A 124414-nucleotide genomic window follows, 5' to 3' on the forward strand; every position below is an offset into this window, starting at 1 on the left:
GTGGTCATCTCAGTGTAAGAGACTGCAGTCCCTGGTTCGAATCCAGGCTGCATCACATCCGACCGTGATTGATCGGCCCAGAATTGTCCCAGCGTCTTACTGGTAATTGTAAATAAGATTTTGTTTTTAACTGACTTGCCTAGTTAAATTATTTAAAAAAAATCTAACTCCATTAACCGAATTTGTTTTCTTTCAGTTCAACTCTTAAAATACAGGTAAAACTCAATGAAAAGGTTGTCATATGTTCAATGACTTTGTATTTAATAGGCTGTTTGGCTACTTTGTTACTGATTTGATATGCCATCACATGGGACTTGTCACAACATTGACAGAATCCTTCAGCTGATCAAACCGTTTGTATTGGATGGTCACCTAACTCCATTAAAACAGTCTAAACAAAAATGTTTATCATTGCCAAAAGGTTAACTATTTCAAGTCCCTGAAAAAGCCTTGGATCCCATGTAACTGAAACGCATGTGCTAGTAAACTATAAAATGTTGAAGGACCTAGTTGTTTATCACATGATATTCGCCTTTCTATTGTCCTTGCCCCTTCCCCTATCCATTAGATTATGTTTGACAGCTATGCTACGGTGGAAAATGCATACTCATAGAGTGAAAAGGTTAAGAGTTTTGGGCATTTTCGTTAGCTCCAGACGGTGACGCAGGAAGAAAGGACAAATATGTCAATATATAATCCTCAGGCGTGTTCAGGTACCCGAGCAGAGCAGTTTATGTGTGCCATGTGCCTTTGCATAAAGGCAAATACATGGCCGACCTGTCCGTGAACCCTGTCTCAGTGGGTTTAGCAAAGTGATTTAAACAAGACCTAGCGAACTCATTAAGCCAAGTCTTAAGAGTGTACTTTACACAAAACCGCCAATCTCCACGACACTTGAACCACTGAACAATGTTTCTAATAAGTGTGTACAGTAGCTTGCAGACATCGATCAGTTCCTACATAAGTAGATGACATGAAGAGAAAAAACATGGGTAGATGATATGGAGCAAGTCTGATTTAACTTATTGTATGGGCAATAATAGGCTATATTGTATAACACCAGGTGTCAAAGCGCCCAAATTACAACTTAATTTGCTTTAGGCTATGTCCAAATAGCATTCTCTTGTTGAAAATACTTTAAACACGGACGGATAGGCTTTAGTATTGTATTACTTCCGATATCTATCTCGTTTAAGGATTTCAAGTGGAAAATTATTGTCAAAATATTATAGGCCAAATACCTTTGTCACAAAACGCAAGCTTGAAAAATACATAGAAATCCCACACACCATTGTTTACTTGGAAAAATACATAGTTCCATAATATCCATGAGTTAAAACCTTGTATCGCTATATCAACACATACAATATGCAACACATGTTACACCATAAACTATCTGACTAATACGTCTATATTGCATGTCGGCCTAAGTAGCCTAATTACATTATTGTAAAAACATTTTGGGCAACTTTATTGTTTCATATATTGAAGTTCTTTGCATGTTTTTCGTTTCGGCAATAGCACGCTTACTATTCTGAAAAAAAAACTTTGAAGAGCACATTTAATTCCTCTTTTTGAAGAACACATACTTCCTCTTAGATTTAAAGAACCTTCTCATCATGCCAGTCATATAAAATAACACGAGATTTACAATCATATCTAGTTCATGTGTATAAGCCTTATCAAAAAAGTTGTGTTTATTCATTATTAATAGTTAAAGATAAGATTGGCAAATTGTACATAAATTAATAGAAATAATCTAATTTATTATTTATGCATAATTTAGCCTAAAAGGTTACATATGCCAAAAGCTGTGTGACAATTGTGTAATGGACAGAGCCTGTTTAAATAATTGAACATGCACTGTAGTCATCTTATTCATTATTTTTGTTAATTCCTAAATATAAGGCCTTGTCTCAAAATGCGAGACTAATTCAAGGCATGTAAGCCTATCTACAACAGAAAATAATGATTAGGAACCAAACAAAACAATTAATCTAACTTCTTTCTCTTGTGTTACATTGCATTTAGAGTGATTGTGATAGTCACTGAATTCCCGTATCTCACTCAACCTGTTGAGTTGGTTTTACAACTGTAGGCGACAAATGACATGATTATTTTAATGATATTCTCCGCGCACTGTTTTTGTGTGTGTGTGGGGGGGAAGGCTAGTAGCCGTGCTTGTAGTTTACTCGTTGATCTTATCAGATCTTTCGAAGTTGATCACTTCATAATTCATTTTGTGGTTTGGGTTCAATATAATTATTAGAAGACACCCCGTGAAAAGAATGACACTTCCCCTCCGTAGGCTAATTCAGGTAGTTATTATGTTACGCTCGTAAGAGAATGTGTTTCATGAATTTCTTGACCCTCCTGCAGGTGCTCGTTCTCCCATGAACATAGCGTGAGGACAAAAGTGCCCCACGTTTTGACCGTTTCTGCACGGACACTCCCCTCTTGTGGACTAGGGAAGTGGTGGTTTGGTTTCAGATCCATGCATCCAAATCAATGTCTCGTGACACGAGCATTATGCTAGCAATTATCTAGAAAGCCTTCAAAGTTTCTGCGTGAAACTAGAACTTTTATAGCAATTTTGTAGTTTCCATGTGCTTCGGCATGGTAGGCTACTTTATTTCTCCCATTAATGTTATATGATAAGACTGTTTTCAATTTACCCAAACAAAGTTGTTGTCAATGGTATACATACTCATTATAGCCTACTGTTGATGTTTTAAAGATCCAGTAAAGCATTTATTTATATTAATTTCTACCAGCCCTGAAAGGCGTTTGTTGGTCATTTGTCACTGTCTGATGCAAAAAGAGGGGTCAATTCTTATTCATACAACACATAAATAGTGTAATACATTACAATACACTGGCCTTTACAGTTATCATTTCTAGTACATTTACTAATCCCAATTCAAGATAGTAGTAAATTGACCTAAATGGAAACAAAGAGGCAAGCTAATGGCAAAGAGCAGGCATGAATACAGTGCATCTGCAATCTGAGAAACAGAACCCTTCTTCCCAGTTGGATAATTAGTAGGGACATTTTGTGTTTACCATCCTTGAATATGACTTGTACTCCAGGATTTTGCAAGCATTTTCCAATTAGGCAGATATAAATTGATAATAATCATGCTGGAAGACTGCAACAAGAAACAATGCTCGTAAAATCATTTGTGGTGAATCCAGCTAAACATAAAATGTTGCCTGATTCATCCAGGCCTTTATGCACTTTGTGAAAGGAGAGAAGGGCCCTTGTCCCCACAACCAATATACACTTTTAAGGCTCTTAAACCCCATCACAGTGTTTGCTCCTGTGCTAGCATCATTAATGGATGTTGTTTTTTCCTTTCTTCTCCTTTAAAAAATATAATTAACCTGGTTTTGGAGAAGCTCAACTGCATTGCACTGCACGCCTGTACTGTTTGTGCATGCCAGATCTGGGTTCAAATACTATTTATTGTATTTCAATTACTTTCACATACATTTTGAAGTATTTGGATATTTGTTCTTTGGAAAATACAAGAAGCTGAATATTGGAATGTATTTTGAAATATACTTGGAAAGTATTGGCATGTATTTGAAAATACTCCAACACACAGACAAGTGTTTTTTCAAATAATTAAATACTCCATGCATTTAAGCCCAGGTTTGTTTGGTCCTATGGGTCTGGTGCATGCACAATGTATTGCTTGCCTTGGAAAATAAATGACAAATAACATCCAAACTTTTAGAAAATTCTTAAACTATGTTGGCTCTTTTCTGGTATGGTAATGGTTTCAATGATCTTTCTATTAGAATTATTGGACAAAGGTGGGGATGTTATGTGTGTTTATTATATTGTCGTTTGGATGCTTGAGGAAGAACCAATAGTGGAGGTCTTGGCAGTTTTGAATTTGAAGGTAATGACTGTGTTTGAGTGCATCAAAACTGTGATGCATCATGGGTAAATTGTAAACTGACTGATCAAACGATAGTATTAAGTCGTTATTTATGATGCAAGGTGATTTGTAGATCAGTCAGTTGGATGTCGCCTGCACTGTCGGCTGCAATGTTGAGCAAGCCCATTGTATCTATGGCAGGGATTTGCCTTGCTGTGCACGATGATGTCATATTGCTGAGTACACATTCACACAATGTGAGTAAACAGATGACTCCTGATGCAATAACGTGGGACTGTTGTATAGTGTGTGCACTTAACCAGGCATATAACTTAAATAATGCATTTTAATGAGAAAATAAGGAACTACACCACATTGTTTGCTTACCTCATGTCAGGGCCGGTTCCAGGCATAAGCCACGTAAGCGGTCACTTTTATTTTTAAGAACGCAGTCGGGGTCTCAACTTACTATTGAGAGTAAGAATAGTAGAACACGTTTTGTTGTGCATCAGCAGTTTCTCTGCTGTTATGTCAGTCACTGACAGTCAATCAATTAGCCATGTCAGCTAACAATTTTTAGATTTGTAGGTAGTCTAGCCAGCTATCTAAACTTGTAGTAATCATGGCTGAATAACAACCGGGAACACAGGGCATGTGCCAAGAGGCCATGACCTCCAGGAGGACCCATTGGTTTTGTTAGTAATTTTCACTCAGATATTATATTAACCTGGCATATCATTACAAAATGTTTAGAATTGCAGGAAATTAGCTTTAAAACTACAAACATGTCTCTCCTCCCCATGGTAAAATGGGTAGAATTAGCTGTAAAATTGCTATGTTTTCTCTCTGCCCAATGGCAAAATAGCAGAAAACGTGCTTTGAAATGGCAACATTTTCTCTACGCCCCTTGGCAAAAAAGAAATCATAGCAGGAAATTAACTTAAAAACTAAAATGTTTCTCTCCACCATCAAGAGGGGGGAAACTAAAATGTTTTGCCGCAAGGTGGGGGGCCTCCAACCAAATCTCACCTTGGGCCCCCAAAAGAATACAGCCAGCCCTACCACATGTGCAATTATCGGTCCTCTGAACCAACATGTAGTACTAACATAATTGACTGACTACCATCATTGTGCTAGTTTGGCCAATAATTATATATTGACAAGATAGTTGAATGACCACTCTAACAATGGAAATTCATGAAAGGCAGGCGGGAGCTCAGGTGGGACCATTCTAACCAATGAGAGGGCAGATACGCGTGTGAACAACAGGCACAACTAAGTCATTTTTTCTCAAAGTTGACGGAACGCCACATGCCTCCACTTATATCAGTACATTTTTAACAGCCTAAGCAATAAGAAACGTAAATTTGTTTAAATAAACCTCACACAATTCGACACTCTCATAGAGCTCCATTCAAAAAAGGTATTTTCTCAGGTGGAAAGATTTTGGGCGGAGTAAATCCACTTCCTTTGCCACTTCCTCTCTGGTTTGACTGTGTAAAAGTCACATAGTAAGTGACCACTAGATGGGGCAAGGAGCTGATCATTTGTGCACCACTGGCTAGGATGCTGTAGTGACCTGTCAAGGTTCTTTTCTCTCTTTTTTTTCACCAGTTGCCACAGTAACTAAATATATTTGGATCCCTCTCAATGAGACAATAGTGGAGGAAAATGTTTGATCTTATTTTGACTAGGGGGTAGTTCTTCGTCTCTCAAATGACTCCACCTTTCCCGGCTTGAAAGGGGGGAAAGAAGATTCGCCATTCGGCCTCTGTGATGTATGTGCTGCTTTGGCGTCTGGCTCTGCTCTGGCTGACTTCATTGGAAACTTGTGCTGCATCACTCCTCAGTGTAGCTCTTCTCCTTCCCTGGATGGTTAACATTCACAAGGCCACAGGGCCAGATGGACTACCAGGATGCGTACTCAGTGTATTCACTGACATTTTCAACCTCTCCCCGACCCAATGTATAATACCTACATGTTTCAAGCAGACCACCATTGTCCTTGTTACCAAAAGCTCCAAGGTAACCTGTCTAAATGACTAGCAGTGATAACTCACCAGAACTACCATCATTACGACCAACAGTACGACTTCCATGGAGCAGATCCTTTGTTCACTCTCCCCAGAGCAATCAAACTTAATCCAGAGGCCGACCCAAATCATCACCGGCGGAGGAGAGCCACTCGATACTACTCGCTAATGTCTTTGGATAACAAAGTTGATGCCTTCGAGCAAGGATTTCTTTCCAGAGAGACATAGGGGCCTGTAACATACTTTGTTTCACGGAACCATAGCTCTCTCGGGATACTCTATTGGAGTCAGTAAAGCCAGCAGGATTCTCAGTACATCGCGCGAATAAATATCTCTCCGGGAAGCAGAAGGGCAGAGGGGTGTAGAATAGCTCACAATTAAATGCAGACCACATTATCGCCCAAGAGAATTCTCCTCTATCATCGCCACGGCCGTTTACATCCCACCTCAAGCCAAAACCTCAATAGCCCAAAGAACTTCACTGGACTTTATGCAAACTGGAAACCACATATCCTGAGGCTGCATTTATTGTAGCTGGGGATTTTAACAAAGCAAATCTGAGAACTAGGCTGCCGAAATTCTATCAACATATTGACTGTCCTACTTGAGCTACTAAGACTTTCGACCATAGCTATTCAAACTTCCAGAACCCGCCCTCCCCGTCCTCCTTTCGGCAAATCTGACCACGAATCCATCTTGCTCCTCCCATCCTATAGGCAGAAACTCAAACAGGAAGTGCCCGTGCTTCATACTATTCAACGCTGGTCTTACCAATCGGAATCCACGCTTCAGGATTGTTTTGATCACGTGAACTGGGATATGTTCCAGGTAGAGTGCGAAAATAATCTAGACACATAAACGGATACGGTGACTGAGTTCATCAGGAAGTGTATAGGAGATGTAATGCCCACTTTGACTATTGAAACCTATCCTAACCAGAAACCATGGATAGATGGTAGCAGTCGTGTGAAACTGAAAGCACGAACCACCGCATTTAACAATGGCAAGGCGAATGGTAATATGTCAGAATATAAAACGTGTAGTTATTCACTCAGCAAGGCAATCAAACATGCTAAACGTCATTCAACGGCTCAGACACAAGACGTATGTGGCAGGGACCTCAGACAATCACGGACTACAAAAGGAAATCCTGCCACATCGCCGAGAATGACGTCTTGCTTCCGGACAGGCTAAACACATTTTTTCGCATGCTTTGAGTATAACACAGTGACACGGATGCGGCCTACTACCAAGGACTGTGGGCTCTCCTTCTCCGTGGCTGACGTGAGTAAAACATTTAAATGCGTTAACCCTCGCAAGGCTATCGGTCCAGACGGCATCCCTAGCTGCGTCTTCAGAGCATGCGCAGACCAACTGGCTGGCGTGTTTACGGGCATTTTCAATCTCTCCTTATCCCATTTACATTTACATTTAAGTCATTTAGCAGACGCTCTTATCCAGAGCGACTTACAAATTGGTGCATTCACCTTATGACATCGAGTGGAACAGCCACTTTACAATAGTGCATCTAAATCTTTTAAGGGGGGGGTGAGAAGGATTACTTTATCCTATCCTAGGTATTCCTTAAAGAGGTGGGGTTTCAGGTGTCTCCGGAAGGTGGTGATTGACTCCGCTGTCCTGGCGTCGTGAGGGAGTATGTTCCACCATTGGGGGGCCAGAGCAGCGAACAGTTTTGACTGGGCTGAGCGGGAACTGTACTTCCTCAGTGGTAGGGAGGCGAGCAGGCCAGAGGTGGATGAACGCAGTGCCCTTGTTTGGGTGTAGGGCCTGATCAGAGCCTGGAGGTACTGAGGTGCCGTTCCCCTCACAGCTCCGTAGGCAAGCACCATGGTCTTGTAGCGGATGCGAGCTTCAACTGGAAGCCAGTGGAATCCCAGTCTGCTGTCCCCGCATGCTTCAAGATGGCTACTATTGGTCCTGTACCCAAGAAGGCAAAGGTAAACTGAACTTAATGACTTTCGCCCTGAAGCACTCACCTCATCATGAAGTGCTTTGAGAGACTAGTCAAGGATCATATCACCTCTACCTTACCTGCCACCCTAGACCCATTTCAATTTGCTTACCACCCCAATAGATCCACAGACGATGCAATCGCCATCACTCTGCACACTGCTCTATCCCATCTGGACAAGAGGCATACCTATGTAAGAATGCTGTTTATTGACTATAGCTCAGCATTCAACACCATAGTACCCTCCAAGCTCATCATTAAGCTCAAGGCCCCGTGTCTGTACCCCGCCCTGTATAACTGGGTCCTGGACTTCCTGACGGGCTGCCCCCAGGTGGTGAGGGTAGGAAACATCACCTCCACTCCGCTGATCCTCAACACTGGGGCCCCACAAGGGTGTGTGCTCAGCTTCCTCCTGTACTCCCTGTTCACCCATGACTGCGTGACCAAGCACACCTCCAACTCAATCATCAAGTTTGGAGATGACACAACAGTAGTAGGTTTTGATTACCAACAATGACATGAGCCTATAGGGAGGAGGTGAGGCTCTGAGAGTGTGGTGCCTGGAAAACAATCTCTCACTCAACGTCAACAAAACAAAGAAGATGATCATGGACATCAGGAAACAGCAGAGGTTTTTACCCCCCTATCTATATCAACGGGAACACAGTGGAGAAGTTAGGACATCTACTTCGTGCATGACACAAGTCATTTTTCCAACAATTGTTTACAGAAAGATTATTTCACTTATAATTCACTGTATCACAATTCCAGTGGGTCAGAAGTTTACATACACTAATTTGACTGTGCCTTTAACTTCTTACGGCTGAAATCCCGCTAACGGGATGGATATGACAACAGCCAGTGAAAGTGCAGGGCGCCAAATTCAAACAACAGAAATCTCATCATTAAAATTCCTCAAACATACAAGTATTTTACACCATTTTAAAGATAAACTTGTTGTTAATCCCACCACAGTGTCAAAAAGGCTTTACGACTAAAGTGCACTAGTCACAGAAAAACACAGCTATTTTTCCAGCCAAAGAGAAGAGTCACAAAAAGCAGAAATATAGATACAATTAATCACTAACCTTTGATGACACTCATAGGACTTCATGTTACACAATACATGTATGTTTTGTTTGATAAAGTTCAAATTAATATCCAAAAATCTCAGTTTACATTGGCGCGTTACGTTCAGTAATGTTTTTCTTCCAAAACATCCGGTAATTTTTCAGAGAGCCACATCAATTTACAGAAATACTCATAATAAACATTTCTAAAAGATACAAGTGTTATGCATGGAACTTTAGATAAACTTCTCCTTAATGCAGTCCTTCTCAAATAGTGGGGTGCACCCTCCTGGGGGGGCTCGGAGCGATGCCAGGGGGGTGCTCGTGTGACCCCGGGGAACATGCTTTTTTTGCCGCAGGGATGAGTTTTTTTTGCAAAGAACAAGAGCACACAGCACAGAGCAGGAGATATGAAGTGCAGATAACAAACCCTTAAGAGACACCATGGAAAAATATTTAACAGGGATGAAAAGAAAGGCGGAGAGAGACGGAGATAATGAGACAAACGTAAGTCTCCCGAAAGCTAAGACGAGGAAATATGAGGAAGCGTATGTAGCGCTTGGCTTCACTGTGACTATGGTGGGAGACGAGGAAATATGACGAAGCATATGTAGCGCTTGGCTTCACTGTGACTACGGTGGGAGACGAGGAAATATGACGAAGTGTATGTAGCGCTTGGCTTCACTGTGACTACGGTGGGAGACGAGGAAATATGACGAAGTGTATGTAGCGCTTGGCTTCACTGTGACTACGGTGGGAGACGAGGAAATATGACGAAGTGTATGTAGCGCTTGGCTTCACTGTGACTACGGTGGGGGACGAGGAAATATGACAAAGTATATGTAGCGCTTGGCTTCACTGTGACTACGGTGGGAGACGAGGAAATATGACGAAGTGTATGTAGCGCTTGGCTTCACTGTGACTACGGTGGGAGATGAGGAAATATGCTGAAGCATATGTAGCGCTTGGCTTCACTGTGACTACGGTGGGAGACGAGGAAATATGGTGAAACGTATGTAGCGCTTGGCTTCACTGTGACTACGGTGGGAGACGAGGAAATATGACGAAACGTATGTAGCGCTTGGCTTCACTGTGACTACGGTGGGAGACGAGGAAATATGACGAAGCGTATGTAGCTCATAACCATAACCTATATCGACATAACCTGAAAGGCCGCTCTGCAAGGAAGAAGCCACTGCTCCACAACTGCCCTAAAAAAGCCAGACTACAGTTTGCAACTGCACATGGGGACAAATATCATACCTTTTGGAAAAATGTCCTCTGGTCTGGTGAAACAAAATAGAACTGTTTGGCTATAATGACCATTGTTATGTTTGGAGAGAAAAGGTGGAGGACTGCAAGCCGAAGAACACCATCCCAACCGTGAAGCACGTGGGTGGCAGCATCATGTTGTGGAGGTGCTTTTCTGCAGGAGGGACTGGTGCACTTCACAAAATAGATGGCATCTAGAGGATGGACAACAAGTCAAGGTATTGGAGTGGACATCACAAAGTCGATCTAAAAAAGGGCAGATCTGAAAAAGCGTGTGCGAGCAAGGAGGCCTACAAACCTGACTCAGTTACACCAGCTCTGTCAGGAGGAATGGGACAAAATTCCACCAACTCATTGTGGGAAGCTTGTGGAAGGCTATATGAAACGTTTGACCCAAGTTAAACTATTTAAAGGCAATGCTACCAAATACTAATTGAGTGTATATAAACTTCGGACCCACTGAGAATGTGATGAAAGAAATAAAAGCTGAAATAACTAATTCTCTCTACTATTATTCTGACATTTCATATTCTTAAAATAAAGTGGTGATCCTAACTGACCGAAGACGGAAATTTCAGTACGATTAAATGTCAGGAATTGTGAAAAACGGAGGTTAAATCTATTGGACTAAGGTGTATATAAACTTCTGACTTCAACTGTATCTACCTTAACTACCTCGCACCTCGACTCGGTATGGGCACCACTTGTATATAGCCAAGTTATCGTTACTCATTGGGTAACAGTTATTACTTTTATTATTATGTTTTACTTTTGTATTATTTCTCCATTTTCTTTATTTCTGTATTGTTGGGAAGGGCCCATAAGTAAGCATTTCATTGTTAGTCCACACCTGTTGTATACGAAGCATATGACAAATACATTTGATTTGATGATGTCACCTACTTAATCATGTGGGGGAAGTGAGTTGAGTTCTTGATACATGGGACTGCTATAGGGTTGTTCCATATGATTTAAATCACTTTCTGACTGCATCCCTTTTGATGTGAACGAAACCTTTCAATACTCCATTGCCCACCCTACCATGAGACGTCCGTCCATGTGTTCATCACTGAAAAAGATAAACGCTTGAGTTCAGTGTCATTTGAAACACAGTTATCAAACTATTCTATGATTTCATTAAAACAACGTTAACATTTTTTTTAAAGCTTTAACGTTAATGATCTAAAAACACAAACTCAGATTTTTATAATTTTCACAAATGTTGTAACTTAAACCCTATTTTACATAATCTCTAGTGTTTGTATTGTGCCTGTCATCGGTTGAGACACAGCATGTTCTTGAAAACAGGGTGGGTGTCATTTCAATCATAGATATAGAGTTCATAGAATGGTGTAACGGTTTTCTTGACTTGAAGGAGAGGCGGACCAAAATGCAGCGTGGTCTATTCATGGTTCTTTAATAAAGACTCTACACATGAACAAACTAACAAAACAAGAAATGTGAAAACCCAAAACAGCCCTATCTGGTGCAAACACAGAGACAGGAACAATCACCCACAAAACCCAACACCAAACAGGCTACCTAAATATGGTTCCCAATCAGAGACCATGACTAACACCTGCCTCTGATTGAGAACCATATCAGGCCAAACATAGAAATAGACAAACGTGACATGCAACATAGAATGCCCACTCAGATCACACCCTGACCAAACAAAACATAGAAACATACAAAGCAAACTATGGTCAGGGGGTGACAAATGGACATATCCCTTCAGACCCCTGCAATTTAGCTGGCACACCATTGCTATTTAAACGGAATTGAAACTTACTACTTGAAAGCTGGCCACCTGACCACCCACCATCAAATGTCAACTTGAATGGGAATGTCTACAGTATTATCTGTATTTCTATGATTTCCTGAATGAAATCAAATTATATGTGTCACTTCTACCGGATACAACAGGTGTAGACCTTACAGTGAAATGCTTACTTATACAAGCCCTTAACCAACAATGCAGTTTTAAGAAAATACCTATAAAAAAAGAAAGAGAATAACAAATCATTAAAGAGCAGCAGTAAATAACAATAGTGGGGCTATATACAGGGAGTATCGGTACAGAGTCAATGTGTCAATGTGCGGGGGTATTGGTGTCGAGTTAATTGAGGTAATATGTACATGTAGGTAGAGTTATTAAAGTGACTATGCATAGATAATAACAGAGAGTAGCAGCAGCAGCATGGGGGGCATTGCTAATTATCTGGGAAGCCATTTGATTAGCTGTTCAGGAGTATTATGGCTTGGGGGTAGAATCTGTTTAGAAGCCTCTTGGGCCTAGACTTGGCGCTCCGGTGTGGTAGCAGAGAGAACAGTCTATGGCTGAAGTCTTTGACAATTTTTAGGACCTTCCTCTGACACAGCCTGGAGTAGAGGTCCTGGATGGCAGGAAGCTTGGCCCCGGTGATGTACTGGGCCGTATGCACTACCCTCTGTATTGCCTTGCAGTCGGAGGCCGAGCAGTTGCCATACCAGGCAGTGATGCAACCAGTCAGGATTAGAGGCTGACCGATTAATCGGAATGGCCGATTAATTAGGGCCGATTTAAAGTTTTCATAACAATAATCGGTATTTTTGGGCGCCGATTTCCGATTATTTGTTTTTTTTATACCTTTTATTTAACTAGGCAAGTCAGTTAAGAACACATTCTTATTTTCAACGACTGCCTAGGAACTGTGGGTTAACTGCCTTATTCTGGAGCAGAACGACAGATTTTCACCTTGTCAGCTCAGGGGTTCCAATCTTGCAACCGCACAGTTAACTAGTCCAACGCTCTAACCATTGCACTCCATGAGGAGCCTGCCTGTTACACGAATGTAGTAGAAGCCAAGGTAAATTGCTATCTAGCATTAAACTTTTATCTTATAAAAAACAATCAATCATAATCACTAGTTATAACTACTGATCCAGTTTAGCAGGCAATATTAACCAGGTGAAATTGTGTAATTTCTCTTGCGTTCATTGCACGCAGAGTCAGGGTATATGCAACAGTTTGGGCTGCCTGGCTCATTGCCAGAATTTTACATAATTATGACATACATTGAAAGGTTGTGCAATAGCTAGCTGGGTGTGCGCTGGGTGTGCGCTGGGTGTGCGCTGGGTGTGCGCTGGGTGTGCGCTAATACTGTTTCAAACGTCACTCGCTTTTAGATTGGGAATGGTTATTCCCCTTGCGCGGCAAGGGTCGCGGCTTTTGTGGAGCGATGAACGATGCTTCAAGTGTGGCTGTTGTCTATGTGTTCCTGGTTCGAGTCCAGGTAGGGGCAAGGAGGGGGGCGGAAGCCATACTGTTACACTGGCAATACTATAGTGCCTATAAGAACATCCAATAGTCAAAGGTATTTCAAATACAAATGGTATAGAGAGAAATAGTCCTATAAATACTATATTAACTACAACCTAAAACCTCTTACCTTGGAATATTAAAGTCTCACGTTAAAAGGAACCACCAACTTTCATATGTTCTCATGTTCTGAGCAAGGACCTTAAATGTTAGCTTTTTTACATGGCACATATTTTACATGGCACACATTTTTACATGGCACATATTACTTTCTTCTCCAATACTTTGTTTTTGCATTATGTAAACCAAATTGAACATGTTTCATTATTAATTTGAGGCTAAATTGATTTTATTGATGTTTTATATTAAGTTCAAATAAGTGTTAATTCAGTATTGTTGTAATTGTCATTATTACAAATGGTCCTCCAATAATCGGTATCGGCGTTGAAAAATCAGAATAGGTCGACCTCTAGTCAGGATGCTCTCAATGGTGCAGCTGTACAACATTTTGAGGATCTGAGGACCCATGCCAAATCATTTCTCCAAGTCTCCTGAGGGGGAATAGGGGTTGTCGTACCCTCTTCACAACTGTCTTGGTGTACTTCGACCATGTTAGTTTGTTGGTGATGTGGACGTCAAGAAACTTGAAGCTCTCAACCTGCTCCACTCCAGCCCTGTCGATGACAATGGGGGAGTGCTCGGTCCTCTTTTTCCTGTAGTCCACAATCTCCTTTGTCTTCATCACGTTGAGGGAGAGGTCGTTGTCCTTGCACCACACGGTCAGATTTCAATAGGTTTCCTATTGAGGATTGACAGTTTATCTTATAACAATGGATATTCCTGTTCAAATCAAGACTCTCTGATGTGTGGACCTCCAAACATCTTTGTGGAACCATTTGAAAGTTTAAATTACAACTTTATTTATCAGACAAAACATGACACCCACCCTGTATTCAACAGAATGCTGTGTCTCAACCAATGGCATGCACAACACAAACAGTGCAAATTCTTTATGAACCATGTTGAACTTTTTCACTGTCTGTATTTCACCTGTTATGTGTGCAAATAAATAAACAAATGAATATCTATAGAGCAGCTTGAGGTGATACTGTGTGCTCAACCTACCTCTGTTCTCTCTCCATCTGCCCTCTTCTGACCCTTTCTCTGTGTCTTGTCTGTTGCTGTTTCAGGTTCTTGTTTGTTACTGTCTCACTTGTCTTTCCCCTTCTGTTATGGCCTGTTCTGTTCTTCTGGTGTCTCTCCATCATATTATATTCTTCTGTTGCTGTCTCTTTGTCTTGTCTGGTGTGTCTCTTTAGTTTCGCTATCAAAAACGGTCAAGGGGATACTGGGGTAGCTTAACTTGTTTTGGGCCTATGTCTGGGTCACCTAAAGCATCCTCTTCCCTACCAGTTTCCCCTGGCTGCTGCTGTTCTAAGTGCTCCACTGGCCTGCCGTCCTCCTCCTTGGCTCATCTGCAAAGTAGCAAGGTAGAGGTGCAACATGTCATTAGATAGTTGTAAAGGACAACTGCACTTTCTGATTTGGCCTTGTTTTAGATTTGATTAATTAAGAGATTCTAGCGGCCATGATTGAATTCAAAAGTGAGTTGGTTTCGGGTTGTGGTTTCATGGAGGTGTCTCGTGTGTGTTCGCAGGTGGGAAGAGTTAGACAAATTATTTTGCCAATTAGCTTCAGGTGTGCGACCATGACAAAGTTGGTTTGACTTTCTATCTCCGGGGCTAGTTAGGGACCATCCAAAAAATCACACAATGTAAATGAGAAAGCTTTTAGTTTTCACATTAAATGGTTTCAAATAGTTTTAATGAATTTCTACTATTTATAGACCAATTTTCCCATTAAAGTACTAAGCCTGTTAGCCAGAGTTTTTGCTAAAATCTTTTGGTCTGTATTAAGGAGCGATATTGGTCTATATGACCCTACCTCTTTCGGATCTTTAGTACGTGGCAGAGCTGCATCCTAATTGGCCTGAACCAACATTTTCTGCCGGTAGGGAGAGAGCATGTTGCTCAATGTTTTATAGAATTCACCAGTGTATCCATCTGGGCCCGGGGTCTAGCCACTCTCTAGAGATTTCATTGTTTCTCAAATTTCTCCAAGAGATATTTCCTTATTCAGGAAGTTGGAATCATCCTGGTTCAGGGCAGGGAGATTACAGTCACTCACATTTTTTTGAAGTTGTCTGGCGAGTAATATGTATGGTTTGTCACCAAACTCAAAATATTTTTGCTTGGCATAGAGAAAAGATTTAGCAATTTTAGCTGAGAGAATCTGATTATATTCCAATTTTAAATAGGTAATTTTTAAAATGTTTCTCCATTGTTGGCTGGCGAGCATTCTCCCTATCCAGTAAGTGAATTTGTCCCTCCAATTCTACCAATTTTTATCTGTTTTGCCTACTCCTGGCAGCCTGAAAGGAGATGATACAGCCTCTCAAATAAGTCTTCAGAGTTTCCCACAATAATGCTGGGGAAGTCTTTATGTTGTCATTGGTATCAAAGAAAAATTCAATTTGGTCTTTAAGATGTTCACAGAATGTTGGTTGTGTGAGGAGCTTAGGATTCAACCTCCAGACCTTGTCGTTTGGTACGATGTCACTCAATCTCAGGGAGAATGTGAGTGGACTGTGGTCAGAGATTATAATATCATGATATCTCACATTGCAGGTATAGGGGAGTAATTTCGCATCAACCAAAAAGTAGTCAATTCAAGTATAAACATTGTGAACATGAGAGTAAAAGGAGTATTCCCTACCCATAGGGTTAGAGATCCTCCATATATCAAATAAGTTCAAATTTGTTTATGTAGGTATTCAAGAATTTGCTTGAATAGAAGGTAGGGGTATGCCCGGTAGAGGATCTACCCAAATATTGGTCTAGCACACAGTTAAGGTCCCCTCCAATTACCAAATTAGTATGGGCAATATCTGGAATCAGGGCAAAGACTATTTTGAAAAAATAGGGGTTATCAATGTTTGGGCCATAGATATTTAGTAGAATTACAGAAGTAGAGTCGATTTCTCCTATTACGGTCACATAATGACCCTCTTTATCCGCAATAGTGGTTTTATGTAGAAAGGAAAGTCCTTTCCGTACCAGAATCGCTGTGCCTCTCGTTTTGGCGGAGAAGTTAGTGATACACTTTCCCCACCCACCTACCTTTAAGTCTGCTATGATAATTGTTTTTCAGATAGGTTTCTTGCTAAGAGGGACTTGCCTCTCTTAATTGGTACGTTTAAACCCTTGACATTCCAGGAAGTAAATGTAAGCCCTACCCTCCTCTTGTTTGTAGTTCCCATGGTGGCCTGCATAACATGTAACTCAATGAAAAGGTAAGAAATGGCACCAAACCATCAAGATCAGCATATGTAGCACCTACACCCGAGCAGCATCCAACCAACCCCCCCTCCCCTGGCGAGCACCTTAACTCTCCACCCTGTCCCCCAACATTTACCCCCCACTCAACCCACCGTTAACAGGCATACACAAATAGGAGAAAGAAAAAAAAAGAAGAAAAAAATAATACACACATTGTCTGGCCGATGCCAAAAATGCAAGGTGCGGCCTCGAACAAGAGGTAAAACAAAAATAAAATCCCAATTATACGTTCACCTCTCACTATCCTAGAACTTCTACTAACATATGAACTGAGGAGGCTCCTGCGAATAATGTATTCAATTAGCATCTAATAAACCTAAACAGAATAAGTTGCAACTTAAACATATTGCACACTTAAGTGTCATCTTGGGTCAATCCGAGATAAGCAAGATATAGCATCGCAAGATTATATTGCTAAGCAATGCCGGTCTAAACATAAACCATCAGCAAATGACATAGAGAGCAGTACATATACATATTGTGGGTTAGGAGATCGGAACAAGGATGTTGCTAAATTAAAAGTACACCCCCAAATCATTTTTTGAATGATATATATATATATACCACACACACACATATACACACATATATATACACACATACATATGCACATACATACATACATACATACATACACACACATATACAGTTGAAGTCGGAAGTTTACATACACTTAGGTTGGAGTATTTAAAACCCGTTTTTCAACCACACCAAAATTTCTTGTTAACAAACTGTAGTTCTGGCAAGTCGGTTTAGACATCTACTTTGTGCATGACACAAGTAATTTTTCCAACAATTATTTGCAGACAGATTATTTCACTTATAATTCACTGTATCACAATTCCAGTTGGTCAGAAGTTTACACTAAGTTGACTGTGCCTTTAAACAGCTTGGAAAATTCCAGAAAATTATGTCATGGCTTTAGAAGATTCTGATAGGCTAATTGATATCATTTGAGCCAATTGGAGGTGTACCTGTGGATGTATTCCAAGGCCTACCTTCAAACTCAATGACCCTTTGCTTGACATCATGGGAAAATCAAAAGAAATCAGAAAAGACCTCAGAAAAAATTGGAGACCTCCACAAGTCTGGTTCATCCGTGGGAGCAATTTCCATATGCCTGAAGGTAGCACATTCATCTGTACAAACAATAGTGTGCAAGTATAAACACCATGGGACCATGCAGCCGTCATACCACTCAGGAAGGAGACGCGTTCTGTCTCCTGTAGTGAAAAGCGCAAATCAATCCCAGAACAACAGCAGAGGACCATGTGAAGATGATGGAGGAAACCGGTACAAAAGTATCTAAATCCACAGTAAAACCTGAAAGGCCGCTCAGCAAAGAAGAAGCCACTGCTCCACAACCGCCATAAAAAAGCCAGACTACGGTTTGCAACTGCACATGGGGACAAAGATCTTACTTTTTGGAGAAATGTCCCCTGGTCTGATGAAACAAAAATAGAACTGTTTGGCCATAATGACCAACCATAATGACCAACCCTAAGTTCAGAGGAAAAAGGGGGAGGCTTGCAAGCCGAAGAACACCATCCAAACACCATCCATGACGCACGGAGGTGGCAGCATCATGTTGTGGAGATGCTTTGCTGCAGGAGGGACTGGTGCACTTCAAAAAATAGTTGGCATCATGAGGCAGGAAAATTATGTGGATATATTGAAGCCACAGCTTAAGAGATCAGTCAGAAAGTTAAAGCTTGGTTGCAAATGGGTCTTCCAAATGGACAATGACCCCAAGCATACTTCCAAAGTTGTGGCAATATGGCTTAAGGACAACAAAGTCAGGGTATTGAAGTGGCCATCACAAGCCCTGACCTCAATCCCATAGAAAATGCAGAACTGAAAAAGCATGTTTGAGCAAGGAGGCCTACAAACCTGACTCAGTTACACCAGCTCTGTTTTATTTATTTTTACCTTTATTTAACTAGGCAAGTCAGTTAAGAACATATTCTTATTTTCAATAACGGCCTAGGAACAGTGGGTTAACTGCCTGTTCAGGGGCAGAACGCCAGATTTGTACCTTGTTGGAACTTGAAACCTTCCGGTTGCTAGTCCAACGCTCTAACCACTAGGCTACCCTGCCGCCCCAAGCTCTGTCAGGAGGAATGGGTCATAATTCACCCAACTTATGTTGGAAAGCTATCTGGAATTTTTGACCAAAGTTAAACAATTTCAAGGCAATGCTACCAAATACTAATTGAGTGTATGTAAACTTCTGACCCACTGGGAATGTGATGAAAGAAATAAAAAGCTGAAATAAATCATTCTCTCAACTATTATTCTGACATTTCACATTCTTAAAATAAAGTGGTGATCCTAACTGAACCAAGACAGGGAATTTTTACTTGGATTAAATGTCAGGAATTGTGAAAAACTGAGTTTAAATGTATTTGGCTAAGGTGTATGTAAACTTTCAACTTCATCTACCTTAACTACCTCGCCCCTATATATATACACATACACATACTCATATATATATATATATATATATATATACATACATACAAGTTCAAACAGGTGCCATTAATACAGGTAACGAGTGGAGGACAGAGGAGCCTCTTGAAGAAGAAGTTACAGGTCTGTGAGAGCCAGAAATCTTGCTTGTTTGTAGGTGACTAAATACTTATTTCCCACCATAATTTGCAAATAAATTCATTAAAAATCCTACAATGTGATTTTCTAGATTTTGTTTTCTCATCTTGTCTGTCATAGTTGAAGTGTACTTATGATGAAAATTACAGGCCTCTCTCATATTTTTAAGTGGGAGAACTTGCACAATTGGCGGCTGACTAAATACTTTTTTGTCCCACTGTATATTAACTTGCCTACCTGGTTAAATAATGGTGAAATATTTTATTTTTATAAAAATTGAAAACTCATCTCTTCAGTAGGTCCTATGATTGAGTGTAGTCTGGCCAAGGAGAGTGAAGGTGAACGGAATGGCACTGGAGCAACGAACCGCCCTTGCTGTCTCTGCCTGGCTGGTTCCCCTCTCTCCACTGGGATTCTCTGCTACTAACCCTATTACAGGGGCTGAGTCACTGGCTTACTGGTGCTCTTTCATGCTGTCCCTAGGAGGGGTGCGTCACTTGAGTGGGTTGAGTCACTGACGTGGGCTTCCTGTCTGGGTTGGCAGCCCCCCCCCCACCTTGGGTTGTGCCGTGGCGGAGATCTTTGTGGACTACAACTCATCCAGAACGCCGCAGCCTGTCTGGTGTTCAACCTTCCCAAGTTCTCTCACGTCACCCCGCTCCTCCGCTCTCTCCACTGGCTTCCAGTTGAAGCTCGCATCCGCTACAAGACCATGGTGCTTGCCTACGGAGCTGTGAGGGGAACGGCACCTCAGTACCTCCAGGCTCTGATCAGGCCCTATACCCAAACAAGGGCACTGCGTTCATCCACCTCTGGCCTGCTCGCCTCCCTACCACTGAGGAAGTATAGTTCCCGCTCAGCCCAGTCAAAACTGTTCGCTGCTCTGGCCCCCCAATGGTGGAACAAACTCCCTCACGACGCCAGGACAGCGGAGTCAATCACCACCTTCCGGAGACACCTGAAACCCCACCTCTTTAAGGAATACCTAGGATAGGATAAGTAATCCTTCTCACCCCCCCCCCCTTTAAGATTTAGATGCACTATTGTAAAGTGACTGTTCCACTGGATGTCATAAGGTGAATGCACCATTTTGTAAGTCGCTCTGGATAAGAGCGTCTGCTAAATTACTTAAATGTAATGTAAATGGCTATACTCGGGCTTGTCTCAGGATGGTAAGTTGGTGGTTGAAGATATCACTCTAGTGGTGTGGGGGCTGTGCTTTGGCAAAGTGGGTGGTGTTATATCCTGCCTGTTTGGCCCTGTCTGGGGGTATCATCGGATGGGGCCACAGTGTCTCCTGGCCCCTCCTGTCTCAGCCTCCAGTATTTATGCTGTTAGCCTGTTATATCTGGAGTATTTCTCCTCTCTTATCTGGTGTCCTGTGGGAATTTAAGTATGCTCTCTCTTATTCTCTCTTTCTCTCTTTTTTTCTCTCTCTGGGAGGACTTGAGCCCTATGACCATGCCTCAGGACTACCTGGCATGATGACTCCTTGTTGTCCCCAGTCCACCTGGCCGTGCTGCTGCTCCAGTTTCAACTGTTCTGCCTGCGGCTATGGAACCTGTCCACTGTGATTACTATTATTTGACCATGCTGGTCATTTATGAACATTTAAACATCTTGGCCATGTTCTGTTATAATCTCCACCCGGCACAGCCAGAAGAGGACTGGCCACCCCTCTTAGCCTGATTCCTCTCTAGGTTTCCTCCTAGGTTTTGGCCTTTCTCGGGAGTTTTTCCTAGCCACTGTGCTTCTACACATACATTGCTTGCTCTTTGGGGTTTTAGGCTGGGTTTCTGTACAGAACTTTGATATATCAGCTGATGTAAGAAGGGCTATATAAATACATTTGATTTGATTTATGATGGTGAAAGTCACTGAGCTCTTCAGCAAAGGCCATTCTACTGCCGATGTTTGTCTATGGAGATTGCATGGGTATATGCTCGATTTTATACACCTGTCAGCAACGGGTGTGACTGAAATAGCTGAATCCACTCATTTGAAGGGGTGTCCACATACTTTTGCATATACAGAATCTTTCAAAAGTTTGGACACACCTACTCATTCAAGGGTTTTTCTTTATTTGACTATTTTCTACATTGTAGAATAATAGTGAAGACATCAAAACTATGAAATAACACATGGAATCATGTATTTTTAACAAATCTAAATATATTTCATATTTGAGATTCTTCAAAGTAGCCACCCTTTGCCTTGACAGCTTTGCACACTCTTGGCATTCTCTCAACTTACGTGAGGTAGTCCCCTGGAAAGCATTTAAATGAACAGTTGTGCCTTGTTAAAAGTAATTTTGTGAAATTTCTTTCCCTCTTAATGCGTTTGAACCATTCAGTTGTGCTATACAGAAGATAGCTCTATTTGGTAAAAGACCAAGTCCATAGTACAGTTGCAAAAAACTTCAAGCGCTATGATGAAACTGGCTCCCATGAGGACCGCCACAGGAAAGAAAGACCCAGAGTTACTTCTGCTGCAGAGGATAAGGTCATTAAAGTTAACTGCACCTCAGATTGCAGCCCAAATGAATGCTTCAAGAAACAGACACATCTCAACATCAACTGTTCAGAGGAGATTGCGTGAATCAGGCCTTCATGGTCGAATTGCTACAAAGAAACCACTACTAAAGGACACCAATAAAAAGAAGAGACTAACTTCGGCCAGGAAACATGAGCAATGGACATTAGACTGGTGGAAATCTGTCTTTTAGTCTGATAAATCCAAATTTGAGATTTTGGGTTCCATCCACAGTGTCTTTGTGAGACGCAGAGTAGGTGAATGGATGATCTCCGCATGTGTGGTTCTCACGTAAAGCATCAAGAAGGAGGTGTGATAGTGTGGGGGTGCTTTGCTGGTGACACTGTCTGTGATTTATTTAGAATTTAAGCCACATTTAACCAGCATGGCTACAATAGCATTCTGCAGCGATATGCCATCCCATCTGGTTTGCGCTTAGTGGGACTATCATTTGTTTTTCAACAGGACAATGACCAAAACACACCTCCAGGCTGCGTAAGGGCTATTTGACCAAGAAGGAGAGTGATGGAGTGCTGCATCTGATGACCTGGCCTCCACAATCACCCGACCTCAACCCAATTGAGGTGGTGTGGGATGAGTTGGACCGCAGAGTTAAGGAAAAGGAGGCAACAAGTGCTCCGCATATGTGGGAACTCCTTCAAGACTGTTGGAAAAGCATTCCTCTTGAAGTTGGTTGATATAATGCCAAGAGTGTGCAAAGCTGTCATCAAGACAAAGGGTGGCTACTTTGAAGAAGAATATAAAATATATTTAGATTTGTTTAACACTCTTTTGCTTACTACATGATTCCATATGTGGTATTTCATAGTTTTGATGTCTTCACTATTATTCCAAACTCTTGACTGGTACTCTACATGTTTTTTTTTTTACTATTTCTAAAAACATTTTTTTCCAAAGCGTCCAGCCTTGACCATCTAATTTTGTATTGAACTCAAAGTGTTTATCATCAAGGGTCCTCATGAATGTAGCCTACTACAAACCCACATTTTACCAAGCTTGAAAGATGCAGTACAAGTTTATTGATGCTGTAGGCAAAAATAAGAACATGAGTGGTAGGCTAACCTGAAAACCATTTTATAGATTTGGGAGGGGATCTTATTTGCATAATGAGGAGATGACTAATGAAAATGTGCAAGTGCAGGACAGCAGAAATGTAGATGATGATGTATAGGCTATCTAGTGCTGCGTCCTTGCAGCCCCTACTGTCGACTTTTAGCTCTGGATTATTGGGAGACATTCCTTGCCAGAACAACCGTGCGAGTTGACGGGAGGGGCGGGACAGAGGGCTACCTAACGATCGGAAAGTAGCAGCCTGGGTAGCAGACCTCATTTCTTTGGAGGTGCAGATCGGTCAAACTCGACGACAATCTTTCAGTTGAATCGGTCAACCCCGCTGTGCCTCCTTTTAAATGGGCTTTTTAGTGCGCCATACATAGCAAGTCCTATTTTCCAGTTTAATGAACTGAAGAGAAAGAAAGCAGGTTTAAGGGGGATAATCCGAGTGAGAGAATTTTGTTGTTTTTCTTCCATCAATCTAATGATTCAGACTGGCAAGTAAACAAGGACAAACTGCATGTGTAACTGTTTAGGTGAGACTCAAGGAAAAATAAAATAGCTGGGCATGATGACTGAGAAAGAATCGGCAACAGACAACATAATAGCAGGTAAAATGCTTCTTTCTAACCCTCTTGTGATTCTGAAGTATTCTTCAGAGGCCTCTACGCTTTTATGCAAGCATCAAAGCTACACTCTATAGGTGCGCTCATTCAGTGCGCATTCTTAGCCTTTTTGAGACCTTGCCAGGAGACTCCTTTTACGTTTTCACGTTTGATTTGTGCAATAGTCGCCCTGGTTACGTGATAGTGGTGGTATAAAGGTATTCGCTCTTTGTATAAATGGCAATTTCTCATAAATATAACAAGGTTTATAATGAATATTATTGGAAAGCATAGGATATAGACTATAATCGTGTTCATGATCTTCAAGAGAGCTTTGCCGCAACGTGAAGGAAACAGCCTACCTCTGAGAACCCACCTCGACAGAAAACACATGTAATTATTAGAATCATAATATTACTCTGCAGAACATTTCTCCTGTAGTCCCAGAAAATGGGCACACATAATAACGCCCTTTTTCATTGGGCAGAAACACTATAAATACCCGCCCAGTAGCCTATAGTTTGGTCCTCCATAACCGAGCAGAGTTTGGTCACATGGTCAATCCCATCCGAGGCTTGACACAATGCAGCAAAAGTCTGCGTGCCCTACCACCACCCCAGGTGTCGCATTCGCAGCAATGTGGTTAAAACGTCTGATTAGAAGCCACGCTATATAGTCTGAGTGCGCTGATAAATGCAGCGATAGGAATGGTTGGTACCTCTATTATGGACACAATGTGCGTAATGGGCGGATACATTACTGAATTTCAATTGTCTTCAATCTCAACCAGTGCTCAAGTGTTCATGTTGTTTTACTTATTGAACGTTTTCTTCGAGGTTTTTATGTCTAACATGTAATTTAGGACTAGGACTATTTACTTTTAAGTCATATCGGTCCCTCTGCAGGACAAATGGTGCTTTCACGACAACTGGGAACTCGGGAAGAAAACGAGGTCAAATCATGACGTCAGTGATCAGGTCGGAAAGACAGAGCTCGAGAAAGATGCCAGAGTTTAGGACATGGAATTCCGAGTTGGATGACTGTTCAAAACGAGTTTTTCCAGATTCCAAGTTGTCATGAACGCACTGGAGTTGGAAATGTCTGATTTCCGAGTTCACAGTTGTTTTGAATGCAGCAAGTAGGCTAAATCATCTGACACCACTCCTATATGATGTAGAATAATTGTGTACAGTAGGCCCTATGTACTTTTGGCTGGATGTGCTTGAAATCCAAAAGTGAAAGTCTGTTGTCCTTCTTGTGATTATGATTGCTCATTGAGAAGTCAAAGTGAACAGAGGGGTCTGTCATGTCCTACTTATCACACTTCATCACAGGATGTTGCGCATGCTTGTTATTTGTTGACACCCGGTTGTTAATATGTTAATTACGGTGTTGTCACAATAAACTTGCAGTTGGACCATTTGACTGTCCTACCTTTGGGGTTGGGTGTTGTGAACGTTTATCGAATGGCTTAACTTTGTTTGCTCATATGTTCCACAAAACATGTAGCCAACTCTGAGGCGGCAGTGGTTAGAGCATTGAACTAGTAACTGAAAGGTTGCTAGATCGAATCCCTGAGCTGACAAAGTAAACATCTGTTTTTCTGCCCTTGAACAAGGCAGGTATCCTACTGTTCTTAGGCTGTCATTGAAAATAAGAATGTGTTCATAACTGACTTGCTTAGTTAAATAAAATAAAAATAAAGAAACTCTTGTAGATGAGCAGCCATCAGAAAAACCTTTGGCTTTTGGATCAAATCCCAATCCATGCTTGTTTTTCACATTCCCACAGTGACACATTGAAGTTGCTGATAAAGAGACCTTTGTTCATTTTGGGGGCAGCCAGGATGCGCGCACACAAAGGCTCGTTCACCGATTGAGCCCTTTCCTGGGGGACTGATGTCATACAATGACGATGAATGTAGATTGTTAGCTATTTTGACATCAGGGTGAAATTATACAGTAATAATATTAACATACGTTCTGGTGTTCAGAGCTGGTTAGATAGTTTTGTTCCACAGTGTTATAAATGAGGCCTACCCATGTATTATTTTTATGGTCTTCATTGTTGATCCAGATAATTTATGAAGAGTTTATATTTATAAAAAATAGGCCTATATACCAATTTTTCACATTAGTTTTTTTCTTCAAAAATAAATGCTACCTTCATATGTGTGTAAAATATTACTGTTCACAGATTTTTTTATTCATAGATTTTAGATGTGTATGAAAATGTTTTTGAGGAAAAACGCTATACATCCTTTGTTTAGTTGGAATGGAATGTTGGTATCATGTATATTTGACTGTGATATGTGGTTGTCTCACCTAGCGATCTTAAGATGAATCCACATTGTAAGTCGCTCTAGATAAGAGCATCTGCTAGATTACTAAAATGTAAAATTTAAATGTTTTACATACAGATCTCATATTACTGTATTGAATCATAAAAAATATATATATTGATGTCACAATTGTGAATCATTTGTACATTTCTTTATAAAAAAATGTAGTTATTTGTTACATTTGACTGTAAAACCTAGCAGTACTACTTATTTCACAGAGTGTGATATATACAGTGGATATACAGTGCATTCTGAAAATATTCAGGCCCCCTGACTTTTTCCACATTTTGTTACGTTAAAGCCTTATTCTAAAATTGATTAAATTGTCCCTACACACAATACCCCATAATGAGAAAGCAAAAACAGGTTAAGAAATGTTGCTAATTAAAATTAAACAGAAATATCACATTTAGATAAGTATTCAGACCTTTTAATCAGTACTTTGTTGAAGCACCGTTGGCAGCGATTCCAGCCTTGAGTCTTCTTGGGTATGATGCTACAAGCTTGGCACACCTGTATTTGGGGAGTTTCTCCCATTCTTCTCTGCAGATCCTCTCTATGACAACCATCTGTCAGGTTGGATGGGGAGCGTTGCTGCACAGCTATTTTCAGGTCTCTCCAGAGATGTTCGATCGGGTTCAAGTCAGGACACGTGCTGGATCACTCAAGGACATTCAAAGACTTGTCCCGAAGCCACTCCTGCATTGTCTTGGCTGTATGCGTAGGGTTGTTTTCCTGTTGGAAGGTGAACCTTCGCCCCAGTCTGAGGTCCTGAGCGCTCTGGAGCAGGCTTTCATCAATGATCTCTCTGTACTTTGCTCCGTTCATCTTTCCCTTGATCCTGACCAATCTCCCAGTCCCTGCCACTGAAAAACATACCCACATCATGATGCTCCCACCACCAACACCATGCTTCAGCATAGGTATGGGCCAGGTTTCCTCCAGATGTGACACTTGGCATTCAGTCCAAAGAGTTCAATCTTGGTTTCATCAGACCAGAGAATCTTGTTTATCATGGTCTTAGAATCCTTTAGGTGCCTTTTGTCAAACTCCAAGCGGACTGTCATGTGTCTTTTACTGAGGAGTGGCTTTCATCAGGCCATTCTACCACAAACGCTGGATTGGTGGAGTGCTGCAGAGATGGTTTTCCTTCTTGAAGATTCCCCCATCTCCACAGAGGAACTCTTGAGCTCTGTCAGAGGGACCATCGGGTTCCTGGTCACCTCCCTGACCAAGGCCCTTCTCCCCCGATAGCTCAGTTTGGCCGGGTGACCAGCTCTAGGAAGAGTCTTGGTGATTCCAAACTTTCAATGCTGCATATTTGTTTTGGTACCCTTCCCCTGATCTGTGCTTTGGCACAATCCTGTCTCTGAGCTCTATGGACAATTCATTCGACTTCATGGCTTGGTTTTTACTCTGACATGCACTGTCAACTGTGGGACCTTATATAGACAGGTGTGTGCCTTTCCAAATCATGTCCAATCAATTGAATTTACCACAGGTGGACTCCAATCAGGTTGTTGAAACATCTCAAGGATGATCAATGGAAACAGGACGCACCTGAGCTCAATTTCGAGTAAAGAGTCTGAATACTTATGTAAATAAGTTATTTCTGTTTAAAAAAAATTGTAATACATTTGCAAACATTTCTAAAAACCTGTTTTTGCTTTGTCATTATGGGTTATTGTGTGTAGATTGATAAGAAATAACATTTATTTAATAGATTTTAGAATAAGGCTGTTACATAACAAAATGTGGAAAAGGGGAGGGGTCTGAATACTTTCCCAATGCACTGTATGGCATTTAGCAAAAATAGTATGATTCGGCTATTTGTCTCTTGGATTAAGTGATATATTTTAAACAAATACATGTCATTGAACAATGCCATGATTCGATAGTAAAAAGCGCCAATCGCTCATAATTTCTTTAAACAATAAAAGCTCATTTACCAACATTTCTGAAAATGGATTTTTAGCGTTTTGGAATGAAACTCAATATCAACATTCATGCAAGTATTTGATTGAGAATAATTTAATAGGTTGTGACCATGTGTTACAAAAGTTTTGAACAGACTGCATTTTGTGTGTACAAGGCACTGCACTATTTGAGCAGTGCTGCCAATCTTAAGCTCTCCTGCCAGGCACTCGTGGGTAGGGATGTGCACTAACGGCACTTACTTTCGTGAGCTCAGCTGCAACATTGGGATGAGGCAGACGCAGTGGGACGTTGCCTGATCTCTCCCTCCACGTCTGCTCTCAGTCTACCCTGGTTTATCCGGACTCCCCCTGAAGAAGAGGAAGATGGGGGAGTATGGGTGACCCTGGCCCAGCATGGTCTGCTGCTCAGTCTGTACAGCACACACCAATCATATTTGGGAATGGGAAAGGGGTATAGCTACCTTAAGAATCACTGATATAGAGGTCACCATCACAGTCACTGTGGAATTGATCAGTATGTACAGTTGAGCTTCCCAGCAGAACGGGACAATGGAGTCCCCATACTATTCAGGGTCACAGTCAGAGCAGTAATGTTGTCTTTTTCAGATGATTGATTATTGATATGCAGTGTAATAAACTTAACAAAAAAATAAATGTCCCTTTTTCAGGACCCTGTCTTTCAGAGATAATTCATAAAATTCCAAATAACTTCACATATCTTCATTGTAAAGGGTTTAAACACTGTTTCCCATGATTGTTCAATGAACCATAAACAATTAATGAACATGCACCTGTGGAACGGTCGTTAAGACACTAACAGCTAACAGACGGTAGGCAATTAAGGTCACAGTTATGAAAACTTAGGACACTAAAGAGGCCTTTCTACTGACTCTGAAAAACACCAAAAGAAAGATGCCCAGGGTCCCTGCTCATCTGCGTGAATGTGCCTTAGGCATGCTGCAAGGAGGCATGAGGACTGCAGATGTGGCCAGTGCAATAAATTGTCCGTACTGTGAGACGCCTAAAACAGCGCTACAGGGAGACAGGACAGACAGCTGATCATCCTCTCAGTGGCAGACCATGTGTAACAACACCTGTCCAACACTGGTCAGACCAAGCTGACTCTACACTCCAAGACTGCTTCCATCACGTGGACTGGGACATGTTTCGTATTGCGTCAGATGGGAATATTGACGAATACGCTGATTCGGTGTGCGAGTTCATTAGAACGTGCGTCGAAGATGTCGTTCCCATAGCAACGATAAAAACATTCCCTAACCAGAAACCGTGGATTGATGGCAGCATTCGCGTGAAACTGAAAGCGCGAACCACTGCTTTTAATCAGGGCAAGGTGTCTGGCAACATGACTGAATACAAACAGTGCAGCTATTCCCTCCGTAAGGCTATCAAACAAGCTAAGCGTCAGTACAGAGACAAAGTGGAATCTCAATTCAATGGCTCAGACACAAGAGGCATGTGGCAGGGTCTACAGTCAATCACGGACTACAAGATGAAATCCAGCCCAGTCACGGACCAGGATGTCTTGCTCCCAGGCAGACTAAATAACTTTTTTGCCCGCTTTGAGGACAATACAGTGCCACTGACACGGCCTGCAACGGAAACATGCGGTCTCTCCTTCACTGCAGCCGAGGTGAGTAAGACATTTAAACGTGTTAACCCTCGCAAGGCTGCAGGCCCAGACGGCATCCCCAGCCGCGCCCTCAGAGCATGCGCAGACCAGCTGGCCGGTGTGTTTACGGACATATTCAATCAATCCCTATACCAGTCTGCTGTTCCCACATGCTTCAAGAGGGCCACCATTGTTCCTGTTCCCAAGAAAGCTAAGGTAACTGAGCTAAACGACTACCGCCCCGTAGCACTCACTTCCGTCATCATGAAGTGCTTTGAGAGACTAGTCAAGGACCATATCACCTCCACCCTACCTGACACCCTAGACCCACTCCAATTTGCTTACCGCCCAAATAGGTCCACAGACGATGCAATCTCAACCACACTGCACACTGCCCTAACCCACCTGGACAAGAGGAATACCTATGTGAGAATGCTGTTCATCGACTACAGCTCGGCATTCAACACCATAGTACCCTCCAAGCTCGTCATCAAGCTCGAGACCCTGGGTCTCGACCCCGCCCTGTGCAACTGGGTACTGGACTTCCTGACGGGCCGCCCCCAGGTGGTGAGGGTAGGCAACAACATCTCCTCCCCGCTGATCCTCAACACGGGGGCCCCACAAGGGTGCGTTCTGAGCCCTCTCCTGTACTCCCTGTTCACCCACGACTGCGTGGCCACGCACGCCTCCAACTCAATCATCAAGTTTGCGGACGACACAACAGTGGTAGGCTTGATTACCAACAACGACGAGACGGCCTACAGGGAGGAGGTGAGGGCCCTTGGAGTGTGGTGTCAGGAAAATAACCTCACACTCAACGTCAACAAAACTAAGGAGATGATTGTGGACTTCAGGAAACAGCAGAGGGAACACCCCCTATCCACATCGATGGAACAGTAGTGGAGAGGGTAGCTAGTTTTAAGTTCCTCGGCATACACATCACAGACAAACTGAATTGGTCCACTCACACTGACAGCGTCGTGAAGAAGGCGCAGCAGCGCCTATTCAACCTCAGGAGGCTGAAGAAATTCGGCTTGTCACCAAAAGCACTCACAAACTTCTACAGATGCACAATCGAGAGCATCCTGGCGGGCTGTATCACCGCCTGGTACGGCAACTGCTCCGCCCTCAACCGTAAGGCTCTCCAGAGGGTAGTGAGGACTGCACAACGCATCACCGGGGGCAAACTACCTGCCCTCCAGGACACCTACACCACCCGTTGTTACAGGAAGGCCATAAAGATCATCAAGGACATCAACCACCCGAACCACTGCCTGTTCACCCCGCTATCATCCAGAAGGCGAGGTCAGTACAGGTGCATCAAAGCTGGGACCAAGAGACTGAAAAACAGCTTCTATCTCAAGGCCATCAGACTGTTAAATAGCCACCACTAACATTGAGTGGCTGCTGCCAACACACTGTCATTGACACTGACCCAACTCCAGTCATTTTAATAATGGGAATTGATGGGAAATGATGTAAATATATCACTAGCCACTTTAAACAATGCTACCTTATATAATGTTACTTACCCTACATTATTCATCTCATATGCATATGTATATACTGTACTCTACAACATCGACTGCATCCTTATGTAACACATGTATCACTAGCCACTTTAACTATGCCACTTTGTTTACTTTGTCTACACACTCATCTCATATGTATATACTGTACTCGATACCATCTACTGTATGCTGCTCTGTACCATCACTCATTCATATATCCTTATGTACATGTTCCTTATCCCCTTACACTGTGTATAAGACAGTAGTTTTGGAATTGTTAGTTAGATTACTTGTTGGTTATCACTGCATTGTCGGAACTAGAAGCACAAGCATTTCGCTACACTCGCATTAACATCTGCTAACCATGTGTATGTGACAAATAAAATTTGATTTGATTTGATTTGAACACCTGCACAGGATCGGTACATCCGAACATCACACGTGAGGGACAAGTACAGGATGTCAACAACCACTGCACGAATAACACCAGGAACGAGCAATCTCTACATCAGTTTTTTGTCTCATCGGGGGTGATGGTTAGATTTACGTTTATTGTCGAAGGAATGAGCGTTACACTGAGGCCTGTACTCTGGAGCGGGATCGATTTGGAGGTGGAGGGTCCATCATGGTCTGGGTCGGTGTGTCACAGCATCATCGGACTGAGCTTGTTGTCATTGCAGGCAATCTCAACGCTGTGCGTTACAGGGAAGACATCCTCCTCCCTCATGTGGTACCCTTCCTGCAGGCTCATCCTGACATGACCCTCCAGCATGACAATGCCACCAGCCATACTGCTCGTTCTGTGCGTGATTTCTTGCAAGACAGGAATGTCAGTGTTCTGCCATGGCCAGCGAAGAGCCCGGATCTCAATCCCATTGAGCATGTCTGGGACCTGTTAGATCGGAGGGTGAGGGCTAGGGCCATTCACTCCAGAAATGTCTGGGAACTTGCATGTGCCTTGTTGGAAGAGTGGGGTAACATCTCACAGCAAGAACTGGCAAATCTGGTGCAGTCCACGAGGAGGAGATGCACTGCAATACTTAATGCAGCTGGTGGCCACACCAGATACTGACTGTTACTTTTGATTTTGACACCTCCCCCTTTGTTCAGGGACACATTATAACATTTCTGTTAGTCACATGTCTGGAGAACTTGTTTAGTTTATGTCTTAGTTGTTGAATCTTTTTCTGTTCATACAAATATTTACACATGTTAAGTTGCTGAAAATAAACGCAGTTGACAGTGAGAGGACGTTTATTAGGTTCTTTAATTGTGTGCAGTAGAATGTGAAGGTAACAAATTGACATCAATTGATTTTCCACTCAGCTGATTACCTTAGCTACAGGGACCATCTCATCATGAGAGCTGATTATTAGCTCCGCTCAATGCCTCAAGTACCTATTAGTGTGCTGATACAAATCCCAGAGATGACACACCCAAAACTGCAATGACTTGTTTCAAATTATCATTACTTCTTATTCCCGATGTCACTATCATAACTTGCAATGCACATTTTAAAGAGCAAAATCAAAAACACATTTTTGAAATATTTTTAATTGGCTTTAGCCAAGTGGGAACACCCAATGACTGCACTAACGGAGAGCTTTGTGTTCCCTAAGGGACAGCCACACATGTTCTACACATTTTTAGCAGAGAGAGAGGGAGAGCTCAGATAGGGTGGGGGAGTCATACTCAAGAGATTTATTTAGTTTGTGATATTAATAGGATTGCAGATTCCAAAAGCACAGATTAATCCTGTATTTCCTTTGTAGGTATCATATGCGACAGCTTGATGCAACAACGCATTCAAATAGAATGGACATATAAAAGTAATCTATCACAAGCTAGTTCGTTTCCATCTGAAAGCTCTTCAACCAGACCAAGTGTTTTGATGTGGGTGGATTCTCTAGATTGAGTAGACTATGATCTAGGAATTAAATCAGATTCACTGTGATAGACAACTTTTAGCCCTGTTGCTAAGCCCAGTTTTCCTCTGGTCTTGCTGCGCTGCACAAAGTGGAGCTCATCACTGGGTTATTTTCTGTGTGCTCTGTCCAGCTGTTCTACAAGTACTTACGTACACTCCCACACGTGGCTCCAGCCAACCAATATGTGATTCCTCCAAGGCAATCATCAATGAGGAGATGGAACAGTTGCAGAGTGTTTTCAAAGAATAGGGTCAGCATTGCACATTCCATGCATGCAAGGAACCCATTTTGAGTATCAATGAACAGAGGAGTGTAAATGTGATCAGGTCAGACGACAGTTCAGAGGTGACATTGAAATGCCTTGAGTTAAGGAGACCTTTTACCATAAGATAGTGATGTATGACTCACTACAATGTCATCCAGCTCATAAACCAGCTGGCTACCGAATAGGTGGACAGTGACGACTGACGAGCATTGAAAAAGGACTTTACAATGTATTACAACACCTCAATGTGACTCAGCACACCATGAGCAGACAAATTGCACCACAGGTGTGCTGTCATGTCATTGCACTCACTCACACATAACACACGACATTGTAGGTTCCCATAGCAACCAACACATTATTGGCTTCTTGCTGAAGTAAGCGGGGCACCAGTAGTGTTACAACAGAAGTTCAGCTGCATCTACCACAGTGATAAAGCGGTTAATATTAAACATGTAGAGCCTCTGTACGAGACCCTTGAGCTCTAGTATACAAATGCCTTTTTAATTTACTTCAATGTATTAAAGCAAATGGCCTCACTTGCAGCCATCGTTGGCATGTATTTGTGAAATGGATGGGGCGTTAGGGGTTGGAGGCTGGGAAAGGAGTTCAGACCAGGGGAGGGGTTAAGGCTGCAGTCAGAGGTGATTTAAGGCCTCAGCCTTATTGGTCAACCCAATAACTGGGAGTTCTTGAGACAAAGTGGTAGGGGGGTTGAACCTGATGAACCAGGGCCAGGCAGGAAGTTGTCTTTCAGAGGCCCTAAAGGGCTCCACACAGTCTACACAACAGATCCGATGGAGCTTCTTTTGCGTAGCTCTCTACGTAGTTCTACCGAACGGAGCTGTGAAATCACTGTGGTCAGAAAAATCCCATCGCCACTCCTAGACAAGACACACAGCAGAGAGCCCACCGCAACACAGGTGTGTCCTCTCTATCGAAACATTAATTAATGTTGTGACAATGGGTGACATTGATCACATTATGATCACATTTTTGTTGCATGGAAATAGATGAGTTGAATAGCTATTCTATATCCGACCCTTTTGGATAACACATTACATTGTTGGTCTCATACCAGTGTAATAATGCTGTAATTACTACAGTAATAACATGGTTGCTATGTTTTACACGAGAAATTGCTCAGACAAGTGGAATAAGGAGAATACTAGTGTAATTACAGTGCTACTACACAGGTATGAGAGCAACTTCATGTAAAGTGCCACCCAATTGGATAGTTGACCTTTATCCCTGATAAGCTCTAGTATTTTTATCATGGAACGTGTACTTTGAGAGAATTCACCCTCTCAGCAAGGGATGTTCCTCTTTACCAAAATCAAGGTTGAAAATGTGAATTGCGAAGCAAGTAAACTGGCAAGGTACTCCCATCTCTCACTCCCATCCTATGCTCAGCATTGCGTCATGACTAAGATATTGGCTGTGTTTACCCTAAAGAGGAGGCACCCATTCTGTTGAGAAGTACGAGGGAGGCGCTTTTCACAAGACATTGGATTGTAGAGTAAGACTTAAACAGCCGTTAGACATCAGCACTATGACATCTTACCCAAGAGGCCCTTCATGAAATGACTGTAAACTTTTTTTCTCTATGTGTCTTTGTCGCTCTCCTCCATCAAACTCAATTTACTCCACAGAAGGCTATAGTCTTTGTACTCTCACCAGTTCAATGTTAGAAACCAAACACTGACTGTGTTTGTGTATTCTCTTGGTCTTGGTTTTGTCACATCTCTCACTCCCATCCCAATGCTGTCAGATACAAGCTCTTCCAGATACCACAGCAATGTACGCTAAGTATAAAAAGCATTAACGACACCTGCTCCATGACATAGACTGACCAGGTGAATCCAGTTGAAGGCTATGATCCCTTATTGAGGTCACGTGTTAAATCCACTTCAATCAGTGTAGATGAAGGGGAGGACATTGGTTAAAGAAGGATTTTTGAGCCTTGAGACAATTGAGACTTGGATTGTGTATGTGTGCCATTCAGAGATTGAACGGGCAAGACAAAAGATTGAAGTGCCTTTGAACAGGGTATGGTAGTAGGTGCCTGGCGCACCGGTTTGTGTGAACAACTGCAACTATGCTGGGTTTTTCATGCTGAACAGTTTCCCACGTGTATCTAGAATGGTCCACCACTCAAAGGACATCCATCCAACTTGACACAACTGTGGGAAGCATTGGAGTCAACATGGACCACAATCCCTGTGGAACACTTTTGACACCTTGTAGAGTCCATGCCCTGACAAAATGAGGCTTATCTGAGGGCAAAAGGGGGGTGCAAATCAATATCAGGAAGGTGTTCCTAATGTTTGGTATACTCAGTTGTGTCCATCCCATGGCTATAAGGGCACAAGGCGAGACCCAGATGCACACACGGGAGGCAGATGGTTTGAGTCTTTTGATATTTATTAGTATCCAAAAGGGTAGGCAAGAGAATGGTCAATAGGTCAAAATCAGTTCATAGTCCAGGAGGTACAGAGTGGCAGGCAAGCTCGAGGTCAAGGCAGGCAGAATGGTCAGGCAGTCGGGTAGAGTCCAGAAACAGGCAAGGGTCTAAACCGGGAGGACTAGCAAAAGAGAATAGAAAAAGCAGGAGCACGGGACAAACACACTGGTTGACTTGAAACATTCAAGACGAACTGGCACAGAGAGACAGGAAACACTGGGATAAATACCTCGGGGAAAAATAAGCAACACCTGGAGGGGGGTGGAGACAATCACAAGGACAGGTGAAACAGATCAGGGCAATGTCTACATCCACCTTTCATAGTGTTTGGGACCTTTTAAGAGATTTACATCAGAACCTTTACTGAATGACGGTGTTGCTCTTCATTAACTTATTTCAAACAACACAAAGCACAAAAAATGCGACCTAAACTTACAGCATTTGAATACATGGTGTCTTGGCGGAAATACTGTAATAAACACCTGGGCAGATTCTCAGCCAGATTTAACTCAATGCACCATCGCTATGTGTAACCACAATGAATTATATGCTCTGGTAAAAATGAAGCTTAGAATATTCTACTGTGTTAAATTATTCAGCTTTAGTTCTGCCTTCAGAGCATCTGGGGCCAAGAAAAGCATGGGAGGGGATCCGAAAACACATTGGCTGTTTAGTTTGACACTGAATTGGACGTTAGCATGAAAGCATTGATGGGTCATAATTACGTAAAGTTTGATATCTTGATCATGAGCTTGCCAAATTGATGTTTTTGATAGAGGATGCTTTTGAACGTGCAGTGTTGTCGTGTCTACGATATGTACATAATGGGCAGCTATTTGAATCTGTTTTGTGTCAAATTTAACTTTGCCGTGATTTTGTTGTTATAAGGGTCTCCAGCGTAGAGAGAGAGAGAAGAGGAAGAAGAAGGAGAAAGTCTATTGTTTGGAGAGGTTTTTCTGAATTTCCTTAGGATGACCTAAATGCTCTGCCCTTGTAGGAAAAAAGGCTCACTCTGTCTTTCAAATGCCATCGGCCACAGGCCGATTGTTGACAGAGTAGATGGTCGTGGGGCTGGAACATAATAATAATAATAATAATGATTTTTAACACTGCAAATTGACCACAACTAAGCCCCAAAATACAACAATAATTGAATACCTTGATTAAGTTGAGACAAAGTTTCTTTTTTTATTCGTGGGGATACTTGTGAACCGATTCATTTTCCTAAATTAAACTCCTTTTAAATGTATTTTTGCTAAAAACTTTGGAGTTTTGCTGAACCCCTGTTATAGGGTGTTACGGGGTGCAGTAGTCTGTCCCACGTAAATCAAGTATTTTTGGGCAAATTTGAAAGTAAATATACGTTTAGCCAGCCTTGACAAATTGACAAATCTGTTTATGTTTATTTTTGCTTCCCTGTACCCACCATCTTGTTATTCATAGGTCATAGGTTGTACTGGCATACTATCTGGGGTTCCCAGCCGCTCCCCTGCTCGGTGGGCCAGTCAAAAGCACAAGGTGTATAGCCACTGAGCTGTGTACTTTGAAACTCCTCAGGCAGATGTTGTGTGGCTGTCAAAATGTCACACTGATTTACCTCCAGACTGATCTGGAACGAGGCCTTCTCTCGCTAAACGATCCGGCTGGGAGACGCTAGTGGGACTTGTTTATTATACAACAGTTGAGCAGATATCCCTACCTCCCCGTCTCCTCCGCTCCGTTTGGAGGATACCTGACACCAGCACAGAAGGACTCTCACACTCACAAGAGGGCATTCATCCTTCCTCAGAGAAACCATGTGGTGTCTGCATTGTACCTTGATCATTGAAAACATGCAATAAAAGTCATGGTTGGAAACCCCTAAATTTCTCATCAGTTATATTCCCTAGTGTTTCACTCCTCTCATACACTCTTAGAAGAATAGTCACTATCTAGAACCTAAAATGGTTCTTCAGCTGTCTCCATAAGAGAACCCTTTGAATAACTATTTTTGGTTCCAGGTATAATACTTTTGGGATCCATGTAGAACCCATTCCACAAAAAGGTTCTGCCTGGAACCAAAAATGGTTCTTCTATGGGGACAGCCGAAGAACTCTTTTGGAAGCCTTATACCATAGGGTTTATATTACTTACAATATGCCAGGACAACCTATGACCTATATTATCTGCAGATAATATAGGGGAAAGGTTGAGCTATGCATGTCTACAGCACTATCTATAGTAGGTGAGGATATGCTGATCAAGTTAAACCTAGTTGTGTTCTATGGTAATCAGTTCATGCTTCACCCAGTGCAGCGGAGGTGGTGTATTTCTGTCTGATCTGCACATTCTCCACTGCTGGGATATCGTTTGCACTAGACACAGATCTATATATTGGTTTCTGAGTCCAAGGCAGTGTCACGACTTCCGCCGAAGTCGGTTCCTCTCCTTGTTCGGGCGGTGTTCGGCGGTCGACGTCACCGGTCTTCTAACCATCGCCGATCCACCTTTCATTTTCCATTTGTTTTGTCTTGTTTTCCCACACACCTGGTTTACATTTCCCTCATAACTTGTCGTGCATTTCACCCTCCGTTCCCCCATGTCTGTGTGTGAAATGGTTTATTGTCAAGGTTGCTTTGTGGCAGCCGGTACTTTGTACTTGGGTTTTTGTACTTTGTGACGCAGTTGTGTTCTGTGAAAATGATTGCCTTCGTAAAGTGCTTTGTCCACTCATCTCTGCTCTCCTGCGCCTGACTTCTATGCACCAGCTACACTCACTACACTCACCCCTTGACAGGCAGGTTTAGAACCAGCACCCTCCTCAGCACTTCTTGCTACATGTTGTCGAATGGCTACCCAGACTATTTGCATTGCCCCTCCACACTACTGCCACTCTGTTGTCATCTATGCATAGTCACTTTAATAATTCTACCTACATGAACATACTAACTCAACTAACCGGTGCCCCCGCAAATTGACCGGTACCCCCCTGTATATATTGTTATTTTTTACTGCTGCTATTTAATTACTTGTTACCTTTATCTCTTATTTTTATCCATATATTTTTTTTAACTGTTGGTTAGGGGCCCGTAAGTAAGCATTTCACTGTAAGGTCTACTGCACCTGTTGTATTCGGAGCATGTGACTAATACAATTTGATTTGATTTACATAAGTTAGTCCTAAGTATTTCAAAAACTAAAAACATTGTATTTGGGGCAAATCATTCACTGAACCTCAACTAAATCTTGTAATGAATAATGGGGAAATTTAGCAAGTTAATGAGACTGTGAAGAGACACACCGGCACAGACACACTCATACACACACATATGATAACATACGCACTATACACACACATACACATGGATTTTGTGTTGAGTAGTGACCTGAGGGTACACACTTAATGTATTGTGAAATCTGCTGTGAAATGTATTGTAATGTTGTTAAAATGGTATATAAATGCTTTTATGTTGCTGGACCCCAGGAAGAGTAGCTGCTGCCTTGGCAGGAACTAATGGAGGTCCATAATAAATACACATACAGTAGGAGGACATGGAGGGAGAATATGTACATTTTCCTAATATACATCCCACTAGAATTGCATTTGTATTGACAAATGATGTACATTTACCCACTTCTACCCACTTATAGTATAAATAATGATGTCATTATTATTATTTTTAAACCAGTTGCATTTCTCACCAATTAGGCTAAATCTTCTCTGAAACATCATTATTCAGCCCCCTTAAGTTAATACTTTGTAGCGCCACCTTTTGCTGCGATTACTGCTGTAAGTCGCTTGGGGTATGTCTCTATCAGTTTTGCACATCGAGAGACTGACAATTCTTCCCATTCCTCCTTGCAAAACAGCTCGAGCTCAGTGAGGTTGGATGGAGAGCATTTGTGAACAGCAGTTTTCAGTTCTTTCCACAGATTCTCGATTGGATTCAGGTCTGGACTTTCACTTGGCCATTCTAACACCTGGATATGTTTATTTCTTAAACATTCCATTGTAGATTTTGCTTTATGTTTTGGATCATTGTCTTATTGGAAGACAAATCTCCATCCCAGTCTCAGGTCTTTTGCAGACTCCATCAGGTTTTCTTCCAGAATGGTCCTGTATTTGGCTCCATCCATCTTCCCATCAATTTTAACCATCTTCCCTGTCCCTGCTGAAGAAAAGCAGGCCCAAACCATGATGCTGCCACCACCATGTTTGACAGTGGGGACGATGTGTTCAGGGTGATGAGCTGTGTTGCTTTTACACCAAACATAACGTTTTGCATTGTTGCCAAAAAGTTCAATTTTGGTTTCATCTGACCAGAGCACCTTCTTCCACATGTTTGGTGTGTCTCCCAGGTGGCTTGTGGCAAACTTTAAACAACACTTTTTATGGATATCTTTAAGAAATGGCTTGCCTGTAACGGCGTTCGTCTGTTGAAAGAAGAGAGTCGGACCGAAATGCAGCGTGTAGGTTATTCATGACTTTAATGAAAGAATCGCGGTACATGAAATAACTGAAACTAAATACAAAAACAACAGAACGGAACGTGAAACTAATTACAGCCTATCTGGTGACTACTACACAGAGACAGGAACAAACACCCACGAAATACAAAGCGAACTCAGGCTGCCTAAATACGGTTCCGAATCAGAGACAACGATAAGCACCTGACTCTAATTGAGAATCGCCTCAGGCAGCCAAGCCTATACCACACCCCTAATCAGCCGCGATCCCAAATAATACAAACCCCAATACGAAACACAACATATAAACCCATGTCACACCCTGGCCTACCCAAACATATAACAAAAACACAAAATACAATGACCAAGGCGTGACATTGCCACTCTTCCATAAAGGCCAGATTTGTGCAATATACGACTGATTGTTGTCCTATGGACAGAGTCTCCCACCTCAGCTGTAGATCTCTGCAGTTCATCCAGAGTGATCATGGGCCTCTTGGCTGCATCTCTGATCCTTGTATGAGCTGAAAGTTTAGAGGGACGGCCAGGTCTTGGTAGATTTGCAGTGGTCTGATACTCCTTCCATTTCAATATTATCGCTTGCACAGTGCTCCTTGAGATGTTTAAAGCTTGGGAAATCTTTTTGTATCCAAATCCGGCTTTAAACTTCTTCACAACAGTATCTCGGACCTGCCTGGTGTGTTCCTTGTTCTTCATGATGCTCTCTGCGCTTTTAACGGACCTCTGAGACTATCACAGTGCAGGTGCATTTATACGGAGACTTGATTACACACAGGTGAATTGTATTTATCATCATCATTAGTCATTTAGGTTAACATTGGATCATTCAGAGATCCTCACTGAACGTCTGGAGAGAGTTTGCTGCACTGAAAGTAAAGGGGCTGAATAATTTTGCACGCCCAATTTTTCAGTTTTTGATTTGTTAAAAAAGTTTGAAATATCCAATAAATGTTGTTCCACTTCATGATTGTGTCCCACTTGTTGTTGATTCTTCACAAAAAATACAGTTTTATATCTTTATGTTTGAAGCCTGAAATATGGCAAAAGGTCGCAAAGTTCAAGGGGGCCGAATACTTTCGCAAGGTACTGTATATGCATGCAAGTGTGTGTGTGCGGACTATGAAGGGTGCTAGAAACTCAGTTGGCTAACAGCTGTTGTCAGGCTGCTGCCCTGCACTGTGTGTCTGGGCACTTGGCCAGCTGGATGCTGTTGGAAACGAGGGAGGGAGGATGAAGGAGGCCCCTCTCTCTCTCTTTCTTTGTCTCAATTTCCCTCCGACTGCTTGCTGTACTAGCTGATACATGGCATGATGGGGGAAGAAGTGGGCCATTCTCTCAAAAGGAGAGCCGCCCAGTCTCATTTTCCCTTCATCTACATGAATGTAGCCCTTTGAAAGGAATGTTTTGTGTGGCACTGAATCTTTGTGACAGTGAATGTAATGGGGCATCTCTTTGCCTTTGTAGGTGTTGTTGATTGCGGCATAAATTGTGTCTGCTCTGCTTCGTTCACGCTGGCCCAATCAGTGTCCGCTTTCCGGAGAAACTCTGTTGATCCTGTCTGTCAGCATCACCACATTCTCTGATGTTTACAGATTCTATACATGCCACTATAACATACATACAACTATGTATTGAATTGATTACATGCACCTGTCCTATCATTGTTGTCATTTAGGGATGAAGTAATAAGTCTGAGTGCCAATGAGGCCAACCTTGAGATCTATTCTGGAACTTGTGCAACGGATTTCAAGTAGTTCTAACCAGACATGCAAAGAGACAAGAATCTCACTTGTATATTGTTTTAAATTAGCCTCTGTGTGGACTGTGGTATAGTATTAACATGCACTTGCTCAATAGTTGTTAGTTACTTAACTACAATTTGGTGTTTCTTTTTGCGCTAAATGTAAAGCATGTTTTTGAAAATGTGGTTTATTGCTCCAGTGACCTATTTCAACGAGCTTAAAGAAAAACTCCACCCAAAAACGATCTTTTGGTATTTGTTTCATTATCCCACATTTACATTTACATTTAAGTCATTTAGCAGACGCTCTTATCCAGAGCGACTTACAAATTGGTGCATTCACCTTATGACGTCCAGTGGAACTGTCACTTTACAATAGTGCATCTAAATCTTAAAGGGGGGTGAGAGGGATTACTTATCCTATCCTAGGTATTCCTTAAAGAGGTGGGGTTTCAGGTGTCTCCGGAAGGTGGTGATTGACTCCGCTGTCCTGGCGTCGTGAGGGAGTTTGTTCCACCATTGGGGGACCAGAGCAGCGAACAGTTTTGACTGGGCTGAGCGGGAGCTGTACTTCCTCAGTGGTAGGGAAGCGAGCAGGCCAGAGGTGGATGAACGCAGTGCCCTTGTTTGGGTGTAGGGCCTGATCAGAGCCTGGAGGTACTGAGGTGCCGTTCCCCTCACAGCTCTGTAGGCAAGCACCATGGTCTTGTAGCGGATGCGAGCTTCAACTGGAAGCCAGTGGAGAGAACGGAGGAGCGGGGTGACGTGAGAGAACTTGGGAAGGTTGAACACCAGACGGGCTGCGGCGTTCTGGATGAGTTGAAGGGGTTTAATGGCACAGGCAGGGAGCCCAGCCAACAGCGAGTTGCAGTAATCCAGACGGGAGATGACAAGTGCCTGGATTAGGACCTGCGCCGCTTCCTGTGTGAGGCAGGGTCGTACTCTGCGGATGTTGTAGAGCATGAACCTACAGGAACGGGCCACCGCCTTGATGTTGGTTGAGAACGACAGGGTGTTGTCCAGGATCACGCCAAGGTTCTTAGCGCTCTGGGAGGAGGACACAATGGAGTTGTCAACCGTGATGGCGAGATCATGGAATGGGCAGTCCTTCCCCGGGAGGAAGAGCAGCTCCGTCTTGCCGAGGTTCAGCTTGAGGTGGTGATCCGTCGTCCACACTGATATGTCTGCCAGACATGCAGAGATGCGATTCGCCACCTGGTCACCGCCTCAAGTCCAATGTTGACATAGTCGCCAAATGTGTTGCATGTCAGCAGTCAAGTTTTCAAGATATGACTTTCAAAATACAGAAATACAGCCGGTAAGATGCAAAATGCAAAGTTAATCAGGCCTTGCACTGTGAGGTATTGAGTCCTCTACTCCTGCCGTTCATGAAGGCATATTACAGTATGTTTGTCTATAGAGCATGCATTGTGAAGGATGGGTTTCAACACAGACGTGCATGGTAATGCACCAATCGCAAACTCACTACTTGATAAACCGGGCAGATGATACTAGATGAAGATGTGTTTTCTTTTATGAATCTATATGTATACTAACCCACTACTGTAGGTTCTTTACTCATAGGACCAGTATTTGGTGATTGCGTGCGTCTCTGAACCGCAACAGCTTTGCAAGGAATGTGTTTGCCCGTCGTGTTTAAACATCTTTTCTCTTTTTCTCTCATACCAGCAGGAATGATATTTCTAGCCCTGTAATCTTAGTATGAAAAGATGAGAAAATCAGAGAGGATGTGAAGGACGTTTTATGTGCAGACATTTCTTCCCTTCCCCTCACACTTGCTGTATTGAGGAGGCGGTGTGAGCCTAGCTATCGGGGCAGAGGTGGCAAGAGGAGGCGGTGTGAGCCTAGCTATCGGGGCATAGGTGGCAAGAGGAGGCGGTGTGAGCCTAGCTATCGGGGCAGAGGTGGCACGAGGAGGCGGTGTGAGCCTAGCTATCGGGGCAGAGGTGGCAAGAGGAGGCGGTGTGAGCCTAGCTATCGGGGCAGAGGTGGCAAGAGGAGGCGGTGTGAGCCTAGCTATCGGGGCAGAGGTGGCAAGAGGAGGCTCTCACCTCATTTCTCATGGTGCCACAGGATCAGAGGTTCAACGCTTGGATTGGATTATTAGCCTCTTTTTTTTCCTTCATCACACAGGCTCTCACCGAGAGTGGGCTATGAAAATCACACTGGAAGACACAACAATGTCATTAGAAAAAAGATGAGCTTGTCAACGTACCCAGACTTCTTTCTAGAGGTGAAAAAACCCTGTTATAAAATGAATCGGGTATAATTTAGCTTTTTAATTTTAATATATCCAAACCATTTGTGTCTTAAGGATTCAAATTACTATTAGTTTACAACTTGTTAGTGTGTGAGTGTGTGATAGTGTGGTCGCTATATCTGACATATCAAAACTCTGCCTTTGCCTCTAGAATACCATATTCTCACATCGGGTAATACATTGCTAGTGTGCTAATGCCTAAGAGGATTTATTTCTATAAACTTGTAATGAACTTTAACATCGAGTTTTAAATTCCAGTTCCTGCTGCTCATATGTGTTATCGAAAAACCTCCATTGTGCAGTCATCAATCGGGGCCTAGTTCTCCTGTAAACACCCAGTCTGACATCTGCACTGAGGGTCTGAAAAATGTAAAGAGTCGTCTGGGGAAACAGAGGAATGTGACGAGAACAGGAAGTAAAAGCCTCTCCTGCAGAGAGGAGAAAAAAGTCCAGGCGCAAAAAATGAAAGCCTCTCTTTCCACTCAGTTCAGCTCCAGCTCATGTGCTCACTCAAGCAACATAGTTTCTGTATCGCAATGCACCAATGAATTGAATTTTTTTTTTTGCCATCTGCTGCAATCCTTTTCTGGGGGTCAGGGGAGTCTGAAAATGTTTTCAACTTAATAGACACAGCACACATAAAAGTAATTCCAAAATAAAGGAAACACCAACATAAAGTGTATTTTTTGTTTATTTATTTTACCCCCTTTTTCTCCCCAATTTCAATCTTGTCTCATCACTGCAAGTTCCCAATGGGTGGCGAAGGTCGAGTCATGCGTCCTTCGAAAACATGACCCGCCAAACTGCGCTTCTTAACACCCGCCCCCTCAACCCAGAAGTCAGCCGCTCCAATGTATCAGAGGAAGCACCAAGGTCATCCTGCAGGTGATTGGCCCCCCACAAGGAGTCACTAGAGCACAATGAGCCAGTAAAGCTCCCCCGGCCAAACCCTCCCCTAAACCGGACAAATCTGGGCCAATTGTGCACCACCCTATGGGACTCCTGATCACGGCCGGTTGTGATACAGACCAGGATAAAACCGGGGTCTGTAGTGACACCTCTAGCACTGCGATGCAGTGCCTTAGACTGCTGCGTCACTCAGGAGGCCCCAAACATAGTGTCTTAATAGGGCGTTGGGACACCACGAGCCATAACAGCTTCAATGCACCTTGTCATAGATTCTACAAGTGTCTGGAACTCTATTGGAGGGATGCAACACCATTCTTCCATGAGAAATTCCATAATTTGTTGTTTTGTTGATGGTGGTGGTGGTGAAAAACGCTGTATCAGGTGCTCCTCCAGAATTTCCCATAAGTGTTCAATTGGGTTGAGATCTGTTGACTGAGACGGCCATGGCATATGGTTTACATCATTGTCATGCTCCTCAAACCATTCAGTTACAATGGATGGGGGCATTGTCATCCTAGCCATGGTAGCCAAAATAATGGAAAAAATAATGGCCTGCCCAGCATTTCTATACATAACCCTAAGCATGATGGGATGTTAATTGCTTAATAAACTCAGGAACCACACCTGTGTGGAAAGACCTGCTTTCAATATACTTTGTATCCCTCATTTACACAAGTGTTTCCATTATTTTGGCAGTTACCTGTATCTGGCTGTTTGGCCTGTCAGTCACTTATGGAAGAGAAATTGCCCCCTCCTCTGCTTTCTGACGGAATGTGTAGAACATTCCAGGCAGAAGAACCACTCTGCTAGGATGTAGGGAAAGAGGATACTCAATCTATGGCTCTTTTGTGGTGGATAAATGTTTATTTCTTCACTTATTGTTGGTGGAAAATGATCTTGTGTTGTTGGGACTTGATTTTATTTAGACTATTAGAATTCAGGATTCTAAACTATTCTAGGGCTTCTCCACTTCAGAGATATGTATGGATTGAATAGTGAAGTACGGTACCTTCATTGAAACATTTGATTCTTTAGCACTCATTATGAAGAAACTTTTGTGGCTGTTGATAGGTTGAGCAGGAGCATTGTTTGGTTATTTCCATGTCTCACCTTAGGATGAATACACATAAAGTAGACCCTTTTCAGAGCCCAACATTACCAATAGTATTTAAACACAATAGTGGGGGATGTTGAAGGAAATCATTATACTGTATATTGTTAAAAACTACATATGTTTTGTAAGTGCGAAGGTGCCATACTATTCAATTAATTGATGTATTTGCTGTTGCCAGTTATGTAAATTACTTACATTTATATTGCCATATCCTTAATGAGATTGTGAGTGATTGATCGACTTCAACAATACTGTAGTTTCTGGTTGACCTGTATTACGTACACTTAATGATTGCTTGGGTTATTCAAGGAAATTCTAAAGAAATAAATAGAAAATTCTCACTCAAATGCCCAAATCAACTTGCACGAATTAGTCAGAAAAAACATCTGCATTGACATTTTGCAACTGCTTGTAATGAACTCAATACAGTTGAATGACATCTTTCATCAAGTATTTTATACTGTCAGGTTAATAATAAACTACACAGACTGCACTGGAACACATTTACCACTAGAGCCACAAACAGTAACAAAGCGTATACCCTGTGTAACGATCTGGGTGTCGTGGGTGTGAAGTCAGGCGCAGGAAACCGAGAGTTCAATATAGTACTCTTTTAATGCACACACGGTGAACCACGGCCACCCCACAAAACACTGGGTGCTCAAAACAAATGCCTCAAACGTGGGGACAAAAACAGTCCAGCAAAATCCACAAACAGAAACAAACACGTTTGTCTCCAACATACACAAATGTTACAATAATTAATCCCGCATAAAGAAACAGGCGGGCCGGCTGACTAATAAAGCCCAACTAATTACCACAAACTCATAACAGGTGTAACCAACAAACACACAAGGAGGGGGAAGAAAGAATCAGTGGCAGCTAGTAGGACGACGACCGCCGAGTGCCACTCGAACGGGAAGAGTCTTGACACTCTGCTACTGTTTTTTGGCAAACAGCTGAGGGTTGGGGCTGGAGAAATGTAACCACTCTTGATCAAATTCATAGACAGAGCTATGGATACAAGGACTGACCATGCATGATATCAAAATGATTGTTTTAACCATGTCTTGAGGCTTTTTTAAATTATTTTTTTTACAAATAATTAAGTTAAACATGCTTATATTCTGGGTTCTGATGGGGTAAGCTCATGCGGCCTTTATAAGTTATATTCTCCCCAAGAATCAAATGGGTAATTATCATTCATTTAAAAATCACAAAAATGTATGTAGCAAATACAGATTGCCCCTTTAAAATAAGACTCAAGGTTCTGATTTAAAGGAGGGGGTATGGGGGAGGGGGTGGAGAAGATAGTCTATCCACAGGTGGTCTGTAATTCCACACAGTAATTACCAAGCAGTACATTGTGTGGATTCGGACCACTCAGTCACTCTGGAAGGGCGAGAAAAGGGCGAGCGTTGTGGAAAACAGACCGGTAGCGAGATGTCCCGTTGAGACTGAGACCATCCCCAGACACTTAAAAACACAGAGGAAGCACTGTTATTGTGCATTGTCAAAGGGCCTTTTCACAAGCACTATTAAGTGAAGCTAATGAAAGTGGTGGCAAATGGACACACTTTCATTCAATTCAAATGCCATTGTGTTTAAAAGGCAGGTGCATCAACCGTTTTATCTTAAAAGAAGAGTTGTTAGATAGCCAGGAGTTTCAAACGAAAGGTTAGAATGGTAACATTCTTTGTAGTGCATTATCAGAGGATGACTGAACAATCAAAACTAAGATCACAGCTGCACAATTTATTTGAATTGTTGAGAAATAGGGATTGGCAGGGTACTAATGGACATAAAGTATGTCCTAAATTAGATGATTTTGATGAAGCTTTCTGTTGTTTGTTGTTGCCAAGCTAAGTTGACTCATGTTGTGTCTACTTGTTTCTGTCTCCTCAGATGCAATGGCAACTCCCTCTCCGGCAAAGAGCATGGGTGACCCTGGCATCACCCCACTGTCACCCTCACACATTCAGGTAAGAAACCCACCATGGAATATTCTGCATGGAGATGGATCCATAAGAGCCGTATGAAGTCTGTATAAACAACTCAATTACTGTGGAATGAGAGATTGTTATGAGAGATTCACCACGCAGTCTTTTTAAGTCGTTAAACTAGCCACCAGCTTTTCCATCCAGAATAAATAGCACATCTCCTTAAGCGTTGTTGACTCCAGTTTTCTGTCCTCCCCACCTCAGCAAAATGACACGGACTCTAATGCCCACACGGGACCTTCGTTCATCGTGGTGGTTGCTGTCGACTTTGGCACCACTTCCAGCGGCTACGCTTACGCCTTCACTAAGGAGCCAGAATGCATTCACACCATGAGGTGAGCCAAGTCAACGCTGAAATGCAGTCGCTGGGAGCAGGAGGAGAGAGAGGGAAAGAGATTGAGGGAGTCATGGGGAGGTGCACTCAGGTCTGGTTGTTCTGTAGCAGAATCTTATTGAATATTCCCTGGCAGGTGATGCAGGAGACATTGAATGCATGGTGCTGCTTTCTGTTCTTATTTAGGTCTTATTTAGGCGTAACCATAACAGAAGGGTTGTTGATAGCCAGGTAAAAGATGTTTATCAAATTATTGCTCCTCTATTTCATTGTCATCCTTTTGGGGCATAGCCATGGTTGCCAAAATAATGGAAAAAAATAATGGCCTGCCCAGCATTTCTATACATAACCCTAAGCATGATGGGATGCTAATTGTTTAATTAACTCAGGAACCACACCTGTGTGGAAGCACCTGCTTTCAAAATACTTTGTATCCCTCATTTACACAAGTGTTTCCATTATTTTGGCAGTTACCTGCATCTGGGGCGGCAGGTAGCCTAGTGGTTAGAGCGTTGGCCTAGTAACCGAAAGGTTGCAAGATCGAATCCCTGAGCTGACAAGGTAAAAATCTGTTGTTCTGAACAAGTCAGTTAACCCACTGTTCCTGGGCTGTCATTAAATGACTTACCTAATTAAAATAAATCTGTCTGTTTGGCCTGTCAGTCACTTATGGAAGAGAAATTGCCCCCTCCTCTGCTTTCTGCCAGAATGTGTAGAACATTCCAGGCAGCAGGACCACTCTGCTAGGATGTAGGGAAAGAGGATACTCAATCTATGGCTCTTTTTGTGGTGGATAAATGTTTATTTCTTCACTTATTGTTGGCAGAAAATTATCTTGTGTTGTTGGGACTTGATTTGATTTGGACTATTAGAATTCAGGATTCTAAACTATTCTAGGGCTTCTCCACTTCAGAGATATGTATGGATTGGTTATTTCCATGTCTCAAATGGAGATATAAAAGGGCCATGGAGGTTTCTAACTGGATTCCAGTCCCTCTCTCATCAATGCCTCATTGGCAGTCATCATGTCATGGCCCCAGCAGTGTAATGCTCTTGTTAGCACTGGTAGGAGGAGCTGGTTCATTTAGCTGAGGAACCAGCTAGACTGCCATTCTGAGATCTGTAGGATCCAACTCTTTTCCCTGTGTGTGTCAGGCACCAGGGCCAACCTCCATACCTTGCAGTCCCTCACAAAACAGACCGGTTTTATATGGTTTCATGCACTAGTTTTAAGGGGCCCTATCTGAGCTTTGAATTCATGATCTATCTTAGAGCAGCTGTGGCCAATCTTCTACGTAGAAGGCCAGTGTGGTTGCAGGTTTTTGTTGATTTGAATAATTTTTCAATTTATAGCTAAACTGGCAATCAACAATAGTTCTAAGGAGTTGTCCATAGAGAAAACATGTCTGGAAACTCTATATACGACATGTTACAGTTTTATGCATGACTTTCGCCCATAATCTGCATTTTCCCATTTCAACAGAAAATGGGAAACACTTTGTAACATCAGAAAATATGTCAAAGGTGAAACTCGTCAATTCTGTAATAGTAAAAAAAAAAAAAAAAAAAGTTTGTCGGTTAGACTACTAGGTAGTCGGGTGATGCAACACAGAGAGACACAGACTGGGAGAATTGTCTATTGGGGAAACCTCTCCTGTCATGGGTCATTAACTCCAGACATCAGGTAACAGTTTAGTAAGATATTTTTACTGGTGCTGCCAGACCTTGCAGTGAAAACAGCCGGAGCCCCAAGATGTTTTACTTTGGATTGAACCATCTGCTCTCTAAATCCTTACAGAAACAATAATAAGCCCTCTGAATGGATCTGTAAAGTTTACTGTTTTGGGCTGCTTTAATGTTTTGGTTCTCTTATGATAGAGATTTCAGTGTAGAACACCTCTTTGAATAGAAGAGGAATGCATTGCTGTATTGATAGTGAGCATTAGCCAGTTGCATCTCTATGACATAGACATTAGCATTCCTTCCCTGTCCTCACTGTTGCTGGCCCTCACAATGGAGCAGGAATCTCATTGCCGATAGAAGCCCAACCTGAGACGAAAACAGATATTCAGCCATGGCTGCCAGTTCCTCTGGAAATTGCCAACACTCTGACAATATTTTTTATTGTGTGTATATTTTTTAGATATAATTTCTGTTCTTGCTACATTTTGCAGTAAGCCACCCTTTAGTACTATGTAGGCTACAGTGCATTAAGGCTTTTAGTTGGTGATTGCCAGAGGTCTGAATATAAGCTTGTCTGGCCTCCCACTGCACTAAATGCCTGTCTTACAGACTACTCACAGTGAAAAGAAATGCATCATTTACAGACCTTCACTCCTTAGAGCTATTTTCCGTGAGGCATATTCCATTCCATCTACGGTCGTGTTATACAGTAGGCTAGCTATTTTCCGTGAGGCATATTCCATTCCATCTACGGTCGTGTTATACAGTAGGCTACCTATTTTCCGTGAGTCATATTCCATTCCATCTACGGTCGTGTTATACAGTAGGCTACCTATTTTCCGTGAGGCATATTCCATTCCATCTACGGTCGTGTTATACAGTAGGCTAGCTATTTTTCACCCGCCATGTTTTTACATGTTAACCAGTTTAGCCATACTGGGGAGTTATTTGCATTCATCAACAGTTTGAATCACAACCATGTTTTAAGTTCTGTTACGACGACTTCCTGTCACATTGACAGTTAGCCTCAATGTGACAGTTACAACGACTATGTTACAACGACTATGAGTTTTGAATAAATAGGCTACAGGTTTAGATTTTTTGATTGTATCAAATGATCATGTTAATTAGGGTATATGTTTTAACCAAACATAGATCATTAAAAAAGATTAGGGAGTTATATGGCGTGATCATGCTGTGATGTGATTAGGAGGAGAATTATCCCTCTATTATCCATCTATTAAGTGGACATACTGTACTCCGTCTATAGGGCTGTGGACATACCATTCTCCGTCTATAGGGCTGTGGACATGCCATACTCCGTCTATAGGGCTATGGACATGCCATACTCCGTCTATAGGGCTGTGGACATGCCATACTCCGTCTATAGGGCTGTGAACATGCCATACTCCGTCTATAGGGATGTGGACATACCATACTCCGTCTATAGGGCTGTGGACATGCCATACTCCGTCTATAGGGCTGTGGACATGCCATACTCCGTCTATAGGGCTGTGGACATGCCATACTCCGTCTATAGGGCTGTGGACATGCCATAGGGCTGTGGACATGCCATACTCCGTCTATAGGGCTGTGGACATGCCATACTCCGTCTATAGGGCTGTGGACATGCCATACTCCGTCTATAGGGCTGTGGACATGCCATACTCCGTCTATAGGGCTGTGGACATGCCATACTCCGTCTATAGGGCTGTGGACATGCCATACTCCGTCTATAGGGCTGTGGACAAGCCATACTCCGTCTATAGGGCTGTGGACATGCCATACTCCGTCTATAGGGCTGTGGACATGCCATACTCCGTCTATAGGGCCGTGGACATGCCATACTCCGTCTATAGGGCTGTGGACATACCATACTCCGTCTATAGGGCTGTGGACATACCATCCAGCATGATGATGACAATGACAATGATGATAAAGGGCTGTTGAATGATAAACACAGATTGTGCAAAAAAGAGCCTAAAATCATATTTCTAATGTTAAAGTTTGTGAGAAACAAATGTGTACTCAGGGCACCATTGGGAATGAGTCCCTGGTCTCAATTGGGCTACCCTGAATAAATAAAAGAGAATTAAAAAATATATGATTCTTAATTTAGATTAACAGTGAGCATCCAGCGGTTTCCCCCAAATCTTCCAAATGAGTCCCTCACAGCAGGCTTATCCCCCAGTGAGACTGACCCATAATCTCATCAGGGCACTTAGCAAACATATTCTCATCTCCAAGGGAACCAAACTAATTATAGTAACTAATCCTTAATTTATCCAGAACTAGTGTAGCACAATTAGTGTGTCGGTCATATTGTGTCTCTTTGTTTTTATTCATTTTAAATTTTAAATTTAACCTTTTATTTAACTCGGCAAATCAGTTAAGAACAAATTCTTATTTACAATGACAACCTATTAGAAGGCAAAAAGCCTCCTGCGGAGACGGGGAGTGACCTAGGACGTGTGTGCTTTGGGGACCTTTAACAGAATGTGACTGGCAGAACGGATGTTGTATTTTGAGGATGAGGGCTGCAGTAGGTATCTTAGATAGGGGGAAGTGAGGCCTAAGAGGGTTTTTGTTAACAATAGCTGGTGCGCAATCTCTAATATTAAGGAAGTCTCAAGGTTCTGCTTGCTTGAGTTAGAATACCTCATAAACTGTAGACCATACCAAGAGAGTTTCATACAAACTGATGCTGGCACTAAGACCGCACTGAACGAGCTGTATTGGGCAATGAGCAAAATGCTCATCCAGTGGCTGTGCTCCTACTGGCGGTGATTTTAATGCAGGAAAACTGAAATCCGTTTTACCACATTTTAACCAGCATGTGCATCTGGAAGCGAAGAAACTCTATATCTCATTTACTCCACACTGTCACGCCTTGGTCATTGTATCTTGTGTTTTTGTTATATGTTTGGGTAGGCCAGGGTGTGACATGGGTTTATATGTTGTATTTCGTATTGGGGTTTGTATTAATTGGGAGTGTGTATTATTAGGGGTGTGTCTAGTTAGGCTTGGCTGCCTGAGGCGATTCCTAATTGGAGTCAGCTGATTCTCGTTGTCTCGGATTGGGAACCGTATTTAGGTAGCCTGAGTGCGCGTTGTATTTCGTGGGTGATTGTACCTGTCTCTGTGTTAGTCACCAGATAGGCTGTAATTAGTTTCACTCGTTTGTTGTTTTCTTCTTCAGTTATTTCATGTACCGCCAGCATGGCGCTTGTAACGCCAGGGTAGTGGGTTCGATTCCCGGGATCACCCATACGTAGAATGTATGCACACATGACTGTAAATCGCTTTGGATAAAAGCGTCTGCTAAATGGCATATATTATTATTATTATTATTATATTATGTACCGCATTATCTTCAATAAAAGTCATGAGTAACCTACACGCTGCATTTCGGTCTGACTCTCTTCAAACAACAGACGAACTACGTTACACACACACAGAAATGCATACAAAGCTCTTCCTCGGCCTCCATTTGGCAAATCTGACCATAACTCTATCCTCCTGATTCCTGCATAAAAACAAAAGCTCAATCAGGAAGTACCAGTGACGCGCTCAATACGGAAGTGGTCCTATGAAGCGGATGCTAAGTTACAGGACTGTTTCACTAGCATAGACTGGAATATGTTCCAGGATTCATCCGATGGCATTGAAGAGTTTACCACATCAGTCACCGGCTTCATTAATAAGTGCATCAATGACGTCGTCCACACAGTGACCGTAAGTACATATCCCATCCAGAAGCCATGGATTACAGGCAACATCCACACTGGACTAAAGGCTAGAGCTACTTTTTTCAAGGACACTAATCGGTAAGTTTATAAGAAATCCCACTATGACCTCTGATGATCCATCAAACAGGCAAAGCATCAATAGAGGACTAAGCCTGAACCCTACTAAATCAGATTGGAAGCTCGTCGGATGTGGCAGGGCTTGAAAACTGTCATGGATTACAAAGGGAAACCCACACGCAAGCTGCCCAGTGACGTGACCCTACCAGATGAGCTAAATGCCTTCTATGCTTGCTTCAGGGTAAACAACACTGAATCATGCATGAGCGCACCAGCTGTTCCAGACAACTTTGTGATCACGCACTCTGTAGCTGATGTGAATAAAACCTTTAAACAGATTAACATTCACAAGGCCGCAGGACCAGACGGATTACCAGGACGCGTACTCCGAGCATGCGCTGACCAGCTGGCAAGTGTCTTCCCTGACATTTCAACCTCTCCCTGACCCAGTCTGTAATACCTATGTTTCAAGTAGACCATCATTGTCCCTATGCCCAAGAACGCCAAGGTAACTTGTCAATATGACTATCACCCCGTAGCACTCACATTTGTAGCCATGAAATGCTTTGAATGGCTAGTCATGGCTCACATCAACACCATCATCCCAGACACCCACCCACTCCAAATTGCATACCCCCCCAACAGATCCACAGATGATGCAATCTCTATTGCACTCCACACTGCCCTCTCCCACCTGGACAAGCGAAACACCTATGTGAGAATGCTGTTCATCGACTACAGCTCAGTGTTCAACTCATCACTCTCACTAAGCTCATTACTAAGCTAAGGACCCTGGGACTGAACACCTCCTTCTGCAAATGGATCCTGGACTTCTTGACCGACCGCACCCAGGTGGTGAGAGTAGACAAAAACACATCTGTCACACTGACCCTCAATACGGGGGCCCCTCAGGGGCGCCTGCTTAGTCGCTTCCGGTTCTCCCTGTTCACCCACGACTGCGTGGCCACGCACAACTCTGACTCAACGGTAGTAAGCCGGATCACCAATGACGATGAGACAGCCTATAGGGAAGAGGTCAGAGACCTGGCAGTGTCGTGCCAGGACAACAACCTCTCACTCAATGTCAGCAAGGCAAAGGAGCTGATCGTGGACTACAGGAAACTGAGGACCGAGCATGCCCCCATCCACATTGACAGGGCTGTAGTGGAGCGGGTTGAGAGATTCAAGTTCCTCGGTGTTCACATCACTAAGGATCTATCATGGTCCACACACACCAACACAATCGTGAAGAGGGCACGATAACACCTCTTCCCATTCAGGATGCTGTAAAGATTTGGCATGGGCTCTCAGGTCCTCAAAAAAATATACAGCTGCACCATTGAGAGCATCTTGACTGGCTGCATCACCGCTTGGTATGGCAACTGCATGGCATAAGGCACTACAGAGGGTAGTGTGTATGGCCCAGTACATTACTGAGGCTGAGCTTCCTGTCATACCACACAGCACCAAGTCTGGAACCAAAAGGACCCTGAACAGATTCTACCTGCAAGCCATAAGACTGATAAATAGTTAGTCCGGGTAGCTTTTTGGTTAACTATTTAGCTATCTGCTACTGTTTATTATCTATCTTGTTGCCTCGTCACTTTATTTCCAGTTATATGTACATATCTACCTCAATTACCTCGTACCCCTCACACTGGTATCCCGTGTATATAGTCAAGTTATCACTACTCAATGTGTATTTATTATTACTTTTATTACTATGTGTTATTGCTTTTGTATTATTTCTCTCTTTTCTTTCTCTCTGCATTGTTGGGAAGGGCCTGTAAGTAAGGATTTCACTGTTCGTCCATACCTGTTGTTTATGAAGCATGTGACAAATAACATTGGATTTGATTTGACTTGAGGTTCAGGAAGCCATTAATGACTGACAACGAGGGACTGATGAGGACACACTACTTTAGTTTGTGTGATTGACCTTAGATGTGTCTGTTGTCTGCAGACATTTTTGTTCAGGTTGTAATGTCGACAGGATACATTAATGCTTTTAAATGCATTCTGCCTTATTCAGACATATTGAGCCATTTGACACAAATAGAGAAAATGCAACAGACTAAAGATAGATGAAACTAAGATGAAATGTAAATAGATTAAAGATAGAGGCCCACCCACAACCAAATTGGAGAATGTCCCCCTAATAAAGCACAAGATGCCGAAATATGCTCTTTGTAAAAAAAAAGATCAATTAGCTGCCATAACTCAGTTGTTCATTGGTTCAAATGTTTTGTGGTCTTTCCTAGACGCTGGGAGGGCGGCGACCCCGGAGTATCCAATCAGAAGACGCCTACCACCATCCTCCTGACCCCGGACAGGAAGTTCCATAGTTTTGGCTACGCAGCACGTGACTTTTACCATGACCTGGATCCAACTGAGTCCAAGCACTGGCTCTACCTGGAGAAGTTCAAAATGAAACTCCACACCACTGCGGTAAAGACATACATGCGCACACACACACACACACACACACATTTACATTACATTTACATTTAAGTCATTTAGCAGACGCTCTTATCCAGAGCGACTTACAACACACACACACACACACACACACACACACACACACACACACACACACACACACACACACACACACACACACACACACACACACACACACACACACACACACACACACACACACACACACACACACACACACACACACACACATATATACACACACACACACATATATACACACACACACACATATATACACACACACACACACACATACACATATATACAAACACACACACACACATACACATATATACACACACACACACACACATACACATATATACACACACACACACACACATACATATATACACACACACACACACACATACACATATACACACACACACACACACACATACATATATACACACACACACACACACACATATATACATACACACACACACACACACATACACACACACACACACACACACACACACACACACACACACACACACACACACACACACACACACACACACACACACACACACACACACACACACACACACACACACACACACACACACACACACACACACACACATATATATATACACACACACATAAACACACACACACACACATATATACACACACATACACACACAATTCCCTTATTACTATCTGCCCTTGTGCAGGGCTGGCAGCTTGGCTGCCCTGAGATGACTTTGCAGCAAGCTCTTGAAGTTCTGTGTTCTGTGCAAAGTAGGAGGTAACACAGCCAGTAACTGTTGGCTCAGGCTAGTGTTATTGCACATATTTCACCATAGAATTATGAATGGACATGATTTGGATAAGGCTATTCAAGTATGTTGGCTCAATCTGTCTTAGTGTTTATCAGTAGATGTCTGTTTGGTGTTTCAATTAATATATTACGATAACATGGAACTTTTGTTTTCTCTGTCATCGTTTCTTTCCCCCAATCAGAATCTCTCCATAGACACAGAACTCCATGCAGCCAATGGGAAGCGAGTAAAAGCTATTGATATTTTTGCATATGCTCTGGCGTTCTTCAAGGAACAAGCACTTAAGGTAAAGTATTAACAGGTTCTACTGCACGGTATATAATAATAATATATGCCATTTAGCAGACGCTTTTATCCAAAGCGACTTACAGTCATGTGTGCATACATTCTACGTATGGGTGGTCCCGGGGATCGAACCCACTACCCTGGCGTTACAAGCGCCATGCTCTACCAACTGAGCTACAGAAGGACCATATCTTTTATGCAAAACAATACACTGAGTGTACAAAACATTAGGAACACATTTACATTTACATTTAAGTCATTTAGCAGACGCTCTTATCCAGAGCGACTTACAAATTGGTGCATTCACCTTATGACATCCAGTGGAACAACCACTTTACAATAGTGCATCTAAATATTTTAAGGGGGGGGAGGGGGGGTGAGAAGGATTACTTTATCCTATCCTAGGTATTCCTTAAAGAGGTGGGGTTTCAAGTGTCTCCGGAAGGTGGTGATTGACTCCGCTGTCCTGGCGTCGTGAGGGAGTTTGTTCCACCATTGGGGAGCCAGAGCAGCGAACAGTTACACCTTCCTAATATTGAGTTGCACCCACTTTTGCCCTCAGAACAGCCTCAATTAATCAGGGCATGGACTCTACAATGTGTCTAAAGTGTTCCACAGTGATGCTGGCCCATGTTGATTCCAATGCTTCCCACAGTTGTGTCAAGTTGGCTGTATGTACTTTGGGTGGTGGACCAGTCTTCATGCACAAGGGAAACTGTTGAGCGTGAGAAACCCAGCAGTGTTGCAGTTCTTGACACCTGGCACCTACTACCATACCTCGTTCAAAGGAAATTCAATATTTAGTCTTGCCCATTCACCCTCTGAATGGTACACATACACCATGTCTCAATTGTCTCAAGGCTTAGAAATCCTTCTTTAACCTGTCTCCTCCCCTTCATCTACACTGATTGAAGCTGATTTAACAAGTGACAACAATAAGGGATCATAGCTTAGCTCATGTTTTGTACACTCAGTGTATATTGAATACATGTATCTGTTCTGAATTAGAAATAGCTCTTAATACTCAGTGATAGTGCTGATGTTATGATGTGTCAGGCAAAACAGATATCATGTTTAATGTGATCCCGTGCAGGAGTTAAGTGACCAGGCGGGTGCAGAGTTTGACAACACAAACATCAGATGGGTCATCACAGTGCCAGCCATCTGGAAAATGCCAGCCAAGCAGTTCATGAGGGAGGCAGCCTACAAGGTGGGTGGGCGCCTGTCAATCAACACACGCCCATGTTCACTCGCATGCAATCACACAGAGAGGCATGTACGCTCATGCATATACACACACAGACACACAGTCAAATATTTAATTCGAAAAACTGTCTGTCTGACATATTCTGCTCTCAACATTTCAAACGACAATGTTGTTGCAGATCAAACCATCTATACCCCTCAGGGTAAATGATGCTCCCGCATAGTCTCACCACTAGCTCTTAACAGGAAAGCCATCTGTCGTTTGACAAAGGTACTGCAGGTACTTGGGAGAGAAAGTGATGACGGGGCATGATTAGCTTTGTCGCTGCTGTGATGTATTGCAGATAGGAGAGAGGTGGGGGACTGCTGTGGGGCTGCAGTGGCAGACCACCCTCCTCTCTCTCTCCTGCATGGGGGCAGACCACCCTCCTCCCTCTCTCATGCATGGGGACAGACCACCCTCCTCCCTCTCTCCTGCATGGGGACAGACCACCCTCCTCCCTCTCTCCTGCATGGGGACAGACCACCCTCCTCCCTCTCTCCTGCATGGGGACAGACCACACTCCTCCCTCTCTCCTGCATGGGGGCAGACAGACTGGTCCATGACTGCGGTAGAGGAGAGGGAGGAGAGCTGGAGGGAGCCAACAGGGGAAGGGATTACTTCATCACTATGAGTCGTCCCAAGAGAGAGATAATATGAGGATAGGACAGTGGGACAAGGGATAGCAGGTGCATACTGAGGATGAGAATAGAGGAAGAGAATGAAGTGGCTATTGTGAGAATTCTCAATAGACTGTGAGAATAAATATTAGGACAAATAGCTTGGTACTACAGATCATTAGACAGTATAGTGAAACTCCAGTGTATACTATTCCTTGATACAGACATGCCAGCTCACAGCATCACAGCGTAGTGACAGAGGCAGGGTTGTTTGTCCCCCCCTTCCCCCCAGAGGAGAAGAGTGGTGGGAGGGAGCTGCAGAGCTGTATGATGAGCACATGGTGGTATAGGTGTGGTACTCTGTGTAGACTGTAGAGGAATGTCAGGGCAGAGGCCTGGAGGAATAGGTGTGTGCAGAGGGACGGGGGGGGGGGCAGGGGGGGGGGTATAGTACATGGGAGAATGTCAAATCCCACCAGTCAAAAACTGTTTCCACGTCATTTCAACAACAAAAATTATACTTGATGACATTAAAACAACTTGGAAAACTGATTGGATTTGCAAAAAGTCATCAACGTAAGGGAAAATGTATGCACTCACTGGATAAGAGCATCTGCTAAATGAATTTGGTATTTTTTTAAACCCAACTTCTAACCTAAATCCAATGACATGGTGACATGTTTTGTTGATTTCACATGGAATTCACGTTAGTGTGCAAATGTAAATCAGAACTAGACATTAAAATGACGTCTGAGCCCAGTGGAATGGGTGTGTCAGTCTGTCTGAGGCTGCAGCACCGGATAGAGACACCACCCTCCCCTCTGCAGTGAACAAAGAAGATGGGCTGGGGAGAGAGAGGGAGAAGGGAGGGGGGAGAGAGAGGGAGAAGGGAGGAGGGAGAGAGAGAGGGAGAAGGGAGGAGGGAGAGAGAGAGGGAAAAGGGAGGGGGAGAGAGGGAGAAGGGAGGGGGAGAGAGAGGGAGAAGGGAGGAGAGAGGGAGAAGGGAGGAGGGATAGAGAGAGGGAGAAGGGAGGGGGAGAGACAGGGAGAAGGGAGGGGGAAGAGAGAGGGAGAAGGGAGGATGGAGAGAGAGGGAGAAGGGAGGGGGAGAGAGAGGGAGAAGGGAGGGGGAGAGAGAGGGAGGAGGGAGAGAAAGAGGGAGATGGCGAAGGAGAGATGTGAGATGGAAAGGAGAGGCTTTTTAGATGGCTTGACCACTTGATATCTGCAGTGGGGATTGAGGTACAGTAGGAGGGGGAGGATGTTCGGGGGGATGGCAGTGGTGGTGGGGGAGGCTGCGTATCTGCAGTGACTCAGCATCCTCTGGCTTTATAATTTATTATTGGCACTGGGGGAAGCAGGCACACCTCTCCCTTACCCGCTCCTCCCTCTTCAACTTTCCTCCTCCCTCTCCTCCGCTCCTTCACCACAACATGCAGATCTCACAGAGCGGAGGGATGTGATGCAATGCTCAGATTTTATACATAGTCTGTCTTTTTCTGTGTGTATTGTGGATAGAAACACAAACCAGCCTGCACAGCATGTGTTCATTGATTGGTTTCCATTGTTCTGTTGATCGATGGGTCTCCATTGTTCTGTTGATCGATAGGTCTCCATTGTTCTGTTAATCGATAGGTCTCTGTTGTTCGATAGGTCTCCATTGTTCTGTTAATCGATAGGTCTCTGTTGTTCGATAGGTCTCCATTGTTCTGTTGATCGATGGGTCTCCATTGTTCTGTTGATCGATAGGTCTCCATTGTTCTGTTGATCGATAGGTCTCCATTGTTCTGTTGATCGATGGGTCTCAATTGTTCTGTTCATCGATAGGTCTCCATTGTTCTGTTGATCGATAGGTCTCCATTGTTCTGTTGATCGATAGGTCTCCATTGTTCTGTTGATCGATGGGTCTCCATTGTTCTGTTGATCGATAGGTCTCTATTGTTCTGTTGATCGATAGGTCTCCATTGTTCTGTTGATCGATGGGTCTCCATTGTTCTGTTGATCGATGGGTCTCCATTGTTCTGTTGATCGATAGGTTTCCCTTGTTCTGTTGATCGATAGGTCTCCATTGTTCTGTTGATCGATGGGTCTCCATTGTTCTGTTGATCGATGGGTCTCCATTGTTCTGTTGATCGATAGGTCTCCATTGTTCTGTTGATCGATGGGTCTCCATTGTTCTGTTGATCGATGGGTCTCCATTGTTCTGTTGATCGATGGGTCTCCATTGTTCTGTTGATCGATGGGTCTCCATTGTTCTGTTGATCGATAGGTCTCCATTGTTCTGTTGATCGATAGGTCTCCATTGTTCTGTTGATCGATGGGTCTCCATTGTTCTGTTGATCGATGGGTCTCCATTGTTCTGTTGATCGATAGGTCTCCATTGTTCTGTTGATCGATGGGTCTCCATTGTTCTGTTGATCGATGGGTCTCCATTGTTCTGTTGATCGATAGGTCTCATTTGTCTCTGATGTTCGAATGCTGCAAAATCAGTGGTTGCTTGAGAAAATTTAATAGCTTTTGGAAATTCCTTTTATGTTAGGATCGTATGATTTATCACTGAGTATTTTCCTGTTCAAATCTGTGGCTTGCCCAGATCCCCATACTTTCCTAAAAGCTATTTATCATTTAGTAGTGAACTAGATTGTTTTATATTAATTATGGTTGTGTTAAATGGTTCCAGCTATAGATGGTATTTACACAGTATTGTATAAGTGTATGTAAACAGTATATTTGCTTTTACAAAATTAATTATTTGAGTACTGATGGCCATATTGTCTTACTTCCTATTTGGAGGTATCTTGAATCCTTAGCATACCCTGAATACTTAGCAATGAGGGTTGACCACAGCAACTTACTAGGACAGTTATTCACAATGCTAGTTTTATTGGGATCCTGTTAAGGAAAAAGCAGATGTCCTGTATTTCCTGTCTGTGCTCTGCTTTCCTCTAGGCTGGTCTGGTTCCCCGTGACACCCCAGAGCAGCTGATCATCGCCCTTGAGCCTGAGGCAGCCTCCATCTACTGCCGCAAGCTCCGCCTCCACCAGATGATTGACATTGGCACCAAGACCACCCAGAATGGTTTCAGTCCCAATGAGAACGTGGGGGCAGGGATGACCCAGGGTAAATCCCACCCTGCGACCCCACAGGCCTATAACAATATGAGCATCACATTGAACATCCCAATAATGTACCATAATAACATTTTGCATCCCCATGTGCCGATTTCATACAGTATGTGCCTCTCAAATTAATATTGAACTATAGATTGGTTATTGGTTGACAAGCATGCTTATAATTCCAAAAGTGTTAAATCTGTTGAGTTCAGTCTGGATAACTGGTTGGCAGGGGAGAACCATCTTTCCACTGAAGTCAGGTCATAGATTACTACAGTGATATTGTTTTTTTTTATTGTGGCATTGTAAGTTTATGCTAATAGTCAAACAACCAGTGCCTTTAATTAATCGTAAACATACATGTTTTCCATTGAAATGAAATGTATGTGACAATATCCTCAGCCCTAACATCACTTTTATTGTCATATTCAGACACTAAAAATGCATATGGGCAAATGTCTAATAGTCACACTCCCTGTCTATTTGCCTTTGCTTCTTTTTCCTAAAATTCCATGGAATTCTATGGGAAAATTGGCCTATGTACTGTGTATTTCAATTACTTTTTGTATTCAGGATGTAACATGGCAAATATACGGATATCTGATTGTACAGAAGGTCATTAAAAACAGTAAATAATGCCACCTTAGAACTGGTCCATATTATCCAATGACATCCAATCTAATTTGACAGCATGCGAATCAGCAATAGCAAATGACTCCCTCAAGCCTTTCCTCTCTCTCACTCATCACTCTTTCTTTGTTTCGGGAAAGAGTTTTTGTTCTCCACAGATGATCTAAACCAGAGATTTAGAAGCTTGGTGACCTTCAGTCCTATCTCTCTACGCTATTGACTGGGGATATGACTGAATGCCACTCACAGTAGCATTCAGTTGCATGCATGGCAATTATTCATCTCCCCTTTCTTTTAGTTCAACAGCTCATCGGCAGGGAGAATGTGTATTACACCTATGTTGGTTCAATTGACGTCACAGGGGCACGTGCCCCCTCAGATTTGTCCTGTTTAATACTACTAACCACCTAGCAAATTTATGAAGTTGTCTTTAGCCTGGATTCATTCCCAGTCTCTCAACCTCATAACTACTACATTTCAGGCTATCCATCGAGTCTTAGCTGGCATGCACACAAAAAAAGCAAGCAATTACGAAACGTACTGAATAAGACTCACAATCCTTTCAATCGTTTACCCAGATTTTTAGCAGAGATGCGGGGAAAAAAATAACCACCTGTCCTTTTAAAAAGAAAAATAACCTCCAGTCAGGAGGATACAGACAGCTACATTTTTGGGGGTTCACGACGCCCCTGATTGAATCCATTCTTCCAGTTGTCTGTGACCATGGTGAGAGGCTGACATTTATCCTAGGTGTCAATTCAAAACTATATGCTCCAGTCCTTGAATGCCAAGTATTTTATGACAAACATATCATTTCTACCATCTGTCATAACATATTCCCTGAATGTGATCTGCTTGTTATAGTAGTACTGCAGCTTTAGTTTGAATTCAATAGGATTCACCCACACATTCAGTAGAGGAAACGCTGTAAGACAACAGTGTACATGGTATACTGTCTTTAATAAGAACTGAAATGAGAGATGATTTACTGTACTGTATAGACAATTATTGTTGATTCTGAATACTCAGTGCAACAATAAGAAAACAGTATTCGCTCTTTAGCTGGGCACTTGTTGCCTTGCGGTTCTTGGATGAAGATCATTGCATTGATGGAATGGTCACTGCCTCCGTCATGGTTTACAACGCCCACATGCTGTAACACAGCTGAAGGCTATTGGTGTCTCTTTGGAGCAGATGGTTTCCTATGTTTTTCCTTTATAGACTCTGTAATGGCCTGTTTCAGGCTGTGTCTGGTCAGCTTATGAACACATACTGTAAGACTAGCAGAGTTTATGTTTCCTGTATATCTCTACATTCCTGTAAAATGCTTCGTTTGTTGTCCAAAATGGTGCTCAATGTGTCCCAAGGCCACATACAGGATTTCAGAACTAGTGAGGTCAATGTAGCGCCATCCAACGGATATATCCTTTACTAATAATAATTATGGAATATTAAGTTGGTTTGAAATAAACCCTGTGATGAATAGTCAGATTGTTTGTTGGCCTAGTGCCTTGTCTCCAGTAGCAATGCAGAGGTCAGAGAGAGGTCGGGGGAAAAAAGAGGGCGCAAGTCAATATCCCCAAGTCTCATGCTGGGGTTTCCAACAGGATGTTACAACTCTTTTTGTGTTGGAAGAGAAGTGTAGTCTTTGTCCAGCTGCTGCTGTTTCCTCCTTACATGAACTTTCCCATAATGGCTGCCCCTCTACTCGAGCAGCTTCCACCATCGCTAACTCACAACATTCTCACAGCGTTCCTGGAAGTTTATTTCTTCATTTTGTTGTCTGTGTTTTGACATGTTGATGGAAGAGGTAATGGTGACATAGACCGACCCCACTCTCACGCCTTCCTGAGAGCTAATAGGAGTAGAAAATTCCTCTTTCCTCTTTGTGCTTCCCAACTGTGTGGTCATGCTACTACTACTGTCTCTTTGTGTTTTCTGCCAGTGATTACAAGGTCCGTATGTGATTAATCCCATCATTAGCCCATAAGTACTGATCATAAGAGCATTCTCCAGTTTTGAACATTGAGTGTAAAATGTCCTTGTTTTTTCATCCCTTTGCAACTAACACATTTTTCCCCTGTGTAGGAATACTATTTCATCAGCGGCACACTGATAAAGCACAGTTTCAATATGAGTACATGAATTGAAACACTAGAAACTGTCAACCCAGAATCTCTGAGATGGGTACCTGCGGTGAAGCCATAGTCTAGAGTTCTATCGCTGACTTCACATCATGTAACCCTATCATCCTGTTGCTTGACTTACATTGTATGGACCCACACAGCTTCACCGAAGCGCTTTCACCCTTCTCACACTCGGTCATTCTCTCTCTGTCAATAACCAGCCAAGGAGCCTGTCCGGAGCAAACGGCAGAGCCGCACCTTTTTGGTGGAAAATGTCATAGGGGAGCTTTGGTCGGAGCTGGAAGAAGGTATAGTCTCTTTCTCTCTTTTACGCTTCGGTTTCTCTCTCCCTCCTTCCTCTCTCTACATTATTTGCTCTTGCTGTTTCTTATACTGCTGATCATGCATTGTGCTGGTTATTCACTACCCTAAAAAACAACGACATGCTTATTGAGTGGGAGGATCTTCTCTACTTAATGTCTTTCTAGTTTTTGCTTATAACCTCATGCTTTTACGGTCTAATCGGTTACTTTAGCATCCATGTCAACATCCAGGTTTGGCTGGATGTTGACATGTCAGGGATCATATGGTTGGTTACATCAGTGGTTCCCAACCAGGGGTACTTGGACACCTGGGGGTACTTGGCCTATCCACAGGGGGTACTTGAAAAGACTTATGAGACCATATGTTTACTGGTAAAATGCACATGAAGGGGTACTTCAGGGGTACTCCAGGCAGAGCAAAATTCAGTTGGTGCTACAGTAAGCAAAAAATGTTGGGAATCACTGGTTTAAATGACCACGTAGTGATTACTGACCACTGTGACATTGTGAGCATGGTGATAATATAAGTTATTCACTGTATGAAAGGACTGTAATCCAGTATAGCAATTGGTTTGTCCTCTATCTCCCTCCGCCATGCCCCTGATACAGTATGGTAGCTACACTGTATCTAGGTCGCTACTACCCACTTGGGATTTTAGGGCTTGACAGTATCATGACTACTCGTGTTCAACATCCTCTGAGTGTGTCCCAAAAACAGAAGCTGATTTTAGAGGAAAATGTTAGAAGTCATGCTTCAGAGGCGCTATTGGCTACCGCTATAGTCTTCTGCCCCTTGTCCTCCAATGACATTTCTCTCGCTCCGTGTCGCCAGGTGACCGCTATGTGGTGGTTGACTGTGGTGGTGGAACGGTTGACCTCACGGTCCATCAGATACAGCTCCCCGAGGGACATCTCAAAGAGCTCTATAAGGCCTCAGGTACAGAGACTGCTCAATGCTCATATAGCAGCTCTTGCTGTATGCATGTTACACTGAGATGGATCTAGGCAGTGTCCTCAACACAACAGCAATCACATTATTCTGGCTGTTATATTGCATTGTGGGGTGGATGCTTGGAGCCCTAGACTAAAAAATACTTTCATAGCAGAAGTGTGGCGGTAGGCTTAATCAGGGTCCATGCAACCAACTCTGAGTTCTATGGACTCTTGAGTCATTTGAGCTGTTATTGACCGACACTCATTTTCGCCTTCTCAGGCGGTCCTTATGGCTCCATTGGTATTGACTATGAGTTTGAGAAGCTCCTGTGTAAGATCTTCGGGCCCGACTTCATCGACCAGTTTAAGATTAAGCGGCCGGCTGCCTGGGTGGATCTGATGATCGCGTTTGAGTCCAGGAAACGGGCGGCGGCCCCGGACAGGACCAACCCCCTGAACATCAACCTGCCCTTCTCCTTCATCGACTACTACAAGAAGTTCAGAGGTCACAGTGTGGAACACGCCCTGCGCAAGAGCAAGTGAGTGTGTGTGTGATTAGGGAGAAGGGTTAGAGGACTGGTACAGGATACCGCGCACACTGAAAGTCTAGAGCTCAATCAACTCCCTATTGAGTGAATACCCTATTACCAAGCATGTGTCTGAATGATATGTCCTAGCTGTCAGATGTAATATACACTGAGGGTACAAAAAATAGGAACACCTGCTCTTTCCATGACATAGACTGATGTCATGTGCTAAATCCACTTCAATAGCCGGAAGCAGGTGAAAAAGGTAACTCAAATAACCATATTCAACCAAGCTAATTTCCAATTCCTATGAAATGTTTTGATTACAGAGGTTGCAAAACTGTACTTCTCCCCCACTTAACATACTACTTGACCAGTTGGGCCCAAGCTTGCTGTACAACATTAAAACCCATTCAGTCTGTCTGCAAACAGACTCTCAAAGTGCTTGATAGGAAGCCCAATAGTCATCATCACTGTTATATCCTCAGAAAGCATGAGCTCCTGAGTTGGGAACATTTTGTGGAATACACCTACGCATGTCTCGTATTCAAGATCCTAAATGGCCTGGCTCTCCCTCCACTTAGTACTTTTGTTAAACAGAAAACCCCAACCCATGGCAGCAGATCAACAAGGTCTGCCATGAGAGGTGACTGAATAGTTCCGTTAAGGAAGAGCACCTTTAGTCAATCTGCTTTCTCTGTGAGAGCTTCCCATGGCGGGAACACACTTCCATCAGACACACAACTGCACCACCTATCGCACCTTCACAAAAAAACTTGAAGACATGGCTAAAGGCCAATCAGACTTGTGAACATAATCCCTAACTGTGTATTGTCGCTTTCCATGTTGTCTGTAGCTTTGCGAGATGTGGAAACACTGTTGCTTTTATATATTTTGTTTTGTTGCTTTTTGTGTTAGGTTCCTCTGTCTGTGTGCTACGTGTTGCTTGTTCTATGTTGCTCTGCATGTGCTCACTGCTCATTGTTTGTCTGTATTGTTATTGTAATTGTTTTTAATAACCTGCCCAGGGATTGCGGTGGAAAATTAGCCGGTTGGATACACCGGTACTTTTACAGAAACGTTTATTAATGTGCACTGTCCCTGTAAAAATAAACTCAAAAATAAACTCAGTGTAGATAAAGGGGAGGAGACCGGTTAAAGAATGATTTTTAAGCTCATTCTTAGGAAAAAACTCACTATTAGGAAGTGATGCTTTGTACACTAATGTTTACTTGGTGTATGTATCCATGTGAATACACGCAAGCTTCCTCTGCACAGATTTCATTTTTATTACAGAGACATGTAATGACCAACTTGCGACATATTACAATATATTTTCCATTATATACCAGGGAATTCAGAATTCACCACCTTTCCCCCTCCACTACCTCAGTCAGCTCATTAAGAGACAGCAGGGTTCTCTATACTCAGCCAGACTAGAGAGTGATATCAGAGTGATACAGGGTCTTTATGTAAGCAAGCTTTATTTTAATGTTATTCAGTCATTTTTTATGAATTCAAGTGCACAATACTGCACCAAACATTAATTTGGGTAAAACTACTACTGTCCATACTAGTGTGTAGGCAGGAAGAAAGCATTTCCGACTTGTGTCTTGGCTGAAATAATTTGAACTGAATGAACCTAAGTGAGAATACTTAGTCAGCTACTGTATTGTACATACACTAGAATAGTATCTCACTTTGATACCGCCCTGTAGTCTGGGTGTTAACAGTCGTGTCTTGCATGCGTACAGTTTTTCATCTCTTATTAAAATCATGGGACCCTTAAAGACATTCAGATTCCCGAAACCTGAGCCTCCAGTGGGCCCATTGGCCCTCTGACTCACAGTCATAACTGTAAATCATTTAGTCTGTCTCAATCTGCTGGAGAAGCCTTTGTGTGAAAGAGTGTGTGTATGTGTGCACTGGCAAGCACACACACTCACAAACACCTGGGAGAATACTCAAACGATACCAGATGGGTTCTATACACTCCTATAAGATATGTTATATGGGTTCCCGAGTGGCGCAGCCGTCTAAGGCACTGCATCTCAGTGCGAGTGGTGTCACTACAGACCCTGGTTCTATTCCAGGCTGTAACACAACCAGCCATGATTGGGAGTCCCATAGGGCGGTGCACAATTGGCCCAGCGTCATCCAGGTTAGGGTTTGGCTGGGGTAGGCCGTCGTAAATAAGAATATGTTCTTATCTGACTTGCCTAGTTAAATAAAGTTTAAATAAAATGTTACAACAAGAGCAGAGTGAGGGGAAGGAGTATACAGTACATATATATATTTAAAAAAACACTCGTCTCATGAAAGAAACTCACGTGAGCTACTGTATTGAGGCAGACACCACTTATCCATTGTTCTCCTACAGACATAAATGTAACCCACTAGCTCATTTTGGTTCTTATTTAGCAACATTTTAAATTGTGTTTTTTCACACTGGATAAAAGAAGATACTCAGAGCCACAGCATGGTATATCATACACTGAGAAAATGGCCCTTGAATGTTTTTCTACTTGGGAGCTCGTCTATGTCGACACCCCTTCAGCATCGTTCACACCCTCTTAAGCCTTGGCCTCATATGGGAATCTGGAGATGGACGGGGCTATGTGCTAAACAGTAGGCTATAACTAGCAATGCAAAGGGTTTTCTGAGCTACAACTAATATTACAACACAGCGAGCCAGCAAACTAACGTTGGCTAGCTAGCTAACAGTATGCTTTAACTTCCAATTAAAACGACTTTCTGACTAAATTAGAAACGTATAATAGCTGACTCTTTCCCATATACATGGATGAACGGTTGTTTGGCCTGTTGTGTCAAGTCATTCCGGTTCACACTGACAGTGTACAGAAAGTAGTCCAACACAACTTTTTCCCACTGAAATTCAGGGCAGCAATGTTGTTGAGAGCAGTAGCAACACTTTTGCAGTTCTCCTTGGCTAACATATCTTTCATAAAAGCCTCAGTAAGCAAGGACACATATGTTCAAATGTATCTTCTGTAAAGTAGGGACATGTGACATATGCCCAGCCTCCTGAAACGGGTCACCAATATATTCCATAGAGAGCTCACTGTGTTAAATCTCCATATAGATAATATACCAAGCACAAGAGGTAAAACGTAGTGGAAGACACAGTGATTTCCTTATATCCATTCAGGGGACTGTAAAAAAAAGGTTTTGTTTCCTAAAGACATCATAGGTCACATACTGTACTGACAGAGAAGGAAGACTGGTTCATGGTGCATTGTATCAGTGCTTTTACAGTAGCCTACCAATCTACTGGTAATCAGAGCAGGGTCAATAATGGCATGCTTATCTCTCCTCTCTTGTCTCTGCAGTGTGGATTTTGTGAAGTGGTCCTCCCAGGGCATGCTGAGAATGAACCCTGATGCCATGAATGCCCTCTTTAAGCCCACAATAGACCACATCATTCAGCACCTCAGTGAGTAGCAGCTCTTACTAATACAAACCCCATTTTTTGTTAAACACTGAGGGACTACATATACAGTCGTGGCCAAAAGTTTTGAGAATGACACAAATATTAATTTTCACAAAGTCTGCTGCCTCCGTTTGTATGATGGCAATTTGTATATACTCCAGAATGTTATGAACAGTGATCAGATGAATTGCAATTAATTGCAAAGTCCCCTTTTGCCGTGCAAATGAACTGAATCCCCAAAAAACTTTTCCACTGCATTTCAGCCCTGCTACAAAAGGACCAGCTGACATCATGTCAGTGATTCTCTCGTTAACACAGATATGAGTGTTGACGAGGACAAGGCTGGAGATCACTCTGTCGTACTGATTGAGTTCGAATAACAGACTGGAAGCTTCAAAAGGAGGGTGGTGCTTGGAATCATTGTTTTTCCTCTGCCAACCATGATTACCTGCAAGGAAACACGTGCCGTTATCATTGCTTTGCACAAAAAGGGCTTCACAGGCAAGGATATTGCTGCCTAAAGTTGATAAAGCTGATAAAGTTGATTCAGCTGCGGGATCGGGGCACCACCAGTACAGAGCTTGCCTAGGAATGGCAGCAGGCAGGTGTGAGTGCATCTGCACGCACGTTGAGGCGAAGACTTTTGGAGGATGGCCTGGTGTCAAGAAGGGCAGCAAAGAAGCCACTTCTCTCCAGGAAAAACATTGGGGACAGACTAATATTCTGCAAAAGGTACAGGGATTGGACTGCTGAGGACTGGAGTAAAGTAATTTTCTCTGATGAATCCCCTTTCTGATTGTTTGGGGCATCCGGAAAAAAAGCTTGTGCGGAGAAGACAAGGTGAGCGCTACCATCAGTCCTGTGCCATGCCAACAGTAAAGCATCCTGAGACCATTCATGTGTGGGGTTGCTTCTCAGCCAAGGGAGTGGGGCTCACTCACAATTTTGCCTAAGAACAAAGCCATGAATAAAGAATGGTACCAACACATCCTCTGAGAGCAACTTCTTCCAACCATCCAGGAACAATTTAGTGACGAACATTTCCTTTTCCAGCATGATGGAGCACCTTGCCATAAGGCAAAAGTGACAACTAAGTGGCTCGGTGAACAAAACATCGCAATATTTTGGGTCCATGGCCAGGAAACTCGCCAGACATTAATCCCATTGAGAACGTGTGGTCAATCCTCAAGAGGCGGGTGGGCAAACAAAACCCCACAAATTCTGACAAACTCCAAGCATTGATTATGCAAGAATGGAATGCCATCAGTGTGGCACAGAAGTTAATTGACAGCATGCCAGGGCGGATTGCAGAGGTCTTGAAAAAGAAGGGTCAACACTGCAAATAGTGACTCTGCATCAACCTCATGTAATTGTCAATAAAAGCCTTTGACACGTATGAAATTCTTGTAATTATACTTCAGTATTTCATAGCAACATCTGACAAAAATATCTAAAGACCCTGAAGCAGCAAACTTTGTGGAAATTAATATTTGTGTCATTCTCAAAACTTTTGTCCACGACTGTACTGTAGTGTCTGAGAGATGTAGCCTGTGATGATTATACAGTAGGAAGCTGTCAATGTGTTTGCCTGCAAGGGTTGAAACCGGAAAGGCAAATCAGCGTGAGTGAAAGACTCAGTGTGGAAATGGTGTCAGTCATCCATTTTTATGAGCTGAGGTTTTTGAACTTACAATCAAAATGGCTGAGGTTCCCAATATTTCCTTGTAACTCGCAAATCTAAGGTTTAGAAATACTGCAGCCTATCTAATGCTAATCTAATCTATTGGTCCTGCTGCTGTCTTGAAAAAGAGACATATCTCCACTGACCTAGATGAATAAAGCATGATTCTGTTTTCAGTTTGGATCATCTCCATACAGTATGTGAGCTTCCCACCCAGGCTTAATTGAAAGCATGCCCATCCCATTCCAAGCTCAAGGGAGTTGAGATCCCAAAGAGTCATTTGGGGAGTGCACACTGTACCCCTAAGTCTTCCTCTCACTGTACATTGAGCAGTCTTCCCAGTACTCCCACCTAGAATAAACCAACCTACTACAATAATGCATGCAGTGGTTTTGGACAGAGAGTAAGAAGTGGGTCACATTACTGAATTCCTAGAGTAAACAACTTGTTTGTTGAAGAGGTTTTTAATGGAGTTACTACTGGCATAACACATCTGCTAATGCCTGCAGAAAATTGACATTTTACTTCACATACTGTAGAGTAGAACTGTTGAATAATAACTATCTTCCTTTCAGCCGACCTCTTTGATAAGCCGGAGGTGTGTGACATCAAGTTCCTGTTCCTGGTGGGCGGCTTCGCTGAGTCGCCGCTGCTGCAGCAGGCGGTGCAGAACATGCTGCATGGCCGCAGTCGCATCATCATCCCCCACGACGTGGGCCTCACCATCCTCAAGGGGGCCGTCCTCTTTGGCCTGGACCCCAACGTCATCAAGGTGCGCCGCTCGCCCCTCACCTACGGCGTGGGCGTCCTCAACCGCTACGTAGAGGGCAAGCACCCACCTGACAAGATGCTGGTGAAGGACGGCACGCGCTGGTGCACCGATGTCTTCGACACCTTCATTGTGTGCGACCAGTCCGTGGCCCTGGGTGAGACGGTGAAGCGCAGCTACACGCCCGCCAAGCCCAGCCAGCAGGTCATCATCATCCACATCTACTGCTCGGAGAAGGAGGGCGTGGGCTTCATTAGCGAGCCGGGCGTGAGGAAGTGTGGCACGCTGCGGCTGGATGTGACTGGTACGGAAACCAGCGCCGCACGCCGTGAGATCCAGACGCACATGCAGTTCGGGGACACGGAGATCCGGGCCATGGCGGTGGACGTGGCCACCTCGCGTACTGTCAAGGCTAGCATCGATTTCCTCGCTCAGTAAATAGGGTGACAGAACCAGAGGGTCAAAAGGTCATAGGAAGTGAAATCTCCAGCAGCACAGTACACAATGAACCAGAGGACAGTGGCTAGAATACTGTAGCAGTATATTGATCTTTAGGCCTGTTCAAATTCCCTGTAGCATGATAAGTGCTAGTTTGTTTCTGCTTTAACTAACTCCTTGGTCAGAAACAAACAAGCTCTCAGGTTTTCTACCATCTGTGTATGTACTGTGTCTAGTCTTAAATGCAGGCTATATTGATGTGCTCTGCTCTAGAGATTTACACAGACTTGCAGATATTGTTACTGATACATGCAGCCTTGTTTCAGGTTCATTGTGTGTTATCTGTAGTTGTGTGCTGTAGCTGTTTTAGGTCATGGTAGATGGATACTGTAGTGGATACTGTAGTACTCCTCTTACAGCGACAACATCATGCTATGACACAATGCTGCACAAACCTCAGTGTCCTCTTCAACCCTGGCTCATGGGACCGTCATTTCATAACTCCTATGATTATTAAGACATTTAAAACCAAACCCCTGGGGCTTCCATGAACATGCAGTTATATACACTAGCATTCAGATATTTAACCTACTCATCAGACCAGAGTTGTGAGTCATGGTTGGAGACCACCTGAGATGACGAGGGAAGGCAGTGGTTCTCCAACAAAAACACTCCATTTGATCCGTTTTCAACAGTAAAACGTTACAGCAGGGGTGTCAAACTCATTCCACGGAGGGCCGAGTGTGTGCAGGTTTTTGTTTTTTCCTTTCAATTAAGACCTAGATAACCAGGTGAGGGGAGTTCCTTACTAACTAGTGACCTTGATTAATCAATCAAGTACAAGGGTGGAGCGAAATCCCGCAGACACTCGTCCCTCCGTGGAATAAGTTTGACACGTGCTTAACAGGGTAGCTTTCGAATCTGTATTTATCTCTACCGTCTCCTGTGGTTCGGCCCAAGATGTCATAAAAAGGAGTTCTATTACCATACGAAAACAAACTTGGTGCATTAGCTTTAAAAAATGTTTGGTCAAATTTAGTCAGACAGTCTCCTATCCTGTCAACAATATATGTTTAATGGTTTATTGTGTACTGCGAACAAATCTGTGTTGGAAATATAGAGAGACTAACAGCCACCTGTTTAGACACCAGGCTAAAGACATTAATTTCTCACAAACAACGTAAAAATCCACCTCACTGTTTAATATGTTGCGCTGATCCACAGCCAAATATATATCCTTGAATGTGAAAAGTGGCAGAGTTGACAATGCTGCTAGCTGAACCTGCAAACTGATTTGAATATAACCATTGCCATGTGCTTTGTGCTTTGTTGTTGCCTTCATTTGTTATGCTTATGATTCAACGGAGGACAAAAAGCCACTTAATTTCCTTTTTGAATATTTCATATTCCAGAGATTTCTGTACAATTGCAGGCCCTTAAAAAGGAAAGATTACATTGAAAATATGTTTATTTCTGTAAATACAGTATTTAAATATTGTACAGATTTTTTGCGTTATTATTTTAGCAGCTTTAGAACAGAGAGTGTGTGCTTTCACGCAGACACCGTATTTCATTATGGCATGTCAAGGCAGAATTTGAATGGCATATTCATCGACAATGAGTGAAAGTGAACGTTGCCTGTGTGTTGCTCTGCGATTGAAAAAAGAAACTTGAATACCTTTGCCCTTAAAACATGAGTGGTTATTGTTATGGAACATGGAGTTTCTTTGGGTTGGGAAAACCCTTTAAAAAAAATGTTTTAATTAAATGTTTTTATTGTTATTGGTAAGACAGGTACACATGGACAAGAAACAAGTGACAAAACCAAACAGGACAAAGATTTCCCCTTCCACAGAACTTCCCTAACCCATAGTATGATTAGTGGTTCACAGTAGCAGTCTACAGAGTCATGCGCTGATGAAAGTGCAATTACGTTTCTTTCACTACCGATGTAGGATCTTAATTTAATCCCTCTTTTGTTGATGACAATTTTCCTGCACTTAAGGAAGTGCAAACTTGTAGTATATTAAAGGTTTAAAAAGGCTTCTAAAGTTTGTAATTTCCACTTTAACATTTCATTTGCCCTAACTTAAAATGTGTCATACCCTACTAAAAAATGTCCATTAATTATAATCCACATAATAATTCACATTTCCTGTTGCTGCTGGATTATTTGACAAATTGACTCAAATTAAGATCCTACATCTGCAGCCTCATGCATACGTGCTACAGATATTTCCATGTGGGTAAATCATTTTGTTTGCTGTGCAACTGTCAATTTGTATTTAGTTTAGATTACATTTTTTTAATTGGTTTGGTTTATGAAAAACCTGCATTCTGGTTTATGAAAAACCTGTATTCTACATTCAAATGATCGATAGTAAATATATGTTGGCTCTTTCTAACGACAGTAATTGCCAATTCAAAACTATCCTTCAACCACCCTGCAGTTCCAAATCTCTGCCCTTCTCTCCCAAACAATAGTAATACAAGAGCAATAACACCTTGCAATTACAAGGTGTTGTTCCTTACCACGATTTAACACAACCATGAAACATTTTTCTGCTGTGCTTCCATTTGAAATCTGCTTCAAGGCTGCAGCTACTGGAAGTATTATCCCCTAAATCAAGTATCGATGGAAGGAAACAGCAAAATAAAAACAACTTGATATTTAAAGATTTTGAAAATCTATAACCTTGTTCAATGATAAATAAAGATACAATTAATAGCTTTGCAAGTTACAGCGCAGACAATGCAGGAAAACCTTATTTGAAGGTTATGGTCTTTCTTCAGTGTTCCTCTATGAGAACCCTACACTAAGGGGTTTAAAACTCATTTAAATGAGATCTTCACGGAAAACTCAAATTTAGGTTGGTCTCCGTTGATTTGCTGATGTGAAAAAGTGCACAAGCTTTGATCTATGATGCTGCCTATGGCACTCTCCTGCAATGCACGTTTTGCATGAGTAACTCTTTACGAATGGTGAGAAAACAATTTCTAACAACACTTTTTTAGGTTTGTGGTTTAGGTGTGGCGATAATGTTACACCACCATGTGTGGAGAAAAGTGTGGCCTTTTCAAATCCAGATGCAAGGACAAATGAACCATTAACTGTGAAGGCAACGTTTGTACATGTCCCAATCACTCATCTCACCCACTGTTATCAGAGCAGATCTGTTCAATCTATGGAAAGCCCTGAAGTGCTTTCTCCATCCTAATAACTAATATCATATTAATCTATATGTCATGTTAATCTAGCTGCACCTTCCCCATCCCCACTATTATATGGAGGTCAATGTATGACTACTAAGTTGAAGGAAATAAAAATACATCATTTTGTTTCTTTAATGTATTTCTGCTTTCATAAATACCATGTATTTTGTGCAGCCTCCAGTATATTGTAATGCACAAGATGCTGTATGTAGCTGCTTTACTGTATACTTAAAGCTATGTCAGAATTGTATGTGTAGCTAAAGTTTGCATTGTATGTAGTTTATAATGCAGAAGAAGATGACAACTGGCACGCTACAGAGAGTAAATATGTTGAATTCTATGGTAATTTATGAATCTGGAGTTGAATGGGTGGATAGGCAATTAAGGAGCATAATTGTAGCTAGCTTCTGCATACCAAAATAGAAAGTGCTTAACTCTTAATATAGATTTTACAATATTACAAGGACATACAAGTTCACTGCTACTTGATTCTGTGCTTGTTGTAGAACAAGTGACTTCACTAATTCTGCCAAATTTGACATTCCTACTTAATGTTTCACAAATCACACATTTTTCAGTTTATCTTTGGGTTGACGCACATGTGATTTTTCTACTGTTGAGTTACAAGTCTCCTGCTCTTACCATTGTAACTCAAATGTGTTGTATCCACAGCCAAACTGTCATCCAATAAAATGTAGGTGTATTTCAAAGAATATCTGACGACCTGTTGTTATTCGTTTCTGGTGTCATGACAGCCCGAGGGCATGCTGGTTTTATGACATACAGTACATGATACACATCGAAAACACATATGACAACCCTTCACACATAAATAACCGGAAGAAAGGCAGAAAACAGACTATATAATGCTTTTACATTTTGCCAGTGAAGTGTCTGTAACCAGTCAAATGTGTTTTATCATTAAATATTGGAAACAACAGCTACAATGTATTCTGCAATAAATCAAAAGTTTGGAAATCCAATTCAAGCTCATTTTATTTGTCTATGTATTCTCTTCAGTGTTAGGAACGTTTGATGAGGAAAGTCCAACACAGCTGCAGATCTTTAAATGGGTGTGACCAATTTGGATCTGTGCCCTTGGGAGCCAAAAATGAGAATATCTGAAAAGCAACACTGCTCTCCAGTGGATATTTTTAGAAACTACAGTACCTGAGACGCGTAGTAACATTGAAATGATGGAATATCTTGTACTGTGTGTAGTGATGCCCTGCTTCACCAACTGTACCTGTTTTTGAGACAGCTCCAACTCAGTGGTCTGTATCTCCATGATAATAAGATATACACTTTTTCAAACTTTGGTGCTCATCTGTTTCTGATCTCTCCACCCAGTCCAGAAGAGTTTATAGGGAGAAAGAACAGTAGATCAAGATTAAGATCCAGCTGTTTATGTTGAAATCCAAGACTAATTGACGTGAACTGTGTCAAGTTGTGACGTTATGGAGACATGGCTCAATATTGTCCTCTGGCTGCCAGTGTCTATTAGACCTAATGGCTTTGGAGTGCCTTATGTAGTACTCCTGTAGTACAACAATGATTGGTACAATTTGTCCCGGGTTTGATAACAGAAGTTGTGAAATAAGCTCTGGCTTCAAACCAGCCTCACTGTGCTATTCTCTACTTGTACTGCTGTGCCATTATTCAATTCACATGTACATAGTTTTAGATTATACTGTAAGTCCTATGCTAAATTATAGTTAGCCTCAAGCACCCTTGCTAATGATCCAACAAGCTGAATATGAAACTAAACACAGGCACTTCTTATTCAATCACCGTGTGCATTTAGGAGCGAGTGTGTTATTCTAACAGGAGTGTTAGTGGAGAGGCTCTCAACCCCACACAGGGCAAGGATGTTTTTAGTTGGTGGATGTGTGAGAGGGGGATGGGGAGGGTGTGGGCGCTAGATAGGTGCGCTGGTTGCCCCCAAAATGGCTGGAAAGTAGGGCAGTTGCTACGGCAATTTCAAGGGGGAAATCTCTCGAAGTAGGCCCTTCAGTTGCTGGTATGATCCCTCCCACACACTCTCACATACTCTTACACACTCATATTCTCTGTCAGAGAAGCAGTGAGGTTTGGTGCTGTGTGTGCTCGTCTACCAATAACATAATGCAGAGGAAAAGTGGGAGCTCGACACATTTTCTTTCCTCTGTCAGATTTCCTAGCCATTATTTGATTTCTTTAATATTTGTTTGGTTAGCAGACACACTTATCTATGAGATGAGTATCACTGAATGTTGATGAGAGGTCTGTTTGCGTAACCTCCCTCCACACACACACACACACACACACACACACACACACACACACACACACACACACACACACACACACACACACACACACACACACACACACACACACACACACACACACACACACACACACACACACACACACACACACACACACACACACACACACACAAAATGGAGCTGTCTAGACTGTGAGGCCCATCCAGACTGTAATATATTCCAGCTCCAATTACAGTAACAGAATCCAGTGTTAGAAAGACCCGAGACAGATGTATTGGTCTGGAAGGCAAACAACATATGACTGCATGTTTAGATTTTTTTGTGTGAATTTTATATGACTAACTGTTAGATATTCTAGTAGGGGTTTATATCAACAACTGTTAGATATTCTAGTAGGGGGTTATATGACTAACTGTTAGATATTCTAGTAGGGGTTTATCAACAACTGTTAGATATTCTAAACTGTTTGATATTCTTGTAGGGGGTAATATGACAAACTGTTAGATATTCTAGTAGGGGTTCATATCAACAACTGTTAGATATTCTAGTAGGGGTTCATATCAACAACTGTTAGATATTCTAGTAGGGGTTAATATCAACAACTGTTAGATATTCTAGTAGGGGGTTTACATGACAAACTGTTTGATATTCTTGTAGGGGGTAATATGACAAACTGTTAGATATTCTAGTAGGGGTTCATATCAACAACTGTTAGATATTCTAGTAGGGGTTCAAATCAACAACTGTTAGATATTCTAGTAAGGGTTTATATGACTAACTGTTAGATATTCTAGTAAGGGTTTATATGACTAACTGTTATATATTCTAGTAGGGGTTTATATGACTAACTGTTATATATTCTAGTAGGGGTTTATATGACTAACTGTTAGATATTCTAGTCGGGGGTTTATATGACTAACTGTTAGATATTCTAGCAGGGGGTTTATATGACTAACTGTTATATATTCTGGTAGGGGTTTCTATGACTAACTGTTAGATATTCTAGTAGGGGGTTTATATGACTAACTGTTAGATATTCTAGTAGGGGGTTTATATGACTAACTGTTATATATTCTGGTAGGGGTTTCTATGACTAACTGTTAGATATTCTAGTAGGGGGTTTAAATCAACAACTGTTAGATATTCTAGTAGGGGTTTATATCACTAAGTGTTAGATTTTATAGTAGGAGTTTATATCACTAACTGTTAGATATTCTAGTAGGGGTTTATATGACAAACTGTTAGATATTCTAGTAGGGGTTAATATCAACAACTGTTAGATATTCTAGTAGGGGGTTATTTGACTAACAGTTAGATATTCTAGTAGGGGTTTATATGACAAACTGTTAGATATTCTAGTAGGGGTTAATATCAACAACTGTTAGATATTCCAGTAGGGGGTTTATATGGCTAACTGTTAGATATTCTAGTAGGGGGATAATATCAACAAATGTTAGATATTCTAGTAAGGTTTATATCAACAACTGAGATATTCTAGTAGGGGGTTTATATGACTAACTGTTAGATATTCCAGAAGGGGGTTTATATGACTAACTGTTAGATATTCTAGTAGGGGGTTTATATCAACAACTGTTAGATATTCTAGAAGGGGGATAATATCAACAACTGTTAGATATTCTAGTAAGGTTTATATCAACAACTGAGATATTGTAGTAGGGGTTTCTATGACTAACTGTTAGATATTCCAGTAGGGGTTTTATATGATTAACTATTAGATATTCTAGTAGGGGGGTTATATCAACAACTGTTAGATATTCTAATAGGGTTTATATCAACAACTGTTAGATCTTCTAGTAGGGGGTTTATATGACTAACTGTTATATATTCTGGTAGAGGTTTCTATGACTAACTGTTAGATATTCTAGTAGGGGATTTAAATCAACAACTGTTAGATATTCTAGTAAGGTTTATATGACTAACTGTTATATATTCTAGTCGGGGGTTTATATGACTAACTGTTATATATTCTAGTAGGGGGTTTATATGACTAACTGTTATATATTCTAGTAGGGGTTTATATGACTAACTGTTATATATTCTAGTAGGGGGGTTATATCAACAACTGTTAGATATTCTAATAGGGTTTATATCAACAACTGTTAGATCTTCTAGTAGGGGGTTTATATGACTAACTGTTATATATTCTGGTAGAGGTTTCTATGACTAACTGTTAGATATTCTAGTAGGGGGTTTATATGACTAACTGTTATATATTCTAGTAGGAGGCTATATGACTAACTGTTAGATATTCTAGTTGGGGTTTATATCAACAACTGTTTGATATTCTAGTAGGGGATTTAAATCAACAACTGTTAGATATTCTAGTAAGGTTTATATGACTAACTGTTAGATATTCTAGTCTGGGGTTTATATGACTAACTGTTATATATTCTAGTAGGGGTTTATATGACTAACTGTTATATATTCTAGTAGGGGTTTATATGACTAACTGTTATATATTCTCGTAGGGGTTTATATGACTAACTGTTAGATATTCTAGTCGGGGGTTTATATGACTAACTGTTAGATATTCTAGTAGGGGGTTTATATGACTAACTGTTAGATATTCTAGTAGGGGGTTTATATGACTAACTGTTATATATTCCGGTAGGGGTTTCTATGACTAACTTTTAGATATTCTAGTAGGGGGTTTATATGACTAACTGTTAGATATTCTAGTAGGGGGTTTATATGACTAACTGTTATATATTCTGGTAGGGGTTTCTATGACTAACTGTTAGATATTCTAGTAGGGGGTTTATATGACTAACTGTTATATATTCTGGTAGGGGTTTCTATGACTAACTGTTAGATATTCTAGTAGGGGGTTTAAATCAACAACTGTTAGATATTCTAATAGGGGATTTATATGACTAACTGTTATATATTCTAGTAGGGGGTTATATGACTAACTGTTAGATATTCTAAATCAGGGGATGGTCAGCTGAGATCAAACCAGTGGTGTCGTTAGGTCTGGGCTTCCGATTACACTTCAGTCTGATATGAGTTTCTATAAACACACATCACTTGTGCAATGCAGTATATATAGAAAAATATTTTCTTGCAATTTTTTGGACAAATATAAGCAATACAATACACTGCGTTAGGCAGTAGCATGCACTGCAAGTAGCCCTTGAAGTGAAGCGGAGGACCGCTTACGCCCCTTGACTCCCCTCCCCCACAGCACCTGTTTTATGTAATCACTCAGCAAAACGTCTGTCACCCAGCCAGAGTCTGCAGCATAGTTCTTCATAGGACATCATAGGAACTTCTTCCAAAAGATAAGCCAAAAAAAGCGAGCAGGTTGAGACAGCAGTGAATGAGGTGGAGAGGGCAGAACAGCCAAAGAGTTAAAGTGCAGCAGCAGCAGAGTTAGCGGTAGCTTACTAGCTAACGTTACTCTACGTCAGCATAAGGTTGGCTAATGCTAATAAACTAGCTTAAGCTATTGGGTGTCAGTCAGAGTTAATTAACAGTATATTTAGTGAGTGGGCAAGCTAAGGATGTTGATATAAGTAAAGATATTAGGAAAAGTGTTTATTTCTAGAGAGTGTATTTGATGGGTTTCGTTTTTGTAGCTTGTTACTGGCAGGCTGAGAACGTTTTTCTGACTGTGACACAGTGTCCTCCTGTGGACTGAAGCTGAACTTTACTACAATTTCATATTTTGCAGTTTAAAGTAGCAATGTTGAGGTGGTAGAACTGACGAAATTAAATGAATCATAGAGGTCTTATAACCTAACGTTATTCCATTCTACAGGTAAACATGCCTGGCTGATGTCTGTTATTTCCATATACGCTATGTATAAAAAACTGCCCATAATTAAATTATTTCATTTAACATTTATTTGTATTACACTTTGTATTCACTTAGCTACTTACTTTTCTATTGTTGTTGCATTGTCGACAGGTTAACCTGCAAGTCAGCATTTCATTGCACTGTGTATATCATGTGATTTTGACAAATAAAAAAACTGAAGGGGGAGGGCTAGTATAACATCATGCAGAGGAAAAGGGAGAGCTCAACACGTTTTCACTCCTCTGTCAGGTTACCTAGCCATTATTTGATTTAATTAGTATTTGTTTGCTTAGCAGACACCCTTATCTATGAGACACCAGACAACCATGTCAAACCACAACTGAAACCAACTCATGTTTGAATTTAGTCATGCTGCTTGTATTTATTAATGAACCAAATCTAAAACGAGGCCAAATCAGGAAGTGTATTTGCCCTTTTAAACGGATTAATGACATGTTGCACCTCTACCTTGCTACCTTTCAGATGAGCCAAGGAGGATAACAGATGAGAACAACAGGCCAGTGGAGCACTTAGAACAGCAGCAGCCAGGGGAAACTGGTAGGGAAGAGGATGCTTTAGGTGACCCAGACATAGGCCCAAAACAAGGTAAGCTACCCCAGTATCCCCTTGACCGTTTTGGATTGAAAACCTAAAGAGATGCACCAGACAAGACACATATAGGCAGCAACAGAAGAGTAAATGATGGAGAGACACAAGACAAGACACAGAGATAGCAAACTAAGAATAGGATATGATGGAGCGAGACACCAGAAGAACGGAACAGGCCATAACAGAAGAAGGAAGACAAAGAAGACATTAACAAACAAGAACCTGAGACAGCAATGGACAAGACACAGATAAAGTGACAAGACGGCAGATGAAGAGAGAACAGAGGTGGGTTGAGCACACAGTATCACTTCAAGATGATCTATAGATTCAAATTATAACAGGTGAAATACAGACAGTGAAAAATCAAAACATGGTTTACAAATAATTTGCAGGTGAGATGAGGTACTACGAAGCTATATGGAATTGTTTTAAGAAGGTCATACCAAGGAACATTTTGCTATTTAATTTAGAATTTTAATACGCCTTGAAGTATACAAAAAAAAACATCTTTTGATAAGTTGTATTTGGCCTTACTGCTATAAGCCCATACAAACTCATTGAATAACAGATTCACTACATGGAACAACAGATAGTCCCTCCACCCCAAAAAATCCTATATCTGAGAGATATAAGAAAGATTAGGAAACATTTGTAAAACATGTTCTTTTGTACATGTATTTAACATGTTTATTTTGTCACTAAACAGTCTCCATATATACAGCACCAGTCAAAAGTTTGGACACACCTACTCGTTCAAGGGTTTTTCTTTATTTTTACTATTTTCTACATTGTATAATAATAGTGAAGACAGCAAAACTATTAAATAACACATATGGAATCATGTATTAACCAAAAACGTGTTGAACAAATCAAAATATATTTTATATTTGAGATTCTTCAAAGTAGCCATTTTGATGACAGCTTTGCACACTCTTGGCATTCTCTCAACCAACTTCACCTGGAATGCTTTTTCAACAATCTTGAAGGAGTTCCCACATATGGTGAGCATTTGTTGGCTGTTGACCAAAAATCTCAAATTTGGACTCATCAGACCAAAGGAAAGATTTTCACTGATCTAATGTCCATTTCTCGTGTTTATTGGCCCAAGCAAGTCTCTTCTTATTGTTGTGCTTTATTAGTGGTTTCTTTGCAGCAATTCGACCATGAAGGCCTGATTCACACTGTCTCCTCTGAACAGATGTTGAGATGTGTCTATTACTTGAACTGTGTGAAGCATTTATAAGTTCCTGAAATGTTCTGGATTGACTGACGTTCTTGTCTTAAAGTAATGATAGACTCATTTCTCTTTAGGCTGTTCTTGCCATAATATGGACTTGGTCTTTTACCAAATAATGCTATCTTCTGTATTACCACCCTTACCATGTCACAACACAACTGATTGGCTCATGGGGCGGCAGAGGTAGCCTAGTGGTTAGAGCGTTGGGCCAGTAACCGGAAGGCAGATCGTCTGTACCAACTTCAGACGAGTCCCAAGTTGCTTGTCGGGATCATAGTTTGTAGGCCAAACCATCCGGACACTACAGACGATTCTATGAGAAGACTGATTTTCGGGATATCTCATGGTCTGACAAACACCGCTCTAGCTCTGTCACCTTTCACTGCAGATGTGGAAGTGGTACATAGGTGGATGCAGTGGATTGAGATGCATCCCGCAAATATATATATATATATATATAAAATCAAAAAGCAAAAAAAGAAACGTCCTCTCACTGTCAACTGCATTTATTTTTAGCAAACTTAACATGTGTAAATATTTGTATGAACATAAGATTCAACAACTGAGACATAAACTAAACAGGTTCCACAGACATGTGACTAACATAAATTTAATAATGTGTCCCTGAACAAATGGGGGGGGGTCAAAAGTAACAGTCAGTATTTGGTGTGGCCACCAACTGCATTAAGTACTGCAGTGCATCTCCTCCTCATGGACTGTACCAGATGTTCCAGTTCTTGCTGTGAGATGTTACCCCACTCTTCCACCAAGGCACCTGCAAGCGAATGGCCCTAGCCCTCATCCTCCGATCCAACAGGTCCCAGACGTGCTCAATGGGATTGAGATCCGGGCTCTTTGCTGGCAGAACACTGACATTTCTGTGTTCTGCCATCTGAAATCGCACACAGAACGAGCAGTATGGCTGGTGGCATTGTCATGCTGGAGGGTCATGTCAGGATGAGCCTGCAGGAAGGGTACCATATCAGGGAGGAGGATGTCTTCGTTGAGATTGCCTGCAATGACAAAAAGCTCAGTCCGATGATGCATGTGACACACTGACGGAGCCTCCACCCCCAAATCGATCCCGCTCCAGAGTACAGGTCTCGGTGTAACGCTCATTCCTTCGACGATAAACGCGAATCCGACCATCACCCCTGGTGAGACAAAACCGCAACTCATCAGTGAAGAGCACTTTTTTCCATTCCTGTCTGGTCCAGCGATGGTGGGTTTGTGCCCATAGGCAACATTGTTGCCGGTGATGTCTGGTGAGGACTTGCCTTACAACAGGCCTACAAGCCCTCAGTCCAGCCTCTCTCAGCCTATTTTGGACAGTCTGAGCACTGATGGAGGGATTGTGCGTTCCTGGTGTAACTCGGGAAGTTGTTGTTGCCATCCTGTACCTGTCCCGCAGGTGTGATGTTCAGATGTACCGATCCTGTGCAGGTGTTGTTACAAGTAGTCTGCCACTGCGAGGAGGATCAGCTCTCCGTCCTGTCTCCCTGTATCGCAGTCTTAGGCGTCTCACAGTACGGACATTGCAATTTATTGCCCTGGCCACATCTGCAGTCCTCATGCCTCCTTCAGCATTCCTAAGGCATGTTCATGCAGATGAGAAGGGAACCTGGGCATCTTTCTTTTGGTGTTTTTCAGAGTCAGTAGAAAGGCCTCTTTAGTGTCCTAAGTTTTCATAACTGTGACCTTAATTGCCTACCGTCTGTAAGCTGTTAGTGTCTTCATGACCGTTCCGCAGGTGCATTTTCATTAATTGTTTATGGTTCATTGAACAAGCATGGGAAACAGTGTTTAAACCCTTTACAAAGATCTGTGAAGTTATTTGGATTTTTACGAAAAGGGGACGGTTATATTTTTGCTGAGTTTATCTCTATCTTAAACTGACTGATTTATTTTATTATTTTTATTATTATGCTAATAAATTTTTGCAGGGGCACAGGCATCGACATTAGGGGATTCAAGTTTCTCTATATATTGTAATTACTGCACAGTTTTGTGTGTGAGAGAGAGTGTGTGTTTGGGATTCTTTAATCAGTTTGGCTCATTGGACAGGTCAGAGTCTATGTTTGAAGATCTATTCTCTCAATGTTATAATCTCACTGATAAAATTCGTGCATTTAGCTGTTTTTGCCAGGGGAGAATGCCCCCGAACAATCCTACTGGCTTTGGGCTAAGCCTCGAAGGTTTTAATTATTCTGATATTTTTCACTCGCCAGGAAATATCCTAATCCATTTATGAATCTATGATAATCTAGATAACCACACCCCAACCATATTTACATTGACATTTTAATCATTTAGCAGATACTCTTATCCAGAGAGATTTACAGTTACTGCTTTCATCTTAATTAAGATAGTTAAAATGAAATAAAATGTTATTTGTCACACGCCCTTAACCAACGATGCAGTTCAAGAAATAGAGTTAAGAAAATATATATTATATTTTATATTATATAATATTTACTAAATAAACTAAAGTGAGAGAAAAAAAGTACCACAAGAAAAGGCTATATCCAGGGTGTAACGGTACCGAGTCAATGTGCGGCGGTAGAGGTTAGTCAGGATAATTTGTAAAGTGACTATGCATAGATAATAAACAGCGAGTAGCAGCAGTGTAGAAACAAAGGGGGGCGGGTGAATGTAAATAGTCCGGGTGGCTATTTGATAAATTGTTCAGCAGTCTTATGGCTTGGGGGTAGACGCTCATAAGGAGCCTTTTGGTCCTAGACTTGGCGCACCGGTACTGCTTGACGTGCAATAGCAGAGAGAACAGTCTATGACTTTGGTGACAGGAGTCTTCGACAATTGTTTGGGCTTTCCTCTCACACCGCCAAGTCCATAGGTCCTGGATGTCAGGAAGCTTGGCCCCAGTGATGTACTGGGCCGTACGCACTACCCTCTGGAGCACCTTACGGTCAGATGCCAAGCAGTTGCCATACCAGGTGGTGATGCAACCAGTCAGGATGCTCTCGATGGTCCAGTTGTAGAAATATTTAAGGATATGGGGACCCATGCCAAGTCTTTTCATTCTCCTGAAGGAGAAAAGGTGTTGCCTTGCCCTCTTCCAACTGTCTTGGTGTGTTTGAACCATGATAGTTCGTTAGTGATGTTAACAGCAAACTCTCAACCTGCTCCTCTTCAGCCCCATCAATGTTAATGGGGGGCCTGTTCGGCCCTCCTTTTCCTATAGCCCACGATCAGCTCCTTTGTCTTGTTCACATTGAGGGAGACGTTGTTGTCCTGGCACAACACTGTCAGGTCTCTGACCTCCTCCTTATAGGCTGTCTCATAGTTGTCAGTGATCAGGCCTACCACTGTTGTGTCGTCAGCAAACTTAATGATGGTGTTGGGGTGCTTGGTCACGCTATCGTGGGTGAACAGGGAGTACAGGATGGGACCCCACGCACCCCTGAGGGGCCCAAGTGTTGAGGATCAGCGTGGCAGATGTGTTGTTGCCTACCCTTACCACCTGGGGGCGGCCCATCAGGAAGTCCAGGATCCAGTTGCAGAGGGAGGTGTTTAGTCCCAGGATCCTTAGCTTAGCGATAGCGATGAACTTTGTGGGCACTATGGTGTTCAATGCTGAGCTGTCGTCAATGAACAGCCTTCTCACATAGGTGTTCCTTTTGTTCGGGTGGGAAAGGGCAGTGTGGAGTGCGATTGAGATTGCGTCATCTGTGGATCTGTTGGGGCATTATGCGAATTGGAGTGGATCTAGAGTCTCCGGCATGAGGGTGTTGATGTGAGCCATGAGTTGCCTTTCAAAGCACTTCATGTCTACTGACGTGGTTGAAAATGTCAGTAAAGACACTTGCCGGTTGGTCCGCGCATGCTTTGAGTACACATCCTGGTAATCCGCCTGGCCCTGCAGCCTTGTGAATGTTGACCTGTTTACATCAGCTACGGAGAGCGTGATCACGCAGTCGTCCGGAACAGCTGGTTTTCTCATGCATGTTTTAGTGTTGCTTGCCTCGAAGCGAGCATAAAAGGCATTTAGCTCGTCTGGTTGGCTCACGTCACTGGGCAGCTCGCGTCTGGGTTTCCGTTTGTAGTCCATAATATTTTTCAGCCCCTGCCATATCTGACGAGCGTAAGAGCCAGTATAGTAGGATTAGTCCTGTATTGACGTTTTGCCTGTTTAATGGTTCGTCTGAGGGGATAGCGGGATGTCTGATAAGCGTTAGTGTCACGCACCTTGAAAGAGGCAGCTCTAGCCTTTAGCTCAGTGCAGATGTTGCCTGTAATCCATGGCTTCCGGTTGGGAAATGTACGTACAGCCACTGTGGGGACGATGTTGTCAATGCAGTTATTGATGAAGCCGGTGACTGAGGTGGTATACTCTTCAATGCCATTGGATGAATCCCGGAACATTTTCCAGTTGGTGCTAGCAAAACAGTCCTGTAGCGTAGCATCCACGTCATCAACCACTTCCATATTAATCAGGAGGATAGAATTATGTGTCTCTGTGTGTGGAGTAAAGGTGGTCGAGAGTTTCTTTTTCCTCTGGTTGCACGTGTGACATGCTGGTAGAAATTAGGTCAAATGGATGTTTGCCTGCATTAAAGTCCCCGGCCACTAGGAGTGCCGCTTCTGAGTGAGCATTTTCTTGTTTGCGTATGGCCTTATACAGCTTGTTGATTGCGGTCTTAGTGCCAGCATCAGTTTGTGTTCCTAAATAGACGGGTATGAATAATATAGATGAGGACTCTCTTGGTAGATAGTGTGGTCTACATGAGGTATTCTACCTCAGGCAAACAATACCTCAAGACACCAGCTGTTATTGACAAATAGACACACACCCCCGCCCCTCGTCTTACAGACGTAGCTGCTCTGTCCTGCCGATGCATGGAGAAGCCAGCCAGCTTCTATATTGTCTGTGTCGTCTTTCAGCCACGTCTCGGTGAAACATAAGATATTACAGTTTTTAATGTCCCGTTGGTAGGATAGTCTTAATCGTAGATCGTCTAGTTTGTTTTCCAATGATTGCACATTGGTCAATAATAAGGAGGGGAGTGGTGGTTTACCTACTAGTCGGTGAAGTTAGGGGGGGAACTACATATCTCAATAATAGTAAGGATATTTTTCCTCGTTAAAGTAGTTATCAGCAGAGTCAGTGCTAGTACGAAACATTTTTAAATAGTAAAATAAACATTCACGCCTCCCGATTGGCGCAACGGTCTAAGGCACTGCAGTGCTAGAGGCATCACTACAGACCCGGGTTTGATGCCAGGCTGTGTCGCAGCAGGCTGCGACCGGGAGACCCTTGAGGCGGCGCACAGTTGGCCCAGCGTCGTCCGGGTTAGGGGAAGGTTTGGCTGGCCGGGATGTCCTTGTCTCATCGCACTCTAGTGACTCCTGTGGTGAGCCGGGCACATGCACGCTGACTTCGATCACCAGTTGTAATGTGTTTCCTCTGACACATTGATGCGGCTGGCTTCCGGGTTAAGCGGGCAGTGTGTCAAGAAGCAGTGCAGCTTGGCATGGTCGTGTTTCGGAGGACGCATGGCTCCCAACCTTCGCCTCTCCCGAGTCTGTACGGGAGTTGCAGCAGTGGGACAAGACTGTAACTACCAATTGGGTATCACGAAATTGTGGGGAAAAAGGGTAAAAACTAAGGAAAATAAATAAACATTCAGGTTTTTTGGAAGCAATTATTCAGAAGATTGGTATTCAAGGAGTCCAGAAAACCCATTATCTAGCCCAACCATTATCTAATCCAAAGTTACCAAAGTACCAAACCCTCTCTCTGTCATTCATATAGTAGCATGCTTTTGTATACACATCCAATTATATAACTGTATACACATTGAAAAATCTTTTATCTGTCATCTGTCGTGTTTTCCCCTGTTTTAAGTATACCTTGCTAATGCTTAACCTGCCTGTCCTTTGTTAGCTCCAAAGCCACCCCCAGAGCTCCGGGAGTACTGATCAAAATGAAACGCTGTCATACACAAATTCCCTCAGACAAACAGCCATAATTACTGGAATTAGTCAGCTATTTTGTCATTAGCCTCTGCATTCAATGAGCCTATTAAAAAGAAACAGAAAAGAAAGACAGTGATGGATGTCTAGGGCGGATTTGAAGACACAAGCATCCCCCCCACCCCTTTGCCCCATATTTAATTCTGTGTCTAATACCATAATGTAGTCACTCTCAGAGCTGTGTCTCTGCAGATTGTTCTGATTGGTATTGTGTGAGTGCTGATGGCTCGACTCAGAGAAGTCACTGCATACAAATGCACTTTGTTAGCATTCTGATGAAAATGGCAGCTTGCCTTTTAATGCTGTATTTTCCCCAGCCATAATCATAGGGTGGGTATTCAAATAAATGAAGCCAAAACAATGAGACCCAATCAGGACTTCATAAGCTGGTGAAAGGCCAGGGACATGTTAATGAGAGCTGTGAACACATTCCATCTGTTGGAATTACACATATCTGACACATTAGGCAGGCTTTTTGGCTGGCTGCACGTTGTCTCTAAATGGGAAAAGGAGAGAAATGATCTTAACGTGTAATTTAGTGTAAATTTGTGTTTGCACAAATGCAGCCCCCAGTCTTTCAACATTAATGATGGTCATAAAGAGATGTGGAACTTTCTTTCTGCAAGCATTGTGCACAGACTTTATGCAAACACACATCTCAAGTTAGGATATCAACCCAACTCTCCATATTCTTTCATATGGTAGCTTATATTTTTTGGCATTCCAAGCATTTGTTTGTTCTTGTACAGGTAAGGATATACGGATGTCCTCTATCTTTCACTCATGTTGCTGCAATGCTTTATTGTTTAGATGTCTTTACACAATTGTAGAAAGGATCAGATGACTGTGACTCATAGAAAGAGTTCAAATGCTGTAAATTTATTGTAAATCTCTGTAAACCATGTTTGGTTGTACTTCACTTAGGTCAGCATGGATCAAGGGTCTGGTGCACGTTTTCACACACCCTCTTCTTTCCATAGAACAAATAACTGCAACAGAGTGGAGGGAGATGGTAAGTCAGTGGAACGTGAATGGGAAAACGTCTATCACAGATGGTGGTCCTACACTGCCCTCTAGTGTTTTACAGAACAGACATCTGCTTTACTTCTCAAGATAATCCCTTGTTATACAGTATATTAAAGGATACAGTCCATGTTTGCCTGTGTATACAATACTTTTTTATTTTTAACTAGTAGCATGTAATTTAATGTGTTCCTCCCTTCATAGGTTTACATTCCAAACCAAATGTGGAGTTATGCTTCGAACACACCGACCATGTCTTTGCATAGTGGTACACCAGAATTACATTAGTTTCCAATGAAACGCTGCGTTTGCCTTGCAGCACTGCGTTGCAGTGCGTTTGGTGTGGTGCGTACGTTGGATTTATCGAACGTATGCGTCAAACTGTATGCGTAAACGACTTGACAGAAATGGTAGCAGAGGGTGAATGTTGAACTTTTGTTGCATACATATCCAGATGATACTGTGTGCTAATCAAATCCAATCAAATTGTATTTGTCACATACACATGGTTAGCAGATGTTAATGCGAGTGTAGCGAAATGCTTGTGCTTCTAGTTCCGACAATGCAGTAATAACCAAGACGTAATCTAGCTAACAATTCCAAAACTACTACCTTATAGACACAAGTGTAAGGGGATAAAGGCTATGTACATAAAGATATATGAATGAGTGATGGTACAGAGCGGCATAGGCAAGATACAGTAGATGGTATTGAGTACAGTATATACATATGAGATGAGTATGTGAACAAAGTGGCATAGTTAAAGTGGCTAGTGATACATGTATTACATAAAGATGCAGTAGATAATATAGAGTACAGTATATACGTATACATATGAGATGAATAATGTAGGGTATGTAAACAATATATTAGGTAGCATTGTTTAAAGTGGTTAGTGATATATTTTCTATCATTTCCCATCAATTCCCAGTTGAGTTGAGTCAGTGTGTTGGCAGCAGCCACTCAATGTTAGTGGTGGCTGTTTAACAGTCTGATGGCCTTGAGATAGAAGCTGTTTGTCAGTCTCTCGGTCCCAGCTTTGATGCACCTGTACTGACCTCGCCTTCTGGATGATAGCGGGGTGAACAGGCAGAGGCTCAGGTGGTTGTTGTCCTTGATGATCTTTATGTCCTTCCTGTGACATCGGGTGGTGTAGGTGTCCTGGAGGGCAGGTAGTTTGCCCCCGGTGATGCGTTGTGCAGACCTCACTACCCTCTGGAGAGCCTTACGGTTGTGGGCGGAGCAGTTGCCGTACTAGGCGGTGATACAGCCCAACAGGATGCTCTCAATTGTGCATCTGTAGAAGTTTGTGAGTGCTTTTGGTGACGAGCCAAATTTCTTCAGCCTCCTGAGGTTGAAGAGGCGCTGCTGCGCCTTCTTGACGATGCTGTCTGTGTGGGTGGACCAATTCAGTTTGTCTGTGATGTGTACGCCGAGGAACTTAGAACTTACTACCCTCTCCACTACTGTTCCATCGATGTGGATAGGGGGGTGTTCCCTCTGCTGTTTCCTGAAGTCCACAATCATCTCCTTAGTTTTGTTGACGTTGAGTGTGAGGTTATTTTCCTAACACCACACTCCGAGGGCCCTCACCTCCTCCCTGTAGGCCGTCTCGTCGTTGTTGGTAATCAAGCCTACCACTGTTGTGTCGTCCGCAAACTTGATGATTGAGTTGGAGGCGTGCGTGGCCACCCAGTCGTGGGTGAAAAGGGAGTACAGGAGAGGGCTATATTGCGCAATGATTCTGTAACCATAAACATCTGTATATGGGTGCATAGGCAGTAAATCATAATGCGGTAATAGTTTTGTTAGGGCTGAGTTTGAAGACTCAGGGGCCATATTGGCACTAGGGGGTGTACAGCTAGCATTAACAGAATGCCCTTGCTTGTCCTCCTGAGGCTCAGACAGCTGCCACACAAGTGGAACTTGCAGGGCTGGGAGGGTAGATAGACATGCAGGACAGACTGGCAGGATAGACAGAGAGACTGACGTACAATTTGCTATCCTTCCCTCGCAGCTGCTCAATGTTGGTGGCACCATACATGGGGCGCAGGGGGTTGATGATGTGGTTGTTCCAGCGGAACTTCATCCCAGTCAACTCGACAATGTCCGTCTCAGCATCGATGAAGAGCTTGTACTGTAGGTTTTATTAGGTCTCAGGAGGCCACTTTAGGAAAAAGCAGAACATTTTCATTCCTTTAGTCAGTTTAGATTGGGGCAGGGTCAGCCAGTTCTCCTATGAATAGATCTTTCTGTTATTCAAGTTCAACAGTCTTCAGAAATCTAAATGATTTTATGGCCTATGATGTTGTCACTTACAATTATAAGAATGAAATAGAAATGAAACCATTTAAAACATGTGTGTGACATAACATCTCAACTCGTCTATAAGCTAGTTTATATCAGGAGTAGTCACATACAGTACATGTTAACCTGATACTGGCGGGTGTTGCCATGCTCTTCATACAGAGCTATATGTTCATTATCCCTGGCTGGGATCTTCTGCCATCGATGGTTACATTTGCTTTATAGCGGTACCCAGGAATTTGAATACAGTGCTTTCGGAAACTATTCAGACCCATTGACTTTTTCCACATTTTGTTACGTTACAGCCTTGTTCTAAAATGGATTAAATAATTATTTACAGGCAAAGGGCTCAGCATCTCCGGTGTTCAGGTATAACTTCATATTGGATTGTCCCATGGGGATGGGGAACGTGTCAACATAGCGGCCCATAATGGGACATGCTTTGTCTGCACATGGGAAACACCTCTAAAAACACACACACACAGAGAATCAGGTGAAATAAGTCTTCATGCGGTCAAGGTGTATACATTAATGTTAGACAGTAGATTTGATAGGGCAGAGGGACCCGAATATAGAAGATGACCATATATACTGTATGGTAAGGTATAGAAATATCATTTGTAGATGTTTGTACTTGGGGCCATAGAATTGAGGCATTTCAGTTTGAAAATAAAGATTAAAGCTTAGTATTTATAAACAATTGCCATTTGAGGCCATTCAAGAGGATTCAAAAGGATATAAAAGCATTGGTCAGCTCATTTTGCACCTTTCATAAACCATTATAAGTCACTGAGCTGCTGTTAATATTCTACTCAAGGTGAAATGTGAAAAGGGATCTTTTATTTTACGACCCAGCGCTTTCAACATCTTTACGCCTACACTCCGAAGCCTCTCTGTGGGTAATCATCTTTTCTTATTGCAGTTTCTCACCAAGCACAGGTGGCCAGTGGCACCTTAATTGGGGAGGACGGGCTCATAGTAATGGCTGGAACAGAATAAATGGAATGGTATTCAACACATCAAACACATGGTTTCCATGTGTTTGATGCCATTCCATTCACCCCATTCCAGCCATTATTAAGTGCCGTCCTCCCCTCAGCAGCCTCCTGTGGACTGTCAACACCCGCGGCTTTTCGAGTACCCCCAAGCAGAGGGAGAACCCTCTTAAGACTTTTTTCTCTCCTCTTAACTTTTATGTGTCTTAGATCACCACCCTATTAATATGTAGATCAGGATGACATCAGTTTATAGTGGTTTATAGTGTGGGAACAGCAGAGTTTATGGCTGTCAACTGGGCGAAGGAATAACACCCAAGGGCGTTTACGAGGTGAACAACAAGGAGGCGTCTGTCGGCCTCTCTGGGGACATAGTCATATGAGGTCATGCACCACGCTCCCGAGCTGTTTGATTGGGACGTGACCTAGAGCAGGGATAAGCTTTCATTAACGTGGACAGCTGCAGACGCAGGCCCCTCCCATAGAAAGAATGGGGGAAGCCTGTCTGCTGTGGTCCTCGCTGAACCCAATCCCGACGAATCAACTTTTAAAACCATAGAAACGGTTCACAGCCGTATCAATATCATGTACAACAACAGGTGGTACCCCTCCACACACACCCCGATCAAGAGCTGTCTTTGCAGGCAGCAAATGCACACACGAATAAAGTAAACACTTAAAGTAAAAAAACAATGGCATGCATTGATATGCAATGGCTTTCTTGTGGCTTTCTTTTGCAAAATAACTATGAATTAACAGACATTTAAAAAAGAATTGTCAACATACACTGAGTATACCAAACATTAGGAACACCTTCCTGATATTGAGTTGCACCCCCCCCCCCTTTTTGTCCTCAGAATAGCCTCAATTCGGTGGGGCATGGACGTTACAAGGTGTCGAAAGTGTTCCACAGGGATTCTGGTCCATGTTGACTCCAATGCTTCACACAGTTGTGTCAAGTTGGCTGGATGGCCTTTGGGTGGTGGACCATTCTTGAACACGCGGGAAACTGTTGAAAACCCCAGCAGCGTTGCAGTTCTTGACACAAGCCGATGCGCCTGGCACCTACTACCATTCCCCAGTAAAGGCACTTAAATCTTTTGTCTTGCCCATTCATCCTCTGAATGGCACACATACATACTGGCTTACTGGTGCTCTTTCATGCCATCCCTAGGAGGGGTGCGTCACTTGAGTGGGTTGAGTCACTGACGTGATCTTCCTGTCTGGGTTGGCGCACCCCCTTGGGTTGTGCCGTGGCGGAGATCTTTGTGGGCTATACTCGGCCTTGTCTCAGGATGGTAAGTTGGTGGTTGAAGATATCACTCTAGTGGTGTGGGGGCTGTGCTTTAGCAAAGTGGGTGGGGTTATATCCTGCCTGTCTGGCCCTGTCCGGGGGTATCATCGGATGGGGCCACAGTGTTCCTGACCCCTCCTGTCTCAGCCTTTGTGTCAGGGGGCTAGGGTCAGTTTGTTATATCTGGAGTACTTCTCCTGTCTTATCCGGTGTCCTGTGTGAATTTAAGTATGCTCTCTCTAATTCTCTCTTTCTTTCTCTCTTTCGGAGGACCTGAGCCCTAGGACCATGCCTCAGGACTACCTGGCATGATGACTTCTTGCTTTCCCCAGTCCACCTGGCCCGGGCTGCTGCTCCAGTTTCAACTGTTCTTCCTGCGGCTATGGAACCCTGACCTGTTCACCGGACGTGCTACTTGTCCCAGACCTGCTGTTTTCAACTCTATAGAGACAGCAGGAGTGGTAGAGATACTCTTAATGATCGGCTATGAAAAGCCAACTGACATTTACTCCTGAGGTGCTGACTTGCTGCACCCTCGACAACTACTGTGATTATTATTATTTGACCATGCTGGTCATTTATGAACATTTTAACATCTTGGCCATGTTCTGTTATAATCTCCACCCGGCACAGCCAGAAGAGGACTAGCCACCCCTCATAGCCTGGTTCCTCTCTAGGTTTCTTCCTAGGTTTTGGCCTTTCTTGGGAGTTTTTCCTAGCCACTGTGCTTCTACACCTGCATTACTTGCTGTTTGGGGTTTTAGGCTGGGTTTTTGTACAGCACTTTGAGATATGAGCTGATGTAAGAAGGGCTATATAAATACATTTGATACACAATCCATGTCTCAATTGTCTCAAGGATTAAAAATCCTTCTTTAACCGGTCTCCTCCCATTAATCTATACTGATTGAAGTGGATTTAACAAGCGACATAGACTGACCAGATGAAAGCTATGTCATGGAAAGAGCAGGTGTTAGTGTTTTGACACCATATTAAGGTGTGGAACATTCACTGTATTATAAGCAACAAAAGCAGGTCTATTTTGCTCAAGCAGCTGGCATATTTCAGTCTTTTCACAAATCACCTGTGGGAACATGGTGGCTCTGAACACCAGACAACTGAAAGAGTTCGCTACTACTATCCGAGAGATAGTTTGTGAGGAAATTACCTCTGCCTTGACATGCAATTAAAACCAGTAAATTAATCTATTGTACTGCTCACTTCTAAAGTGAGTCAGTACTTGGAAGAAGAATGGCGCCGGAGGGGATGGCTGCCGTTTTACGGGCTCCTAACCAATTGTGCTATTTTGTGTGTTTAATCGCATTGTTTGTAACTTATTTTGTACTTTATGTTGATGCAACCGTCTCTTGTGACTGAAAAGAGCAACTGGATATCAGAAGTGATTACTCACCTCGAACTGGATAAAGATTTCTGTATACGTTACGAGCTGTATAAGTCCATAAGCAAACAAGAAAATGCTCATCCAGAAGCAGCACTCTTAGTGGCCGGGGACTTTAATGCAGGCAAACTTAAATCCATTTACCTAATTTCTACCACCATGTCACATGTGCAACACGAGGGGGGAAAAACTCTAGACCACCTTCACTCCACACACAGAGGCACATACAAATCTCTCCCTCACCCTCCATTTGGTAAATCTGACTATAATTCTATCCTCCTGATTCCTGCGTACAAGCAAAAACTAAAGCAGGAAGTACCAGTGACTTGCTCAATACAGAAGTGGTCAGATGAAGCGGATGCTACGCTACAGGACTGTTTTACTAGCACAGAATGGAATATGTTCTGGTATTCATCCAATGGCATTGAGGAGTATACCACCTCAGTCACTGGCTTCTTCAATAAGTGCATCGACGACGTCCTCCCCACAGTGACCGTATGTACATATCCCAACCAGAAGCCATGGATTACAGGTAACATCTGCACCGAGCTAAAGGCTAGAACTGATGCTTTCAAGGAGCGGGACACTAATCCTGACACTTATAAGAAATCCCGATATATCCTCAGACGAACCATCAAACAGGCAAATCGTCAATACAGGACTAAGATTGAATCCTACTCTGACGCTCGGATATGGCAGGGCCTGCAGACTATTATGGACTACAAAGGGAAACCTAGCCACGACCTGGCCACTGACGCAAGTCTACCAGATGGGCTAATAAATGCCTTTTATGTTCCCTTCAAGTCAAGCAACACTGACGCATGCATGGGAGCACAAGCTGTTCCCAGTTCACTGTGATCACGCTCTCAGTAGCCGATATGAGCAATACCTTTAAACAGGTCAACATTCACAAGGCACCTGGGCCAGGCGGATTACCAGGATGTGTACTCAGCCAGCATGTGCGGACCAACTGGCAAGTGTCTTTACTGACATTTTTAACCTCTATCTGACCGAGTCTGTAATACCTACATGTTTCAAGCAGACCACCATAGTCCCTGTGCCCAAGAACACTAAGGTAACCTGTCTAAATGACTACCGCCCCGTAGCACTCATGTTGGTAGCCATTAAGTGCTTTGAAAGGCTGGTCATGGCACACATCAACACCATCATCCCGGGAAACTCTAGACCCACTCCAATTCACATATGACCCTACCAGATCCACAGACGCAATCTCAATCACACTCCACACTGCCCTTTCCCACCTGGACAATAGGAATACCTATGTAAGAATGTTGTTCATTGATTACAGCTCATCATTCAACACCATAGTGCCCACAACGCTCATCACTAAGTTATCGACTGAAAACCTCCCTCTGCAACTGGATACTGGACATCCTGACGGGCCACCCCGAGGTCGTAAGGGTAGGCAACACCACATCTGCCACGCTGATGCTCAACATGGGGGCCCCTCAGGGGTGCGTGCTTAGTCCCCTCCTGTACTCCCTGTTCACCCACGACTGTGGCCAAGCACGACTCCAACACCATCATTAAGTTTTCTGAAGACACAACGTGGTATGCCTGATCACCAACAACGATGAGACAGCCTATAGGGAGATCAGAGACCTGGCAGTGTGGTGCCAGGACAACAACCTCTTCCTCAACGTGAGCAAGACAAAGAAGATGATCACAGACTACAGGAAAAGAAGGGCCAACAAGAAGGGCCCCCATTAACATTGACTCGGCTGTAGTGAAGTGGGTCGAGAGTTTCAAGTTCCTTGCTGTCAACATCACTAACGAACTATCATGGACCAAACACACCAAGAAAGTTGTGAAGAGGGCACGACAACGCCTTTTCCCCCTCAGGAGACTCAAAAGATTTGCCATTGGTCCCCAGATCCTCTAACATTTCTGCAACTGCACCATCAAGAGCATCCTGACCGGTTGCTTCACCACCTGGTATGACAGCTGCTCGTAAGGCGCTACAGAGGGTAGTGCGTACAGCCCAGTACATCACTGGGGACAAGCTTCCTGCCATCCAGGACCTACAGTTGAAGTCGGGAGTTTACATACACCTGAGCCAAATACATTTAAACTAAGTGTTTCACAATTCCTGATATTTAATCCAAGTTAAAATTCCCTGTCTTAAGTCAGTCAGGATCACCACTTTATTTTAAGAATGTGAAATGTCAGAATAATAGTAGAGAGAGATTTATTTCAGCTTTTATTTCTTTCATCACATTCCCAGTGGGTCAGAAGTTCACATATACTCAATTAGTATTGGGTAGCATTGCCTTTAAATTGTTTAACCTGGGTCAAGCTTTTCGGGTAGCCTTCCACAAGCTTCTCATAATAAGTTGGGTGAATTTTGGCCCATTCCTCCTGACAGAAAGAGCTGGCATAACGGAGTCAGGTTTGGAGGCCTCCTTTCTCGCACACGCTTTTTCAGTTCTGCCCACAATTGTTCTATGGGATTGAGGTCAGGGCTTTGTGATGGCCGCTCCAGTACCTTGACTTTGTTGTCCTTAAGCCATTTTGCCACAACTTTGGAAGTATGCTTGGGGTCATTGTCCATTTGGAAAACCCATTTGCGACCAAGTTTTAACTTTCTGACTGATGCCTTGAGATGTTGCTTTAATTTATCCACATAGTTTACCCTCATGATACCATCTATTTTGTGCACCAGTCCCTTCTGCAGCAAAGCACCCACCACCTGATGCTGCCACCCCCGTGCTTCACTGTTGGGATGGTGTTCTTTGGCTTGCAAGCCTCCCCCTTTTTCCTCCAAACATAACGATGGTCATTAATGCCAAACAGTTATATTTTTGTTTCATCAGACCAGAGGGAATTTCTCCAAAAAGTACGATCTTTGTCCCCATGTGCAGTTGCAAACTGTAGTCTGGTTATTATATGGCAGTTTTGGAGCAGTGGCTTCTTCCTTGCTGAGAGGCCTTTCAGGTTATGTCGATATAGGACTCGTTTTACTGTGGCTATAGATACTTTTGTACCCTTTTCCTCCAGCATCTTCACAAGGTGCTTTGCTGTTCTGGGATTGATTTGCACTTTTCGCACCAAAGTGCGTTCATCTCATCTCTAAGAGACAGAACGCGTCTCCTTTCTGAGCGGTATGATGGCTGCCTGGTCCCATGGTGTTTATACTTGCGTACTATTGTTTGTACAGATGAACGTGGTACCTTCAGGCATTTGGAAATTGCTCCCAATGATGAACCAAACTTGTGGAGGTCTACAATTTTTTTTCGGAGGTCTTGGCTGATTTCTTTTGATTTTCCCACGATGTCAAGCAGAGGCACTGAGTTTGACGGTAAGGCCTTGAAATACATCCACAGGTACACCTCCAATTGACTCAAATGATTTCAATTCGCCTATCAGAAGCTTCTAAAGCCATTACATCATTTTCTGGAATTTTCCAAGCTGTTTAAAGGCACAGTCAACTTAGTGTATGTAAACTTCTGACCCACTGGAATTGTGATACAGTGAATTATAAGTGAAATAATCTGTCTGTAAACAATTGTTGGAAATATTACTTGTGCCATGCACAACGTAGATGTCCTAACTGACTTGCCAATACTATAGTTTGTTAACGAGGAATTTGTGGAGTGGTTGAAAAACGAGTTTTAATGACTCCAACCTAAGTGCATGTAAACTTCCGACTTCAACTGTATATACTAGTCGGTGTCAGAGAAAGGCCCCAAAAAATGTAAAAGACTCCAGTCACCCAAGTCATAGACTGTTCTCCCTGCCACAACACAGCAAGTGGTACCAGAGCGCCAAGTCTAGGTCCAAAAGGCTCCTTAACAGCTTCTACCCCCAAGCCATAAGACTGCCAAACAATTAAACGGCCACACAAACTATTTGCATTGATCCCACCCCTCCCCTTTGTTTTTACACTGCTGCTACTCGCTGTTTGTTATCTATGCATAGTGACTTTACCCCTACCTCCATGTACAAATTACCCCGACTAACCTGTACCACTGCACATTAAGTCGGTACAGATATCCCCTGTATATAGCCTCATTATTGTGTTACTTTTTTTTTTTTTTTTTTTTGTAAATAGTATCTTAACTCTATCTTAGAACTGCATTGTTGGTTATGGGCTTGTAAGTAAGCATTTCACGGTAAGGTCTACAACTGTTGTATTCGTCACGTGACACATTTTTATTTGATTTGATGAAGTGGAAAGTTTGGAGACAGTGGAAAATGTGAAAGAGGGCCAACTCCATGACCTGGAAACAGTGCAAACTAAACTAGTCGGGGAAATCAATCTCCTATAAAAGAAAACAGAATCACTCAAAAATCATGCACTTAAATTCAATGTGCGAGTCACAGGAGTGGAAACTGTTGTGGAAGCTGGCAAGCCAAATGTATTTTCTATTAACTTTCTGGGCAGGAGAAGCTGTGTCCCATGCAGCTGATAACCATTGCGCACCGCATGTGTCCTTTGGAACCGATCTCAGTGTATGATTGTAGGAACCCACAGTTTTTTTGTCAAATGGCAAATTGTTCGCCTCGCAGTGGAATCGGGGGCTCTGACCTATGTGGAGAAGAGGATCAGCATCTACCCAGATCTGAGTGCCCAACTTGAAAAAGAGGGTGATCTACGAGGTGGAATCCCAGCTAAGCAAGCTAAACCTGATATGCAGCTTCACCCACCCGTCAAAACTCATCTTGACCTTCCAGAATGGAACACACACGTTTTCCACTGCCTATGAGGCACAAGTCCTCTTCAAGAACCACATCAAGTTCAACAAACAAGGATAGGAGCCTGACAGATTTAGGCTAACCGTCTGGTTTCAGACTACCAATTAATATAAATCCGGGACATTCAAATTAGTATGATATGAAATGTTTGGTATGGTTACATAAAATAGAAGGTTACTTAATCTAGTTAAATGTAGCTAAATGTAATCGAAAATGTTATCTATGTAATCCTCAAAAGTAATTATTTATCATGAAAGGGTCATAAACAATAACTGCTAATGCTGCATACTCCAATAAAGGTTACAATCTCACCTTTCTTGTGAAAATAGGTATAAATTGCTGAGGTGTAGTGACTTTTGAGGACACAAGCACGAGAATACAGTACAAATATGAAAATATCACGTTCTGACCTGAGTTCCTTTGTTTTGTCTTTGTTTTAGTATGGTCAGGGTGTGAGTTGGGATGGGCAGTCTATGTTTCTTTTTCTATAATTTGGGATTTCTGTGTTTGGCCTGGTATGGTTCTCAATCAGAGGCAGCTGTCAATCGTTGTCCCTGATTGAGAACCATACTTAGGTAGCCTGGTTTCACTTTATAGTTGTGGGTGATTATTTTCCATGTCAGTGTTTGTTCCACACAGAACTGTTTCGGTTTTGTTATTTCACGTTGTCGTTTATTGTTTTGTTCAGTGTTCATTATTCTTATTAAACAAGATGGACACTTACCGCGCTGCGCATTGGTCCCCCGATCCTTCTTACTACTCCTCCTCGTCAGATATACCATTACAAATATGTATTTCCTATTCAACAAAACTGTATGATTAAGACTTGAGATGACTTATATGCTTTTAAATATAGTATAATCAAATTATTAAATACTAACTTTAAGATTTCACCTTCCTTATAACTGTTAAATACATATTTGTATGTTTACTGACAGACAGACAAAATGTCCATATTTTGTAAAGGTCCCTCGATCAAAATGTCTGCCCCATTGCTCTGAAAATCTCAGAGCTTGGCATCCTGAACTCGTTAGGAACTTGCCTTTCATCTCATGTTAATTAATCTTGTCTGTCCATGAGAAACAGAACGTGTTTGGAATTTAAAATCTAGGAAATGTTTTTGATTACTGGCTATAAATTGATCTCCGAATATGCTGCAGCGACAAAACCACTGTCTCCTGCTGCGCTACGGTGTAAAGATTCCAGGCATATGCGTGGTTAGTGGCTGTGAAGTAGGGTTCAGCCAGGAGTTGGACAGTCGGAGGAGCGAAGGAAATGGTAAGAGGGACCTCCCAGCTTCAAGTGGTGTTTTCCCATCCTGCTTCACACCGACAAACGAGACATAAGCCTGTGTCCGTGAGAATCAGGGCTACCGTTCAATGCAAGCCATTTTGAGTAGCCTCCTGTGTCCACAGATCGATTTATACGAGAAAATGTTGGTCAGAACCGATAACTTTTCCATAACCAAAAATAATGTATTTTCAGCTGTTTAAAGCTGGTGTAGAAAGTAGCCTAATCCACGGAGATTGCGCCACAAAATGATTGACAAAGCGTTTCCAAACCTGGCCATATAGTTTCAAGTCATCAGTCTCAAATCAAAGTTGTTTACTGAGGCTATCAAATCTCAAGTTATTTTATTTTCCATCAAGTCCAGTCGCAAGTCATACAATTTGTGACTCAAGTCAGACTCGAGTCCAAGTCATGTGACTCCAGTCCACATCTCTGGAAATTGGTTGGATATGGTTTATTCTGACAAGAAGATAATTTTGTCAGTAATGTAAAGCATGTATGAGTCATACTGTTTGTTATCACCAAACTGATATCACAGCCAGTTCAGACATGTATAGTATGTCAGCAGTACTGTGTACACCATATGCCAATTTGCACTGTACTGGTGATGGCACTGCTGTTCCTGAGATATGTAGGCGTCAGTGGCGGTCGGTGCCCTTTAAGATAAGGGAGGACCAAAAGAAAATGTCATGAGCATGGCCTTATTTCTATTACAGCATATTGGATGACTGTCATTCATATTCCATTCACTCAGTTGAATATAACAGCGATAGGTTTAGGCTACTACATGATACTCAAATTTTCCCTATACCCATCTTGAGGTTGCTACAACCTAGCCTATGGATGAAAGTTTACAACGCAGGTTGAGAGAAAAATATGAGGCACCAGACAGTGACACATTCAATATCGCATTGCACATTCTTGCCTGCACCTAGCTGATCTAATCATTAGTCCAACAGTTGCAAACGAGAGTTTCTATTGGACAAATTCAGGTATGTTTATCACCGTTTCGTTCCATTTGCTTCCGTTTAAGAAATGTTTTTCAACAGAATCGGCATAATTAATACACCCCTGATCACGAGTAAACATTTCACTTTCATAGCAGCCACGTTGTATTCCTTCTTGTATTCCTTCTCTTTCAGGGGTCTGCTCCTCTCACCTTTTCCCTTCGCTTGTGGACATTGCACAACACATCAGCTGTACGTGACCAGGCGAAAAAACCTTTCAAAGCCAACCCACATGATAACCGCTACACACAGCCTACATCGTTGTCACCATATTAGCTAAAGTTACATCATAGTCAACATAGCTAATAGAACTAACACGTCTGTAAACCTGCTACAATCATGCAGTAACGTTACATTGTACAGTCAGTAAGCAGTTTAAGCACTGACACCGGCAGGCCCCGGTGGCAATACATTTGTAAAACCAAAAGCCTTGACTTGGAAGAGTTCCAATGTTCCAATGTTGTGTTGGATTGTCACAGCCAGCTAGCTAACATAGCATCCCTCTGTTTGAAGAGGGTGTTTTAGTAGGCTAAACTAGCTAGCTAAGTAAGTGAAACTGTCATTTTGGAAGAAATTAATTGTTCAAAACTGTTCAACTATTGTCTTTCTCTCTTTGAGTCAACTACTCACCACATTTTATGCACTGCAGTGCTAGCGAGCTGTAGGTTATGCTTTCGGTACTGGATTCATTCTCTTAGCCTTTGATTGGGATAGACAACATGTCAGTTCATGCTGCAAGAGCTCTGATATGTTGGAGGACGTCCTCCGGAAGTTGTAATAATTATTGTGGAAGTTTGTGGAAGAGGGTGGGAACCATTAGCCTCCTAAATTTTGTATTGAAGTTAATGTACCCAGAGGAGGACGGAAGCTAGCTGTCCTCTGGCTACACCATGGTGCTACCCTACAGAGTGCTGTTGAGGCTACAAAAGTGTCTTTTAATCTATTATTTGATGACATGTGAATATACTGCAGGACAACAACACAATCAGAACTAAAACAGACAGATGGGTTAGATGGGATTTGATTATTAGTGTGAAGCCTAATCTAAACTGGCCTCCCTAGGGGGCATTTTGCTATGCTATAACAACCCACAGTTGCGCTCAGCTCAACGCTGATTGGCTAATTATTATTATTTATTTTTTTATCATGGGACGCCAAAACAGGTCCAGCGTTATGGGTGGGCCTTTCAATAAAATATTTATAATTTATTTGAACGAGTTGCACGCTGACAGAAAGACGCATCAATCTCAGTTAAGCCTCTGAGCGAGCGAAACAGCGCCCTCTGTCTCAGTATGTGTAGACCATGTATCTGATGCTGTCTGGACCAAAAGAGTACACGGGCTACATAAAGAGGGCGCTGCTTCACTTGCTCGGATGCTTTCTCTGGTGACAGTTTCAGCAGAGAGGAAGAGGTGAAGCGAGAGGGCTCCTTCGCCAAAATAAACCCAATGCGTTTTTATGGGCATAATATGCAGACCTAAACTTGTTGCCTGCCTTCCCACCTTTGGGATAAAGACCATTGTTAGAGCGGAGACATGAGAAGTTCGTAATATATAGAGATATTTGATTTCAGCCTCTTGCGAATTAGAAAGGAAACTTGGTAGGTGCGATGTGAGATTCCCCCCAAGAAAATTGATGTTTTGCCAAAATTATAGGCTATAATTACTCCTGTCTAAATCAAATCATTCAAAATACTTCACCGGGGAGCATGACTTAACCACAGAGGATCCTTAGCTTTTATTTTTTTAAATATATTTTATAGCTGTGGATTGTTTCAAATCACAAGTGTGTAGGCCTATGCCTATTTGTGAATCCCGCAATTTAGGTAGTGCGCATGGCAACAAGTCTAGTTGATTAAATTGCCACTGTCAGTGATAACCATCTAAAATATGTGTGAAAATCATGTCTTGAGTATAATTTAAAATGTTGCAACAAAATGGGGGGAGGAGTGTGTGGCAAAATATGGTGTGTCTCTCTAGAATGCATTCACCCAGCTCTCCAGAATGCGCCAAGCTGTCTCCCCGCCTATTCTTGCGCATTCATTGTTTCCTTGTATGAACCATTATGAGTTTAGGAGCGCGCGCGCGTCTGAGCACACACAGATAGGCCTACCCGAACTGCAGCTTGCAAAAATAGGAAAGCGCCCATTTCAGATTGTCATAACTCACCACGTCCGCCACTAATAAACTGAGCTTCACAGTCATTTTTTCTTCACCGCACAGTGAGTCAAGGAAGTTTTTATTTTTATTTTTTACATCCTTTGCGAATGATACTTCCTCAAATTTGAAAAGTATTTCCCGGCCTCGATAATCACCAAGCCTAGGTGTGAAAGAGGAAACTATAATCTGATGATTAGTCATTAAAAAAAACAGCTGTGAGTCCCGAGTTCACTGGCAATGGAACAGTCATCCGATATGCTGTAATAGAAATAAGGCATTGCTCATGAAAAAAAAACATCTGTCCTCTCTCATCTTAAACGGCACCAACAGCCACTGTCGTGCACACATAGGAGATCCCGTGAAAAAACGTGCCCGCCAATGGAAATCTAAGGCCCATCCAACTGATTAATTCTGGCGCCGGCCCTGGGCCAAATGCTTGCTGGCGTCAATCAATCAAATGCTTCAGTGGCAACATGTCATAGTCTTTCTGTCCAGACAGCATGAGATACATGGGCTACACATACTGAGACAGAGGGGCGCTGTTTCCCTTTGCTCGGTTGAATTCTCTGGTGAGAGATTCAGGCATTTGCGAATTGAAAGAAAATTATGAAAACAGGGAGACGAGAAAGATAAATTATTATATATATATATATATATATTTTTTTTTTTTTTACTGGTCAAATATTTAGGGAAGCCTGGTTTCCCTTGGCATAAATTAATATACACCTGTAGTGAAGAGACTATAAATGCACGTCACAGGAGGTTGGTGGCAGGTTAATCGAGGAGGACAGGCTTGTGGTAATGGCTGAAGCAGAATAGGTGGAATGGGATCATATACATCAAATACATGGAAACCATGTGTTTGATGCTATTCCATTTGCTCCATTCCAGCCATTATTATGAGCCCCCCCTCAGCAGCCTCCACTGATTTAAGTCCATTTTCTTTTTCTTTCTTTACTCAAACCATCTGCAGGCTGGATTGAATGGGCTTGCGGGCCCGCGGGCCTTGAGTTTGACACATGTGCCCTAACCTAACCCTACACTTAACCCGCAAACCTAACCCTCTAACCATCAATTAACCCTTACCTAACCCTTAACGGTTAGATCTGCCAGCTGAACATCTACATCCTATTTTATATTTTTGCTGATGTTTAGTGGTGGAAAAAGTACCCAATTGTCATACTTGAGTAAAAGTAAAGATACCTTAATAGAAAATGACTCACGTAAAAGTGGTAGTCATCCAGTAAAATACTACTTGAGTAAAAGTCTAAAAGTATTTGGTTTGAAATATACTTAAGTATCAAAAGTAAGTATATACTTAAGTATCAAAAGTAAGTATATACTTAAGTATCAAAAGTAAGTATATACTTAAGTATCAAAAGTTAAAGTATTAGTAATTTAAAATTCTTTATATTAAGCAAACCAGACACTACCATTTTTATTTATTTATATCCAGGGACAGATCAGAGGCAGTAAGGGTGACAAGGGATGTTCACTTGATAAGTGGATGAATTTGACAGTTTTCCTGACCTGCTAAGCATTCAAAATGTAATGGATTTCTTTAAGAATGTAGCAAAGTAAAAGTAAAAGTTGTCAAAAATATAAATAGTAAAGTACAGACACCACAAAAATCGACTTAAGTAGTACTTGAAAGTATTTTTACTTGTGCTATCTTTTGTACTTACACAACTGCTGCTGTTACACTACTACTGAACAAGAAGGACTGTAAATTGGGTTGTAGGTTTCTTGTTTTTTTGGTTGATAAAATGTTTTATCATACCAATGAATACACTATGCTTAAAAATGATCCACTTGTACATTAAAACTTTGAACAAATAAAAGGTTTCAGTACAATGAACAGTAAATGTACAATAAATGACATGTTTTTCTCATTTGAGTCCACTACTGTACATTTCCAAGAGATGGCACTGGAGAGTAAACTGTGGCAGTTTCTCTCTTGCCTCAGTAACTATCCCTTTTATATATCCTAGTAGAGATAGGAGATCCACTGATTGAATGTATCCAAAATGCTTTGTAGGGGTTTGTACAGTATATGTTTTATATGATGTGCAGATAATATATATTAGCAAGCTTTATCAATAACTAACAAATTGCGACTAACAAAACATGAATGAATGTTGAGTATGAGCAAGGAAAATCAAATACTGAGATACAATAGAACATTTCAGCATAATTGTTTGGTAATTTACCTATTTATGAAATTCCTACCTTGCAATTATATTATCATCAAAAGGAGTATAGCAGACACTTCACATATCCAAAGCTCTAGACAAAATACTTTATACTGTAAAAGAAAACTCAACAACATAATACATGTGAGACAGGGAGGAGGGGTCATCTTTGCCAGATTATTCTGTTAGTGCATTTAGAGGAGATGGTCATTGTGGAGTTGGGTGCGTTTCGACCAAGGAGGATAATCCCATGAGAAAACAGTCCTAAGGTGCTCTCTCTCCTCTGGGGATCCTGGATAAATAATGTGTAATAGGAGGTGGCTGGGATTGGTTTAGTGAAGCATCTGGCCTTTAGCCTGGTTTACACGACCCACATGACTACACTAGGAAAGGCTGTGACAGGAGGCCGACGAGAGCTGGTGTCAGCCAGACTACCTGGCCTATCCAAAGGGTCAAATATGTGTGTGTATCATTTTGATTACTTCAGGACCAATGTGTGTTTGTTTTCGTCTTAGTTTACTTGTTGAATTTATTTATTAGCTCGATTTGTCTTTGCATTGGCTATTAGGTGTCCACAAACAAGTGGAGACATAACCATTGTAGATTTTTGGTTATGAACACAGCAGTAACAATTCAGCCACAGCTCTGCAAGGGGAAATAAATGTTTGTTTTTGTTGTTGCATGTATTCTGATTCATCAATGTCATTGAAATGTCTCATTAATTTCTGGATTTCTACAGTATAACATCTCACCACAAACCTGTCAGAACTAGCCTTTACAACTCATGTAGGTAATGGTGGGAAAAGGAAGCCAGGAATATTGTTAGTCGAGAGATTAACTTTTGATGCATCATTGCACTGTGGCACATATGTGTGAAGGGGAAAAGCAAAGAGGCAGAAGGGAAATTACGTGCAAGATGGAGCAGGCTGATGGCCTGGGGGAAGAGGACAGAAAAGCCGGCAGGTTCGTCTGCGGGGCTTACCATCGGAATGTTAATCCTGCTAATGTATTACAGTTGGAGTGGAGGACCACAGTCTGGAACCATCCTGCAGGGCAGGAACATCTAAAACCAGGAGGAGGACGAGAAGGAGGTGGAAGTAGGGGGTGGAGGAGAAGGAGGAAGGAGGAAGGAAGAGGAGGGAAGCAGACAGCAAGGCTTTTATTGCTGGAGAATTACACACAGGACCAGGCTGAAGTATGCAGAGGCTGCACCAAAACAATACAGCATGCAGTTTCTGTGGTTGTGTGTGTGACAGAGAAAGCACACATTCTCTGGGTTTTACCGAGGGTATAGTTGGACTAAATCCTCAAAATCATATTGAGTGGTAGAGTAGGATAAAGCAGATACCCTAAAATCCACCCCTAAACAGCAAGTTTCAGGCCTCAAATACAGTGCCTTGCGAAAGTATTCGGCCCTCTTGAACTTTGCGACCTTTTGCCACATTTCAGGCTTCAAACATAAAGATATAAAACTATATTTTTTTGTGAAGAATCAACAAGGAGTATCAGACCACTGCAAATCTACCAAGACCTGGCCGTCCCTCTAAACTTTCAGCTCATACAAGGAGAAGACTGATCAGAGATGCAGCCAAGAGGCACATGATCATTCTGGATGAACTGCAGAGATCTACAGCTGAGGTCGGAGACTCTGTCCATAGGACAACAATCAGTCGTATATTGCACAAATCTGGCCTTTATGGAAGAGTGGCAAGAAGAAAGCCATTTCTTTAAAGATATCCATAAAAAGTGTCGTTTAAAGTTTGCCACAAGTCACCTGGGAGACACTCCAAACATGTGGAAGAAGGTGCTCTGGTCAGATGAAACCAAAATTGAACTTTTTGGAATGGGAAAAAATTTCAGTCTCTCGATGTGCAAAACTGATAGACATACCCCAAGCAACTTATAGCTGTAATCGCAGCAAAAGGTGGCACTACAAAGTATTAACTTAAGGGGGCTGAATAATTTTGCATGCCCAATTTTTCAGTTTTTGATTTGTTAAAAAAGTTTGAAATATCCAATAAATGTCGTTCCACTTCATGATTGTGTCCCACTTGTTGTTGATTCTTCACAAAAAAATACAGTTTTATATCTTTATGTTTGAAGCCTGAAATGTGGCAAAAGGTCGCAAAGTTCAAGGGGGCCGAATACTTTCGCAAGGCACTGTAGATCCAAAATTGGGCTTTCTGTGGCTTGCTCAGGTATGAGAGTCTGTGTGGTCCACCGATTCCCTGATCCCCCAGGGTACAGCATGTCAGCCATATCTTGTATTGTTCCTATTGTGAGTATTCAGATAGAGCCGAGACAGTGTCTCTACAAGCATCTTATTGAAAATGAGGGGTTTAATCACATAATGGGGGATTAAACACAAACGAGGCATGTTATACATCTTGTACATTGCCTTTGGAAAGTATTCAGAGCTCTTGACTTTTTCCACATTTTGTTATGTCACAGCCTTATTCTAAAAAATATATTTGTTTAAATCTACACACAATACCCCATAATGACAAAGCATAAACAGGTTTTTAGACCATTTAGCAAACGTTTAAAAATAAAACAGAAATACCTTATTTACATAAGTATTCAGACCTTTGCTATGCGACTCGAAATTGAGCTCAGGTGCATCCTGTTTCCATTGTTCATCCATTAGATTTTCAACAACTTGATTGGAGTCCACCTGTGGTAAATTCAATTGATTGGACATGATTTGGAAAGGCACACACCTGTCTATGTAAGGTCCAACAGTTGACAATGCATGTCAGATCAAAAACCAAGCCATGAGGTTGAAGGAATTGTCCATAGAGACAGGATTGTGTCGAGGAACAGATCTGGGGAATGGTACCAAAACATTTCTGGAGCATTGAATGTCCCCAAGAACACAGAGTGGCCTCCATCATTCTTAAATGGAAGAAGTTTGGAACCACCAAGACTCTTCCATAAGCTGGCCGCCCAGCCAAACTGAGCAATCGGGGGAGAAGGGACTTGTTTAGGGAAGTGACCAAGAACCCGATGGTCACTCTGACAGAGCACTAGAGTTCCTCTGTAGAGACGGGAGAACATTCCAGAAGGATAACCATCTCTGCAGCACTCCACCAATTAGGCTTTTATGTTAGAGTGGCCAGACGGATGCCGCCACTCAGTAAAAGGCACATGACCTAAAGACTCTCAGACCATGAGAAACAAGATTCTCTGGTCTGATGAAACCAAGATTCAACTCTATGGCCTGAATGCCAAGCATCACGTCTGGAGGGAACCTGGCAAAATCCCTACGGTGAAGTTTGGTGGTGGCAGCATCATCCTGTGGGGGTGTTTTTCAGTGGCAAGGACTGGGAGACTAGTCAGGACCAAGGGACAGATGAAAGTAGCAAAGTATAGAGAGATCCTTGATAAAAACCTGCTCCAGAGCGCTCAGGACCTCAGACTGGGGTGAAAGTTCATCATCCAACAGGACAACGACCCTAAGCACACAGCCAAGACAACACAGGAATAGCTTTGGGACAAAACTCTGAATGTCATTAAGTGGCCCAGCCGGAGGCTGGACTTGAACCCGATCAAACATATCAGGAGATACCTGAAAATAGCTCTGCAGCACCGCTCCCATCCAACCTGGCAGAGCTTGAGAGGATCTGCAGAGAAGAATGGGAGAAACTCCCCAAATAAGGTGTGCCAAGCTTGTAGCGTCATACCCAAGAAGACTCAAGACTGTAATCGCTGCCAAAGGTGCTTCAACAAAGCACTGAGTAAGACTTATGTTTTTTAAATCTGTAATAAATTAGCAAACATCTCTAAAAACCTGTTTTTGTCATTATGGGATATTGTGTGTAGATTGATGTGGGGAAAAACCAATTAAATACATTTGTCACGGCTGTTGTTGGTGGAAGAAGGTGAGGACCAAGGTGCTGCGTAGTATGTGTCCATATTTATTAGAATGAACACGGAAATAACCAAAATAACAAAGAGAAACGACCGAAAACCGTTCTGGCTGGTGCAGACACACAACAGACAACAGAAAATAATCACCCACAAAACACAATAGAAAACAGGCTACCTGAATATGGTTCTCAATCAGAGACAACGATTAACAGCTGCCTCTGATTGAGAACCATACCAGGCGAAACACAGAAATAGCTAATCATAGAAAAACTAACATAGACAACCCACCCAACTCACAGCATTTTTGAATAAGGCTGTAACCTAACAAAATGTGGAAAAAGTCAAAGGGTTTGAAATATAAACGCAACATGCAACAATTTCAAATATTTTACTGCATTACAGTTCATATAAGTAAATCAGTCCATTTAAATAAATAAATGGTGCGCCAATCTATGGATTTCACATGACCGGGCAGGGGTGCAGCCATGGGTGGGCATTGGAGGGCGTAGGCCCATCCACTTGGCAGCCAGGACCAGCCAATCATAATGAGTTTTCCCCTGCAAAAAAGGCTTTATTACAGACAGAAATACTCCTCAGCAGGCAGTGTGCTCCCAGTGATGCGTAGAGCAGATTGCACCACCTTCTGGACAGCCCTGCAACTGAGGACAGTGCAGTTGCCGTACCAGGTGGTGATACAGCCCAACAGGGTACTATCAATTGTGCATCTGTAAAAGTTTGTTAGGGTCTTTGGGGGCAAGCCACATTTCTTCAGCCTCCTGAGGTTAAAGAGGCGCTGTTGCGCCTTCTTTACCACACTGTATGTGTTGGTGGACAATTTCAGATTGACAGTGATGTGTACGCCGAGGGACTTGAAGCTCTTCACCTTCTCAACTGCGGTCCCATTGATGTGGATAGGGGCATACTCCCTCTGCTGTCTCCTGAAGTCCACAATCAGCTCCTTTGTTTTGTTGACATTAAGGGTAGGTTATTCTCCTGGCATCACTCCGCGGGGGCCTCACCTCCTCCCTGTAGACTGTCTCGCCATTGTTGGTAATCAGGCCTGCTATTGTTGTGTCATCTACAAACTTGATGATGGGCGTTGGAGGCGTGCATGGCCACGCAGTCATGGGTGAACAGGGAGTAGAAGAGGGGTCTGAGCACGCACCCTTGTGGCGCCCCTGTGTTGAGGATCAGCGTAGTGGATGTGTTGTTTCCTACCTTCAACACCTGGGTGGCGGCCCGTCAGGGAGACCCAGTTGCACAGACCCAGGGCCTCAAGCTTAATGATGAGCTTGGAGGGTACTATGGTGTTGAAGCCTGAACTATAGTCAATGAACAGCATTCTTGTCTAGGTGGGATAGGGCAGTATGCAACGCGATGGCGATTGCATCGTCTGTGGATTATTGGGGCGGTATGCCAATTGAAGTGGGTCTAGGGTGTCAGGTAAGTTGGATGTGATATGATCCTTAACTAGACTCTCAAAGCACTTCATGATGACATAAGTAAGTGCTACAGGGCGAGAGTAATTTAGTTCAGTTACCTTTTCTTTTGTACAGGAACTATGGTGGACATCTTGAAGCAAGTGGGGACAGCAGACTGGGATAGGGAGAAATTGAAAATGTCCGTAAACACTCCAGCCAGCTGGTTTGCGCATGCTCTGAGGACGCGGCTGGGGATGCCTTCTGGGCCGGCAGCCTTGCGAGGGTTAACACGCTTAAATGTCTTAATCACATCGGCCACAGAGAACAAGAGCTCACAGTCCTTGGGAGCGGGCCACGTAGGTGGCACTGTGTTATCCTTAACTTTCTGATTAACTCTGTCACCGTGTTTGTGTATACATCAATGTTATTCTCAGAGGCAACCCGGAACATATCCCAGTCCGCGTGATCAAAACAATCTTGAAGCATGGATTCCGATTGGTCAAACCAGCATTGAATAGACCTTAGCACAGGTACTTGCTGTTTGAGTTTCTGCCTATAGGAAGTGAGGAGCAGAATGGAGTCGTGATCGGATTTGCCCGAAGGGAGGGCGGGAGAGGGCCTTGTAACCGTCCCGGAATGGAGAGTAAGAATGGTCGAGAGTTTTTGAGGCACGAGTACTACAGGCAATGTGTTGATTGTACTTCGGTAATGTTTTCCTCAAATTTGTTTTGTTAAAATCCCCAGCTACAATAAATGCAGCCTCAGGATATGTGGTTTCCAGTTTGCACAAAGTCCAGTTTAGTTCCTTGAGGGCCGTCATGGTTTCGGTTTGAGGGGGAATAAACACGGCTGTGACTATAACCAAAGAGAATTATCTTGGGAGGTAACACAGTCGGAATTTGATTATGAGGTCATCTAGGTCAGGTGAACAACAGGACTTGAGTTCCTGTACATTATCACAATCACACCATGAGTAGTTAATCATGAATGACACACCACCACCTTTCTTTTTCCCGGAGAGTTCTTTATTCCTGTCTGCGCGATGTACTGAGAACCCAGCTGGCTGTATGGAAGGGGACAGTATATCCGGAGAGAGGCATGATTCCGTGAAACAGAGTATGTTACAGTCCCTGATGTTTCTCTGGAAGGAGATCCTCACCCTGAGCTTGTCTACTTTATTGTCCAGCGACTGAACATTAGCGAGTAAAATACTCTGTAGCGGTGAATGGTGTGCACGCCTTCTGAGTTGGACTAGAAGTCCACTCCTTGGACTAGAAGTCCACTCCGAATATCTCATCTCCGCCGGCTACGTCTTGAAGTGGTCTCTGGGATAAGTTCAATTTCCCTGGTGGGTAAAAACAAAGGATTCAATTCGGGTAAGTCGTATTTCTGGTCGTAATGCAGATGAGTTAACGTTGCTCTGATATCCAAAAGTAATTTCCAGCTGTATGTAATAACAAAAAAACATTCTGGACTAATAATGTAAGAAATAAAACACAAAAAAACAAAATACTGCAAAATTGCTTAGGAGCTAGAAGCAGAGCTGTCATGTCTGTCGGCATCATCTGTATTCAGAACATAGAGTGAATTTCTTTGTAACACAACAAAATGTGGAAAAGGTCAAGGGGTGTGAATACTTTCTGAAGGGACTGTATGTAAGGTGCTGATACACTTCATTAACAGCTACAATGAAAACAGTATTTATCAATCCCCAAGCTTCTTAGTGGTCATGTATTCACAAGACATAAAAAAAAAAAAATAAATCCATCATGTTCCTCTTTCACCTCCTCCTCTTTGAGGATTCCCGCATGAATCTGTCCTGTACTATGATGTTTTAATATGATACTCCTATATGAACCGTTTACCCATTTACACCACTGAACAATTATGTTGATGAGGAAAACTTTTCAGTTGGTTAATTGTGGATTCATTTTTTTTTATGAGTTTGGAATTAAGATGTTTAAACCAGTGCTTAATCTATCTTTTAGAATATGGCTAGGGATGTTTTTCTAAACTAATTCATGCCCTTAATTGTTACAGTTTTGTCCATGAATTAATCTTCACAATATATTGATTATACACTATTAGAGAGCCTGTTGTTGCAGCTTACAACTTCATGAATGATGACATGTACAGTGTCTCGGAAAGTTTTCAGACCCCTTGACATTTTCCACATTTTGTGAGGTTACAGCCTTGTTCAAAAATGTATTAAATTGTTTTTCCCCTCATCAATCTACACACAATACCTCATAATGACAAAGCAAAAACAGGTTTTTGGAGATGTTTGCCAATTTATTACAGATTTTAAAAAACATAAGTATTACTCAGTACTTTGTAGAAGCACCTTTGGCAGCGATTACAGCCTTGAGTCTTCTTGGGTATGATGCTACAAGCTTGGCACACCTGTATTTGGTTAGTTTCTCCCATTCTTCTCTGCAAATCCTCTCAAGCTCTGTCAGGTTGGATGGGGAGCGGTCATGCACAGCTATTTTCAAGGTCTCTCCAGAAATGTTTGCTGGCCACACTACATGCCTAGAGAATTTTCAGCTATACTTTTCATGGCTGTTTATTTACCACCACAGACAGATGCTGGCACTAAGACCGCACTCAGTCAGCTGTATAAGGAAATAAGCAAACAGGAAACTTCTCACCCAGAGGCGGCGCTCCTAGTGGCCGGAGACTTTAATGCAGGGAAACTTAAATCAGTTCTACCAAATTTCCATCAACATGTTAAATGTGCAACCAGAGGGAAAAAAATTCTAGATCACCTGAACTCCACACACAGAAACGCGTACAAAGCTCTCCCTCGCCCTCCATTTGGTAAATCCGACCACAACTCTATCCTCCTGATTCCTGCTTACAAGAAAAAAGGAAGCACCAGTGACTCGGTCTATAAAAAAGTGGTCAGATGATGCAGATGCTAAACTACAGGACTGTTTTGCTATCACAGACTGGAACATGTTCCGGGATTCTTCCGATAGGCATTGAGTCACTGGCTTTATGAATAAGTGCATCGAGGACGTCATCCCCACAGTGACTGTATGTACATACCCCAACCAGAAGCCATGGATTACAGGCAACATTCGCACTGAGCTAAAGGGTAGAGCTGCCACATTCAAGGTGCGGGACTCTAACCCGGAAGCTTACAAGAAATCCTGCTATGCCCTGCGACGAACCATCAAACCGGCAAAGCGTCAGTACAGGGCTAAGATTGAATCATACTACAACGACACTCGTCTTATGTGGCAGGGCTTGCAAACCATTATAGACTACAAAGGGAAGAACATTCGCGAGCTGCCCAGTGACACAAGCCTACCAGATGAGCTAAATCCCTTCTATGCTCGCTTCGATGCAAGCAACACTGAGGCATGCATGAGAACATCAGCTGTTCCAGGTGACTGTGTGATCACGCTCTCCGTAGCCAACGTGAGTAAATCAAATAAAATCAAAGTCAAATGTATTTATATAGCCCTTCTTACATTAGCTGATATCTCAAAGTGCTCTACATAAACCCAGCCTAAAACCCCAAACAGCAAGCAATGCAGGTGTAGAAGTATGGTGGCTAGGAAAAACTCCCCAGAAAGGCCAAACCCTAGGAAGAAACCTAGAGAGAAACCAGACTATGAGGGGTGGCCAGTCCTCTTCTAGCTGTGCCGGGTGGAGATTATAACAGAACATGGTCAAATAATTATAATCACAGTAGTTGTTGAGGGTGCAACAAGTCAGCACCTCAGGGGTAAATGTCAGTTGGCTTTTCATAGATGATCATTAAGAGTATCTCTACCGCTCCTGCTGTCTCTAGAGAGTTGGCAACAGTAGGTCTGGGACAGGTAGCACGTCCGGTAAACAGGTCAGGGTTCCATAGCCACAAGCGGAACAGTTGAAACTGGAGCAGCAGCACGGCCAGGTGGACTGGGGACAGCAAGGAGTCATCATGCCAGGTAGTCCTGAGGCATGGTCGTAGGGTTCAGGTACTCCGAGAGAGAGAAATAAAGAAAGTTAGAAAGAAAGAAAGAAAGAGAGAGAATTAGAGAGAGCATACTTAAATTGACACAGGACACCGGATAAGACAGGAGAAGTACTCCAGATATAACAGACTGACCCTAGCCCCCCGACACATAAACTACTGCAGCATAAATACTGGAGGCTGAGACAGGAGGGGTCAAGAGACACTGTGGACCCATCCGATGATACCTCCAGACAGGGCCAAACAGGCAGGATATAACCCCACCCACTTTTCCAAAGCACAGCCCCCACACCACTAGAGTGATATCTTCAACCACCAACTTAAAATCCTGAGACAATGCCGAGTATAGCCCACAAAGATCTCCGTCACGGCACAACCCAAGGGGGGGCGCCAACCCAGACAGGAATATCACGTCAGTGACTCAACCCACTCAAGTGATGCACCCCTCCTAGGGACGCCATGGAAGAGCACCAGTAAGCCAGTGACTCAGCCCCTGTAATAGGGTTAGAGGTAGAGAATCCCAGTGGATCGAGGGGAACCGGCCAGGCAGAGACAGCAAGGGCGATTCATTGCTCCAGAGCCTTTCCGTTGACCTTCACACTCCTGGGCCAGACGACACTCAATCATATGACCCACTGAAGATATGAGTCTTCAGTGAAGACTTAAAGGTTGAGACCGAGTCTCTCACATGGGTAGGCATACCATTCCATAAAAATGGAGCTCTATAAGAGAAAGCCCTGCCTCCAGCTGTTTGCTTAGAAATTCTAGGGACAATTAGGAGGCCTGCGTCTTGTGACTGTAGCGTACGTGTAGGTATGTACGGCAGGATCAAATCGGAAAGATAGGTAGGAGCAAGCACATGTAATGCTTTGTAGGTTAGCAGTAAAACCTTGAAATCAGCCCTTGCCTTAACAGGAAGCCAGTGTAGGGGAGTAATATGATCACATTTTTTGGTTCTAGTCAGGATTCTAGCAGCCGTATTTAGCACTAACTGAAGTTTATTTCGTGTTTTATCTGGGTAGCCAGAAAGTAGAGCATTGCAGTAGTCTAACCTAGAAGTAACAAAAGCATGGATTAATATTTCTGCATCATTTTTGGATGGAAAGTTTCTGATTTTTGCAATATTACGTAGATGGAAAAAAGCTGTCCTCGAAATGGTCTTGATATGTTCTTCAAAAGAGAGATCAGGGTCCAGAGTAACGCCGAGGTCCTTCACAGTTTTATTTGAAACGACTGTACAACCATCAAGATTAATTGTCAGATTCAACAGAAGATCTCTTTGTTTCTTGGGACCTAGAACAAGCATCTCTGTTTTGTCGGAGTTTAAAAGTAGAAAGTTTGCAGCCATCCACTTCCTTATGTCTGAAACACAGGCTTCTAGCTATGGCAATTTTGGGGCTTCACCATGTTTCATTTAAATGTACAGCTGTGTGTCATCCACATAGCAGTGAAAGTTAACATTATGTTTTCGAATGACATCCCCAAGAGGTAAAATATATAGTGAAAACAATAGTGGTCCTAAAACGGAACCTTGAGGAACACCGAAATTTACAGTTGATTTGTCAGAGGGAAAGCATTCACAGAGACAAACTGATATCTTTCCGACAGATAAAATCCAAACCAGGCCAGAACTTGTCCGTGTAGACCAATTTGGGTTTCCAATCTCTCCAAAAGAATGTGGTGATCAATGGTATCAAAAGCAGCACTAAGGTCTAGGAGCACGAGGACAGATGCAGAGCCTCGGTCTGACGCCATTAAAAGGTCATTTACCACCTTCACAAGTGCAGTCTTAGTGCTATGATGGGGTCTAAAACCAGACTGAAGCATTTCGTATACATTGTTTGTCTTCAGGGGGGCAGTGAGTTGCTGCACAACAGCTTTATCAAACATTTTAGAGAGGAATGGAAGATTCGATATAGGCCGATAGGTTTTTATATTTTCTGGGTCAAGGTTTGGCAGGCAGCTTAGCCCCAGTGATAAACAAGTCAAAATACACAAGGCTGCGGGGCCAGACGGATTACCAGGACGTGTGTCTTTTTCCTGTAGTCCACAATCATTTATTTTGTCTTGATTACATTGAGGGAGAGGTTGTTGTCCTTCCACCACATGGTCAGGTCTCTGACCTCCTCCCTATAGGCTGTCTCGTTGTCGGTGATCAGGCCTACCACTTTTGTGTCATCAGCAAACATAATGATGACTTTGGAATTGTGCCTGGCCGTGTAGTCAGGAGTGAACAGGGAGTACATGAAGGGGCTGAGCACGCACCCCTGAGGGCCCCCCGTGTTGAGGATCAGTGTGGTGGATGTGTTTTACCTACCCTTACCACCTGGGAGCGGCCCGTCAGGAAGTCTAGGATCCAGTTGCAGAGGGAGCTGTTTAGTCCCAGGGTCCTTAGCTTAGTGAAGAGTTTTGAGGACACTATGGTGTTGAATGCTGAGCTGTAGTCAATGAATAGCATTCTCACATAGGTGCTCCTTTTGTCCAGGTGGGAAAGGGCAGTGTGGAGTGCAATAGCGATTGCATTGTCTGTGAATCTGTTGGTGCGATATGCAAATTGGAGTGTGTCTAGGGTTTCTGGGATAATGGTGTTGATGTGAGTCATGACCAGCCTTTCAAAGCATTTCATGGCTTCAGATGTGAGTGCTATGGGTCTGTAGTCATTTAGGCAGGTTACCTTAGTGTTATTGGGCACAGGGACTATGGTGGTCTGCTTGAAACATGTTGGTATTACAGACTCAGACAGGAAGACACTTGCCAGATGGTCAGCGCATGCTCGGAGTACACGTCCTGGTAATCCGTCTGGCCCAGCGGCCTTGGGAATGTTGACCCGTTTAAAGGTCTAACTCACATCGGCTGCAGAGAGCGTGATCACACAGCCACCGGGCCATGTACTGGGGCCAAGCTTCCTGCCATCCAGGATTTCTATACTCGGCGGTGTCAGAGGAAGGCCCTAAAAATTGTCAAAGACTCCAGTCACCCAAGTCATAGACTGTTCTCTCTGCTACTGCATGGCAAGCGGTACCGTAGTGTCAAGTCTAGGTCCAAAGGCTTCTACACCCAAGCCATAAGTCTCCTGAACAGCTAATCAAATGGTTACCCAGACTATTTGCATTGTCCCCCACCCCCTCTTTTACGCAGCTGCTACTCTCTGTTTATTATCTATGCATAGTCACTTTAACTCTATCTACATATACATATTACCTCAATTACCTCACTAACCTGTGCCCCCGCACATTGACTCTGTCCCGGTACCCCCTGTATATAGCTTCGCTACTGTTATTTTACTGCTGCTATTTAACTATTTGTTATTTTTACTTTTATTTTTTACTTTTCTATTTTTTCTTAAAACTGCATTGTTGGTTAAGGGCTTGTAAGTAATAATTTCACTGTAAGGTGTTCGGCGCATGTGACAAATTACATATGATTTGATGGTCTTTTTAACATTTTGTATTCAATTAGGTCCACTACTGCTCAAAATGTTTAATACAGCTGTTCACAAATGTTCATTTGGGAGATAGGTGATTACAGCACTAATTTTACTTTTATGTTGTCGTCCTGTCTCGAGACCTTGGACCGTCTTTGCTATTTTTATTATCCATGAATCCCCTGGCCCAGGCAATTCATAAATTGAAAGAAATAACACACATTTCCCACAAATCTACTGATCACTTCATCTCATTATATGTAGACGATAATTTACTATATCTAGACAATTTATCTCAATTACTCCCAAATGTGTTGAAGATCACAGATTAATAAATGATCTGGGCTCTCTATAATATATAAACAACTTTTGGAAAGCTCATATTCTGAGCTAGCCATTAAAAAATATGGTCCACAGATCTAATTGAATCTGAACAACCCTTTAACTCAAACAGAATATAGATGAATATGACTATGCCATCCGGTAATCCGAACAATCAATTTATACAGTTTAAATTTGTTCACAGACAGTATTTATCCAAGGAAACATTTTACAATTAAATTGGCACCAACTCCAAACTGTTCACAGTGTCTCCTAAATCATATAATGTGGGAGTGTCCTGCAGTCAAAGATACAAAATTAATTTCGAAGTGCGTACATTTAAATATTCAATGCTTTGCATCTATTATGTTACTCAAGGCTGATAGCTCCTTGAATCTCTCAATCAATCAGAGAAGATAACTGGTGGCAGGCAGCACTGCTACGAACATGGCTCCCGGTTGGGGTGGGAGGGAGGATTGGGTCTGAAGGGGGGATATGGGTTTATCTTTGTATGCATTTCTTTGATTGTTTTTGTACCTGCAACCCACCCTCTGAAAAAAAGACTAAATTAAAGCTGGTCACAGAAAATGTTTACTTAGCAAAATAGATAGGATCTCGAAACCATGGAAAGGAAAACACCTGTCCATCTATGGGGAAATGACCCTGATTAATTGTCTAGTGATATAGCAGTTTACATATCTATTCATGGCTCTACCGACTCCAGGAGAAGTAATGTGAGCCAATAATAATTAATTCTATTTGGAATGGCAAACCAGATTAAGTTAAATAGGTATATTTATATAATGAATATGAGTTTGGATGGTTAAAACTATTAAATATCAAGGCATTAAAACTCTTTCTTAAAGCTTCTATTTTACCAAAACTGTATCTAAATCCAAACGGGTTTTCCAGTAAGCTACTAATAGAGGCACATCCGATGTTTAAAACGGGGGCTCTTAGATGTTATACCGAATAAAACCATCCATTTGCGGTGGATTGACAATGGAACCCTGTTTAAAGTATCCCTTTTTTTTAAATAAAGCCATACAATTCTAATTTCATCCTCCAGAAGAGGCACAACACATATTACAGCAAATAATATGGCTAAACTCCAATGTACTGATAGTGGATAAACCAATTTTCTTGAAGATAATGTATAAGGTATGAATGACATTGTAAACAACGACGGTAAAATGTTGTCACACAAGCAATTAATCGTAGTGTATGGAGATGTATGCTCAATACAAAAGTATAACCAAATCATTGCAGCTCCGCCACAAAAATGGAAGAGGCAATTACTTGAAAGAGGAATGAATTATTTTGTCTTCAACCAATTCGAAATCATAAATGGCTTAAAATGACCAATATACTGAGTATACTATGACCAATGAAATTTGATTTGATTTACAAAACGTTAAGAACACCTGCTCATTCCATGATTTACACAATATATACAATAGTATGTGGACACCCACATAATTGTCTCTCCTCGGGTGCAACACTCACTACCGAGTTCCAAACTGCCTCTGATAGCAACATCAGCACAAGAACTGTTCATCGGGAGCGTCATGAAATGGGTTTCCATGGCCGAGTAGCCGCACTCAAGCCTAAGATCACCATGTGCAATGCCAAGCGTCAACTGGAGTGGTTTAAAGCTCGCCACTATTGGACTCTGGAGAAGTGGAAATGCATTCTCTGGAGTGATGAATCACGCTTCACCATCTGGCAGTCTGACGGACGAACATGGGTTTAGCGGATGCCAGGAGAACGCTACCTGCCCAAATGCATAGTGCCAACTGTAAAGTTTGGTGGAGGAGGAATAATGGTCTGGGGCTGTTTTTCATGGTTCGGGCTAGGCCCATTAGTTCCAGTGAAGGGAAATGTTAACGCTACTGCATACAATGAGATTCTAGACGATTCTGTACTTCCAACATTGTGGCAACAGTTTGGGGAAGGCCCTTTCCTGTTTCCTGTGACATTGCCATCGTGCACAAAGCGAGGTCCATACTTGTATTTTTTGTGAACTTTTATTTAACTAGGCAAGTCAGTTAAGAACAAATTCTTATTTACAATGATGGCCTACCGCCTGACCTCAACCCCATCGAACACCTTTGGGATAAATTGGAACCCCGACTGGGGGCCAGGCCTAATCGCCCAACATCAGTGCCTGACCTCACTAATGCTCTTGTGGCTGAATGGAATCAAGTTCCCGCTCCAATGTTCCAACATCTAGTGGAACTATACCGCGTAAAATTCAAGAAAGTTAGGAACAGATTTTCAAT

At 42.5% G+C, this 124414-nt stretch overlaps 1 protein-coding gene and 1 long non-coding RNA gene across 4 annotated transcripts; both read left to right on the forward strand.

Annotated features, from left to right (window-relative positions):
• Positions 1 to 23191: 23191 nt before the first annotated feature.
• On the forward strand, positions 23192 to 77794 carry LOC124041307 (heat shock 70 kDa protein 12A-like). Of its 2 annotated transcripts, XM_046358752.1 has the most exons (12): positions 23192 to 23757; positions 48245 to 48321; positions 48544 to 48674; positions 56424 to 56610; positions 57643 to 57747; positions 58840 to 58956; positions 62562 to 62733; positions 65704 to 65790; positions 66638 to 66742; positions 67019 to 67277; positions 70616 to 70719; positions 72973 to 77794. In XM_046358752.1, the coding sequence occupies exons 1-12, from the start codon at positions 23715 to 23717 to the stop codon at positions 73602 to 73604; spliced, it is 2019 nt and encodes a 672-aa protein (XP_046214708.1). In that variant the 5' UTR covers positions 23192 to 23714; the 3' UTR covers positions 73605 to 77794. The 2 variants fall into 2 exon arrangements, with proteins under 2 accessions (XP_046214708.1, XP_046214709.1); XM_046358753.1 differs by lacking the exon at positions 65704 to 65790.
• Positions 77795 to 82344: 4550 nt separating this feature from the next.
• On the forward strand, positions 82345 to 96696 carry LOC124041308. 2 transcript variants are annotated; one of them, XR_006839917.1, is made up of 3 exons: positions 82345 to 82868; positions 83391 to 83801; positions 96637 to 96696. It is a non-coding gene; the product is annotated as an uncharacterized LOC124041308 (long non-coding RNA). The 2 variants fall into 2 exon arrangements; XR_006839916.1 differs by having other exon boundaries at positions 82345 to 82524.
• The last annotated feature ends 27718 nt before the right edge of the window (positions 96697 to 124414 follow it).

This window comes from Oncorhynchus gorbuscha, linkage group LG08 (assembly GCF_021184085.1).
Source record: "Oncorhynchus gorbuscha isolate QuinsamMale2020 ecotype Even-year linkage group LG08, OgorEven_v1.0, whole genome shotgun sequence".
Taxonomy (NCBI): domain Eukaryota; kingdom Metazoa; phylum Chordata; class Actinopteri; order Salmoniformes; family Salmonidae; genus Oncorhynchus; species Oncorhynchus gorbuscha.

Coding starts and splice junctions, on each gene's coding strand:
- LOC124041307 (XM_046358752.1), top strand. CDS start 23,715: ATGATGACTGAGAAAGAATCGGCAACAGACAACATAATAGCAG. Junction 48,322..48,543: donor TGTCACCCTCACACATTCAG/GTAAGAAACCCA, acceptor TCCCCACCTCAG/CAAAATGACACGGACTCTAA. Junction 67,278..70,615: donor CACGCCCTGCGCAAGAGCAA/GTGAGTGTGTGT, acceptor TTGTCTCTGCAG/TGTGGATTTTGTGAAGTGGT.